The sequence below is a fragment of the Seriola dumerili genome, unplaced genomic scaffold (genome assembly GCF_002260705.1).
Source record: "Seriola dumerili isolate Sdu_G_001 unplaced genomic scaffold, Sdu_1.0 BDQW01000017.1, whole genome shotgun sequence".
NCBI lineage: Eukaryota > Metazoa > Chordata > Actinopteri > Carangiformes > Carangidae > Seriola > Seriola dumerili.
The window spans coordinates 7,257,073-7,401,251 of record NW_019174272.1 but is presented as its reverse complement, the minus strand read 5'-3'; the positions used below and the strand labels follow the sequence as shown (position 1 = coordinate 7,401,251).

Sequence of the window (144,179 nt, the reverse complement as noted above, 5' to 3'; positions counted from 1 at the left end):
ATGTTTCTGTCGGTGGGATTCACTCTCTGTGTGTAGGCGTGTGTGAGGAGGGGTTTAAGATGAGTCAGCTGGACCAGCGTATGTATGTGAGGAGCCGGTGGAGACGTGAGACCAAGAGCTCAGGTTTAAAGAGGCTGTTCGGTGCTGGAGGCGGACAATCGCTGACCAACGGTAACCAGTACAGTCACTTGCACTTTAATGTAACATTGTAGCAGCTGTCACTACGTCACAGCGTGCGTAATGAGACCTGTTTCATGCCACGTCTGCAGGCACCCACGCTGCTGAAGTGTCCATGAGAAAAATACAAAATCTCTCCCAGTATCTGACGCTGACCTCTGACCTGCGTGTGGGAGGGTGGCAAATGGAAACTCGGCTGAATACTGGAGACTGTCATCATTTCTAATATGAGCATTTTGACCTCTCAGACGCACCCTGGTGGATTGTTGAGGCGTGCATAATGGCTTAGTTGTGACCCCTCAGTAACACAATTGCCCTGCAGCAAGGTGCATAATCTTCTTCTCGTCTCACAATATGTAAATTATATCTCAGTCCTGTTTATGGGAACTGGGAGTGGAATTTTTCAGCTCCATTTTGTTCAGCAGCTGTTGCCCAGAGCAGCAGTCGGCCCTGCCTGCCCGCGGTGCCTCTGCAGGCCAACTCGGCCCACACACTGCGGAGATGAGAAGTGGCACAGAGAACTTACTGGACTATCCCGTAATCCCCCTTTGGTAACGGGGATCGGTCACAGTAGATCTGGAAAAGGTAGGGGATAACCTCTGTTCTCTGTGTGTGAGTCAAGGCCTGTGCCTAAACTGGCTTATTTTTCTCACATATGCACGTCTGAATTACTTTACAGTGTGTATGTGCATAGTTCCCGATGGGTACGTGCATCCACTTTGTCCAGCATATTGGGGTGAAGGTGCTTTCACTCAGGTGAAAAGGCGGACGAGGTCAGTGTTTGTAACAAGGGGAAATACAGTAACCGCTGAGAAGGATGCTGCTCGGCACAAAGGCTGATTCACAGGGCTGACGGGAACATGTGCGCAACACATGGCAAAGCTTGAACAGAGTGAGAGCCATGGGCTGGAGAGGCCCACAGAGACCTGGCTACAAACAACCACCACACATCACTCACACACACGGACACACACACACACACACACACACACACATGTCCACAAATACCCATGTTCTTGTACATTCTCCACGGGGGGTTGAAGCTTCTCATTATTACTTTAGTTTCCAGGTAGAACTCAGTGTGTGTGCCTAAATGTGTGTGTGTGTGTGTGTGTGTGTGTGTGTGTGTGTGTGTGTGTGTGTGTGTGGGAGGTGTGATTGCGATGTGGTGATGAGGGATATCCGGTGGAGTGCCAGCGTGTGAAAGTGTCTTAGAACACCCAGAGAGCTCAGAGAGCTGATTACAGCTAATTGCCCAGATGAAGCACAACAGCTGGAACTGCCTAGCTGCCATTCAAAGACACCAAACACACACACGCATACACACACACACACACACACACAAGCCCTCCCACACATACAATGACCCCCTGGTTTTTACTATAGGACAGAAATGAGCTCCCTCTTTGCACCTCACCCCTCATTCCTCTGACTCCCCTGCTCTTGGCAGGACCAGATCTAGAGCTCAGAGAGCTCAACGAGATGACTGAGAGGTTGTTGGAGTTGATATGAGCTGGCCCGCACTCAGACTGCTGAGGCTGCTCTTTTCAGCTGTGGGGTTTTCCCCCCTTGCTGTGGTATTGATGGAATCCTAAAGATGCTTGCAGCCAGATGTCTCGAAGACGGAGAGAGAAAGGCAGGCGGAGAGAAAGAAGCAAAGAAGCAGCGTGCAGCTCCTCACAGAGGCTGCTAACATGCTTGAGCTCTCTTCAGGCTTGCAAAGCCTGAAACGCATGCGTTCTGAATGTCAGTGATCTGCATCCATCCAGAAATAAGCCCATGTCTGTATGCACATTTTAATCTAAACTGTTAAAAAGTTACAAAAACAAAAAAGAAGTGTCAGACCTGTGGATTCATGTTTTTTGTGCTCTGAAAGACACAAGTCCAACAACAAATTAACCCTAAACCCTTTTCCCTTTTCCAAATCTGGCTGATAATTCATGCATCACATTCCACATTCTTACCCCCATTCTTTTGCTTTTCCACTCCCATTTTTCACTTGCTCACACACACATAATCTTTCTCTCTCCACATTTTCTTTTCTGCCTCATGTACCCTCTCTTTCTGTCTCCCTGACCCTCTTTCCTGTCAATCCTCTGGTCTTTCTCCCAGAGACCAGCTCGTGCAGGCAGGAAGCGTGGCCTCCTCTGGGTTCGGGCCCATCAGTGCGGTGTTTATTGTCCTAACCTCAGAGAATTAGCATCGAAGACTCAGAGTACAAAGTCAAGGGCATCCGAGCCTGTGGAGGTTGCAGGGGAGAGAGAGGAAGCAAAACAGGACCAGACCAGATTGTATATTTGTTTAGTGTGGGGTGTGGGGGCTGCCAACAGGCAGTGAGATGATCAGAAGGGTGAGGAGAATGTGAATTGGGGTGGGGTGATTGTTGCAAAGCTACACCCATTCCTCCAATTGTGCCCTGTGCACCTCATCTTGTTCTCCCATCACTCATTATCTCTATTGATGTAGAAAAGATCTGATTAGGCAGGATTTTGTGCGTGCATTCCTCCATCTCCTCAACTCATGATACAACATTTTCTCAGTTCAAACTCTTAGTTATAAATCTCGAAACCACTTTACCATATGTGTAAAATAGCCAGTGGACAATGAAAGAGCCAGCATATGGTACCTTTCTCTCCTGGCTACTTTAGGGCAATAAAAGGGGAAGTTAACGACTGAAATTGTGTGTTCCTCCTTTTGTAAAAAGCCATGTAGAGCAGTTAAAGTTCTTCTCCTCCACAGCAGCGGGGAACAGGAGACTGCAGGAATGTGGCAGCAAGAAATACGAAGAAATACAGCTATAGAGAAAGCAGTGAGGAGGTGCCTGCTCCCACCAACGTGGAGGGCAGAGTAAACATACCTAAGCTTAATATGCATGTGTACGCCTTCTTGTCAGCAGAATAGTCTGTCCATCCCTTAAAATCAAACCATCACCCTTAAAATCCATTTTGTGGCGCCTGAACTGATACCAGTACAAAACTACATTTGAGACATGACTGCATTTTGTTCACAGGTTAAATATTTATGATTTCTGCAAGACAGTGTTGGAGTCAAAATAGAAGAATAACATGATCTAAACCAGTGGCACCAAACTTTTTTCTTTTACTTATGACTTCTTAACACAGCCTCGTTTGAAGTTGCATATACATACTGGTCATGACCAGTTCAACAAAAGAGTGATTGTCTCGTCTCCACCAGTATTATTGTGGTATAAGAAGTAGGAACATATCTAACACACTTTACTTTGCATTATATCTATTCTTATATACTGTAGGCTATATTATACATAAATGCATAAATAATTGCACAATTCACTTATATGCCCTCTAAGGTTTTGTAATGTATATTGTATATAAAGGAAGGTATATGGAGAGTTTCACTACTTGGTTCTTAAGCAACTAAATCCTTCACTGTTTTCAGCAGCTAGTTGCTAACTTTGTATCCATGCTGTTTTTTATTGGCAGGTAGTTTTGTGGGTACGATGGGCTGCATGAAGCAACACTGATGAGCGTGCTGAACCAGAACAATGTGCTGAAAGATGCTTCTCTGTAGAGCTGAGAACCACACAGTCGGGTGATTCTCTCTGGGTTCGTCACTATGAGCGACACGTTTCACAGAACACAGTCAGCACTCAGTGGATGTAAGCTGCGGGTATAACGCCTATAGGGCCATAGGGCACCTTTTTTCAGGCAGCATTCTCATCTCATTCCACTTGGCCTGCCTGTTACCATTTTCAAAATCTTTTTCACTATGGGAAACTACAGCAACCTCAGAGTGAGCAGCCTACCCGCTGAAAATGCCTAATTTTGATGAAGATTTGGATCGTGCAATCACACCATCAACATGTGTCTTTGCTGTTTTTTGTGGTGTTTTAGGCATTTTACTGACTGTGCTCCCCACGTGCAAATAATCCACCAAAACAAGTTCCCCTCCGACACTGTTTTGCAGGCGCTGCATCCTGGGGTTCAGCGCCGCCCAAGACGATTACAATTGGTTTAAAGAAATGCAAACAAACCAAAGCTTTTTTTTCCCCCCCTATTGCAGAATAATAGGTGCAGCCAGACCACTCTCCTGCACTGACACAGCTCTGGAGGTTGGTCTGGCTATGTGAGACTAAGGAGGGACCAGCTGTAACAGCAACAAAATGCCACCAAAAACAGCCATGTAGCCACATGCAACAACCATATCCTCTGGATGGTGTGATTGCACTGGAGAGGAGGTGGGATAACTAGCTAATATAAACCTATAATTATTGTTAAATACACTGCTTTCCCTTCAATTACTTCAATCAGAAACATGTGGAGGCTCCTTTTTAGTGGAGAGACTGTCGATTCACACAGTGAAGTAAAGAAACAGAGAGACTTCTATAATGCTTTGTAAACCAAGTCAAATGTCAATGGATTAAGCAGTTAAAGCTAATTCCCATGGTTTATGGTATTACAAAATGCCAAAAAGCTTGAAGCCAAAGGTGGCCAGTAAGAGAGAGTACCCACACTCAGCCCGAGCCAAGAAATTATCTGTCTCATTAAGAGAAGAAAAGCGTTTCAGTTGGTGCTGTTAGTGACCAAGTAGAGTAAAGATCTACAGAGAAAAACTGAGAGGACCGAGCTCTCCCGGTGCTCTGCTTCTCTACTCTGAAACGAAAGTCATTTTTCTTCTTGAAAAAATGCTAAAGGAGAGAAAGTACAGAGCGCAGCAGCAGAATACCAGCCATACCCATATTAGTTACGCTCTGAGCGGCCAAAAAGAGAGTTGGACATTAATGCGGCAATTTTACCTGCTAGAATTAAGTGGATTGCAAATAAAATAAATGGGGTAATGACTGAGTTGTTGCAGTAATAGATTTGTCACCAGTGTGCAGACGACGGTGGGGAAGAAGAAATTAATATATGGATTTATGAGGTCAGCCACTTATGAGAGGTAATTTGTGTTCAATTGCCTTTGTTTTGCATTGAAGGGAACATCTACGCACATAAATCCTTCAGTAGTGATTGGGCTGTCGTCCAACTCAGATGTTACACTGAGTTTCACGCTTGTGCCTCTGAATTTGCCAAGAGAGAAAAAAAAACTCAGGGGAGGCCACACAGTTTCAGTTTAATGAAACTTTAAGAAAGTGAACGGATACACAGCGTGACATCAGGGGGGACTTATTTAAGGAGGATTAGAGTTACAGTTGTTTTGCTCCTGGTTAGGACCAGAGCTGGGCAAGCCATGCATGACAAATCCTATAGATGTAAATGATGGAAGACCGTGAGGATTTAGCTGAACATGGGCTGGAGGCCTGGCACTCTGAAAGAGAGAGGGCTGGGGGGGGGTGATCTCTGCCATTTTATCCACTGAGCTCTGTGACTCTAATCAGGAAAATCTCCCTGAAGAGGAGAATTTGAGATGAAACCACGAAATGTCTGGAAGGAGTTGACTCCAGGGGAAAGCTGGGGTAAGGTAAGATACGGCAACTGGGCCTGACCTTAATCTTGAGCGCTAAAACGGTTATGAAGAACTGCCCTAGATAGAGGCACTGATTATTTTAAATGTAGGCTCTAATGTCTGATGAATCAGCCTGCCTTGGCTATCAAAACAAGGTCTGGGAAAAAGGAAAAAAAATGGTGAGCTGTGGTGGCCCAAAGGATAACTCAGGACTCCCTAAGTATGTGGGTCCGCAGCTCTTACCCCAGCTGTCCTGCCTCCCTCAAATCTCTGCGAATTCTGGGCATTGGGTTGAACTGGCAGAGGAATGCTTTCATGTTGCTGCTTAGGAACTGGAATGGAAGTATTAAAGCAATTCAAAACATGACCCTAATTTATTAAAAGTCATCTGTTTCCAATAAGCAAGTGCTAATTAATGGCCATGGCCAGGAGGGAAATGAGAGGCCGGTGCAGATGAGAGGCAGAGAGAGAGAGAGAGAGAGAGAGAGAGAGGAAATGGAGAGAGAGAAAAGTTTGTGTGGGTTGGGGAATTAGAGGACACAGAGATGCTATACATTACTTACTGTCACATGTTTCAAATGGGATTACTGCTCAAGTTAGACAAGAAGGCTGCGTTCAAAAACCATTTGCACTTTCACAATGTTTTGATTAGGACCAATTTGCTGTATTTGTTTGGTGACTGGAAAAGCAGGGTAAACAAAAAAGAGGGTGAGTTTCCTCTGTGTTTACTTTAACATGGAGGGAACAGCATATGTCTGTGTACAACTTATGACAGCAATTTTCTCAATCCTTGCGAGATGCATGGAAATGATTAAGGGAAAAATGTGCACTGTGGTGGTCACAGTTGTGCTGGCAATCAGCAGGAGGAGAGAGATGCCAGAGAAAGCCTTGAGTTTTTTTTTTTTTTTTTTTTTTTTTTTTTTTTTCTTCTTGACATTTTTCCTGCACCTGGACTCATCCTGATCAATATAGAAACATTAGAGATCATTTTCACAAATCAAAATGCAATGCAGACTTCGCCTCTCTCCTCACCTGTTTTTCATATTTCAATAATCAGATCCAACTGGGGTCAGTGGTTTTGACCAGCTTTTCTTTTGTGGAATGAGACTGTCTTGCACAGGAACTGCAGCAGATTTCAGCTACATGGAAAAACATGCAGTACCTGGAGATTTCCTACAAAGACAACCATCAGCCAGTTTTCAGACCGTGGCAAGAGGAAGTCTTCTTTTCCCCATATCAGAGTCTAGATTAAATCAGCATCTGCAGTCTGGAGGAAGACAGGATCAACAGACCAGAGAGCGTCTGGTAGCAAAGAGAATCCCTCTTTCCCTTCTCCACGTCTCTCCCACCAAATCTTTGAACGCTCACACCCCATCTGCTGCAGACCTGCCATGTTTGCACAGCTGCTGCTTTCTCAATCTTTCTCCGTATTGCAAATCATTCCTTACACTCCCACTGCAAGAGAATAACATTACAGAAGTCCCCAGGTACCACAGCTTCTGCTCAGTGGTGGAAGACATGTAACCAAGCCCCTGAATGACCACGGCCTGAGTGGCCCACCGGACGTCCGCTCTCACGGCTGGACCGGACATGCTGGTGTTGACAGAGAAATATGAGGACGTCCTCACTGGAAGCACACTGACTTTTTTTTCTGAATCTAATAAAGGGCTCAGATTCCCAGAAAAGCACTAAGTCTTGGTTGAGTACATGACTGTCAGCAGCATTTGATTTCTTACTGCCCACCAGCTCAGGCAATATATCCTTACATCAGTCTAAGTAAAACTCTGCTGACAGACTGTTGCCCACTTCTGACAGTAATGAAGCTGTTTTCATGCACCACACTGTCAAGTGCTATATGTGACACTTGCTCATGTTCTTGACTGCCTTCAACAAATATATCTGAAGTTATTTAGAATAATATTATCTCTCTGTCTGTCTAAGCTTGAGCTTCCATTGTGGGCAGTCTGTTTAAAGAGCTATTGAGCAATGTCTGGCAACAACAGTAGGGAATTAACTAAAACTGTATTCTGAGAGTTTAATTTCATTTGGTGATTGTGGTGATTTTGTTTTGATCTCTTCTGTGATGGATTTGATATAGACATAGCCACACTTGCACTTCTAGGGATGTCTCAATCACTCCCCCACTTTGGTCCAGACTGAAATTTTAAAGTATTGGATTCATTACCATGAAATGTTGCATGGAAATTCACCAGAGGTTTCCTCTTCATATTAACTATAACCTAGTCCTTATAATCGTATGAAACACATACGATACCCAACCCATTCCCAACCACTGTTTCATGAAGCGACTAACGTTCACTAATATGCACTCAATATTAATATAACTATAGATTATAATAACGTAAATAATATAATATAATATAATATAATATAATATAATATAAAGCACATTAGCATGCTGATATTTAGTACTTAGCTCAAGTACAGACTCATAGCCGATAGCTCAGCTGTAGACTTGCTGTTCTCATGCTGAGACTGGATCTTCTGGTGTCTTCTCATTGGTCTACTTAATGCAAACATTGTTGCTGCAGCCAAAAATGTAAAACACCCCACTTCCTGCATGATAGAGGATCTATATAGATAGTATATAAATAACAGTCCTTTTAAGTGCATTGTAATCACGTGAAAAAAAAAAATCAAAATGTTGAAATGGTTCACACCACAAGTAAAAGATCTCCATTTTTCCAATATTCATCAGGGCAGAAATCAAGATAGAGGTTAAACGTGGGTGAGATATAGTGTCATGAAAAACACACAAGAGACGAAAGGGAGTCATCAATGATTTAAAAAGGTTGGGGAGCAAATAGACTCTTAAAGACTTCAAAACATTTTTTATGTCAGAATCGTTTTCCTTTCTTTGTTAATCTGCTGCAGGGTGGGATGTTAATGTCAAAGACAAGAAGTGTTTACATAAAATGTTCCAAATCTGTTTTGTGGGTGTGTGTGGGTGTGTTAGTGAACTGGGTGGGGGCTCTTTTTTGACAGGGCTGTCCCACGCCAGTTCAAGGTCAAGGTGAGATTAAATTTACCTCTTAGTTGACACTGTTGATAAGAACTCTGGGATATGTAAACACTCCAACTCTCATTCCCACTCCTGCCTTTGTCTTTCTCACACAGAAACACACACACCACCACAGCAGGAGAGACAGGCGAGTATAATCACACCGCTTTTTCATATTTCAGGAAGCTGTGGAAATTTTATCTTGGGTGATTCATCTTCTCTGTAAACTGCGGATTTTCTCAGAGCAAACAGTTTGCTAGTCAGGTAGTTCTGGCGAAATTGTTTTCATAGATTACGGGAAATCATGCACTGTATCCAAACTTGTACCCCCCCCCCCCCCAAACACTGAGCCACACACAGCAGCCTGTCTCCTTTCTCCTCCCATAACAATACTATGTATTTTTGGACAGTGCCACTGGTCCTATACTTGGTGCAGTTCCAGGATATTTTTAGACAGAGTCCCTTTTTTGCATTTTGTTTGTGTTGTATATTTAACAGGCATGTTTCCACTCCTATTTTCTGTCCTTTTCACTCCTCAGCAGCAGTCACTTACAGCCTCTCTGCTGGCTGCTGCTTTGGTTTGGCTGCAGGCACAAAAACACTTGTGTTTGAGAAGAAGGCGCCGGCAATGGTAAGGAAGGGTGTGGTAATAAATGTGCAAAATTCATGGTAGGCTGGGAGTTAAGTTTAGCCCACTTGAGCCGGCAACTACCGGGGAGGCCCAGCAACATACATACGGAGACAGGGTGACAGGGTGAGTCAGAAAATGCCAGCGTGTGAGACACAGAGACATAGTGTTGTCATTTAATCTGTCATCAACAACCCAACGGTGCTGTATCACGCTACCATGTCGCTGTCTCTTTCTCTTTGCTGTTTATAAATGGTACATGTGACTAATACATCTACCCCTCTCCTCTGTCTAGACACATTAGAGCAGAATGTTCTGTGTCTGCAAGTGGACACCAAACCTCTGATTAATTTCTGCTCAGAGCAAACACATTTCAAACGGTATACGCATTGTGTGCAACGGAGCATGCAGCATGTGAAAGATGGTTTAGATTAATTATGATGCACACATACATCAGCACATACAGTACATATATTCATTCTAACATGCACGCACACCATTGTTGGCCATGTTAGCTCTGTCAGTGTCCGGCATCAGTTGTATATTAACCATGTTAGTAGCGCAGTGTCTGTCAATCCACCACTTTGTTTTAGACTGGAATATCTCAACAACTGACTGATGGACTGCCATGAAATTGTGCAAAGACATTCATTGTCCCCAGAAGATGAATTGCTCTGACTTCGATTGTGGCTTTAATGAAATGCATTGACAACAACTAGAGGGTTTACCATGACATTTGGTACAGACATCTATGATGCCCAGAGGATGAACCTTAATGACTTTAGTGGTATCTTGAATAGCGCCCCGGGCAGGTCACTGTTTTTCTTATTTGGAGAATATTTCAATGTCTACAGGATGGATTGGCACAAAGACATTCATGGTTTGTAAATGATGATTCCAAATGACGCTGGTGATGATGACTTCTCCTTTAGTGTGAATTTGGCGAGTTGAATTTGATGGATTGTAGTGAAATTGAGTGCACACATTCATGCCCTCCTGAAGATGAATTGAAATATTTTTGAAGATCCCCTGACCTTTATCTGGGTCAAATTTTTTAATGTGTCCAATACTTGGGTTTATGGGACCAAAAATCCACAAACAAGACATTCCTCTGTGTTTAGTTCTTAATAGCATAATATGTTAGCATGCTAACAAGCCAGACTAATATGGTGAATAAACGTTGCAGGGCTAGCTGATTAACACCAGCCTTTTATTTTCGTCATTGTGAGCATGTTAGCATGCTAATGTTAGGATTGAGCTCAGTCTCACAGACCCACTAGTGTAGCTGTAGACTCTGTCTTGTATTCACCATCACTTAACACTGCACATCATTTTCCTCAATTGATTTCTGATTAGTTTTCACATTACCTGCTCAGCTGGACCCAGAAATAAAAAGTATAACTTCCTATTCTACAATAATGAACAGATAATACTCAACAAAACACTCTAATGTCAGGACACTTAATACATTAACAGGTTTTTAAACAGAATTCTAATGAAGCAAGACTTATTTGCAGAAGACAGCCATTACAAGTTTTCCTTTTTCTCAAATAAACTACTCCTTCTTCAGCTTCCCAGGATGACAATAGAGAATGTGGCTGAGAAAGTCATTCCTATCATTCCTGCTTGGCGGGTGGGAGTGGATTCACCTCAAGTGTTTGAATCAACCTGTTGGGACTCAGATCTATTATCTCTGTTATGTCTTATGATACAGAGCAGATCTGGCAGCTCTGCAGTAAAGCAGATAATAAATCTTGAATGACATAAAAATATCAGTTTTCATCTGTGCTCCACTGCTTATGGCAGAGTCTGTCACCTCTCTATAACTTTATTCCACAAGTGGGAAAGTGATAAAGGTGCCAGTTGTACAACCACGTGCAAATCATTAAGTCCTGATCCCTGCAGCAGCCTAACTCGTGCTTATATGGTGAAATGTTTACTCAGAGCCAATATTTAATAACAACTTATGTACCAAGTAGAAATAAATAAAATCTCAGGATTTAGTGCCAGAAACCACCATGGTCCCAAAAATGAAGCATTCCCTCAGTGTTTGGGTTTGCGGGCTGTCAGTAGTGGTGAGGACTCAAGCTCTCTGGTGAGACACATTCATGCCCAGCATGCATAGCAGCAGGGGAGCACAGAGGGGGAGTTTCAGGAAGCTTCTCTTTCTTTCTCTCTTCTCTTTCTGATCTCTCTCTCTCTGTCTCTCTCATTTACTGTCTCTCTCTCCTTTTCTCCCCTATATCTCACAGCAGCAGTACATGGCCTCTGCTTCTCACTTTGTAGGTCGAGTTTGAAACCCAACACTGGCACCAGGAGTCACCTTCCAGGCATGGCTCAAATGCCCACCACCATCCCCATGCCCTGTAGTCACAAGACTGAGGTGGGACGGGAGGTCAGGATCGAAGGCATAGCTGTTGCAGCGGGCCCGGTGGTGGATCCCACTCTTTGTGATAATTACGTAACTTCAGATACTTGCTGGAGGACATCGGATGGGGCAGCAACGCGAGGCCCACGATCAAAGCACATCTCCGTCTGTTTGATCAGCGATGGGGCCAGTGCGACCTTCCATAAACCTGCATGACCTCCCCTTTAGCTGCCGCCTTGCTCTCCTGCTCCCATCTGAGGATTCGGTTTCGTTTGAGCCATGCAGTGGATTCCCGTTATACACACAGGGGCAAATTAGAGAAGCAGTGAGTGAGAGAAAAGGAATGGTTGCAATGAAGGAGTCAGTCTGAAAAAGAAGAAGTAAAAGCATAAATAGGGGGATGAGGTGGCAGTGAAGACAGCACACAGGCAGACTGTTTGCTGCTTTTTCTGCCTGTTGGTGCCACAGATGAGGAGATTGATGGTCATTGGGGGTGTGTGTAGGTAAAGTGGTGTTTGTGTGTGTGTGTTCGTGTGTGTGTGGGGTGTGAGCAGAGGGCGTTTGCTGACTTTGCAAGAGGACATCAGCAGTACAGAACCTGAGCCCTGCTCAGACCACCCGTACTGCCCTCAAAATGGTGGCCTGTAAGAGAGAGAGTCATACTGTCACCAATGGTCACATGAGCCGTTCTGACTTGCTCCTCCATCCATTCATGTCTCACACTAAACTTCTTATCTCTTAAAGAAAAACACAGTTTATCACACCCTGGGTGTTATAGTTATATGATCAGAGTCACAAACAAGCTTAGTCAGATTATCTAAACCACTAAACTGAAATTGTGTGCATCTTAAATGGGACTGTCCTACTACTTGAGTCTGTTAGTCTTATAAACCCACTGTACACTACCTGCCCAGCACCAGAGGAAAGACAGACTGAGTTAGCCACTATGGTGAACATAGTGAAACATTTACCAGCTGAAGAACCAGATATTTCCCTCAGGAGTTGGTGGAGACCAAAACAGAGCTGAGTGAACTGTGGACTTACATTCATCAGGTGGCCAGAAACATGACTCCAAATGAAAGGTTACATTGCGCCATGTCCTGGAGATGTGTAAAGAGGTAGCTGTTTGCTATCATGTTTGCTATATGAACTTTATATATGTCAGTTTATTGTGTTTACAGCTTGTTGTGCTGCTCATTAGAGGGCAGCTTTAAACACTGTTGACAAGTAGTGTCAGCTGTATCCAACTGTACAGCATACTGTAAACCTGTACTCCTTACTCTCTTCTCAATGTAATTATACACAAGCAACTGATAATCAAGACAAAGTACATCTACAGAGCTGACAGTAATTCAATCCTCATTTCAGTAGCCTACATAACTGCTTCTATGCATGCTCCCCAAAACTGTGCCCTCTCTGACCCCGCCAGTAAAGGTGACACACGCTGTCACAACATCAGATTGCACTCTTGCAGCCGGTGGCCCCTGATGTAAGCTTGCACACATTAAATTCTTCTTGGTAACCGAACACCGTGGGCAGCCATGCAGGAGCCAGCCTCCGTGAACCCGCGGAGAGTTATAAAAATAGTGGAGTGCAAGCAAAAGGGCACTCCCTCCCTGCTTCTTTGCCTCTGTCTCTCTCCTGGCTTCTATTAGCTCTTGTTCCCATCCACCTATTATCCAGGTGTGACAGAAATAACTGCTGATAATTATGTGCTTCATTATATTGTACTTTGGTTAAACTAATATGGCAAACATGTTAGCAAACAGTGGATTGTTACGACAGAGATGGTGCGACATTATTATTCTTTCAAGCAACATTAACTTTACTGTAAATACTCCACTGTGACACCAGCTAGTCTGCCGTTTGGTGCTGGGTTTATCAAGGCTCTTTAGCTGAGAACATCTGCCTGCTGCTTCTGGAAACTAAATCTAGATGAAAGTAGTGAGAGAGGACCAAAACAGTAAAGATGTGGGCTTTAAAACCAAAACAAAGATCTTAAAGATGCTATAACGTTCTGCAATGCTGACAGAAACTGCACAGTAGGGTGGTAATTATCTATGAGGTGGTCACTATGAATTATCTTCTTTACATTTGATCCTGTGTTAATGTAAAAATGTTGAGTGTAGCAGCTTTAACACTAAGTCTACCTGCACTTTGACTGTAGTCTGAATTTATATAATACATAGTAGTTATCTTATATTTTCTTTGTCTTGATACCAGATTTTATTTTTAAAGGCACACTCATTCATACTCTTTGTGTTTTCACACACAATTAGAACGGGTGATATGAATACTGAATGTACGTCGTTGACTTGAGTCACTCAATTTCCTGACCAAATAGGCTCAAAGATAAACCAGCTTTACATCACAGCACCGTATAAAAGGATTTGTACAAAAAGAAAAGAGGCACATTTGTCTGTCTAGACAGAGAAAAAGAGGTAGAGAGAGATGGGATGACATAGAGAGAGCGAGGTCTGCAGCTTTGTCTGCAATCCCATGTGGATAGAGTGTCGAGGTGTTGAAATGGCCCATTGAGCCAGAATGTCAGCTATACAAGATCAGATAGGACGGAGCACCGATCTGTCCACAGCTTACAGCCACTGCTCTGCTCTCCACCAGCTCCCACCCACCAGCACTTCAGGGCCAGTGGAAACCTTCCCACCGTGCTCACACATTGCAAACACACACAACACTTCTGCAAGGGGAAGGAAGCAGCCAAGTACTTTAATGTATGCAGACAATATCAGTATACATTTTAAGTGAGTGTGTTTTTTTCCCCCAAAACTCTGAAAAATGAATTCGAGCCCACTTGGCCCACACTTTGACACACAAAAATCCATTGCCATTGTGAGGCATTCAAAGGGATCTGTTTCTCTGAAATGCCACGTCCTTAACAGAAAACGCATGGAAAGCCTCCACAAGGCCAACATTGTTCCTCTGGCCTGTTAAATGCACATGGAGATGTTGTTGAAGGAAAAAAAAAATCCTACTGTAGCATTGTGGGTGAGAATTCATGCTGCTGGCACATAGGATCATTAGAAGTGGGTGAATAAAAATCTCCTCTATTATTTATGAGCCATGACATGGTGTGAAATATATGACCACAGTGGTACTGCTCTTTGTGAATTGGTGAAGAAAAATAAATAAATTAAATGTTGGGATCATACTGCAAATCAAAAGAACAAAGAGTATAAGTGATAACAAAGACAGAGCACAAAGTGAGCAGCTCAAAGGCATTGACATATTACTCAACTTAACACACAGTTTGTGCAAGAAGCAAAATAGCCCTGGGGAAAGAATCCAAAGCCAGATATCAGTGGTCTGTTCAGCATTAACTCCTCGTAAGTCGTAACATATTTTCTGGGAGAACAGAGACGACTGACTGGTCTCATGCCACTGCAGCAATCTGTCAATGCAGTGAGTGAATGTCACTCTATATGAATGATAAAGATCTCATATAAGGTGCCTGCAATGCTACACCACCCAGCCTGCCAAGTGGAAAGCTGCACTGCAGGTCTAAAGAGCAGAGGAACAGTGATGTGTTCAAAAAACGCTCTGTTGATGATGGAGCTCCCACTAAAGCCCCAGCTAATTAAAAGCCACCACAGAGTTGCAGCATGGAGCCAAATAGCCTCCAGACCCAGCTGCTTGATGGGGTCAAATATGGCTGCCTTCTTCTCAGTCAAGCATGGAGATGTGGTGTGTGCTTAGCAAGAAGAAGAAGATGTTTGTCTCTCCGTAGCAGTAATGAAACCCATGGGACTGCATGAAGGGGTTGATGACAAATGCTGAAAAAGTGTCAGACAGGTATGACAGGTTTAAGTGGTAAGATATTTTTTCTTTTCTACTGCTGGGATCAACGTTTTATACACACACACACACACACATATATATATATATATATATATATATATATATACTATATATGTGTATAACCCTCTTAGATTGGCTAGATGGGCAACTTTGTACTTTCGGTACTTAAGTGGGCTATATTTTAGTAATAATATGTATCCTTTAATTGAAAGCTGCACTAATCAATCTAATATAAATAATGGATAAATAGCAACAGGCATTGTGAAATGTGTTAGCTGTAGTGATGAAACCAGAAAGAATAATCAGAAAAAATTCAGCATCTTTCAGCTCATTGTTTTCACAAACAACTGTTGGTTAGCTAAAAAACAAAGTTAGGAACTAGCTGTTGAACATAGTGGAGTATTTAGCCACTTAAGAGACAAATATTTCCCTCTGGAGTTGGTGGAGACCAAAACAGAGTCAAAAGGAGAGTAAATATTGGACTTACATTCATCAGGTGGTACATGTCTACTGGATGTGTAAATAAGCATATCAACTTTATAAGGGGATAGGATGTCATTTTGTGTAATAGTATGTTTACAGCTTGTCCTGCTGCCCTCGAGTTGCCAAAAAAAAATCAGTGAATGTAGATTTAATTGCAATGTCATAGATGTACTTCATTTTAAAGTTTTTATTTGATTGTAAGTAGATTTTTTGACACTGTGGTAAAAACTAATCTTACATTGTGGCAATGATAGTTTTGTCTGATTTCATCTTCCACCACTAATTACAAGTCATTTCAAATAGGGAGGGAGAAATCAGCAGCTCAGTTGGTGTTTTATTCTTCAAGTTCATCACTCCGTCAGTAGCCAGGTCATCTAAGATCAACAGGATTGTTATGTCCTCTGGTTCATTTGAGGCAGCAGGGAGAGTTGACTGCAGGGTATGATATGTGCTAAGACTGTGGCCAATAGCCAAGCTCCTCTGTGTAAGTAAATGTAGCCAATGTTTCAGAAAGGCGATAACAGTTCTTTCCATGCTGGTGGTGGTTTGACGGTTGGAGGCAGACCCCCTGGGTGTGACGTACCCCTCAGCAACCCCGGACATGTCAGCAGAGTTCACCTCCCATTCAGCGCACGGCAGAGCAAACACAGGAACCACATCAAAGCAGCTGAGCCAGGCCACAGTGCCCCTGTGTACTGGTTTGTTATTCTCCTCCAAAGGTTAATTACAGTGGGGCTTCAAAGGGCCGGCCGGCCATCTGCAAAGAATTTGAAAGTTGAAGTCTTAAATTCCTGTCAGGCCAAACGAAAAAATAAACAGACCAATCAATCAGTGTGCTGCTAAATTACACACTCCTCCATTGTGGTTTGTAGGGGGTAATGGCAAGTTAATGTCTCACTCAGAAAATAGCTTTTGACCATCAGGGAGAGACTTGACACCTTCATAATCCAATTTGCAGCATGGTTCACGAAACAAGGTTATCTGAGGGCATATCATTGTCTGTACATACATATCACAAACACACACAAGCAGAAATAATTTGACATGGAAGTGTGCTCCTGGAAAACATCTTTGTCATGACGAAAATGTCTCCATCATGAGTTTGCAGCACACATGGACAGAGCAGAGGTTTGTTTGGGGGGGAGGGGGGGTGGATACAGGGTGGAGAGAAAACAGACAGAGAGAAAGAAGAGCTGAATGAAAAGAGGCAAGGGAAAGGGGAAGTTATATGGGAATACCTTTACACCTTCAGCCCTCACCCAGCCAAGCTTTCCACCCTGAGCCATGCCATAACTCTACGAGTGGCGACAATGCATTTCAAGGCCTGCTGGTGTCCCTGGCAGCTCGCATTAGTCCTATGAATAGTCAGCTATTTGTGTTTGTGCAACTGAATCCTGGTCTTTTTATGACTGTTTACCATGGAGGGAGTCTCGCTAAGAGCCCTCCGCACTATTGGGTGTCACAAATAAATGATATCCACTGCCAAAACTGGGTCAAACAGTAGTTCAAACAAGCGTTCGTTTTCCCCTTCTCTGAGAACCACATGAGTGGGGTTTATTGTATCAGCACATTTAAAATAGAGTCTGGTTAATCATGGAAGAGCACAGCACATTAACTTTAAAATATACCCCTCGAAAACTTTCTCACGCTGATTGCATCGCTCTGTATGGCAAACTTATATAAACTGGCGCTTGTGGTACGCTTAAACAAACCACAAGAAATATATGTGAATACTGGCTGAACTCGTAGGTCTGTTTGCCACTCGTCAACTTTCCCAAACCTGCGAACCACTTCTGTTTATTCTAATAAGGCGCAGAGGGCTGAAAGAGAAGCATTAACCGGGTACAGTACTGCAGCACCCCTTAGTCTGTATTTATTATTCCAATATGGAGAACAGGCGTGTCTAATTGCTTGAACAGGTATGTGTGTGTGCGTGTGTGTTTGTGTCCCTGTCTTGGGCGGTGAGTACACAGGCTGAATTGAGAAGTGGGTCCCTTGCAGAGCAGCAAAGCCAGCCTCACATGGTTTTAATGCTTCCTGCTTGTTGTTTTATGTGTCTACATTAAATGGAGCCACATGCTATCAATAGACTTCTACACATGTGGAGGAAATATTTGGCCTTGAAAACGCTGGGCCCATTAAGTTCGACATATGACTGGGGAAATCGATGAATGAATCAGTGGAAATGTAGGCCTCAATGCTGCAGCCATTAAATGCTCCTGAAAAAACTTGTCAGCCTAAAAGCTCTTTCTTTGCCTCCAGGGGTTGACTGGCAGGATTCATTTGGAGTATTTACGTCAGAAGCAGCGTTTTTGCGCAAGCCGGGGTGTGCCTCAGTGACGTGACGACCTGGACGGTGCAGGTGTCACGTTCGTGGTGTGAGTCACAGTCTCACAGTCCTCATACACAACGGCCACCCTATCCCGGCAGCTCACGGGTGTGTGCGCGAGACACCCACCGAAAACATCAGACCTGCTCAGTCGCCACACTCCCTGCATGCCTGTGCAAGCAAGTTTAAGTGCACACACTCACACACACGCCATCAACTTTATGCGTAGCAGGGAGGGATGACTTGTCCCAGGATCACAACATTGCAACATTTTTGTCAGTGCAAAAGAAAACACATGCCAGTCAAATAGTAACAGAAAAATATGGCTGTATTTAACACTAATTGTTTTCAGTCTGAACAGAACAATAATTCTGAATGTGCAGGGAACTATGCAAGTTGTTCTGCATCTCTGAGACTTGACTAACTGCAACATTTTGGTAAATATTATTGCTTGCTGTCTTGAAGCAACAGTTCAACATTTTGGGAAACATGATTAAGAGTTAGCTGAGGTGTTAGATGATACCACACTCATGTCTGTGCAGTAAATATGAAGGTTTATTCAGTTAGCTTAGCTTAGCATAAAGACTGGAAACAGGGAATCAGCTAACAATTTGTGATTTTTTATTTTTTACCAACTTGGCTCAAAAATTGGAACAAGGGAAAAACAGCCTGACAATGTGAAAATGTCAGATTGTTTGGTTAGGATTTTTTTTTTTTTTTTTTGTCTCTCTCTATTTCATTTTGACTGTCATGGATAAAACACTGTCATGGATAAAACACCAAAGCACAAAACACTGATGACTCAGAGAGGGAAGCTCATAGATGCAGGGAATACCTGGAACCACATGCTGACCAGAGGTCTCAACAAGGCCATGGCTGAATCTTGTCCTTTCACCTCGACTGTAGCGTCACTGAATACAGGTTTGGTGTGCCCACACTGTAAACACGGGCTAGATCCTAATTTTCTATAGACTGCAGTACAAACAGACAGGTTGTGCACAGAGTGTAATAAAATCTCTAAAGTAACAGGACAATTGCTTTGCTCTATGCTATCGTCATTATCAATTATCACATTGTCACCGACTTCATATAAATCACCGTACAACATACTGCCATCACATCACTCAGCTCTACCCTAAGGAGGAGGTATCAATGACTTGGCAGTGAAAGAGTGATGGCTTTAAATATATCCTTCAGCAGCATCAGTAGTAAATCTTCATCACGTTTATGACCTCCTGGTGCTGAGAGAGCAGGGGGACAAGAATGTGTCCTTCAAAAATCCCTTGACTCACCATTTTCCTGCTGTGCCTCTGTTAGAGCCCGAGTGCCGCCTAAAATGCAAAGTCTCCTTCACTTGATCCCGTGAATGTAAAAACTAAGAAATTTCAACGCAAGCGAATTTGCTTTCTTGCAGAGAGTTAGACGAGAAGATAGACGAGAAGATAGATACTAGTCGCATTTCTTATGAAGTTGGAGTCAGGAGATGGTTAGCTGAGCTTAGCATAAAGACTGGAAGCTGGGGGAAACAGCTGACCTGGTTTCAGGTTCTGGTTGGCAGATTCTGTTACTGTTGGACGGAGTCATGCTAGCTGACTCCTACTGTTTCCAGTCATTGTGCTAAGCTAAGCTAACCGTCTCCTGGATCCAGCTTCATCAGCAGACAGTGAGAGCGGTGTCATTCTCCTAGCTCTAACTGTGGGTGAGAAAGTGAATAAGCATATTAAACAGTTCCTTCTACACATTGTAACAGGATATTTTATTCAGAGTGAGTCACTGCATACCTGCTTCAGAATAAATAGCCTATGTCATTATACACTGCTGTTACAATGAATTAAAAGCCTTAAAAGTCATTCATTATTGCATGATCATTATTAGTATAATTGCAGTATTTCTAAATGTGTTAAATGTGTTCCTTACAACACAATTAAAGTTGTTTAAATCCTTACACTTGAGGCTCTGGGGTTGAGGTGAGACCACCACTGGAGATAAGTGCCACCACTTCCCTTGACTCCTGTCCACAAAAATGTTCATAGGGATTACAAATTACACAGAGGATGCAAATGAAGTTCTCCAAAAGCCTTATGTACAAACACCAGGCAGTCTAAACACTGTGGAATATGCCCAAATATAACTGCCAAGGCATATTACACGCCTCTGGGGAAAACTACTGATTTAGCACGACTGCATGCAGCAGGCAGGTTGAGAATTTCCCAAGAATTGAAAGAAGTAAGGTAAGTAGAGTAAAGCTCAGGTCCATAAGAAGTAAAGCTCAACCCCATATTCATGGCCCTTTATGCAACTCCCCACAGTGTACAATCCACTGCAAAAGATAATTCTGTAACAAAAAGAATATTTCTCTAACAGAAAAATGCTGAGCGGTCTCACAGAGAACAAAGCAGGGAATGTGCTGACTACATGAACCTCTCATCTCAAACCTCAAGAGCCATGATAACTCTCAATCGGTCAGTCAGCAGCCGGGAGCTTCATATATCTTCACGTTACAACTGAAATGCAATATTTCACCAGCGGCACAATGCATTTGACAATATGGTAAATACGGTCGCTGATGACGCAGATGAGGGGAACTAAAATCATAATAAGTTGCCCACATGACAAAACAACCCAGACTCCCATTGCAGCTATAAATCACTTCAACTTTTTAATCAGTCAAAGATGAAAAATGAACGTCCCGTGCCAAAAACTGCACATTAAATTCATTAACCGAGTTCTTACAGTAGAGCAGCGCGTACAGAGTGGCATTTAAAAAGTCATTTCCAATTCCACTGAACATAAAACTTGAGCTGTCGTTTGAACTCCGCCCCGTCCCATTTTCTCTGTGGTATTCGGGCTTTGTGAGGGATAAAAGCGCCCTGTGAAAGTGAATCGTGGAAAATGGACCAGTTGGCTCACAGCTCAGTGCGGCAAATAGAAACACATCGTTCCAAATCCCTCTTCTCCAACTCAAATAGGGGCCCCGGTTTAACGGCAGAGTTGCACTTGCCACAACATTCAAGGCTCTTTATAGCTTACATATGCACAAATCTTATTATGACTTTCCTCTTTGGATGCTCAGGGGCTAATGGATACAGTCGATGGAAAAATATTACCATTGTGGAGGGAAATGACCCGTGAAGGGCCAACTAGGAAACAGCTTTCTCACTTCTGTGACCTGCTGTACTCGTCTGCCAGTCTTGTCGTGAGGAGGCAGAGGCAGGCGGCAGTTTTAAGTTCTTCTGCTGTCGGCTGCTGGTTAAGGCCGCCCACAGGTTAGTCAGGGTCAGTGTGGACTGGTGGGACAGTGGTTAGGACGTGACCTCAGTCCAGCCCCACACAGCTGAGAAGACATGATGCCAAAACCAGGCAGAAACTCAAGTTTGAACCCTCACATCCTGTAAAAATGGACCACAGTAGCATCTCCTACTCCTTTAATCACTCCAGGATGAATTCTAGGAAACCAAATTGCAGCGGTTTGTCTAGACGGGACACCAGAGGATTAAGTTCCAACCTGGTTAAATAATATTTCCAGAATATTTTAGGCTTTTGTACCAGATGGTTTGCCACTGTTACAAGTGCCAGAAAGTCACACAATCACATGAAAGTACTTGAAAACAAAATTAGCGTACTTGTCAGTGACTCACATTTTTCTGTACCTGGTACTTGGTGAGGTGACTCCTCCTGTCTGGTATGACCAGCAGAAGCAAAGATAACGCCAGTGAGTCACACTAAATGCGCTGCACTTAGCCCAAATCAGACAGGTCACAGAGGCTGACCTGCTTTAAAGAAATAACATCCAGGAACGTAGCAGCCACACTGACTGACTGCTGTATATGTTTCCCCAGATCACAGTCCTTCCTCCTGCGACCAGGTTCAGCCACTTTTGACCACTGGGATTTCCTTTACATAGAGTTCACCCATGTTCAGTAACTGTGAGGAGAGCTACCGTAGAAGACAATCAGGTCATTGCCTCTATATGATTTCTGGGAATTCTGACCTGGTTGGTTCCAGTATTGTTAGACTCAATATATCTCAATTTGACTACTTTCTAAGGGGTTTAAATATTGTTGAATGGTGGGACAACTAATCAGCCACTATAATCACCACATTGTACTCTAGTATGTTCCTGTTTAAAAGGTCCACTTCTGCAAACAACTGCACTGCAATACATGGATATGACACATGATTAATTTCTGTTTTGCCTTTTTTTTTATTTTATTTGAGCTACTTTTGGAAGTCTTCTTCTTCACCTGCCACCTTCTATGATGTATTGTATGTGTTTGAATTGCAATATATATGTTTTGTTATCTTTGTTTGATCAACCAGCCTCTGCATCATATTGTTACCCCTTACACCCTTTTCTGCAGAGACATGCAGAATTGTACATGGATCTTTGCAGAAATGCAATTCCAGCCTTAGCTTGGTCTCTTCTATAAAAGAACTTTTAATAGGAACAAGTCATAAGGCTGAATAAGATTTTTTTTCTTTGTTTTTAATTTTATTCGACTGCTACAACTGTTTAGTAGTTGCTTGTATCTCCTTCTATAGTGAACACAATTTGAGACACTCATACCAAATGAGTTTGTTTAACTGTGGGTGTGCTGACTGACAGTCATCGTGCACTATCATTAACAGAAATCAAGCAAATAATCTCTTAGCAACATAGTGTTTGTGTAGATCATGTTTTCCTTCCCAGATAACATCTGTTGTCTTGATCAGCTTTTATTCATGCAAAGCAGCAACTGCACCTATTACTTACCATGCTTACACACACACATTACAGTACATCTCTGAGCTCACTGGCTTAAAGGTGCATGCATGTTATTATGTTGTATACGTGTGCAAGAGAGCGATTTCATTCAGCCTAACAAGTTGTGGCAAGAGAGTTTGGCGTGGCACTGCAAATACGCCCACTCCATGTGTCTTGGTTTGTTGCCTTTCTATGTATGTGTGTTTTTTTCTGTGTGTGTGTGTGTGTGTGTGTGTGTGTACAGGTTGCTTGACGGGCATCTAAACACAGCCTGTTTACCCACAATTGTGTTGAGCAACAGCTCAGAGATGTGTATGTGTGTGTGTGTGCTTGTATGTGTGTGTGTGTGTGTGTGTGTGTGTGTCTGCGTGCATGTGTGCATAAATGAGTGTGTTGCAGAGAGGCCGGAGGCCAAACAGCGGCTGCAGAAAACAAGAACCTCTGTCAGTGTGTGTCACTGCAGATGAGGCTGATTCACAATTCTGCCATCAACATGAACCTTAACGCACTTTCAGCACTGACCAATTGTCTGATCATTTTACAGCCTGTCTGTCTTTTCAAAGGACAACCATTAAAGCCATTAAGTGACTCTGGATGGGATGGTAAGATGACCGTCTGGCTCTCCAGCACGGTGAATTCTTTCAAGGGTTCAAGTGGTTTTCACTTTGGGTCCTTGAGCTGAAAATGTAACGGGAAAAATGTAAGGAATTTGCTCCGCTTTCATGTTGTTACTTGGCTTTTCCAGACACCTCCAGTCCTACATGCAACTGTAATGAGGGATTGAAACTGTCCAACTCTTTCCCAACATCTGCAGTCTTCCACAAACAAGTGCGTATGAAGTTTGACATTTGACAGCGGACAGACACACGGACGTAAGATCGCGAGCCAATCTCCTAATATGTCCACCCACTTCACATGACCAGACTGGGCCAGGAAGGAAGAGAGCGAGGAAGGAAGTGTCAATCAGTGAAAAGAGGTCCATCTACAGGAGTTCAAAGGTCAGCACTTCATTGAAGAGGTAACGTCAGACTGAAGATGGAAAAAAGAAGATGGAGAGAGACGGAAAGAAGGTGTCTGAGTAAGAGAGTGAGTAACTGAATGAGTGGATGAGTGAAACTGAGTTACTGTGATAAAGAAAGAATCTGAGTTAGCATTTTTGAATTTTTGACACTCAACTTAAAGATAAACTTTTTGTTTTGTTGTAAACTTTTGTTCATATTTTGTCTGAAGCTGTCTCTGACGTGAACGTATGGCAGTGGTATTGATCGTAGAGCTCCCCATGAACTGAACCAGCTGCTTCCTGTTGAAAGTTAAAAGCCAACAGCAAATTCAAGACACTATCACCCTCCTGTTCCACCTCCGGTTTTGTGTAGGAAAGCCGATTTCCTGTTAAACCCGGTACCACACAATGTAAAACACTGTATCAGCTGGATCAGGAGGCTGGACATTAACTTGTACACAGCACCTTCAATGAAACTATCAAGAATTTCCAGGAAATTTGTTTTGTGTGAATCATGAAATATAATGGTAACATTTTAAGTGACTTCTCAAACAAGAGAGGTTGAGCAAAAAGCTGGTGTCCTTCAAAGGCAAAGAGTACAAGAATAATATACTGTCGTTATGTTATATCTAATACATTTTATTTGTTGTATTTTTGGCAAGTATCTTTGCAGGACCGAGAGTGAACCTCCCCACACAAAAGGCTTCCTGGACGTCTCACCCAAGATGCTCAACAAGTTGGAAACACATGTAAGGAGTCGACGCTGCAGAAAGAAACACATGGACAGCAGTTTGCAGCCCTGGAAGACCAGCCAAGTCAGGATGTGGTTTGTCGCCAGGGCACTGCAAACTGTCCTGCACAGCAGATCCTCTGACCTCTGGGGAATGGACTGCTCATGAAACACTCTCCACCTGAAATCTCCGTTCTCCTGTTCGCCCAGGACCTCCTGTGACTTGTGCTTAGTTTTTTCTTCCTCAAGACTCTTCAGAGAGAGCGATTGCTTCTGACAGAGGCACTGAGAGTTATTATGGATCTACAATACTGCATGTAACACTGTACACTGTACAATCACTCTAGATACACAAATCACACTGTTGTAGTTTTTCCACTACAAGTTGGCAATTAGTAACTCCACATTTGTGACTCCACCCATGAAGCTTAACTTGTGTAAACAAGCGTAATGCTTGATAACATAGAATAACATAGCTGCAATCGTGTATAACAATATGTCTACAGTAGTTTTAAAGGCCGTGAAAACACATAATTTGAAAGCAAGTTGTCTGGGGGGGCTTTACACACATTTATAAACACAAAAAATGTTGTATATGAATGATTTGTACATGTACAGTATATTAACAGTGAATAAATTCTTTATAACACCCTTAACATTTAAATTATTTGCAGCACTATCAAGTAATTGTAAACACAAATGAAGACCTTTTTATGATGTCCTAATGTAATATCCACTAACATTATAGGATGTTATTTATTAATTTGACTAAATAAAAAACTAACCCCAAATCCACATGTTAGCATACACTGTCTTCATCAGCAGATGGACGTGTTGGATCTGGTGACATATTCTACATTAATGAAGTAAAAGAGGACCAATATGAGTGAGTAAGCTCTGAGCTGGGATTTTTTTTTTTTTTTTTTGTCAAACTACTACTACGACAAATGTCCAAGGTCAAGAATGAACTTTCACCCTTGATATGTATTAATTATTTAGTATATAGTGTTTATAAATGCTAAATAGTCAGTTTTGCTATGAACACTCCCTGGACTGGATATGGCACCACCACAATGTTTAAATCAACTTTTGAATAAACATTTGTTCAGCGTAGCGAATGAGAAAAATGATCTATTGTCAGTTATTGTGGTCTAATCACTTTAAGTCTTTGTGATAAGCTTTTAAAATAAAGGTTCATCACATTGGCTTAAGCACAAGCATGCAAACATAAACTTAAGCTTATGGGTTTACACACACACACACACACACACACACACACACACACACACACACACACACAGACAGACACACACACACACACACACACACTGTAGCTGGGGAATTCCTTCAATAACACTCAGGCCAAAGCAGACATGGGTGGTCCATGCTTGTCATTATATCCCTGCAGGCAAGAAGGCAAACACAAAGTACCATGGGAAACACAACCTTCCCTGATGGCAAAGCATAAGAAGGGCTGTCAATCTGGCAGGATAAAAAGTCATGAACTCTGAGTGAAGCACAAATCACTCGGAGGTGGACGGTTGGTGTATCAAGCAGCCAGAGATTAAACTATCCCCAGTGCAGAGGAAGCTGAACAGAGAGGAAGCTCGATGGTGAAAATATATTGAGGAGAATAAATCCCTCTGTCACCGAGGAGGAAGTCACGGCTTGTTTGTTCTTCCTACAACCTGGACTCAATCACTTTGGTCTAATCGCAGCATCATAAATATTATGTTACTGTGGTGAGCTGCTGTCGCATTGACATCAATCTCAAATTGTTGCATTTGATTTGGTGCCTTGAGCTACCTATGCACGGCTCACACTCAAATCCAAACCACAGGCCTGAGCAAACACACTGAGCAAACAGACAGAGCAGTTGTTAGGACCCGAGAGTGGAGCTTGTTTATGCTTCAAAAGCACAGAGAACGGGGCAAAGGGCAGGGCCTTTTCTCTCTAAGTGTAGAGATGAATGCATCTGAATGGAGATGAATGGGACAAGAAACATAAACAGCTCTTATCTCTCCGTCCTCTACCCCTGCAGTGACCTTTTCTTGTCTTCCGAAGCTCAATAACATGCCTGTGTTTGCTCCCCTGCTGAGCCTGGCTCTCCCTGTGACCACTGTACACCTTGTTTAGTCAATATATAACACAGATAATCGACACACTGACACAAAGCACAGATTGTATCTCCGTCCACATTTCATTTTTCTCAGGTTGAAAACTGTTGACACTGCAGCTCCCTGGTATTTGCCTGACAGGACTGTGACTCATGTGCGCCAGCCGTATCTAAACCAGCGACTGACTATTGACTGTCTGCACACAAAGTCGATTCTTTGATGACATTTCATGTGTTCAAATGATCTCTGAATATTTACCCTGACAGGAAATAGATCCACATATGTATAGATAAATATCCATAGACTAAATCTGCACCAATGAACACATCAGAAACTACAGTCAGTCGCACATCTGACTGTTACACATTAAACAAAAGCCATTCTCCTGTTTACCTATTGACTGTTCACACAAAGCTGTGAGGAAACGAAAATGTCAGAGGAAGCGGCGTGCAGGTGAATCACTGATTACAGTTGAGAGTGGATGAGCTGCTAGCATGCAAGGCCAACAGCTGTGGAGCCTCAGGGAAGTCTCAGTAAGGAGGTCACAGTGTGTGCAGAGTCAACTGCACCGAGCAGCACACCAACTGATCAGCTCAGGACAATGATTTATAACTGGTGAAATTGTGGAGAACATGTGAAAAACAACTTTGTCACCCCATAACACTCATTCTTATTTATATGTAGCAGTACAGCCTATAAAAACGCTAGGAAGATGATTTAAACTGGTACAGATTAACACAGAGAACACAGTGAAACACTTCTGCAAATGGTAATCAAGTTTCCAATAAGCAGAGCATACACGTTTGCATTATGGCTTCTCATCTTGAGAAATAGCACTGGGGTATCTCAAATCTTTCAAATTAAATTAAAATAGAAAGTAATCAAAATTTCTAAATTCAAAATCTCAAGAACCACAAAATCAAACTTATTTAGTGCCCCTCTGTCTGCTGAATCTTTGTCAAGATTTCTTCATAAGACTTTAAAAATATAGTAGGCCTACTACCAAACCGACAGAGTGAAGTTTAAAGCCTTATCCAAGACTCTTTTGTTTGAATGGAGACATGGGAGCTTTTCTTGGTAATGTTAACTAACAATTATTGTTTGATTTTCTCCATGAAATGTAGCATTAGCTATTTCCTACAGACAGGTAAATATGACATCCCCCACTCTAACTGCAAAACAAAAGATTCCTGTCTGTTTTCCTGATTTTAACATGCAGTTTTAGCCCCAACGCTTTTGCAAACTACGGCTCTTACTAGTAAAAAGTCTGCAGCCATGCTAGCATCTCTGTAAAACTGTACTTAAACATGGCTTTGAGCTAAATGTTAACATCAACATGCTAACATGCTCACAATGACAATCCTAACATACTGACATTAATAATATTATCATATTAGTTTAACATGTTTAACATTTGATAATTAGCCCTAAACACAAAGTACAAAGCCTGATGGGAATGTCATTTTAATAATTTTTTGTGAATGTTTTAGTCGTCGGGCAATTTATCTTAGTTAGCTTAATTACCAAATAGTGTCTTCACATTTGGTCCTTGAGCTACTGGTTACTTGAACTTAATGTAGTAATGGTATTCCTTTAAGTTTGCGACCCATTTCTATAGAAGATTTTTCCTTAAAAACTCACCAGATCCTTGAGTGTATAGAATTACTAGATTCAAATAATACCATCAGTTAGACAAGGGGATATTTTTAAAAACAAAATGTTGCTGTCAAATCATTACTGCAAACCTTTACACATCACTTACAAAGCAAGGTTAAGCTCGACCCCAAGTAAGAAGGTAAGTAAATATGTTTGTCACAATGTAGGCTACTTTACAAACATGAAAAGAGTAATATTCAAGATGTTTTAACCCAGTGAGCCATTTTCAAGGCAGCCATTAAGAACTTTTGTTCAGAGCTAACATGGTGTGATTGGTGGCAGCGTTGGACTATCTATCTCTATAGAGAAAGAGATTAGAAAGGAATGGAGGAGAAGATGCTTGGTGGTGATAGAGAGGGAGTTGCAGGGTGAGGACTGTCTTCTTTATCCTGGCAGGGGTCTCCACACATTAAAACCAGATGCAGCCAGGCTCCAGAGAAGTGAGGTGCATTATGGATTGAACTTTGAGGTCTGGATGGCATATTTAGAATCTGCCAGGCTCATCCATCATAAAGTCAAAGCATGTTCAGAGCTCCTTTGCAAGCAGGCCAAAGGGAACAGAGCAGAGGTGTGTGGGTCACATGAGTACGCTGAACAAGTGGCCAGTGTTTATGTGTACATTGTGTGAAAGGCAAACTGGAGAATGGTCACCTATCTGCGAGATGGAGAAGATTCATGGCTGGGAGTCTGAAGAAGAGCGTTGTGTGTGGAAACCACAGTGACGTCCCCGACTGCTCAAAACAACCTCACTGCCAGGACTGGCCTCTCTGTGGTTTGTTTACATTGAGAGCTATTCCAGACAGCACGTGCACACACCGACGTGCACGGCCCTCTGCACACCTCGAGAAAATATGTGTAGCTCTCACTGCAACCACAGACTTGAAAAATCGGTCATGGGAGCGAGATGAGTGTACGTCTGTCTGTCTGTCTGTCTGTCTGTCTGTCTCCCTTACTCTCTTGCATGCAAACAAGCACACACCTGTATTACCCCCTCTCTTTTCCAGACCCAGTTCGCACAGCTGGCTTGGCAACATTATGTGAATGCAGTGAGACCAATTTTTGCAGATCTATGCGCACACACGTTTGTATCCTCATGTTTTTGACTGTGTGTGTGCGTGCGTGTGTGCGTGCGTGCGTGCGTGTGGTGTGTTGCAGGATGTGAGTGATTGCCCTGTGAGGAAGAAGATGATGGAGCACAAAAAAAATGAATCATCAGCAGACGGCTTGGCTGTCCTCCCCCCTCTGTGTCTCTCTCAAAGCCTCCTGGGATCTCAAATCTCTCAGGAACAGAGTCCTGATTGCAGAACTCTTCAATCATCTCCCACAAATTGGGGGCGGCCACTTGGCCAAATGGTAAAGGTGTCTGTTTCATAATGTCCCAAATCTACCATCCATAATGGAAAAGGTCATAGGTTTGATATACAGTGTCAAAGTAACTTTACTGAATGAAGGAGAAGGATAAAGCAGGTATGCAGGCAGTCATCCCCAAAATGAATGATCACAGTTTTTCAAAGAATAATTCATCTCTCTGAAGCAGTAATGGCTGAGAGCAGATGGAGAAAGGATTAAGTGAGACTGGCTGAAATATGATTTTATTTTTCTTGTTGTTTGTAAGAATGACAGCCTGTGACTGTGAGTTTAGTAATAAACTAAATCTGTTATGAAACCCAAGGTGATGCATGCAGACACATGCACAATAAAAACCAAACATAAACACAGATGTTTCCCCTGTGATTTTTTGAGAAATAATACATTTCTCTTGTAAATTTCCGAGGAAGTTACAGTACCTGTAAAATTAAGTTTTGCCACTTACAGTACTTCCACCTGAAACTTTTTGAAGTGAGATCTGTGTATCAACCAAAGTAAACAGGACATCTCCATAGAGTATCTGCATGATTAGATAGCACCAGACATAATATTAAAAATAAATGCTTGTTTGTTTTTTGTAATTTGGGTGAAATTACCCTTTAGTGTGTCCATGTACATCAGAGTAGATATGAGCAAAAAGCAACCTGAGTTTCACTGTGTGTAAAATGTCAGCAGAAGAGTCCAACTTGGTCACTGTAGTTATTTTCAGGCCTCTCTGGGTTCTCCCTCAGTGAGGCTGAGATTGAGCAACTCTTCCCATCGGCATGCTCACAGACATGCCTACGCCCACAAATGCACTCATCATCTGTGTCCCAGTATCTTACGGCTAATCTGTACCAGATCTCCACACTAATCCCATGAATGCCTGAGGATCAACATGATGGGCTCTTTAAGATGGACATGATGACACAAAAACACACCTGATGCAGAGAACGCCAGTAAAACTCCCAGCGCCGCTCCACGGCTTCCTGCTGTGGCTTCCAAACAATAACACAGAGGAGGGAAAACAATTCTCAGCAAACAAGATTACAGCTGCACAAGCTTAACAGGCATGCCATTAAGTACATCCCCCCAGACAACAAAGGCAAACACAGAGTTATCTTAGTTTTTTTTTATGAGAACTGAAAAAAACAGAAAACATTTCACATGATTTCCTGGCAATCTGTAGTAATCACCATGGAGAGCTGGTGGACCATCAAAGATACAATCAACCACTTAAGACACACAGTCAGCTCTGTGCAGCTCTGCACTGACTCTTATTTATGCTCTGATTTCCCTTTTGGCAGAGCTGCTGTTGGTAAAAGTAACTGTATGTACAGAGAGTGCAGACGTTATGTGGAGGGAACCATCAACAACGTTTCAGTTCTCTCTCCTCTGCCTGCTGTGTTGACTTCTCACTCAGGTCTGCTCTGCGTGTGTGTGTGTGTGTGTGTGGGTGTGTGTGTGTGTGTGTGTGTGTGTGTGTGTGCGTGCGCGCGCAACTAACACTCATTTAGTAACTGGTGGATGCACAGCGTTCCCGCCCGTCTCCACCCAGTCCTGAAATACACCAGGCGGGATGGTTACAGACACAAATACATAAACACATGCACACAGGCCTTTTGAAAAATAACTGTAGTAATCCTTTAATAATCCTTTCAGTGACTAAATAATTTCTGAACCAAACCAACCTGCTCCAAAAAGGCAATTGACTGATGATTTGACTTGATGAACTAAACAAGGACTGATATTGGGAGGTGTTCGCACTCAGCAGGATTACATCTGAATAACACTGGCTAGATTTTGGATAATTTCTGGATAATTTTATCAGGATAACTTTCCAGATAAGAAGAGGTTCTTGGTTTGACTTAGTGCAATTATCCTGCTCATTTGTAATGATCTTGTGGTCATGAGATGAGAAAAATGTTGACATACTGTAAATAATTTAGATGCTAGAGAAGGAAATAATATCATTATGTCATTATGCAGATGATACAATTTTGTATGTCTGTGAAGCTTCTCTTTCAGATGTACTTGAGCAGTCTGGCTATAATATTTTGCCGTGTTGAATGCAAATAAAATTAAATTGGTTTTATTTTCTAATGTTTCATACATGTCTTTCTTTCAGGCAATATGTTGAAAACCTTTTGAAGACAGTGACACTGAGGTCAGGTTTTTTATTTTAGACACAAGACTTTTCACCATCTCATGACTGTGGTGATTTGTGTTACATGAATGCATCAGTGCAGTATCTCTGCATGTGTCATAACTGTAAATTATATGGTAAATGACTCCTTTATCAACAGTCTGTTCTTATATTACTTTTAGCCATATTTTAGTATAATCTGTTTATTCTGGGTTTTTAGTTTTCTTTTAGTTATTTTTCTGACTTGGATTTTTCTATCTGCAACTTTTTTATGCTTGGCCAGGTCTGCCTTGTAAGAGGTTTCAGTTCAGGTTTCAGTGCACTGCTTACCAGGTTATATAACAATACAATATCACAAAATATAGGACAGATTAACACGTTTGAAATACTTCAAGTCTTAAAAAGTAAGATAAAAATGTAAAATTTATCCTGTGGGTGTCACTAGAAAAAAGTCTATTGAGTCAATGATATTAAAAAAGTTTATGTTTCAATGAGGTACAAAACAGAAACGAACTGCTATTTATGACTAGTAATATCACTATTAACTGCAAATTGTTAACTAAATAATATAGTATATATAATTCACAAATTATGACTAGTGATGTATCATTAATCGATAATCACTATTTCATAAGAACAGTGCTTACTAACTGCTAATTCAATATCTGATTGCTCTGAGGAAGTGACACATTAATTACTCTTAATCAACAGATCACTAACTTTTAATTAACAATAGTTTTATTAACTGCTAATTACTAATAACGTGTCAATAAATTGAATGAATACCAGCTGACTTATTAAAAGCTAACTGTTAATTATGAATAGTTTATCACTATTATAATGTAATAACTTGCTGCTGCTAATAGTGTTACATCATTAATTGCCAATTTCTAACTATTTAACAACTAGGTAAATAATGATATTTTATATATGATGGCATCACCAGCTCCAGCAGAGGGGGAGTTGGATAACTTGCTCAAGGGCATTTCAGCAGGGTTCCTGTCATAAACACCCTGTGCAGCAGGAGCTAGGAGGACGTGCTCGCCCCTGTCGGTTGTACATGGAAGTGATCCAGATCATGGGGGCTGGACTGGATCCAGGTGCAAAAAAAAGCCTGCCAGGATCATTAAGAGGGAGCTCTCCACTGGAGAGCGCACACACATATACACACACTCACAAAGACACTCACACACAGTCAGAGCAGAGCAGAGGAGCTCTCATCCAGATCGGTGCCAGACGCACGGTCGACTTTTTGATTTTGCGCGAGTTTTACAACGTTTTTGTTCATTTTTTTTAATTAAGAGTAGTTAATACATAACTGCTGTGTCAAGTTTGTGACCTTTCACGCCTCTTTGGAATATCTTTCGGGATTAAAGGTGGATACTTCACAGGCGCAGGTACAGTAAAGTTTGAAGACAAATAAAGGCTGAGTTGATATCACTGTGGGGTTTTGTCCACAGTCGATGTCTGGGCAACGGTTAAATGCCATTTCCTGATTTTCCCCCCTCTTCTCTGCTTGCAGAAGTCGTCTTGAGAAAGTTCGACCGGGACTGTTTCTTTCCGACGCAGGAGCGCGCAGCAGCTCGGAGCGCTTCAAGACTTAAAAAAAAAAATAGTCAGTGCGACTTCGTCTGGGGTATTTTTTGAATTGAGCCGTCCCAGAAATGGTGGGGCACCTACACTTACAAGCGATGGATGATAGCCTTAAAGGAAAGAACCGTGAAGGGCTGCTCGACAGTCCGGATTCGGGATTGCCCCCAAGTCCCAGTCCGCCCTTCTGCTCCCTCTCTCCGGGTCTGATCGAGTCGCGCTCCAGCAGCTGCACGACCCCCGTCGAAAGCCATCATGGATATTATAAAAAGGAAAGCAGAGAAGGCAAACTGGTAAGGAACACATCGCTGAACTTCCTGTATGGTTTGAATTGAAATTAATTTAGTAAAATCAAACAGACTCGGGTCTGTTTTGTGTCCAGAATCATTTTGCTGTCAGTCAGATCATTGACACACTGAATTAAAGGATAAAAGGACGTAATGGCCAAATAATGAGGCTGCTGTGAGGGACACTGAAAATCTGAGAGCATTTTATTGTTTGGCCAGAACCAGATTTCACTCCAGTCCTACTCACCCAACATCTGGAAGCTCTCTCTCTCTCTCTCTCTCTCTCTCTCTCTCTCTCTCTCTCTGTCTCTGTCCGGAATTCCTTAGTTGCAAACCTCTGATGTTGCACTCATGCTGAAGATGCCACTGGCCCTCAGTAATCCAGTAAAATGTCTTCTTTTTCACTCTGCTGCATCAGCTGGGCCCTGACTACATGGTGTCATAAGGGTCAGTGAGTTGATCAGGCCCAGCTGGGTTTCCAAACTGGGATCCAGGGACTCCCAGGGGTCCTTGCCAGGATTCCAGGGGTTCCCAACAAGATGCCATAAAGTTTTATAACAGTTTTACTTCACTCAGTAGCATGAATCTGAGTGAAGGTGTGTAGAGTGCAAGGATGACCACTCTGATCAGGTCTCTTCCCCCTCACCTACAGGACAGTCAGGTGGTCTGTCAGTGGGGGATCGATATGAAAAAATCTGGATTATGCTTCTTCCACTAGGTCTTTCATATCTGATATTACAGGGCTGATACATTTATAGTCAGTGGGAACCTTTAAGATGATCAGTCAGGCTCTCAGCTCCATAAACCTTGAAATAAGCCACCAGGAGCAGCTCTGTGTCCTCTGTCGAAACCACTCTAATGACCAGTACTTATTACCCAACCTTTTTGGTTGTGACCCTTTAAAGAGAAGCAGTGACCACTTAGAGACACAAGCACTTTCACGAATTCTCAGACTGTTTCTTCTGAATAGAGGCCTTCCTCTACAGTATTTCATCATAAAAAGCAACAATTTAAGCATTTGTGTACTAGAACTTTGTTTTCTCATTAATCATCTTGTGACCCCTGTAGCTTACGAACTCTTTGGGGGGTCCCAACACCCAAGTTGTGAACCACTGTATCAGATAGTTTCAGTCATAGTCGCTGTCAGTCATAGTCTCTCTTATTTATGGGACCATCTGTATTTGTATTTCATATTTGTGACTCTGGTTCCTCTATCTGGACATTAACTTGAGTACTGAAGTCTGAAAGTCATGTGACGGCTAACTTTGGTCAATATTTCTTTAGAGTTTGTGTGACCTGTTGACCCTCTTGTATCCCTAATGTGTGAACATTAACAGGCTCAAATAGAAAAACTGGAAATTGAGTTAAGTATCAAACTAAAGTTGCAGAGAATGCTATTAAGTTTATTAATATCAGCCTCAAAATGAATGTAAATGAATGATTGCTTGAAGCTAAAAATACATCAACATCTGGAAGCCAGTGTCCTGCTTGATGTATTCATGTTCAGTTCACCGTGTGTGTGGATGTGGTAGCAATACAAACAGTAAAAAACCGATCCTGTTCATTTGGTTCTGTTTATGTAGCCTCAGTATCCATCCGTGACCAGCCGCTGGCGACCTTATTGGTAACAATACTGTTCACTATCAGCCTCAACCAGTTCCTGTTCAGATCTCACATGAACCAGCAAGCCCAGTCAACACGACTGTGGAAGTCCACAGGTTCACTCTTAAACTTTTCTTTTCAAGTTTTATTTCTTTAAAAGCATAAATAGCTCTCTGAATTACAAACAATGTACTTGTATAAGCAAAAATTGCACAAATATACAGTAAATTTGCAACAATATGTGAAACAATTGTACATTAAATGAACCAAATTGTCAGTGCCCCCCAAGGCAAATATTAGTACTTGTTTAGCTTGGGACAGTCCAACGAAAATAACATGATTCTGCAGAATATATTCCATGGAAACTAAGATTTATGATAATTGATGCACTTTCTGCTCTTTTGAAGGACAAATACATTTTAATGACACGTCCTGCAGTCATTTGTGTGTCACACATAACAAGACTGATTTGATTGAAAATCATTTCCAGGGTCACTCCCAGTTTCAAAAGTCTTAAGAACATGCCTGCGCAGGTCGGGGTGGCTTTTAAAGTGTCTGAGGGAGGCCTCAGAAATGCAGCACTGCATCCTGGGAGTTGCTTGACATCGGTTTGCTGAGGCCTGAAACAGAAAAGGAGAGAGATCCTCTAATCCTCTGGAGATTCAGATTAGTAAAGACTCCTGCTTTGTGGTTTCCCTTTTACAGATCAGTCCTGATAGGGGCTGCTCCTGCTTGTGTTTCTAATCCCGTCTATGGGCTCATGTGTGTGGAAAAAAATCAAACCTTTCCATCAGAGAAAAAAGGTTTTTTGAGCGGTATGAGAACATGTCTGGTAGCAGGATGAGGGGAGGCATACGTGTGCTTGTTTTTTTCTCTTTCCAAATCTATTTTTGTGTTGTTTTTGTGTGCCACCTAAGAACAATCCTCAAGTTCTATTTTGAGGTGCAGGGGCTTGTTAGCGCGGCTGCAGGCCATTGCATAAGTGTTTGATGAGCTCTCACTTCTAAATTAAAAGTGGGTAAACATCCAGATGGCCTGTCTGTTTTCAGACTTGGTTCAAATTTATGCAGATGCAGGATAATTAATCTTACACTTGGATCTCTTAACATGTGAATAGATTTACAAGACGGACTAAGTGCATGAAAAATAGTGTGGTTATGTAATCTTGAATATTTCAGAGCTGGATAAGGTTATGTACACGTCCAGTTCAAGGAGGTGGCTCAACTGTCGCTGGATTATCCAGGAGGACAGGCAGGAGACAGATCTCATGACCTTTTCTAAATCTGCCTCACTGTGTGATACTGATGCTCTCACATTAACGTCCTTGCAAACGCAGGATGTTAAAGTCGGGTGCATCTCTTCACCGAACAGCCAGCATTCGGAAGAGTGTGTTTGAGTTGGCGTTTTCTCTCCGCAGCTCTGCATTGTGCATTGTACATTGTGTGGGTTGCTCAGCTGCAGACTATTTTTCCTGGGCAGAAATGTGCTCTCAGGGGGGTTCATGCTTTATGTGCATACTGCGGGATCCGCTGCCTGAAGGTGACCTATCCTCCATTCACGAGTGTTTGCTTTGCAGAAGTTGCCAGAACGCAACCGTGGAGAAATACCTGGGATGCTCTCCGTGCCGGAGCAGCAGGGGACAATCGCATTCTCGCTCAGTGTTTCCAGGTCGTGAAGTGCCAGCAGCAGAAAATCAACGGCCTGAATATGAACCTTTTTTTTTCTTTTTTTTTTTCAGTCTTGCGTGGCAAAACTAACAGCTGTGCAAGTCCAGTCCCACCATCCAGAGAGTGTGTGGTGATGATTGTAGGCTGTAGGTAAGACGAGCTTCACACGGCGATCTGCTGTACCCTTGGCCTGTTCTTGCTCGTCCCCTGTAGCGGCATGTGCACTTCACAGCGGCCAAACCGCAGCATGTGACAGCCTCCCCTGTGTAATGTGAGAGGTGCCGGAGTTGTGGTCGGGGTGCCATTTGATTCAGATTGGACGGCATTTGGAGAAAGAAAACATTCAGTCGCTACCTGAACGTCGCAGTGTACGATAGGATCTGTGTTTCTGATTGGTGCGGCTCTGTTTATCTCCTTATAGTTATGGAGAGGTCAAAGGTCAATACACAAACACACCTGCAAGGTTCAAACAGTTAGTTTGCCCCCCCCCCTCCCTATACAAACACTGTGTCACCAGCAGCCTATCTGAGGTAAACTTGTTGTATTGTACGCTGCTTGAAACTTAGATTACAAATTAATCCCATGAAAATGAATTGAGTAACATTCATATGATTCCTATAAGAACTTAAGTATGTGTTTGTGGTTCTCAATATTATTGTATTGGAGCTTCACGTATTGTTCACTCAATTATTCATACAGGAACGTATTAGAGCTGAAACAATTAGTTGATTAATAAAATACTGAATGGAAAGAAAATTGATTTGCAATTTTTATGAGAATGAATAATCGTTTAGTTGATTTTGAAGAAATAATAAACTACACATTTTTTTTTTTTTTTTAACTTTTGGTCAAATAAAGCAAGTAAATCTGAAGATTTCACTTTGGGCTTGAGGTTATTGTGATGGACATTTTTGTCTATTTTTTGACATTTAATGGACCAAACTATTAATCAATTGATAGAGAAAATAATCTGCATATTATGAACAACGTGATTATCTGCAGCCCTAGAACATATGATACAATTAAACTACAGCCATGGAGGAAATCTGAAGTGTCCAAAAGTATTTTATGCATCAGAAATCATCTGTGTGTGTGTGTGTGTGTGTGTGTGTGTGTGTGTGTGTGTGTGTGTGTGTGTGTGTGTGTGTGTGTGTGTGTGGGCTGAACAGAGTCGAACAGCTCTGATGACTCGAGGGTTTATGGAAGTGAGGATGGCCACGATCAGATGTGGTAGAGAGAGGCCATCACACACGCTTGATCATTTGAACCCATAAAAATCTGAATTAACAAGAACCAAGAGGGAATGCGACAAGGGCATGACATGTGTCTGTGATTAGAGGTCGTTCAGTTAACTCTGGCTGAAGTCCCCGTGAGACCTCTGACCTCCCTGTAGCAGAAACTGAATCCATGAGTATCACCTGGTTATCATTTTCAAACAGCATCATCTCCACTCAGCCTGACTACCAGCTGCTCCAGAGACAAACTTCTTGCAAGTGAATTCCCATTTCATTAACTACTGTCGGCCCTGACATCTGTGAGCCTATTTTCAGTCCACACACACACACACACACACACACACACACACACACACACACACACACACACACACACACACACACACACACACACACACAAACACAGGCTGTGTCTGGGTCACATATCTCAAGCCAGCCTGAGCTGCAGTGAAAGCTGGTGAGAAAGAGACTTCCCACCAACACTTCATTTGGCTGGACCCACACACTGCAATTATCGGAATTAAAATGGAAGTGTGGCCCTGACTGCTGCGCTCTCCTGTCTAATTGTTGTTGTAGTAATAGTCGTGCCATCGACGAGGCGAGTTCTCACGAGGGAGGATGGCGAGTCTGTGTTTTTAATTTGGCTCTGCTGAAACCCCCCCGACCATGCTGGGATTTTTTTTTTTTTTTTTTTTTACAGCACTACCTTGAATGGACACGTTGGCAGGCTGGTTACAAACAGTTCAGCAGGTGATTGATGTTTGTGTGAGATTGTGACTCTTGTGTGTCTCCTGCACAGCTGCCCTACCTGCTGCTGAACTCCACAGGAACAGACCCAAAGACTCGCATGTACCCCGTGTTCTTCGGAGAAAGCATCGAGGTCAACCCCAAACCAGAGCAGGAAATCAAGTAAGGGAACCCCCTGAGACACAGTAGTCAATATAGAGCTTTGTTCACTAGTGTAGATCAATATTGTCTTTTCAACACTGCCACCTAGTGATCAGTTTTAAATGTGTTTCTAAAGAGTCATTTTCTCCTTTCCAGGTGCAACTCCGAGGTCAAGTATGACTCTGACAAGCATTACAGGGACCGAGTTTACTGCGCCCCCGTTCCCACGGCCACCTCCTTCAGCGAGACAGTGGTGGCGGTGCGGAACTGCACTTGGAGGAGCTACAAGTCCCAGGTGTACCTGGAGCCACGGCAGAGGCCCATCAGCTACCAGAGCACCACCATCATCTACCCGAAACACGCCAAGAACACTTACCGCACCACGCTCAACTACAACGCCACAGGCTCCCGCCGCTGGTTTGTCTCCACGGTGCAGCTGGAGTCGAGTGAGGATACTAGTCCCTGTATCATCTACACAGAGGACCTGTAGAGCCCGGACCGGGCCAGCCCGCACAGGGAGAGGGCGACCGGGTGGTTTTTTTTTTTTCTTTTCTTTTTTTCGGAGGAAGAGGAACTTGGGAAGGCAAATATTGAAAGGGAAATACTTCAAGTAATACCTGGAGCAACTAAAAACCCTGCTCTGTTCATCTTTACTCGCCATGGAGGAAACTCTGGGAAACCCTTTAGTGACATTTCACCTGAGTGTATTTAGACTTTCTACTGATGCAGTCTTTAAAAAGGGAGGGTTGGTCCTCTGGCAGTCTAAAGCTGCACTTCAATGGTTAATGTCTTATTTAATACCAGAGCTGACAAATTGGTGGCCTTTGCTGTCCTTCAGGTTGGATTGTAACCTCAGTGGAGGTAACGATCAGATTGTAGATGTCTGTGTATGTAGAGAAAAGTCAGGATGACGTGTCGTGGGAGCTCGCGCAAACCCAGTCACACCAATGCAAAGCTTTCTAATATGGCTTTATTGCACTTGTTTTCTATATATCACAGTTCTCTGAGTGGGCTTGGCATCGCAGGGGGAGAATTTCAGTACTGCATTTGAAAAATTGGACCAAAGACAGTTTATCTCTTTGTAATAACTCCACACAATGAGGCAGAACGCTTTTGTTTTGTTAGAGTTAAGACTGAAGTCTAATCAAAACAAGGATCACAGCACAGTAACAAAAGAATATTTGAAAAGGGAGATATTTAAAGCCTCTGAAAACATGGTTTAAAATCTAAAAACAGTACTTTTCAACCCGGTTGGATCACTGCAGTTTAGGTTTTTAACGCCTGTTAAACTCAACTTAATTTCAATACTTTAGTTTAAGATAATGATAATGTTAAGGGTGTTTTGGTAAACAGGTTCTTGTTTGGTCTCTAGGAGGTGCTGAGGGGCTGCAGAGCAACATTCAACAATTTAGATTGACAACACACACGGCCTTTGAGAACAGTGGCAATCGTTGCATAGTTTACTTTCTGTTTTTAACCTGCTTTTGCCAAAGAAAAAAAAGTAAACAAGCAGAGGGAAGTGACACTTCTCTGTCACAACTCTTGGTACGGAACAAACTGTACTGATGCAGTGGCGCTCACCTGTCGGCTTCTCCAAGAGAGTCAAACACAAAAACAAGAAGTGTTTCCAGCTGCAGCCTGTCAGTACCTGGACGCTTCAAGTGCGATCGACGTATCACTGTTTCAGCTGCTGCACCAGCTACTCATAAATGCATCACTTAGAAAGTAACCAGTCATTAACTTCAAACCGGTGATTTGCTGAATCATATCGCACCATTGAAACTTAGCTGGTAAAGTCACTGCAGCATCACAACTTTAATAATAATTTGCAAATGTGGGTCAAATGTTGGCAGGCTTAGCATTAGCTTTGTCCGTCGGTTCAGTTAGCTATGTAACAGTTGGCAGTTACTGGGCATACGTGTCTATTAACAACCAGTCCCTACATAAGAACTATGTGATGCAATTTACACATCACCTTTTGTGTATGTGTAAATCTCCACTAAGTGAGCACTTGTGTTATAACTAGGTGTGAGTTTACGAGTAGCTGACGCAGCCGGGCGTTTCAAGTTTTCACATGTCAACAAATTGTCAGTGAAGGTTGTTCAAAAGCATGAAACTCTTCTGTTATCACCAACATGTAAAAAGTCGAGCAGGGAAACCACATTAGATTTCCCTGTTGAAAATGTAAGATAGATTTTTATAGAGCGTTTTCATGACTTCTTTATGTGTCATATATATATATATATATACATATATACATATATATATATATATATATATATTTAGATACTGAACACAGCAAATATTGAAACTTCAGACTTTACCTCAAATTTTCTTAGGTATCTGTTTTTATTCATTGCAAATGTGTATTCCCGATTTTCAGTTGAGGTCTTGAGCTTGTGATCTTGTTTTATTTTGTAGTTTGAAATACCCTATGTGTAGAGTGGAGAGGACGCGGAGGGCGCGAAGATGAGGCGGTGCATCAGTACTGTGGGATAGGTACTGGGCTTTAATGAGGGAACAGTAAGTAGCAAGACAACAGGAGAAAAGTCAGATCTGCTCCTTCAAAAGAAAAAATATAGAAGAGATGACTTTTTATACAGAACAGTGAAGTCCCTGGTAAGATGGTGGAGAGTTTTGCTATGTGTTGATGGTCTGTGAAATGTCAGAGACTGATGAGAGAAAGTCGGTGGGTGTCAAGTTAAACACGTTGTTGGTTTTCTGTGAGATACTTTTGTGTTTCCTAACACTTGATTTTGTTACTGTAATATATTTTCCTGTTGTATATGTGGCATCGAGGCACTTCATAATTCTCTTTATATTTTTGTACGTCAATCATTGTTCCTGTTCTGATCAAGGAAAATAATTTAAAAAGATGTATATCCTAAATGAATAAAAAAAAAAAAGAAATTCCCAAACCCTAATTCTGTTGTTTTGAGTGCATTTGTTACTTGATTTTGATCACAGGATGTTGTATTTCCCTGCTTACTACAGGTTTAATTTTGGCCCTCTGAAAGAAAGAGGAAGTTCTCCAGACACACAGTGGGACGGGTCACACAGTTAATATGGTGCGGCATCCTGTTGAAAACCCTCAGACAATAATAATAATATCCCTTGTAAAAATAGAATCAAGGCATGTTCATTAAGCAGAATTTCAGAACAAAAACAAAATCAATCTATCAATCAGGCCGTAAGTATTTGGAGAGTTATATTTTTTTATTCTTCTTCAGGCCCTCTGCCTCAGCGCATTCACTGCTTCACATTGAAATAAAATAATAGATACCACAGTGCCTCAGGATCTCCACAGCAGCTCACATCATGCAGTCTCCAGTGTTGGATAAGACTGATGTGAAACAGCAAACTGGACCTGACCACAGAGATATTTTGGTTCCTGGTGAAAGTCGGTATTTATGAAACAACTGACTGGATGAAATTGCTCTTTTCCAGATCATATGATACATCATGTTGAAGTTATAAAAGCTTCAACTTGATATATCAGTGCACAAAGTATTCTTTTAAAAATCCCCAATATGGTCAATAAAGGACTGAATATTAAGTCAGCAACTTTCTTATCCATAAATCAAGGGATGTAAAGTTGTGCTCAGGGACGGAGACGGTGGGGATCCATGAAAACTGTTTTCCTCCTGTGCAGAAAAGCCCCTGCAACATAAATAATGTTTTATCTGATGTCCTCAGAGATGGTTTACTTGCCCAAATTTGCTCTTCATCTCTCAGCAGTCTCCATATATACTCCACAGCAAATACAGAACACAATTAAAATACCTCATCAGAAACTTAAAGGTACACTGAGGACTTTGTGGGCCACTTGTGGTGGAGCAACATTTTTATCAGCGGGTCGCAGTTGCACAAACAATGAACAGATTCTAAATATTACAAAAAAAAAAACACATTGGCACCTTGAAGTTTACATGAAAGTCTGGAGCAGCGGTGGGAGGGCTATTCAGGTTCTTTACTCGAGTGAAAGCAGCAACATCACACTGTGACAATACTCAGTTAAAAGTCATTAATTGAAAGTATTACTCAAGTGAAAGTACATAAGCAAGAGGAAAATGTGTTTTAAGTATGAAAAGCAAAGGTATTCTGGAAATTTCCCTCTTCCCTCTCTGAGAGTACTGTATGGTTTATAATATTATACAATCATACACTGATGCATTAATGTGTAAACTCATTTTAACAAATCTATATACTAGAGGGTAGTGTAATCTATTCCCATGCATTAGATTTTTTAGGATAATCATTTTTTATATGCAAATCTTAAACTGAAAAGTAACAAGTAAGTTGTCAAAAATGTAGCAGTTGTAACTGGAAGCAGCGTATTTTTCAAAGGTCTTACATGTTGTAAATGGAGGAGGGAAGACAAATTAGAGTCATATTTCACTCTTCACACGTCTAAGTAGGCCTACTTAATTTCATAACATCGTATCCTTGTAGGGCTCATGGGAGTTATGTAAGGAGGGGATCATAACGGAGACGCAGTGTGACCTTCATACGAGCTGAATGATAGCACAGCAGATCACAGGAGACCAGATCAGTAGCAGCTGAACAGCACCTTAGTTCAACAACCGCAGCAGACTCGGCTCATCATCACGATCAGCTTAACTACGACATTAACGCGGGTCAGGGCTGGATCTGATCTTATTTTGTTCAATTTATGCAAAATTAATAAATGCAGTGATTGAGCATCTCTCCCTGAATTCTTTGGGTCAAACGTAGTCAATGTATAACTGTAAAAAAAAAATGCTTATACCGCCCCCTGGTGGTACTTTACCTTCATTACTTTGGGTCTGTCAAACAACCAACACAAACACATACCAATAAATGACGTGACTCTGAGACCATGAATGGCAATAAGCTTTTTATTTAAACATTAAGGCAGTGTCTTTTTTGTTTTTCATTTTTACACTGCTATCCACAAAGCTTGCTGGTGGGCATGTAGAATTTAACCATGTGAATATTTTTTTTTTTTTTTTTTTTTTTGCAATACCAACCTTGAAGCAAGCCACATAAATATTTACATCTCTTCAGTTTTATATACAATCCTTGCTATTATACAGTGGGTTATAATAAAAAAAAAAAAAAAAAATCATTATGCACAAAAATTGTTGAACAATGTACTGTTTATGTCAATCCCCCCACCCACCCTTGGACAGTCCAGGGAACACATCAAGATATCAACTTTGTCGTTTTCGGTTTGAATGATTATTTTTTGATTTATAATGAAACAGGTGTGTATTGAACACAGAAACTTTAAGGACAACAACAAAATGGATGCATGTTAAAACTGATTTCATTATATACTTTTAAAAACAACCTATTAGTCTGTCATCAGTTCAGGGAACAGCTGGATATGGCTTAGTCTGTTTACCGTCACATTCTTAAATTTCATCAGTGGATAAATGACAAACACGCAGAGAGACCGATGTACAGAGCCTGGCTGTATTTTTGCTTCGCCTGATGAAATTACAAACCCTCCATCAGTCTGGATAGGAAAAACAAACTCAGAGCTAAAACATGGCTGAGATGATCCTCTGCAGGTAAGTAGAATGATGGAGGGAGAGGAGGTAGTCCTATAACAGTCATGTTTGTGTTGTGACAATCCCCTGTGAGAAAAACAACTAGAGATAGAGGTGAGTCTTCCTGAAACTACTAAATAAGCTCACTGCCATCGCTTCAGAGTGTTCAGTCAGGGGACAGAAACCGTCGCTGGTTTCCACAAAGTCACAAGGGGAAACATTTCACATCATTTACAGAAAGGGCGACCTTTAAAAAAATACTGCAAGTAAAATGTGAAAACATGTCAACTAATGTTACAAAAAAAACTACCAGAATGCTTTCGAATGCCTTTCCCCTCGACTTCCTCTGACCCGTACGAACACAGGATGTGCAATGAAGTACACTTGAAGTATGTCATGGGTCTCATAGAGTGGAGAAAACATCTGATGCAGGCCCAGGTAAGCTGTCCTGTGATACAGCATTGTCGTGTTTAGATGATAAATCTAATGAGTGAAACAGTTAAAAGCTAAGGCTGTGATGGGTTTGGAAGAAGAAATAATAAATGCAACACACAAAAAAACAAAAAATTAAAAAAAGGACGTTCCATTTGCTTTTTTGATTTCAGATTTCCCTGCATGGACAGTATAAACCCTGGCATGGGGGGGCTAAAAGAAAAATTGTGCGTCACTTGGTAACTTCAGTACTGTATATGTAAAATAAATGGCACTTAACACTAGGAATATCTCATAACTGTACAAAATCTGCCTGGATGAGGAGTTGAGTCTCAGGTCCACCACTAGGCAGTAAAAGGTCAGAGGTCAGACCGTCACAACAGCTCCTAGACGGGATTCTAGCGGGCCGGCTGAAGCTGCCGCCGCCATGGACCAAGAGGTCATAGAAAGATGGCTTTATTTTTTTATTTTTTGTCACCTCTTCAATGCGAGCAAACTCCAAGTGATGCTGAGGAATTTGCCTTTAAGCAGCTTTAAGGTCGGTCCGCACCTGCTCGAAGCGGCTGATTCGTCGTTCACTGAAATGTGATTGTCGCTTTGAGTGTGGGAGCGCTAAAGAATATCGGTGGCAAGACCAAAATAAACAGGTAGGTGTTAAAGGATACCTCCACAGTGGGATTTCTATGCTGTTCTTGAGTCCATTTTTTTTTTTACCTCCCCCAGGAAACACAGATTCTTAAAAATGCCATTGTGAACAGACTGACAACTAAGTGCTTAATATCCAAAAAACGGTTTCAACAAACACAGACATGGTTAATATAAAAACAGTGAGAAAGTGTCACTTGTCTCAGTGCCGTCCATCTGGCAAAGCATCTCTCCCCACGTGGATGCCTGATGTCAGCCGGCCTTCGCCGCTCTCCTGACCCTCCCAAATATATGATGACATCAGCGATGAACAGCATGTTTACCCTGTAAACCAATGATATGACCCTCCCACATAACAATCTCTGCCCCCCGCCCCCAGAAAAGATACATCATTGCAGATAAGAGACAACAAATGACACCATCAAAAGTTCACCATCAAAATGTACTAAAGGTCTCAGCTCACGTTCCAAACACAGGACTGGACTGAATTCAAAGGAGAAAAAGAAAGAACCAAAACAAGAAAAACAGGATGTTGATCCTCCTCCCGTCCTCTCACAAGTGTTCTTGTAGTGGTAGCAGTGCACAGGTCGCCTGCACCTGGAGTTCACCATGAAGAAACGTGAGGGGGTCTTCGCTGTGTGGGCTGCTGCTTTCAGGTCAGATCTGCAGTGAAAATCTGTCTCTAGAACAGCCGTCATCGGGCTCCTGACCAGACCAACGACACGACCTCAGAGTCCCTTCCACACAAGTGTCAGCACATTAGAGCGGTACACCCAAAAGGTGCAGGTCCATGTGTCTATATTGATAAGGCCAGTGAGGAAAAGTAGTAAAGTTCAAATAAAAAAACGAAAAGAAAAACAAAGTGATTTGTCCTTTAGAGTAGTCCTGGAGTGAATGCATAACACCTAAGCGCAAACAGACACACACGGAGCAGCAGTGTTCCAGCTCGTCGGTGCTTGGTGTCTCAGGTGTGTGAAAAGGTGACACGATCCTTGCTTGAGGACTGATGGAGGAAAATGCAGAGTGGAATGGTGTGGGTAGGTTTGCAGGTGCCTCAGCAGGTGTGTGTATATGTGTGTGTGAGTGTGTGTTTGCGTGGCTGCAGCAGCACAGAGGTGGTTTGACTGTTAGCGGGGTCCTGTTGTGCGGTGGCGTTTCCGGTCACTCGCTGTCAGACAGGGTCTCGTACTGAGACATGAGCAGAGGCTTGGGCTCCTCCTCCCAGGAGCGGCCCTGTCCAGGTCCTGACCCTGGGCCCTGGCCCCCCGGCTGGCCGGAGGAGGGGGAGGGAGCGGATACAGTCCCGCTGGGGAAACGCATTATCAACGGGTTACACGGGAAGGGAGTTGGAGCTGAACCTGCAAAAAAAGGAGAGAGACAGAATTGGTGATGTGTTTAAAGTATTTTCTCCTTTTCCAGAGAACCACTACAGCAGGTGACTGCATCAATAAATCAGATACAAAAAAAAAAAGAGGTTGTCTACCTGTGGATGATGGCCGGTCCTCCCACACACGATTGGTAAGGGGAGTCCGTCTGTTGCAGTCTCCCTCAGAGTGGACAGAGGACACAGAGGATGGTCTCTCCCCCCCTGACAGACCTGGTCCTGGGGACTTGGCTTTGCGCCCATTAGAGCGTCCACTGCTCTTTGAGGACTTTCCCCCACCTACAAACAGAGGAGGCAGAAGTCTGGTTTTTAAGCTATGGTGCAACACGCTCCTGTGAAAAAACACATCCAGCTCTGTTTGCAGCTCCTCCTCCTCCTCCAGCAGTTGAGGAGGTGTGTTTACGTGGGTATTGGAAATGAAAACACATCCGCACATAACTCAGTCCTTCACTATCTCTCTTGAAATAAGAAACACACTGTTGAAAGACTTTAAGCAAAAGAATTACCGTTAAGAGGGAAGAAAAAATGCACTTATTCATCTACTTGCCAAGAGTCAGATGAGAAGATCAATAAAACTCTCATATTTGTCTGTGTGAAGCTACAGCCAGGAGGCCGTAAGTTTATTTTACCATAAAGACTATGAAGACACCAGCTTGGCAACAGAAAAGAAGTCAACAAGATAAAATATAAAAGAGTTTGAGGATGTCGCACCTTGTGAGAAACAGTCCTCACCACGTCCGTCGGCTACAGACATACCAGCAGACACGCTGGGACCCATCGGGTTAGTGGCGTTGGATGGAGAGCGCTCCTCAGACTGATCATCGTATTTGCCCATTAAGGCCTTTCTTATAATGGCCTCCAGGCCTATTGAGTTACCAGGGGCCTCTGGAGTAGGGTGGCTGCGGACACTCACAGGTCCTGTGTGGAAGGAGGGAGTGTTAAACAAGTTAGAGGGAGAGAGGGACAGTAAGTACAGAGAGTGCTATTGTAAGCAGGGAAAATGGGCATGAAGCTAAAGCTACAGCAAAAAGAGGAAGAAGAAGAGAGAGTGGCGATCCACAGCATGAAGTCGTATCAGAAGGAAAGTGAGACATGAAGAGATAAAACAGGCCAACAGTGGAAGGACAGTGTGGTGATTCAGTATTGTTGGAAGAGTAGAGAGCACAACCTTAAAGAGGTTTGAAAAAATAGGAGAGAAGAACAGACACACAGCTTCAGTCATTGCATTTGCTCATGGAAAAAAGATTTTAATCTCAATGACACTGCCTGACTAAATAAAGATTAAATAAAAAATGTATACAAATTTGTGCTACATTCATATGTGGCCATTAAATACTGTAGGTCAATACTGTGGGAGAGCAGTGCCTCAGGCCGTCCAGAGGGTGGGGTTGAGAAAAGGATGATTTTCTCCAAACATCTTATTTCATAAATGCATTTTTACTGCCTGTGTCATGTGGTAACACAGGTCAAGTTAATTTCCTGTGTAAACGCCACCTTACGACCTTTGTAATATTTCTGTAAACGGCACCTTTCACCACAGCTCTAGCCTGAGAACATGCAGCTGTGGCTGATGCCTGGGCTCTGAAAACCTTGGCCTTGGATATCAATATGTTCAAATATAAAACAAACTCTTGTAAGCTGCTCCATCTTGCAGAGTCATCCTTAACTTAACAGACCTCAAGTTGCATTATGCATACTGTTTCCATATTTACCCACTTTGCTAACATGCCATAATGGAGGAGGTGGAAATAGAGGAGATTACCTGCAGTTGTAGACGCCGGCATATTGAAGATCTCTGTCCCTGGCTGACCAGCATCTGAGAGTGTGAACAAGGTTTCTTTTTAAAAGTCCATTCTCTTCATTAAATCACATGCAATCACAAGTCTGTGCTGAGGTCAGACTTACTGAAATCACCGTCGTTCCCCACCACAGTCATCTTCTTGATCATCTCCTGTTTCTTTGACTTCACGATAGCCGAGGTGTTCTCCGTCAGCTTGCTGAAGAACGCCGGAGGCTGGGAGGCATTGGGAGGGGAACGGGGAGCCCATTCTGTAAGAGGAAAAGAAAACACAAGTACACACACACACACACACACACACACAAACCAGCACTCATATGATACTCCCATTTTTCTGTGCTTTTAAATTCAATAGTTGGCATGTCTAAGCATCATCTGAAAGCCAATTCCAAACACTTAATTTCTACTGAAATTATTTGTAGAGTAACAACAATGATTCAAACAAATGTTATAATCAAATTATCAATCATCCATCCATTTACAGCAGGCTGAACAGAGAAGCTCATACATTTATGAAAAATAATATTTCTCAAAACACATCAAAAACAAAAAGGATCTCCTTCTGGAGAGCGACATGTAAAATTGTTACACTTTATATATATTTTGAGTTGAAGTGCGCCTTATGGTTCAAGGCATGTGGCTTACATTATTATGTTATTAACACAACGGAATATAAAGCACCTGGCAGCTGCAGTGGTGCAGCCCGTTGAATAACAACTAAAAGAGCAGACTTTGTTCAGTTTGTTCAAATACTGTAATTAGCAATCGACTCAATATTTAACTAGGAATAAGATCCTTAACTGCGGTCGTGCTAATCTAAATATTGTATGAGCTGAATATATACACCACATAGTTTGATTATATTTGACTTTCATGCAACTGCACCCACTTAAGTTAACACCAGCAATAAAACATATTTGCAGTGAGCTCTTTCTGAGGAAATCCACAGCAGCGTGAGCCATTACCCTTGCTCTCCCTGCTCGTTGGGGTAGGAGGCCCCTCCCTGGACTTCAGGTTCAGAGCTGGCTCCAGCAGGAGACACTGGTTCGATGCCGTCATTTGAAACACTGACAGGTGATGCCTTGGGCTGAGGAGGAGACCTGGGGAGAATACAAAGACAGATATATACAGCATGGTTAACATCAGACCAAATCAATGAATCCTTGTTTAAGTTATCTGCATCAAAGGGTGAAGGCACATGCAGTAAGACAGTGGCCACTCAATGCTTTCAACCTTTATTTCTCTTGTTTCAAAGTGATCCCGTTTGACAGTAATTCTTACCGATCTCTGTTGCGTTCTCCGCCGAGGCTCTCCGGATAGCGGGACCCTTGGCCTGACTCCTGTGAGGTGGGCGGGGGCTGGGAGGCACTGGGTGGACGGGTCAAGTCCAGGACAGGAGAGCCGTGGTAGCTTTGCTGCTGGCTCTGCCTAGTGTAGTCTTTAGTTATCACCTCCTGTTTACGGAAAGACATATACACGCCATGAGACATGAAAATACCTGTTCTGTTCAGCACTTAGGAAACATACATAGTAATACATACATATAAAGATGAGATTGTGCTATTTTTTTTTGCAGTTGTAATGCAGTGGTTGAGAAGTCTTACACTGATGTGCTGTGCCAGGGTGACCACCCTCTGGCTGCCTTTAACACAGGGGGACGGGGGCTGTTGGCCTGGAGACAGTCTCTCCTCAGAGGGAGGACGGTACAGACCGTGTGGCTCCATCTTCTGTTGAGCTGAGAGTCAAATTCAGAGAACAGACACACATGCACACCCATGCACACACACAAACACACACAGAGGCAAAAAATCACATACACACATGAATAAAAGTTAGTTTTGTTTTTTAGTTCATGGTGACACAATTCAAGATCTCTAAAATTGTCCTACTGAAAACATGCGCGGTTCAGAAATGTCCGTCCATCCATCAGGACTTATGGTGGATGTGCAGTTTAAACATTTCATGTAGCACCTGCACGAGGGCTGAAAGGGCAAGCTTTGCTATAAAAACACTACATGAACATGTGTGTGACAAGCTCCCTCACATCTCTTAACTATTTATAGAGTACTCTTTGCATACAGACCTAGCGAGCCTGGCTCTGACCAGAAACGATACTAAAATTGACTGGTTTTGCATCAGTGATTCATAAATGAAGAAGTCACAGTCACTTATTAACTGAAAAAGAAAAGACAACTTTTAACTAAAAAATAAAATCCTCATGTACTGCCTCAGCGACAAAGAGAAAACAAATGTGTTTACTGTATACTATGAATACAAGTACAAAACTTAACTCAAGACAGGCCCGTCTATGGTTAGCCATAAATTTATGAAATTATTGTTTAACCATTGTGGGACTACAGCTTTCCGCTTGCATGCTCTAGAGAGCACTAATGAGCCTATTTCAAGACTGTTTTTCCCTTGTGCGTCATGTCTCACTATGTGTTTTCTTACACAACTCTTGCACTACAGTATTTATCTCAGGAAAGGATGATGTAAGTTGAGCATCGGAGGGAGGGGAGGGGGCAGGACTGTACAGACTCCCAGAGAGGACGAGTCCCCCGGAGGGACAGGAAGCTGTGATTTTTGTTGTTAGCTAGCAACGACAGAAGAGACTCTGGGTTCATTTCAACAGCAGCCTACTACAGTGTTTCTCTCTGTAGTCCTGTGTATGAGTCTGTGAATGTGTGCCAACAGCAAGGTGATGATGTCCTATCTGTCAGAGTCTTGTCTGTTTGGAGAAGCATGCTTCCTGATGCCTACTGTATATACAGGACTATATTAACACACATTTGAACTCAGCATGCAGTTGTCACTTGCCCTGCAGTATTGTATAAATACAGAGGTGACACACTGTTCTACGAAGCAGAAAACAACAAAAAACAACAACAACAGCAAACAAATTCACATTCCAAACTCTCAGAGGCTTGATTGAGAGAGATGTGTTGAGTGTTGGGTGTGTGTTGGAAAAATAATTAAATTCAAAAGAAAAAAAAAAATTAGCATAAATTACAGTGAGCCATAAATAGAAACATGCAGAGATTTCGAGGGCCAGAACCTGTAGTACCCCCCTCCCCCTGGATGGCTGAAAGTCTCCCCAGTCTTTCCCATGTGCGTCCCCTTTCAACACCGTCCTTCTGTGTAGCACTGGTGCTCTCTGGGACCCCAGGGGGTCAGTTTGGTGGTTGGTAAGGCTTTCAATGACCTTTAATGAAAGGGACTCTCACACCTACTTTGTTCCCCTTTAGTCATGTGGGTTATATGCGGTCATTGTGCCCCAGCACAATGTGTTTCGAATAGGTCTGTGAGCATCTACATGAAGGAGTGCCTCATAAGACATGCAGCAGTGAATTAGAGCCACTGCATGTGTAAAGTCAGAGTGCTTGAATTACAAGCGGTCTCATTTAAAACAGGATATAAAAGCCTCCTGTGGTGCAATGCCTTTTCAAGTGTCTAAAATATTCTTTTCATGCCCACTTGCATGTGGTGAAATATTCCGTTTAAAGTAAGCAGCCGAAAGGGAGGGAGGAGGGGTGCCACGTTAAATTCAAGTCACATCATCTACGAAAAGAAAATTAAAAATAAGCAGCAAAGGATGTTCCGCCTTAATGTCCCACCAGCTTTAACTACCTCAAATGACGCCTTAAAGGACACCTAGGATCTTCTTCATGGAAAATTAAATGTGTCGAGTTGTTGTTATTAATATTTCATCAATGCTCTATCAAGCTTATAAACTGCCTCTTCATATTTCATTTCAGCCAGTCAGGTCCAATTTGGACAGGCTACAAGTTTGGTTTTCCAGAGGTCACCCTTGGTGGTCTTTAAGTCTGTAAAGAAACTAATAATAAAACTGGAACAAAGCAAAAAATTATAGCATTGAAAGAAAAAAATGTAAATGAATTGGGCTGATTTGATAATGCCAACCACCACAGCGTGCAATAGGCCACAGACTGACGGGGAGGGTCTGGGTGATGAGGGGGACCCTGGGATCCAGAGCGTCTTACCATCAGTGGCGCTGCTGGCAACAAGCGAGCCCGTCTCTGGCATCCCCGTTTCACAAGAAATTTGACGCATTATAATCGCGTTTATGAAGTTGGCCGCAGTCATGGTGGTCTTACCGAGTGCTCGGAGCTCTTGTTCCTGAATGGACATCGGTTTGTTTTGAGTCTTTTCCCTACTAGGTGTACCGCTTTCTCCACGGCCAGGAGGGTTATCCGACTGGAGAGGCAGCAGGTGTTGGGGCCGGCCTGAAGCCGAGGTATAGGAACCTGGGTATATTCCTGGGCTGGGGCTGGACAGCTTGGGGTCTGATTTACTGGAGGGTCCGTGTTGGTCCTGCACATGCTTGGGTAGACCTCCCCTGATTTTGCCTCCATCACGACTCTGTTCTTTGGCTACACCTGAATCCATGACAGGTGGGTAGGCCTCAGGGGGCACACCTGTCCTTTGGAGGTGGCCAGGGTAACCTTGGTAGCGTCCTGGGCCTGAGGGCATGGACCTGCCGGGCCAAACAAACCCCATTTAATAAACAAGGAAGTCTAAATGGTAAACTTTGCTGTGAATGTTTGAGAAGTAAGCTTTGTCCCAGTGTTGTCCTTAATAAAAACAGAACTAAAGTGCAGTTTACCGTAACACAGATGAGCTGGAGTGTTCGCTGACAGAAAGACTTTTGCCCCCAGTGTTGTGCAGGACGCTTGGCCTCTGCTGCACGTTCTCCTGGGTGCGAGGGGACACCGGGGAGTGCTGGTGGCTGTACGGTTGGGAAGCAGGTCTCACATTGCTGCTGCTACTGTTTCCCAAGCTGTGCTCTGTACCTTAGAAGCACAAAACAGACCCATTTAATCTCACAGATGCATTACTACCTTTGTGCTGTTAGTATGTGCCTTTACTTTTAACATGATGACAAAAATGAAAAAAAAAAACAAAAAAAAAAACAAACAAAATTGCTCCACACCTGGTCGCCAGATGGGGGCGTGCTCAACATTTCCAAGAGACCCGCCCTTCTCTCTGTCGCGCTCTCGGTCTCTCTCCCTGTCCCGGTCCCTTTCCCGTTCCCGGTCCCTCTCGCGTTCCCTCTCACGATCTCTCTCCCGGTCCCGTTCACGCTCCCTCTCTCTCTCCCGCTCTCTGTCTCTCTCCCGGTCCCTCTCTCTGTCACGCTCACGGTCTCGCTCACGCTCGCGCTCCGAAGATGAGGATGAGCCTTGCATCTTGTTTAAGTGTGAGGAGCCAACTGTACAAGAAAAAAAAAAAAAAGGAAAAACAATTATGAAAACAGTGCAACGTATCTAATCTCTGGGTGAGTTTGCTTGTGTGAACTGAATTGTACCTGGTGAGATGGGGGAGGTGGTGTAAGGCCTGCCGGGGAAGGTGGTGCTTCCCCCGGGGATGTAGGTGATGCGATCCATTGGGGAGCCGGCTGTCCCTGCAGAGGGAGGGACCAGGACAGGTAAGTGTGGCACCTGAGAAAGATCGATGATCCCTAGGGGACAGAAAGAAGAGAAGAGTAAAGGAAAACCCAATAGCTGGTCTACATGTGGAATGTGTGGTTTCGGCCTGGAGGACAACAGGTAAATAAAGTACATACTGTTGTCACATATTCCATATAGCAGGATGTCATTCAGGAATGTAACAGTTTTGATAGGTACAATAGTAACGCAAGGACATCTGGCTATCTTTGAAATAAAACTGCCTTTTGAAAGGAGAAATTATAAATCGGCTAAAAGGCCAAAGGCACTAAACTGAGAGAGCAGCGTTGGATCTGAGAGTTTCTGATTATGGAGCATTTCAAGACAAAATGTTGAAAATCAAACTCCCCACTCACTCACTGCTCCCCAACGAGGGAGCAGTGAGTGCATTTGCATTTCAACTTAACTCAAACAGACAAAGGGAAGATAAATGCTGAAGCAAGTTGCTAGACCGTGTTGACAACCAAGTCGTGTTTCCTTCTCTAGCAGCTACTAATTACCTTTAACCGCTGCTTGATGCAGCACACCAGCTGATTGCCCACAGGTTATGTGGGTCAGACATGCGCATAGCACGGCTCAAGATAAAAATCAGACCAAAGTAACATAAAATACCAAGAGCTCACAGCAGTGGCTACAGAGAAAAAAATATATTCAAAATATATCTAAAGCTGAATCCAACTAAGTTTACAGCCTTTTATAGAATATGAAAATGTAACACAGAGATCATTGTGAATGCATTATGCACTTGAGCTGCACAGTGAGGTACCAGGTTAAGTAATCCACAAACACCTGCTAGAGAACTCTTATTGAATGAAATCCAGGCAACATGAGGCGTGCTGCTGCACTGCTAAGAGCTATTAGCAAGCTCCATCTGTAGGTGTATCACACTTAATGTGACTCAAACTCAGCGTTGTGAAGCCAGGTGGCCTTACCACGTGGGGCTGCAGAGTAGGGCAGAGGAAGGGGCTGGTCTCGTGGAGTCAGGCCCCTCAGCAGGTCTGAGCGCTGGGCGGCCATGGCAGCAGTTGGAGGCCACTGGTGCATCTGCTGGGAGGTGATGTAGTCGTTGAGCAGAGTCTGGCGGTTCTCCAGGGCCGCGGTGTCGGGAAAGCCACGGATGAGGTAGGGGTAGGGATGAGGATACGCCGGGTTGGGGGCTAGGTGGCGAGGCAAGTAGTAAGCTGCTGTGGATGAAGAGGAGGAAATGTCAGAATGATTAAAGATATTTTCAGACGTCTTCTCAGAATGAAGTGAGTGTGTTCAGATTGTGCTTGACTGACATCTTCCTCCCCTTTTCTATTTTGTTTCACCTCTCTAAATGTGTTCAGATCAACAGGCCCCCCACCAAAACATTGCAAATGGTGTGGTCGTGGTGCTACTGCTACTGGCAAGAAGATGAAGTACAAACCACACAGAGATATTGGTACTCTACCTAGAGTAGTATGTGTACTTCCATGTATTTGATTGGTCAATGCAGTGGTTTCCCGGATGTTGATACACTGTGTTGCGGCAAAAGTTGAGCTAATTTTGCATCAGCACGAAAGTCTCATTGCAATAAAAGGATGTGTTTTTGATGCAAGGCTGTTGTTGGTCTGAACCCTGTTGTGTAACTTACGCCTTTATAGTTATTACAGAACATGGATTTTGTTGACCTCCCATAACTGCCAGCAAAGCTCCACCAAACCTCAAGTGAGCTGAGGTCTAATCAATAACCGAAAACACCACACTCGATACGCAAGGTCTTCAAGAACACACTTAAAATAAGAGTTTTAGATCACAAGGTTAACATCTTCTATGTTTTATTTGACTGTGGCTGTACCTGGGTCAATAGGAATGCCACGGGGCAGCGCTGCAGGATCGAAGGTTAAGGGGATTTGACGGTACATGTCGGTTCCGAGACCCTGCAGCAGACGCTCATAGGTCTGCTGATCAGGAACACCAGGCAGCGGTGACTTGGTGGCGCTCATCTCCCTGGGGGTCGGTGTGGCTTTACGCTCCTGAGGCGGATTCTTACTGGAACCTGGAGTAGAAACAAGGAAACAAAAGAATTTCATGTACAGTCTTTGGGTTGAAGTATCTTGTTCTTGGATAGTTCAGCTGCTGTTGCTATAGCAAGACCCTTTTTACAGAAACAAACAAAAACGACCCTCTTGATTGGATAAGATATACCCACCATCATGCTGCCTTTGGCTTGCCTCCCTGGACAGAGGGGAGCCACGATGAGAGGGTCCAGGGTAAGGGTTCCTTAAGGCGCCTTTGTCGTCATAGCCCACTGGGCTGTGATGAGCCTTGCCTCCCTGCTCTGACCCCAGTGTAAGGGGAGAGGAGCGGGCTATAGGGCTAGCCGTACTGACCACCGCGCTGGGGCGCCCTTTTGGTGCCTCTTCATAGCGGCCCCTGTCAGCACGCATCTCCAGGTGGGAGGGGGTGTTATGGTAGGAACGTGGTGAACTGGCTATGATGGAGCGGACATCATGGCGTTTCCCTGAACCAGCTGCCTCCTGCTTCATGGGTGTTCCCTGAAGAGGAGCACAACAGGAATGAATGAGCTTAGTTGTAGACAGGGCCAAGAACATTACGGGTCGGATAGTGTCCCAGTGTGTTGTTAGTGTGTGTATACCTGTGCTATGATGCCCTCCTTTGGAGGCTGCCTGAGCTCCTCCCTGGGAATGAGGTGGATGGAGCGGCCTGCCTCCTTCACAGTGGGCACCATGGCCTCTCTGCCCTTCATTGGGTCAGAAAGTGAACTGGGTCCACGAGGTGGGGAGCCCTCTCTCTTCATCTGCTTAGCCTCCCTCCTGAGGTATCCATCCTGAGGGTCCAGATGACGAGGTATACCTGAAATCATGAGAATATGTCAATCTCATTTTTCTTCAAACTAGAGAGGACAGGACATAATTTAGGCAGAAGGGAGCTGAGAAATGGAGAAGCAGATAGGACAGAAACAAAGAAATGTTCTGAGCAGCTTCATCCACTACTGTCTCTGGGCAAGATGAGACAAGATGGTTATCCGACTTGACTGCCATCACATAGATAAATACAAATACCAACATGAAAGTACTCATGCCAGTGGGTGATTTCTGGTAACATGGCACAATCTGTTTCTTGAAAGGAAAAAAAAAAGGCGAAAGAAAACACTGTGTTTCTCTGCAGCTCTGCTGAATGAGCACTGAGAGTGTGGACTGCAGAAGTGAGAGCACAAAGAGTGAGTGCCTTCAGGGAAAACACAGAATACAAACAGAGACGACATTACAGTGAATTGTCTTTCAAGCAGATATATTTACATTAAAGTTCAAAGATCTAATCTGCTGCAACAACTTTGAGACTTTTCTCAGTCCCATTGTGTCACTTTATTCTGCTATGCTGGTATCCTACCTTGAGAGATGGAACCACGGATGTGATGAGCATCCTTGTAAGGTGTGTGGTGCGGACTGTCCCTGTCATGAGGCATGGCTCGACCAATCAAACCTGAGGTAGAGGGAAAGGAGTGGAGAGATTCAACGACAGTCAATGCTTTCATCCATTATCAGAGGAGATGCCGACAAGGGTCAAACATGATTACATCCAGTGGCCTTTTGTGAGTGTGACAGAGGGTTAAGTGGAGTTTTCTCTTACCTTCACAGTTGGCAGCAGACAGTGAATCCCTCATAGGCAGTCCTCTAGAGATGCCTCCCTCCATAGCATCATAAGGACGCTTCAGGCCCAGAATTTCCCCGGGCTGCCCAGGGCCTCGGCCCTCATCTTTAGGGGTCTGAGAAGCAGCGCCTACAAATAACAAAGATGTTACTATAATCAGGTAAACAATATCTCATAGTTTAAGGTTCACTCAGTGAAAATCATTCCATTTGTTGGGCTTTTGCCAGATCCTATGCAAAATGAACAGCTGGCCACGGCATGAAGTATATTGTAGCCCAGCTGATGTACTCACGTTCATATGTGAGAATGTGCCCGCTGATACCCTCATACACCACATGGCCTTTAGACAGCGCCTCATCTCGCTCCCTCTCAGCTCGGCTGGCGCTGTCCTCTGTGATCAGACGGGTTATGGTTCCCTTATACAGAACATCAGCCGGTGTCCCCTGCAGTGAGGAGAGGAGACATGAGACCAGCACTTTATCAGTTTATCAGTGAGCCGCAGGAGCTGAGACAAAATCTGATCATGGCTTTTATAAGACAAATTGGAGAGAGGACCTAAAAGAGACAGCATCGACTAGCAGCTGGTGCCGTTTACAAGCCTCAGTTTGGTCCGTTTTCTCAACCACCCTTACATGACAAAGTGACATTAAAACAAAAACTGCTAGCTGCAAAAACAGCTGCAATATCAACACCAACAGCAATGATCAAGTCAGGCACAGGTAACAGGCGGTGTTGAATGTACACTGTTAAATCCTGTACAATCTCAGTGTGATTACACTGACTAGTCAGTTCTGTTATATAGCCTGAACAGTCTTCATGGGGAATAATCACTGTCACGAAACCTCACAGTGGGTGAGACATTTCAAAACCCACAACCAATGCTATGAAAGCAGACTGTGTTATATAGATATACAACACAGATATATAACAGACTATAGCTAGCTAACCATATAAGGCAGCTATATAACTATATAGCTCTTACTCACTAATCTCTGTTATAAAGGCCCCTAATAAAATCAGTTTAGTTTTAGCTTTGAAGGGCTGTTAATAAATAATAGTGCAGGTCAGTAATTCTGACTGATACAGTTATGGTACAGATAGCGTGTGTTTTCTTTCCTTTTCTCTTCAGGATTGTTGAGTTAGATATAAGTGGAGCAACAGTGTTGATTTGACTGTAACGCATATTGTAGATCATGTTACACACAGAACGTGTATTCTGTTTCCTGAATTATTTTTGCCCCAGAAGGAATGTTTGTTACAGCGGTGACAGATAACAGGGATCTGAATAAATAAATAAAGATAGAAAAAAAAATAAACAAATACACACAAAACAAACAGAATAGTACTCCCAAAAGAAGTGGAGGTGCAACCACTTGGCAGCAGCGGATGACAACGGGCAGCTTTGTTAAAACCTGGAGTCAAATCACTGAGTATGAGTCATATTTCTACACGGCTTGGTGGAGAGATGAGAGCGGGGGCGGATGGCTGAGCAGGAGACACAGCAGTGTTGTTGACTGAAGCTTTTCCAAGAAGATGCTGCTGAATGTTGGGGACCAGACAAGTATGGTTTGCTGTAATGGGCGTTTGGAGTCACATGGCACTGACCAGTCCTGAAGCAGTCCTCATCTACTCCTAATGAAAGTGCACCACTGCCTTTACGATCGAACAAGCTGAACAGACAAATGAGTTGTCCCTCTACAACGGCAGTGAGTATACATGATCGCTCTCACCTTTTCCTTACTAATCTGTCATGGTGAATAACAGCCCCCTCAACACTGTTTTCTCTCGTATGCCAGCGTGATGTGATATTACAGTGGGCATATCAATGACTGGGTTTAGCCAGCGTCTAGAGTAAATAGATAAATAAGAGAGGGAACAGACGCGGTACAGTGTGTACCTGTTGCTACGGTGACAGGGCCACTCGGAGCTGTGGTTATGTCACCGCAGCAGGGAAATCCAGCAGCCAGAGCACTTGGTCTGCCTTACGATCTCAACAGCTCTGCTGCTCTCTCTCTTTCATCATAAGTACATAAGTCAAAGCCCAGTAACATGATGGCTGTTAAGTTTGACGGCAGTGGCTGTTAAATGTTGTGGGCAGGTGGCAAATGACAGCAGCGATATGGGCAAAACTAGCATTAACCATCAGAAAAGGTGGAGGTAATTAAAAATAATGAGGGTGGGTTGTCTGTGTCACAGCCATACAAGCTGCTACAACCATGAACTTTAACACAGTTCAATGTAGCGCCAGTTTAAGTTCACCACTTGGATCTATCTTTGTCTGGAGAAAGCAACTCATTTACCTGAGTGCGCCGCTCCTGCACAGTGATCTGAGAGGAAACACTGGGCCGAAGTCTCTCCTAAACCCACATAATGCCTCATATTTAAAGTGACTTAGCTAATGAATTTCCGATGAAGTTCAGAGGTTCTCCAAATAAAAGGGGAAGAGAACTGTTTGCCAGTTATCTGTCGTAATGCACTATTCAAATTGAACACTGTCAGCACAATACCCTTAACACACTCACATCAGGGTTGCCGCACCCAATGCGGCGCTAACAAACTCCACACATGGCAGATTCTGTTACAGTGAGAGGAAAAACATAGCGGTAAGGGATTGTCTATTGACTGCGCAAGTTATCTGTCATCAACTTTGTTATGTAGAAAAACGTAGAGAGAGAAAAAAAAACTGTATTGGGACATTCCTAATTCCTGAATAGCAGCTTTAAAAAGGACAAGACTCGCAGTACTTTGCTGGTCTGAGCTCACCTGAGTAATGGATCCCCCACGGTAGGAAATTGAGGGATCTGGATGCATTCTGGTCCCTGGGATGCCCTTAGTGATACTACCCCCCTGAACAGCTGGAATAGAAGCTGTAAAGATAGTAAGAAAGACATTTATGTAACTATAGGCAGTACAGCAGTATTAAGAGTAGTTAAAGTGGAAAACGAATGTAAACTATCACTGGGATTTATGGTTTGTAAAAAATATCCCTTATCTGATATCTAGAATTGTAATGTTCAGTCTAGTTTACTTGGTGATGACAAAGTCAAAAAGTTTTACACATTTGTTCTGTAAAGGACAACTGAAGGCACCGCTGGCAGTAATTAAAGCTTCGACTCTTCTTGAGTAAATGTGCATCGGCTCTGCACACATGGATTTGAGCATTTTCTCCAATTCTCCACATCCTCTCAAGCTCTGTCAGATTAGATGAGCTTCAGTGAACTCAACTCCCCATGAGAGTCAAGTTTAGCCAGGGTCACTCATGTACATTCAGACACTTGTCCCAAAGTCACTCCAGTGTGGTCCTTGCCGTCTGTCTCAGGTCACTGTCATGCTGAGGGGGTACATCTTTCCAGCATAACAGAGCTCAATGAAACATGTGGAATACCTTTGTTATTAAAGGGTGTGTGTGACAAAAACAGAATCAGTTTTAAAAATAAATCTGATACCAAAAAAATTTGGAAAAAGACTCTTCTTCATTCTTTACTTGCTGATCTATACAGGACAAAGAAAAATGTAGGGGCACCAATACAAGTTTACTGTATACAGAAATTGAAGAAAAGAAAAGGTGAGCCACGCACCACGTCCAGAAGCACAATCATGAGGCGTCCCCTGGATGGACAGGTTGTCGGCCTGAGAGGATGAGCTGCGAGGGGACAACTGTTCCTGCTTCACCACAGGGAAAGGACCTGCTGCATAGTGCAGGACAGTTTGGGGAAAAACAAGGAATGAACAAACAGACGGACGAGACAATGAGACAGACGTATCTATGGTGATGCAGCAGATGATCAGGCCTCAATATCAGTTGTGATGGATGCTTTAGAAGTAGATGGCAATTTACAGAAAAGAAAATCTGGAAGTGCACTGGTGCCTCCAGAAAAGTTTTACTCACCCACTTTCCTCTGATCCATCCAAGACAACCCTATTTGTGTGGGAGGCATCTTCCCATGGTCCAACCCATGAGCCGGGCTGTGCAGCTGCACTGGGGTCCCCTGAAGACACCCGTATTTGGTCACAAAGGTTGTGTTAGATTCTAATTGTTTGTCCTTAGCAAGTGTGCTACTAAAAGTATATTAAAAAAATATATATACAATTTTCAAATAACATGATTTCCGTGGGCCGACTATCTCAAAGCCCTAGTTTTCATTTGTGTTGTGCTGTACCTGAGTGATGGAGCCCCCTGGCTTGGTGGAGGAAATGAGAGGTGGTGGTTCTGGCATCGTGAGGGGTCTCACTGCTGCTAGCCGACCACTCTCCTGTGCAGCACTAGTGAGTGCGGGGTGGCCCGCTTGCTGGAACGCTGAAAGGCAGGACACATTATGGAGCTCAAGATCGGACTATCTGATTTCTGGCAGAGGGTTTCTAGAGGCATTTGAGCATCAAGAAGCAAACTTCCCATACAAGACACTAACAAATATTCAAATTTAGGCTTGTTAAGAACATGCAAAGAGGACAGAGAAGAGGACTCACAGTTGAAGTGGAGTAAGTGCTGGTCGTGACTGATCTTGGCCATGTCTCGTGGGGACATGGGGTACGGGGAGAGAACAGGGCGACCCAAGTTAGAGGTCCTTAGATCATCGGGGCCCAGTGCCTGCTTCTTGGCTTCGCTATGTGGAGAGAAAGCCCGGGACTTTTCTGAAACAACAACGACACACAAACAGAGTCAGGGCCAGAACACAGCGCTCAACCTGACCTCTTCTAATCCAAGAAGCTGTCCTTCTGCCACTGCCAGCTCACTGTCATCAACACCATTGTCACTGTCATCGTCATGAGCATGTAGAACCCCTCATGCCACATCCCAGCCAGGGTGACACAGCACTGAATTATTTGCTAACATACACAGCAACCCACTGCTAATATTTAGTACACACAGTAAAAAATCCAGCAGAGGAGGTGATTGCACTGTAGTGTGCTAAAGGTGTAATTAGAAAGGAATGAGGGGAGAAGGCAAGGGGTGAACCTACTTAATCCCTGCAGGAGGGTCAGTAACCACCTCTCGTTGCCTTCCAGCTCTGAAGGGACACAAACACACCACAGATCATCGCAACCTCACAGAATTTATCTCTCTCTTCCTCACAAACATGCACTAACCACATAAAAGCTTTTACTACTGTCACCACATGATGTGAATTTAGTATTCACATGCAGAGAGATGGTAATAAATACTAGCTTGAATGCAGAGTTGAAAATATGTCCACACCTGCCTCTGCGGCAGGTATAAAGAGTTTTTCCCTTTTTTCTAAAAAGTCTTTAAAAAAAGAAAAAAAAAAAAAAAGGTGGTTGCTGTGCGTTACAGTTCACAGCTGGCGTGTCGTACACTTGTGCTCTCAGAGATTCACATTCCACACGCTCACAGTAAGTGAACTAGACTATATTCCCTTCTGGGTCAGTAGCAATACCAGATCATTTATCAGTTCCCTTTCCACGAGTGTCCCAGAAACACTTGAATACCCTGAACACTAGAGAACACAGACTCAAGGTTAGAGCATGTAGCAAGGACCAACTAAGTAAAACTAGATCAAATGCAACTAAAGCTCATTTCATAGTGCTAATCTGGTTTCCATAAAACCATTTATCCTACACAATTTCAGCAATGTGCCATGTTACACAGACACACACCCTGCTGTAGAGGGACACTAGGGATCATACAGAAAGAAAATAATGGGATGGGGAAAAACAGACAAACGGGGAGATTAATAAGGAAGAAATGCTGGAAATTGAGTGAGGGGTTCTTCACTAAATGAACTTATTGCCAATAAAAAGTAGTTTTCTATGATGATGGAGTTGTCGTACCATCCTTGTCGCTGGTGGAGGGGCTGCGCGGGCGAATGCGAGGGCTGCTGCTGTGAAGAGCCTCCCTGTCTCGGTCTGCCTGCGGGGTGTAAGGCTGCTGCTTGCCTGGCTGGCCTGAGAGTTGTTGCTGCTGCTGCTGCTGCTGCTGTTGCTGTTGCTGCTGTTTGACCTCCTGGGAGGACTCCCCATGAGCCATGGTGATCTGCTGCTGGTACAGTGCCAGGGCGTGGGGGGGCAGCACTGCCTTGCCACTCCCACTGCGCTGACTGCCCTGCATGGAGGCCTCTGGCATCTACACACAGGATGAGGAAAAGGTTACATACACAGCGCACACCATAACACAAGCCCAGTCCTATCTGGCATGTGACATATGGTTAGCCACATACAGTATCTGACAAACATGATAGCTAAAAAACAGCTCTTATTTCTTGGTAAGCTAAAGTTTCCCTAATGTCTGGCATCTCGTTTCTTCTCCACAAAGCAATCTATCCCATCATCCTCCATCTGGCTGGCTTACCTTATACAAATATGACTCAACAATTTAAACCTGCTGTACTCTTATCTCTGTAAGCAGAGTGAAAGTGATAGTATTGATATCATTGCAATGGCAGAGTGAGTGAGCGGGCGGGTGAGAGAGTGAGTGAGCGGGCGGGTGAGTGAGTGAGTGAGTGAGTGAGTGAGTGAGTGAGTGAGTGAGTGAGCGAGTGAGCAAATCAGTTTTCTGTTACAAAACATAACCTGGGTCAAAGACAGTTTTTCCAAGGCTGGAAAAGCCGAGATGTTCTTCACTTAACTGTTGCGTGATGCGAGAGACAAAAAAACACTGAGCCAAACTAGTGACTCACAATAGGCGGTATGGCAGCAGCCCTCTGTTTGAGCTGCTTCAGGTCCATGGGCTTCTGCAGTGGGGAGGATATGACTCCATCGTGAGTGTAGTTCAGCAGGCTGGGCCGTGGAGAAGTCATTCTATATGCACACGCACGCACAGACAGACATACAGACAGACATGTTAGGGGGAGTGAATAGGAGGTTGAGGATAGAGGGCACATTATCATGTTTCTGCCAATGGATGTAGAACCGCATAACTTTAATATGGCCACAAATGGCCCTCTGTCATCTGCTGTGCCTACCTAAATCCAACAATTCATTTGAAAATGTTCACAGATAAATACCAGATAATACCACAAAAAAGAGCAGAGGTTCTGAGTGTGTTTCCACCCCCCACATGCCTGCCTACCCACCCCCCCTCCCCCGCCCCCAGGAGATACAGGCACATTGACAAATCCTCACTAAACAAAGAATTTCAGTATTCAAATGATGAGGGAAAGCAGAGATATATGGGATATATGTGTGTATATGTGTATATGTGAGTGAGTGTGTGTGTGTGTGTGTGTGTGTGTGTGTGTGTGTGTGTGTGTGTGTGTGGGATATGGATGTAGGATGAGTGTTGACAGAGACTGCCTGTGTGGAAAAAAAAAATTACAAGTAAAAATCCATATCCATGTCTTGCACATCTGTCGAAAAGCACACAACATTCTCTGAATCACAGACTGATACACACTTTGATGCACGGCAACACAAAAGTGTGCAGACGCACACATACACACTCACTGCCTTTGTTTGCTTTGGCAGAGAGGGCAGCGTTTCCCTCGGCTCTGCCAGTACATGCAGTCTGCTGTCATGGAAAAAATTGAACAAATACCGTGCAAACAAAACTAATCACTCCTCCCACGCACTTTGACACCCATTTCTCGTGGCCTCATTCACAGACGCGCACACGTGTATACGGAAAATATATATTCTCATTCATGCAAAGTGCTAATAAAATCTCTGGTTGATAGAAAAGAGCAACCTGTGGTGTACACACACAAGTCGCTTGCCAAATACGGCTTCACTGCCGTACAGTGTAGCTAGGCAACTAATAACACTTCAAAACCCTCGCTGCTTTATTTTCTGATGTCTGCTGTGGCAGACCGGAGAAGTAGGACACCTATAAAAACCACTGCTCTGCTCAGAAACCAGAGGCCCTTTGACACTAAAAACCAAACAATAAAGACATCGTATAACATTTCTTATTTAAATGAATGGGAAACAAATATCTAATTTTCACTCTACCTCTTGCTAAGAGTTCTTACCTGTTCTTATCCGTGTTGTCTGTCTCCTCCACTTCATCAGCGCTGCAAGTGGCACTAGAGTCACTGTCCCCGTGGGAGCCCGTTTTGGCCCCATGGTCCTTCTTGGAGCTCTTGGTGGAGCTTTTGACTTCCTCCGTCTCGGCTGTAGGAGGTTTTTTATCTGCGGCATCACTGGGTGGTGCTGGCTGCAGCTGCTCTTTGTTGGGCTCCCCTGTCTCAGTCTTTATCTCCTGCTTGATGGCTGAGTCTACATCTTCTTTGACCGGAGGTTTCTCATCCCCTGCCTGGCCCACATCTGATCTGGATGCCTCCTTGTCCGCGGCGTTGGAGCCAGCCTTCGACCTGCTTGAGCCCTCCTCCTTAACCTTGCTGTCCTCGGATGAATGTGGTGAGGGCAAGCTCTCTGTGTCAGAGCTGTTGTTGGCTCCACCTGGCAGGGACAGAGGACAAAGGGAAGCACAGATCAGAAGAAGAGACTGGGATTATACTGTAAATCATGTTATATCTCCTTGTCCTTTTTTCTTCCATCTTTTCCCCATCTCTTTCTGCTAAACCAGATTCTTCACAGTGCCAGTCTTCTGCCTAATCAAGTTTCACTGTACAATAAGGAGGAACACAAAACCACTGGGATGATGGACGAAATCCCCTGGGGCTTCAGCGCTCTATTGTGAAAGTACAGTCTACACTGTATACTTGTATCAACAGACTACAGCAGGATTTTCAGGACACTTTTATGACCGTCGCTGCAGAACATGATTCTTCAAGGTATCTCTTTAAAATCTAATGTAGTCCAATGTGACAGTTCAGCCATAAATTCTACTTTTACAAAGATAATAATGTTCTGTTTGACTGACAATGTAAGAGAGCTAGTCATTTAATCATATATGTATTATTAGATGTTTTTGTTTGCAGTGATGTTGAACTCTGAAATATAACACAATCCAGAACACCAACACACCACTAACACAAAATAAAAAATAAAAGCACTTCTTCCAAGACTTCTCTCAGCGTTTTGATAAAAACTGGCCATTATAAGTTTTGTAAAAGTAGGATTTGTGACAGGTCTGTTGTTTTGTATTGCATTTGCCTTAAAATATATAAGTGTACCTAATAAAGTGTCCTGAGTCTACGTATTAGCCATCTAAAACCTCCATTTTGCTTTACTCACAGCATTTCAGAAAAAAACCAACACACACAGCAACAAGCTTGTTATTAATCATCTTACATAATTAAATGCTGATGCAAGAATTATTTTGTCACCAATTTACACTTAGAATACTTAAACACTTAAAAAATAGAATAGAATACCATAAAAATACTATATAATGAAACAGTAACCTATTTTAAACCATAGAAGATTCATAATGCCCCAATTGATAAATGCTGGTAAAATAATAAAATCTTTGATTCATACAGTGTTTTGTTTTGGTAAATAGCGTCATGTATGTTGCTCCGTATGTACCATCTCCATCTTCAGGGGCCTCCTCTTCATTTCCACTGGCTCCTGAACCCTCCATCTCCTCCTCCTCTGGTGCGTATGGGGCACTGGCCTCCTCATTCTGCGGGGCTTTGCCCCTACGACGGGCCTTTCGCTCCTTCTCCTGAGTCAAAACAAACACACACTAAATAAAAACTGCCCACAGATCTTCAGAGAAAACCCAGAAACAATCTTATTGCTTGGCGGAGCACAAAAAGGTTGAGTGACGGCTAAGAAACTTTCTCTGTGCTTACCGATTTCATTTTATGCTGCTGCAGAATCTCATCAAGTTTCTGCCTCTTCTTGTAGTTGAAGTAGAAGTTCTTGCACTGCGACACGGTTTTCGATCCCACCATCTTGGCGATGGCGGACCAGTTCCTACCATACTGGAGAAGGCCTGAAATAAACAGATGGACAGGCAGAGGGATTAGAATAGGAAAGGAACAAAGACAGACAAAGATGATATGAAGCTTCCATATCAAATGATATTCTCTATGAAGTTATAAAGAAGTGATGTAAGCTGTGCAAAGTGCAAGACTGTAAATTGAACTGTTATTTCAGTTTCTATGCTGTAAAGCATATCTCCAACTCTACTCTTCGAGTGCACAGTATGGTAACTCAACAGCCATACACATCTGTCTCTATACAGCTGTGAAAACTATAGCACAGACTGGGTGTTTAGTTCACGATGCAACGCGACACAGTCCCACTCTCTCAGCTGCAGCATGGCTCGATGCGTTACACCTCCTCAGCAGAGACAGAGAGAGATACAGAGAGACAGGGGAGAGAGCGAGGGGAGTGGTGGCGTGGTGGCTGACCCGTCAGTCATACCAATGACATCACTAACTCAACCCACTGGGGTCACTCTGTGTCATATTCTAACTGACTTTGATGTGACCCAGTTCCAAGAAACCCTAGTCCTCTAGCCAGTCAACCACATGATTGTGCCTTACACAAGAGTCTACAGGCACCCGCTGGGCCAGAGCTGTGATAGATCAACCTGTCATGACACACACACACACACACACACACAGGAAACACACACACACACACACAATCACTTAGTCTATGTGTGCTAAAAGAAGAGATGCAGAGAGCAGTCAGTGTGTAAGTGCAAGTGAGTGAGAAAGACAGATAGCATAGAATTTGCTCTGGTGTTTCCCCCCCTCCACAGTCTGCTGTTAGCTAAAGGCAGCTCATTAACAGTGTGTGTTGTAAGAGGCTTAAGCTTACACCACCCACTTGTTTCCTGCGCCAGCCTGACAGGTCCTGGCAACAGGACACCCTCTCAAAGGGTTGTGGAGAGAGGGAGGGGGTTATTAACAGGCACAGAGCCAACACCCCCTGGGATAACCTTGGTCATGGGTTCAGAGGTCTCTGCATCTCATCGCTTAATGGAGGCAGTAGGACAACAAGCACAACTCCGAGCCAAAGGAGAGGAAAGGACAGCTGTTTACAGCCCTGTCATTTCAACAGTCCTATTAATCAGAAAGATTGACTGTGATACCAACACTTTATTGAATAATGATAGTAATAAGTAATAGCTGCAATAAAAGCTGGCCTATTAGTTGTTTACATGTTTAATTCCTAGAATATTATTCAAGGGACTTATGTGTACATAAACATATCACCCCAAATATCATAAAGTATCCAGAAAACCGTCTACACAGTCACATTTCACCTCTATCCATCCCTTGCAAAGAAAATTTACTATATTTATCTCTGCATTGACATAAGTAAAATACTACCTCTGTCACAAATACCTACTGATAGAAAAACTCTTTTGCATCTATAGAAGCCGTGCATCATCCAGCAAATGTGAGAAGTTGCATAATATTCACAGTCACACTGAGAATTTATTAATGCCAGAAAAAAAAAGAAGTACCCTAACAAGCAAAGGTGATCTTCAAGTCTGAGCTGTTGGTGTCTAAAAGCTGCTGCACACCTACAACCTGTCAAGTGGTAAAGTGGAAGAGGTTTTTCAGCTGAAATATTCATTGCTGCCACTTAAAAGGCATTGCTAGGAAAGCTCCTCCATAAAAGAAAAGAAAGGAAAAGAACAGTTGGCCTGACTTGCTCCAGGAGGACTGAGACACGTGACCGACAGCTATCAACCTTTTACAGTCTTCTCACAGGGGGGGGCAGTTACACACCCTCCAACCTGCCTGAGCACACACAAACATACACATGCTCAGACAAACAAAGACACAAACAGTGGCATAATATCACACCCATTCAAACTACTGAGAGACACTCTGCTGCACCCAGTGAAGGAAGCAATAACAATCCACTGGAAGTCAAAGGTCACTTTGTTATGACCTCTGGCTACATCCAGTTTATTCCACTGTAAGCACATACTCAAAGCACAATCCCAAGCAGCTCTGCTTGACTCAGGACCTCAGTTGCTGGAGCAACACCACATGGAACGACCATCCAATCAGCAGCAGCAATACTGAAGCAGGTGGTAGCCTCACACCCAATCAGGACACTGTACTCCCATTAGCTCCTCCCACAGAAAGTCCAATCAACACCTGGTGCGGCCAGAAAGTGGTTGTTCCTGTCTGTCACATGCCTGTCACTCCAGCCGTCGCCTGGTGGCCCTGCTGTAGATAACACTATCAGACAGTCTGATCTCTGGAGGGCCAGCCGGGAAGCTCTTCGGGGCTGGGCCTTCCGATCCAGAGCAGAGGAGATGAAAACAGCTCAGTCTCGCTGCTCCTTCTGCCAGCTGGCTTGATACTTGAGCCGGTGTCAGGTTGACGTGTTCCAAAACAGCACATGCTCCTGGCCTCTCCCCTCCTTTTCCTCTCACTCTGTCCTCCCTGTGCTTCGGCGAGTGCTGGTCTGTTCTTCTCTGCCGTGTCTCTCCCCAATGGCGGTCGTCTGGGAAGACTTCCACAGGAAAGTGGGACTGTGGGGCGGTGCTATGTGCTCAGCCTTTCTCTCCCCTCATCTGATCTCTCCTCTATCTCTCTTTTTTTTTTCCTCCCTCCCTCTCTCCGTCGGTCTGTCCCTCCCCCTACCTCACTCTGCCAGCAGGCACAGCGGCACACACACACACACACACACAAATGCTTGAGTGAGTACACACTCACTTGAACCCTCTCTCTCTCTCTCTCTCTCTCTCTCTCTCTCTCTCTCTCTCTCTCTGTCTCTCTTGTTAATACTCTAGCACACAGACGCAAACACACACTCAGGCAGTCCAAGAGTAAACAGAGAGCAGAGAGAGAGAGAGAGAGCAGCCCAGAGAGAGAGGAAAGAGAGAGAGAGATAGAGAGAGAGAAAGAGAGAGACAGAGAGAGAGAGAGAAAGAGAGAGAGAGAGAGAGACAGAGAGAGAGAGAGCAGAGCAGAGCCACTGAGCTAAAGAGACAATAAAGAAAGGGAAAGGATACAGAAGTAGAGAGTAAGCAAAGAGAGAAGAGGGGGGAAGACAGGAGGGGGGAGAGGGAGTTGATGTTGATACCATGAGAAAGCATAAAGGCTTTCACATTTTTCCTGACTGACCTGCTTTTCATCTTGAATGTGACCTCTCACCAGTCTATAACAACACAGAGTGAGGGGAGAGAGAAAGTGAGTGAGGGAAAGAGGCGCTTGCCAAATCTTCCAGAGCTCTTGCCAAACTGGGCCGTTGCCATCTCCCATCCGAGAGAGACAGACAGAGCGAGAGGCAGAGATAGAGCAACAGTGGAGGAGAAAGAGAGAAAAGATAATATGGCATTCTCTACTTGCTGCTCCTTTAAATGGGTTCTTCCAGCAAGCAGAGCAGGGGCCATTATCCAGCTGCCTGCCTGCACCCAAGCAAAGCCTGCCAGATTAGTGCACTTACATAAACGCCAGCCAAGAAGGGTGCACATGCAAACACACACAGCTCGGACCAAGTGCACACAGACACAAGCTACGCTACACATATCTTACACACACACGGCCAGGCAGAGCCGGTGGGTTTAAGAGAGAGGCTTTACAAAGATTGGCCGTCCCTTGTTTCAGGTAGCAGTCTTCATGAGCAGTGAAAACAAGAATGATCTGTCTCTGAGTGCGGCCATGCCATCCTTAAAGGCAGCACTGGCTGGCGCTGCCATGCTGGAACGCTGATGTCCTGCCAGGCACTACGAGTGCCATTATTCAGATCTGTTTAGTTCAAGGGCATAAACACATTAGCATCAAGACACCTAAGCCTCTTTAAAGCACATACATGTCAAGCACCTGCAAGGGAGAGCACCTTGACAAGCTTATTCATTTCTATGAGGAAATGGGTGGGTGGGGTTATGATCCTGGAGTGTCTGAGTTCTTTGAAGGGGAATCCCTTTTGGCAGGTGAGGGGGTGGTTGTTAGAACTGATGAAAAACAGCAAGAGCAGCTCCTCTTCTTCGGCCGTTGGTACTGTAGCTGGGACTGTGCGGTTGTGGTTACATAAGCCCTTCATAGAAGCCCTGCTCCCACCGAGCTGCCAGGCTAATCCTCTGGGATGGAGCCCCCCACTAATCCCACTGCAGGAGAATGGAACTGAAGACATTAACCAGGATTACTACACAGGACCGTGTTCAAGCCAGACCAGCGCCAGTTATCACAAAATAAAACCTTAACACACAAACCCGCCCGCATACACAAACCCTAAATTGCAGAATACACCACACACGCAGGCATACAGGACGAGAGAGATGTGATAACTCCTGTAGAGTTAATGTGGTTTCAATATCACATTAAAGTTGCTGATAGCTGCTTGCAAGAGGCACATCACCTCCTGTTGATAACAGGGAAGGGCAGGTTAAATTCGTCAGAAGCAGAACTGAGAGTCGCACAAAGCACGATGACACATCATCTACAACTGGCCACAAAGCAGCCGCGCTGAAGTGAAATTGAGTTGAGTCATGTGCAGAAAGCAAGACTTGACATTGCAAAGACAGTACTCAGCCATCTGAGACCAAGATTTACAAAAACACCTATAAAAAGGTGCATTTAAATACACAGCTCAGGCTGACTTTTCATTCAAAAGATAAATATTAAGATGAATCTCTCTAACAGATAAGTTGCTGCTGTAGCAGATCAGTGGGGAATCCCTATCAAAAGAGTGCTACACATCAGAAAACACTGAAGTTGAGGAGCTCATTCAATCAGCAACTGAGACTCATGCACTGCACGCAACACACACTGTGAACCACATTCACACAGAGCACTGCTACGAGGAAAATGGGCAATGTCAGCGACCTCTGTGAATCAGCCATAGGCTTCTGGGTAATCTTCAGTCAGAGACAATAAACAAGCTGAGTTAATGACTGCTGCATTTGCAGGGGCTGGCTGATAAGAGGCAGACTTTACAGCCTGTTTGATAAAAAAAACAGGTTGCCTTGACCCAGAGAGAGGAAACGGCCCCAAAGAGCAACAGACCCAGTCCAGGCAGACTGACACATACACGTATAGACACAACCCAGCAGCACGTGGCAGTGGCTGCCTCACTAACAGGAAGTCACAGCCGCATCACTTGTCTATGCTTTCGAAAAAACAGTGCTTGATCTGCTGCTAATGTTCTCTCCTTTGGTATCTCAACTATAGTGCAAAGTAACTGCGATGAAGTTACACTTCACGGGGAGAGGAAAGGTTTATTCTTTATTACCTTTTTTGGCAGTTTCCATCTCTTCTTCAGTCCAGCGAGAGCTCTCATTCATCTCCAGATTGGCTGTTAAAAAAAAAATAGAGAACCACCAAGTTAGAGAAGGCGGGAGGAGGAGGAGGGGGAGTGGGCAGTTGTCACAAAGTCAGTTAGGGAGTGACTGACAAGAGGAAGGGAAGGAGAGAGAGAAATTAGAGAAGAAAAAAGAATAAGAGGTTGGGGGGCAGGGTAGCTTGTGCTGCTTTGCCAGTGAGGCACTGCAGCACGGGTCGCTAGGGACTGTTTGTTTTAGATGGAGGAAGCAGGAAATCCAAGGAGAGAAGTCAGTTAATGATTATAGACATAACAACTGGCTTCAATCCCTGCACAGGCCCCAAGCCAGGCCGACCCTGGCCCTACGTGTCAGACAGCGGAGCAGGAGCCTGTGCTCATGTGTCCTCTATATGGACCTGTGAAGGACACAGTGAGCCGGCTAGCGCTGCTGCCAGCGGGAGAACAAACAGTGGCGGAGGGGGGCTGTTTATGAGAGCCCCTACAGCCCGAGTCACCTGGGGATTCCCTGTGACTAAAACCTGTGCTGCAGGAGCGACTGCAGCATGTACACAGAACTGCTGACACATCAAAAATCCCTCATAGCCTGCAGCAAGAGTGTTGGTGTGTGCACGGCTAACTTACCACCTGCCAGGAAACAAAGAGCTAAGTGGGGAGGGCACTGCTGACACCGAGTATTTTGTCCTTAAATAATACTTTCGCCGACAGATGGGACGTAGCAGTCACATGCAGTCACAGTTTTTCACTGGTTTGATTTCTCAGTATACCAGTTAATGGTTTCACCTTTGTTACACAGTAATGAGTGCAAGACTGAATGTGAATAAGTGAATGAAGACAAAAGGAACAATAGTGCACTCTTGTGGTGTGGAACAGGAGACCACAGCTACATCAAAGGTGAAAAAGTCAATCTTTGTGGTGGTAGGTTACCTTTAAATCCTCTCTATTGTTTCATTGCTCCTGACAGGTGCACATTATTTGTGACCTAAATAACATACAAGTTTCCTTTACGATGAATATGAAATAACGTTTCTTGTCATGTCTGGGTGATTATCAGGTATACTACAGTGGTTCAAATAACAGTTTACAGTGTCCTGCATGCTAAAATTTGAACAGACAGAGGAGCAAAAAGTTAGTAGTTTGGTGCAGCACAACTGAGACTGACCGAGCTCATTGTTTAGGGGCGGTGTGGTGGTCTCCTCCACTTCACTGGTCATAGAGCGGGTGATGCGGCCCTTGCGGCGGCCCTGGCTGTTGGCTGTGCGTCGACCCTTGAAAGCGACAGTGGGCTCTTTGTCCTCCGCGTCTTCTCCAGAGGTGTCATCCCTACATTTCAGAAACGTCAACACGGTCAGCCAGAGATACACACAGGGTGTTTTGAATGTGTACATGTGATGGATCACCGATTTTGGAGCCAAAAGCCCCTAATTTAGGGGCAGCATTTTATCACAATAATAAGAATCGTTTAGACACAGAAAACAGTGTTTTTATTACCAAACCAAATGTGCTTAATCCAACTGAGCATGTGTTTCACTGCTGAAGATCAGACTAAATGCAAAAACCATTGACACAAGTATGAAATAAATATGGCTGTAGTAAGTGCAACTGTCTGCTGATGACTAAGGGTCACATACTATTTACACTCAAATATTGCATATAGTCACTTTAGCTCAGTTTTAATGTATAAAAACTGTAAACAAACATACACATCACGAGAAAGATGACACTTGAACCTCAATCATTGTTTCATTTCAGACACGATGTGCTTAAGTACTGAGCTAGCAACAAAAAATGTGCCACTGAGATAATACTTGCAGGTCGCACTGTACACTGTAGGGTATTATTCAAAATCATAAAGATATATCACATCATGTTTAGCAAAAAACATAACATGACAATAAAATGTAAAAGAAATGGGAGTAGGGAGATCTCACCAGTGAAATAATACCAATCCAATCTTTTGAGATGCAAATATTCAGTCAGTCCCAAAAATTTAAATCTAAACTTTACGTCCATCACCATCTTGTCCCTAATGCTCTTGTCTTCTACACTGCATTGGCTTTAGTGAGAGACACCTGGCCTGTGCTCTCTCTTTCTTTCTTTCTCTTCCCAGATAATTTATCGAGTGTCAGCACAACGCCATGCCAGGAGACAGCCAGTGAGTTTGAACGCTCTGCTCCTCCATTCACCTTCCCCCCGCTACATTAATCTTGATGAGAGTAGCTGGGGCACACTAAATATAGGCGAGCCAGCTGTGCCAGGGGAGACAGGCAGGTAGCAGGGAGTGCTGGGAGTCACGGAGTCCCCTGGCCTCGCCTCAGAGCAGGCAAGGCAGTAGGGCAATGCTTCATCCTCGAGTTTAGGCTGCTCATAAATATGACCTGCCATTACTTGAAACTGCTGTAGTGGACAGCCTCAGCTGATATAATAATATAAAGCATGGATACAGCGATGGACTGCTGTATTCATCAATTAATTTTCAGGCAACCGAAAGCAGTGATATTCCATCTGTTGTTTTGTATCCTTTGCTGGCTCTGTGCCTGAAAAGCCCGGCTTCGCCACCGCTGCGCCCACCCGCTTGCCTCCACACACAGACAGACACACACACACACAGAGAGAGACACACAGAGAGAGACACACAGAGAGAGACACACACAGAGAGACACACACACACACACACACACACACACACACACACACACACACACACACACACACACACACACACACACCCTCCTCCCTACAAATCGACAATTCAATTTGACAGCTAGGCTAATCACAACACGTATTTTCCCCACCAAAAAAGCCCCCAGACTAACAAAATAAGCACAGAATTTTAAAAATGACACTTGGCAACCTTTGGGGAAGGGGAGAAGCATAAACAGGAAAACAGCTGTTTTAATAGGGAGAACGAATGGACTCTTGAATTTGCCGTAGGTGGAAAGTCTTGCTGGAGGTGAGGGAGTAAGAGCTCAAGGGTTACGGAATGATTGGATTTCCAGATCCGCTCCCCCTCGCCAAACCTTACTCCTACTCCATTTGCTGCAGCCTGACCTGGAACTATTCTAAAAAACTGTGTGTTGGAGAAATGGAGAGTTTTAGCAGATAACTGCAGCTGCTACAGGTTCAGGCTCAGACAATGTGGTGGAAATGCTTTCACTCGGCTCCAACCTTTTCCTCCCAATCTGTCAGCGCATCAGTAAGTAAAATCATCTTGGCAGCACAAATTGTTTAGACTTTACATTTAGACATTTAACATTTCATTAAGTGTTTGTCAGGATTAAAAAGCGACTCACTTCATTCCATCCTCCTTGTCTTCAGCTTCATTTTTCTCTTCATCCCTCTCTCCCTCCTTCTCTTTCTCCTCCTTCTCCTTCTCTTCCTGGCTGCTGCGGTTCACTTGTTGCTGCTGCTGCTGTTGCTGGCCATGCTGCGATGAGAGACAGAGCAACAACAGGGCGCTCTGTTACAAAGATGATCCCAGGTAACTGGATACACAGACTTACAAACAAACACCGCGACCTCTCCTGTAACCTGTACACCTTAGATGTGCGGATGGACAAACATGAAAAAGAAACGCACTAACCACTGAAGTGTGTCTCTGCATGTTTGTGTAGGGAAAAATCATTGTGTGTAGTACTTAAATTTTGTTAACTACAGAGCGAACCATAATCAATTCATCGCCCCCTGATGAGTGGTGGTTGTTTTCTGTTTTTCTGTCATTGAAGTAGATTCCTCCAGTATTTCTCCATAACTTATCTCCTTTCACCACATGTATTTTCCACTTGTTTGCAGTCAGTGAGTGAAGTGGCATTTCCTGTGGCAGATCTGATATCTTAGATATTATTCAGATAGAAATGTACCTCTGTCACACACAGCTGCAGACGATGACACCTCTCTCTGCAGTCCTGGCTGGTTTTCTGATCAGGTAACAACAACAACAACAACAACTGCACCGCGGTGTTCATAAAAACATAGAAACATAAAATGATTCCTCTCTTTGTCATATCCAAAGATTTGGTTTCACCTATTTAAAGTATAGAACAATTACCAACCTAAAAAAAAAAAAAAAAAATCCTGTTCATGTTCATGCACCGACAAAACAAAACAGGATACGAAAGTTCCGAAATTACAGCAGCACATTTTGCTGTATAACTTTAGTTCTTTAAGCACCCAGAACCACTTCCTTACCAGCTTCCTGCCTGTCTGGGCTTTTAGGGTTAGAGTTCAGACGAGAACAGACACACAGCCTGACCAAAAACCTTAAACGCAGCTGAAAGCAGATATACTGACACTGATAAGAACTTCTGCTCTGTTTGATGTATTTGCAGTTTCTGCCTTCGTGCTAATCCTCATCCAGAGAACATAAACCTTTGGTTATCTCTTTATGACATATATGCTCAAAAAAAAAAAAAGAAAAAGACACATTGTCCTTGGCTTCTGGCGAGGCAACGTCAAAATGCACCTTTCACTCACACACTCTTTTTCTCCATTTGCACAATATCACTAATGTCCTCTCCCTCCCTTGCAAAATTAACTCAGACTGAGAACAAATAGAAGCCATAACTCAATAGCACTTAATGGCCTCCAAGCCTCATGTGCGTCGCTTTTTCCTTTTGCTTTCCCCAGATGCATCATCAGCCTAATAATCTCTATGTACCCTAACTGTACAGATCTGTTAGCACTGCATCTAAACATGCACCAAGCTGTTGCAGGGGCAGACCCACAGAGAGTGTAGTTAAAGGAGACAACAGAGCAGCCACCTCAGCTAGACCCAGAGAGGCTGGAAACACATTAAAGTTTGCGTTAAGCTATTACTTATTCTCACCATTTCTCCACTATCCAAACATAATCTCTATTAGCATTTGCAGTCATGCTGACATATAGCACTGCACTTTCTGTTCCTCCTTTGCAGCCACCTCCCTCTGTGACTGTGAGCTTTTAGTGCTAGCTGCTACTCAGGAGATGTGGAGCAACCCGCCAGGTAATGAGCAGCAGCTTCTTCAGGAAAGATGAGGGGACACAATCCTCAGACCCACAGGAAAAGGTCACCGGTAAATTAATGTGCCATTTCATTAGCACCCGCCACCATGAAGTTTAGCAGGTAGCACCTGATCCGGGACTAAAGTAATAACTAGGATCTCATTAGCAATAGAAATTGCCTGTGTTTAAAAAACCTGTCAGTATGGAAATAGTGCTGACATGAGGGGTTGAGCAAATCGTGGCACTTGATCAGCACTACTGAGTGACCTTTGGTGTTTTATGGCTTGAACTACCTCACTAGTCTGCCCACACGATGCCCCATTTTTAGTAGTTTAAATCGTTTTGCATGCTGTATCTGAACGCCAGATACATCACGTTTATCTGCGCTGTGTGTCTTGCAGAACACCCTGTGCACCCAAAAGTTAAAAGATCAACAACAACTCCCCACAGAAAACATGTCAATGCAACTTCTTCACTGTATAAAACAAAAATAAGGGAAGGTTAGTGGTGTTCTTGCCAAACCTGTCTGACAGCAGAGAATGGCATCAGCCCTCCAGTGTAATGACTGAAATGGAAAACAAGTTTTTCTTCATCTAGCAAAGGGTATTAGTTACTGTCATAAGATTTATCTCGCTTTGGATCAAAGCATCTGCTGAATGAGTAAATGTAAAGGTAAGTCTAGACAAGTCAGTTAGATCACTGACAGTAGCTGACGTCTAGCTTACGTCTAGCTGACGTCTTTCTTGTCTCATGGTAGTAAAAGGAGAATTCCGGTGCTTCTGACTGTGCAGCTTAAGAAAAACAGAGTGGTACACCTCACATTTTCAAGCCTTCAAGGTTTGCTGTATCATTGGGCCTTGAGCGTCTTTTTGAACTGTGACTTTTCTAGAGTGAGAATACCTGGCTTCTTCCGCGGCGTCTGTAGTTCCTCCGCACAATGTTCTTATAGTTTTCATTCTTTTTGGTCAGGTAGTAAAACAGCACACACTCTGCCACCGTCTGAAACATGAAAAATATGTCATTTAGCAACAGTCATTCCCTGAGAAGACAAGATGTCACAGAACACCAACAAAAAAAAAAAGAAAAGAAATCTGGAAAAAAAAAAAGAAAAAAGAAAAAAAAAAGAATACCTTTCTCTCCAGAAAAGACGCAATCAGACCAAAGTTTTTGGGGTGCTGGATGAACCTGTGGGAGCAGAGCAAAGAAACATTAGCAATATGCTAATGGAAAGATTGAAAAATCATTGGCATTTGCTGAAGATCTCTAAAAGATCACAGAATAACACAAAGAGAATGGCTGAGGAGGTAACATCAGTGCTGATGCAAAAAAACAACAACAAAAAAAAAAAAACAGAACAAATCCACCGCATCAATTATTAAATATGACACTGGACAGTCTTTAATGATCAAATATCTTACTGTATGTTTTGGATCAGAATTGTTGGGATATCAAACGTGGGTAGAATTTAAAAGCACTGATTTTACTGTGTGGCTTTAATTTGATTTGGCAGCTTGAAACGCCTCCTCTCGCTTCTCACGAAAGGGGAAGATTCACTTCCTTACCAACAACTTACTGACCCTTTATCTGTCACACACACTTATTCTTGTTGCTTAAAAAGAAACACTTTGACTAATAAACAAGAGTGGAGCTACAACCTAATGTGGCATTTGATGAATTCTCTTTGATTAAAGAGTTTAATGTAATAAGTCTGGGTGCAAAAATGCCTAATGCCAAAATGTTGTCAAAGATTTTATTTTATTTTATTTTTTTAAGTGTATTTTGCCCAACAAATCCTTGTCTAGCTGCTGGGAAACATAGATAAAAAGGATATATTTTTTCTATTCAAAGAAGATTAAATCATATTTTCCATCATGACTTTACTGAAGTGTTCTGCTTACTTCTCTCTGAAAGTGTCCTTCTCCTGTTCGCTCCACATGTTCATAACCTGCCGGTCCTTGTACACCTTCATGGGGTCGTCCATCAGTCCATTCATGTTGATGAACTTGATGCGTTGCTGCTCGGCGTCGAACAGCATGGGAGGGATGACCGCCAGCTGTCGCATTTGCTTCTCTGTGTTCTGTCGTAAACAAATGCCAAACACAGAAACCGAGATCCTGGGGTAAGTGGGCTGGTCTCGAGAAGGAAAGTATCTGACAACACCGTGCTTATACTGATATGCACTATATGAAACCTGATGTGGTGCCACGCTTTGTTTTGAAGTGTGACAGAGTTCAGGAGAGGAACTTTAGGGTGTCTCGTTAGCTCAACAGGCTGAGGCGTGTTTCCTGTCAAATGTAAACTTCTCTACGACTGTCACTCTGTGATTTACAGCCGAATAAATATAAGATCATGTCTGAGGTTAGAAAAGGGGAGGGGAGTAAGGGAAAAGTGCTGGTTCATTGAGAAGGCAGGAGATTAGAAAGCATTTCTTGAAATGAGAAAAGATAATCAAACTGGACACACAGATCAGCTTAATGGGACGAGGCTGACATGAGCAGTGGATATCATGGTCATGAACACAATTATCCTCAACACTGAGAGTAGTAACTCACATTGTAGGAGTCTGACACCACAGGCCTTGCAAATCCCCTACCTATGCTGACTTTAACATCTATAATAAGTAAGATTAGGCAACCATCATTTTTTCTCTACTGGACTTAAAATGCGTGAGCTATGAACATTAGAATTTTTGAAGCACAACTACGGCAACCCTGTCAGCCCAAACAGCATGAATTTGGTTGGTATGTTTTAAGTCAAGTCAAACCAGTTTTATTTATATAATTTGCTTCAGAGGGCTCGAATAACTACAAAGAAATGCTGTCTTAGACCAGACTGACACTTTTGATGCTGAAACCAAAAGCAGCCAAATCTAGACGGAAGCCTTTGAAGCCCATGCTGACATTTACCATACTCTCCCTCGAAGCTTAGATCCATCATGGAACTACTATAATGTGGATGTGTACATGGACAATAATTACTGTTGCACCAGCAGCTGACGCTATGTGTCGACTGCTCACATTAGACCATAAAAAAAAGAGGCAGTAAAAACTATCAAAGTTTTGGGAGCATTTCAATGGAAAGCAGCTGTGCTTGCCGCTGGGCTGTGGTGGCCTTTAAAGGCTAGTATTTAGCTTTGGCTAGCCCTACTAACTTAGCTACCACAAATATTCCAATGGCATAGCAGCTGAGAACAAGCCCTCAGTGTGAGCTGGTAGCTGTGAGTGGAACCACAGTGGCAAAAGGCTAACCCAGTAGAACAGCTGTGGTATGTGACAATATTTACTGGCATATGCCACAGACACAGAACTGTGTTGCAGTGATTTAAAAAGGCTAGAGCTGCGTTTCATGGTGGAGGAGATTTTATGTGGCTCAGGTCTTATCTTTTGGCAGCACCTGGAAGTTGCTTGACCTCATCCTGGAACATTTTCTTCATGTACAGTATGTTTACCAGCTATAATGTTGTTATCCTGATTGTCCATACTTTGAATGTTCTATGTGCTCTGTTCTGTACACATGTCTGTCAGTCCAGGAGGAGGGATCCCTTCCCTGCTCTACTGCTCTTCCTGAGGTTTCTTCTTTCTTTTTTTTCTTGTTAAAAGGTTGTTTTTTTGTTTGTTTTTTAGTCAAGAGTTTTTCATTATATGACTCGATGGTCTATGGACATGTCATATCATATTTAATCATATATGTCATATGCTGTATAGACTGTGAAAGTGCCTTGAGCCTAATTTGTGACAATGGGATATATAAATAAAATCTGACCTGACTTTTGACCCGACATTCTTGCTTTGCTTGCCTTTTTATTATCTTGACTACCGTTTTCAGAAAATAAAATTCAACAATATTCATGATATTTCATGTTTTTGCATGAAGAAGACAATAACATCATTTTACAGAGACCTGGCCTAGGTCATTTCTGTTATTTACTCCTGCTATTAAGAAATACTTAAGTTCTCAAAATAATCAATAGAATAGTTAATAATGAAAATAATACATAGTTAGAAAATTAGCACATATGGCATATAAATAAATTTACAGGAGCCCTGCACTTTTATAGTCTAAAATTATCACTGAGACACCACAGACACCACAGGTTTCATTCCTGGCAGCGGTGCCAGTTTCGACTCAAAACAATCAGACATCCAGATGTCTGGCCAACATCGTCATTTAAAGCTCAAGAGCACGACAAGTTGCCAAAGAGCAAGTGGAGGGGCAAACCATCTTAACATAACATAATTCAACAATAACAGTGGAGCTTACCTCATGCTCCGATATTCCATCAATGATCTCAGAAACCTCATGTTCGCTGCGAGCTGCAGACGACGTCAGCCCACCTCCCCGCTGCCCAACACGGCTACAAAAGGAAAAACACAGAGGAGCCGTCACTCAAAACTACCCACTCATCACTGTAATTGAGCCACTTACATTACACAATGAAATAAATCCACATTCATTCTTTACATAACTGCAGTAACTAGGCAACAAATGGAAGTGATTAAGTCAGTTCCAGAAATTAACTGTGTCTTTTTACTCTGTTGAACAATCAGGGACTCCATGTTGTAAGAGGGAGAACCATCCTGTAATCTCACCTCTGCATGCGCTCCTGCAGCTCTCTCTGCTTGCGGATCTCTGGGAACTGTTTCTCGTAGTACTCCCGCACCTTGCTCTCCTTGGCTCGGCGCCGCGGGTTGTTTTCGATGCGCTCCACCTTCTTCTCCCAGGCTTCCATCAGCTGGTCATAGCGCTGGCAAAATTTCTGTTCCTGAAGCACAGAGAAGGGGAAGATTTCAATCCACAATATCTCTTTCTATGTCTTACCTTAGATTTCCAGGCACAAAACTAACAGACCACAAAGTCTGAACGTTTAAAAAATTAGCAATAAAAAAAGCAGTGATGTCTCAGACTGTCCTAACATTCGATATTTATATTCAGTAATCTTCCTTAGCTCTCAGTCTCTCTGGTGTCTCCCACCATGCAACTCTACATGTCAAGAGGGGGCAAAGTGATATGTTGCTATTCTATGGGGGGGTCTGGCCTTGAGCCATGGCTGTGGCAGACGACAGCCCACTGTTTTCCCAGCTTCCTCACAGGCAGGCTGTAAAGCAGACCATTAACCCTGGTGCAGACACGACCCTCAGTAGGCTCGTAAACCACAAGGTGATGTCTCCCCGCACTCTGCCCACGAGGAGCTACCTCCCCCACTTAGACGCAACACGAGAGCAGACTCGACGCTCACATGCTTTTGATAAAGGTGCTGCATTTGAAAACGGTTCTTCCTGACCTCACATAAACCTGAAATACATAATAAATGCAGAGCTATGGGGCAGCTGTTGACGGCACCATCTCCAAGGCTGGAAGCAGTTTAAAAACAGCCATGATCCTCACATTTGGATACGCGCAAATTTCATGATAAAACTGTGGACTTGATTTGCAATAATGATTTTCTGTCAAGACAGTTGATTTTAAGATGTCCGTCTAGCTCTAGCATCAGAACCCCCCCCCCCCCCTATTGATCTCTGCTTTATTTATAGTCATGCTCTTTGGCTCAGTCTCGCTCAATCACTGGCAGAAAAGAGCAGCTACTAACCCTGTACAGTGCTCATTTTAGTGGCTGGCAGACGTATTAAAGAAAATCTAGGTTTTTCTTTCAGGTGATAGTATGTGAGATTATTATTTTGTTTTTCAAAAGCAATCACTTCCACAGGGCACAGTCACTGTACTGACAGATCCATTCCTCTCCGGTCTGCCTAAAATGGCCACTCGCGTCAAGATGCACCCAGCACAGTTTCACTCTAGTCATCGGTCATGGGCTGAGTCCCAGCAGCAGAGAGTCAAAAATATTGAGTTCTCCACTTACCCACTGCTTACGAGCATGATTTCTCCTCTTGAAGTATAGGATGAGCTTCTTCCTCATTGCCTGGTTTCTGAGAGATTGAAGGCAGAGAGGCATGAAGAAAACAGAGGGGCAGAGGAATAGACAGAAAGGCATATGGTGAGCACATTCAGGGAAACACACTCAATTCAGACAATGCTTTGGCTTTCATTACATTTGTCACATGATTAATCTAAGGATCTGTGTTCTCCAGATCCGTAGGTACACATGTTCTCCCTGCTGCACTTTTTCTGCCTCACTTCTTTATCCAATAAATAAACCACAAAAAAAAAAAAAAAGCACTTGTACACACACACACACACACACACACACACACACACACACACAGACAAACACAAACAATGCTTGTCCTTGTATGCCACCACTCGGTAAACTCAAACTTGCTTCTGGGTGGAAAGGACAGCGAGGGGAGCCAAACTTATAAAACTTGTCTGGGCTGGGAACAGCCAGCCACAGTGCTTCAAATAAAGGTCAGGGCCAGTAATCTCCTTAGGCAGCCACTCAGTTTGTCTCTTTCTCTGCTCCAAGACAGAGTTTTATTCCTGACACTTAATCTGTCAGTTGTAAGGTCACGTTCCCCACTGATTAATGTAATCTTATTCTACATTAGTCACTTCGGCTGAGCCGCAGGGTCCCTCGGGTCACAGGCAAGGACAGAAGACGAGGAAGTGGGCTACCCATGGTGTATAAGTTTGGTGAAAATTGGAAGATAGCATGACAACATTTAGGGTTTAGGATGATAAACACACAGAGGACGATCCATTCTCCCAAACATGTTATCTGCAATAACAAACCCAAGTTAAATCTAAACAGCCTTAACCCCCAGCCTACATAAACACTCCCACACACCGACACATACAAACAGACACATACTAAGCCAAGCCATTGCAGATAGATAAACACAGCCAAATCCAGCTAGATGCTGTGGATATCTACACATACTGTGGCATATGGGCGAGAACTAACTTGGTATAGCAAAAACAGGTTTAATAGATTAAGCCCTTTAAAGACAGAGATGGCATTGTCCTCTGGACACCAGATGGCAAAGGGAAAGATTAGTAGCCCTGAACCCCTACCAATGGTTTCCTTTGTCCTGCTCTAAGCCTGTGCCATTTCTGAGATATCAGAGAACACTGTAATTTGGCATAATACCTCCAAAACATGATGGCTGAAAGACTCATTATACACGCACTTGGGGCAGATGTTCTCCAGTGGTACAACCACACTTCAGACTTCAAACTTTGATTTTGTCTTCATAGCACTCTGCATTTATCATCAGCTGAGTAGTAACAGCACTGTGTGCGCAGGAGACAAATTGGGATGGAGACTCAGATGCTGAGCACTCCACAGAGAAATGGTACTCATCTATCCGGGCAGGGATGAGTGCCAAGGTTATCAAACCGGTTAGCAAAACAAAGGAGTCAATTGTGCCGGCTCAAAGCAACATAGTGGTATTTAATAACACACACACACGGAGGGAGAGAGGAGAGTTTCCAGTTAATTGCTTTGAGGCAATAATACTGATCAAACGGTGCAGGGATCAAAAGGAGTGAAGACAGAGCAGTGTGCGGCTAAGAGGTCAGATACATCTTGTGGTATGCCACTGTGCCCGAAACACAGTGCCAACGGTGGAGACAAGCTATTATAACCCTCCTGCAGCCCTTTGAAGTGCCCCAGTGAATTATGGTCCTTAAAAGATTACAGATGCACATAAGCCTTCCTGATAGACATGGCAGGCAAAGTTGTGTATTCTCTGCTCCCCGAACTGCAGATACCCACTTACATACAAAATTGACATGATTTATTAATCATTCACGTAATGCAACCTTGGATGCTGAGAGAGGCAGTCTGCTGTTAATATTTCATGTCATAATATCGGAGGCAAAAAATGAAATCAATGGTCATTCTAGTCCATTTTCAGAAGCATTTTTGTTTTTTTCACCAATGTAGCTTTAGCACAGCTGAAGCTCTGTTAGCAGCAAGACTTCAAATATGACCTATTATACCTTTGCATCGGCCTACGCAAGTGATGCAGATTTGTAACCTAAATCCTGTTTTGTTTTTTTTGTTTTTTAAGCTATCTTTTAGCCTTTTTGCCTTTACTGTTACAGTACAGTGAGAGGGACACAGGAAAAGTTAATGAAGAGAGAGAGAGGGAATGACAAAGGGCCGCAGGTCGGACTCAAACTCATGGTTGCTGCAGTTAGGACTAAGCCAATGTGGTACGCGCTCTACCAGGTGAGCCACCGAGGTGCCCCTAAAGCCTGTTGTGACAACAATATAAATATGACTTAAAACAAGTCTACCATCTTGTTAGCTCAGTAGTGGTGGTAGCTAACAGACCGCAGCTGGTAGACATATTCCAAAGTGTACAAAAATAAATTCTGTCATATGAAATTACTGAAGTGATTACTGATTACTGATCACTTCTAGTGACAAATTCAAGGCCCTCACAACAAAATAACGGCGAAGTTTCAATCAAACTGAAGATCAAATAGGAGAAAACTCAAAAACTTTAATCCTGTGTCAAATTCAGGATGAATGAAGGCAAAAAATTGACACTACACTTACATTATTATAGACATGCATTCAAACTCAATTGACAGAACTAAAATAATAGCATTTTCTTAGCTTAGCACAGTTTCACTGACAGTGCACCTCCTTTTCCTGAAGGCATCTGCACTATTTTTTTCACTGTCTGTAGCTGCCCTCGTTACACCTGTTTAGTCCAGTAAGTTTCATTACTAAGTTTAAATAATGACAATTTCACATCCCCCTCTGAAATGCTATACTCTGCAGTCTGCCAACACAGGGGTGGGGGACTTTACAGAGAATTTAAAAAAAATACAAGGATGTAATAAAACAGCATATGCACCAGTGATATTATTTCATGGCCCTAAATATGGGTTCAAAGTTATTACATTTCTGAACAAAGAAATATCTCCTATGAATACAATCAATAACAGGCAGGGTTCTTCAACATTCTCTGTCCTATTACACTTTCTCATGACTGCAGCAATCAGAATTGTTTGGTGAATTTGAGTTTGGTTTGCTCTGGTATTTGATTTTCAAGGCCATCACTATGGCTTCAAATGCATTATTTGAAAATGATTATATACAGTATTTCCCTACAAAACATTTGTATCTTAAACATATATATACATAACACACGTCTTAGAGATCTGTGGTGAGCTCCTCTCCCAACAGTTAAACTCTTCAGCAGTTTGTATCCTTCAGTGGGTCTATGTAAAACATTTCTCCATGTATAAGTGTTCAGACATTTACAGCAACAGACTCACATTTTGATGTTCTCATGGTACTGCTTGGTATCCGAGGGCTGATTGTACAGAGGCTGGGAACGGGAGAAGAAACAAGCAGATCAAAGAATCAGTTATATTTTCAGTTGTGAAACAGATTGCAAACAGCTGAAATTCAACAGCAAGACACATGAAGGTCAAAATGACGGACAATCACTCCAGCATCTCTTCAATATGATTCTGACCTAGCCACAGATAAATGTAGGATTTCAGTTTTTGCATAAATGGTCATCAAATCACAAGAGTGAGTCAAAGCTCTGACTGACAGAAGTGCAATATCTCGATCTAATGCAACATGTTGCCCAGGCTGTATAGGCAATTTCTGCAACAGAACCAGTGAGTGTCTGTGTGTGGTGCAGTGAGATAGACAGGCAGCTAGAATAACAGACAGATACAGTATGTGTGAGAATATGTGACAAAAACAAAGTATTATTGCAATCAAAGACACGCTTTGAATATGGATCAGAGAAAAATGTCCTGATTCTGGAAATGTAGTGACTGTTCTGCCTGGTTCTGTTTCTACTCTCAGAAACATTTCATATTGCATTCTGATGTTACTCAATGTTCAATATCAATGTGTTCAATATTGCTTAATGGAGCTTTGAGCACAGAATATATTCAAATATTTTTACTTCATTTTATACCAGTGCTGGGGACATCATGTGTTTCACTTTCGCTCCTTGTGTCTCCCTAACATCCTTTATCTCTCCAACCTGACCCTCAATAAAAATGTTCCCACATGTCAATAATGCAGAGACATGAGAGTGGGACAAAGAATAACACAGAAAAGGCATGAAAATCAAAGACTCCACTCACCAGTTCTACCCTGGGTCCCAGTCCCTCCAGTATCCTGTGAGCCTCTTCTGCCTTTTTCTGGTGAGGGAATACAAACATAAGTAGTACATTAGCCAGCTGCCTGCACCTCTGTCATCACCACGGCAACGCAGTGAGCACGCTCACTTGATCACAGAGGCTACACCACACTGCTCGCTGGACGGACGGACGGACGGACAGACGGACGGAATCCTGGATGTATGGATGGGTGGATGGATGATTAGATGGAGAGATGGATGCACTGACTATTATTAGAGCTTTTATCTCAAGCTGGGCCACAGCTCCCTCTCTCCTCTCCCAGAAAAAAAAAAAGAAAAAAAAAAAAAGATTACTCACCTCCCCTGAGCAGAGAGAGAAGGAGCAGGCAGGCAGGAAAGTGGGAGTGGAATAGAAAGTGAGTGGGAGAGAAAGAGCAAAAAAAAAAAACAGGGAAAGGGGGGGGGGGCTAAAGGGCTTTGGTGCTTATCTCATAAGAGACATCTGATGAAAGACAGAGAAAGATCTCACCTCCAGCTCACTACCTACAACAATCAGCCTCTTAAAACAAAAGCTCCTGGCAGGGACCATAAAGCAAGAAAGGAGAGGTGTTGGGGCACGGAGATGGGCAGCAAAAAACTCCCATCTATGTCTTTGGATGACCTCTCTGCAGCTCTGCTCCTCCATACATTTATATTTAGCTCCAGCAGACAAATGTATGAGCAGTGTCCCAGACTACACCTCTCAATGTTCGCTCCACTCTTTTCCTCATTCCGCTCTGTACGCTCTCTCCGCTTCATCGATCAAACAGACCCTGCTTGGTGACACACCACATGCTCCGTTGCTTTCCATCTCACTTCATTTCCTTCAGTGGCCATGCAGTGAGACTGGCAGGACTGACACATCCACAGAGAGGATGGAGGTATGGGGGGAGAGAGAGGAGGGGGGTGGGGGTGGGGGGGGTGGATGGAGAGGAGGATGTGGGAAGAAATTTTCAGAGTGATAACCAGAGACAGAACTTCCTGTTTGTGTGGTGTGTGTGTGTGTGTGTGTGTGTTGTGTGTGTGTGTGTGTGTGTGTTGTGTGTGTGTGTGTGTGTGCGTGCGTGCTGCGTGTGTGTGTGGTTTGTGTGTGTGTGGCGCGTGTGCGTGGCCCGTGTGCGTGTCAACCTTTATTTTTCACCGCCCACCATGTCATGCTGCTTCCTTGTCCCTTTCACTCTGTCTTCACTGTGGAGGTAACACAGGAGGTGTTTGGGATCTACTCCTGAGTTTATGCAAGACTCACGCTAACAGACTCGGAAGTAAGACCCCAGAGGAGCTCACGCACACAGCTTACCTCGACTCAACACAGGCTTCCAACTGGGTCACCTGTGAGGGAAGCCAAATGACATGGCTCTCGTTTTTAAAGTGCCCTGTTCATTTCCTCTAGGTTTCCGTGAGGCAGAAGGAAGCACTGATGATTTACATTTATACTTATTAAAACATAACATTCAAATGCAAATACAATGACATGATGCTATTATTATTCCTTAAGTTGTTTTGCATTGATATGCCCCCCCCCCCCCTCACTCCTGTTGCTTCCTCACCAGTGAGTAGGTGTAACAGGCTGCAGAGTATTGCCTCAGAGAGCTTGCTCACTACAGGAGCAGTTAATGAGCAGCAATTATTAAAAGCAGCCTTTCATCCTTAGGGAGTAGGAAAGCTCAAGGATTTCTCTTCATTTCCTGGCCGCGATTCTTTCAGCAAATCCGAAAAAAAAAAGGCTGCATGATACTGACCTCAAAACTCCTGGAGTGTGACTTCACATTAAATACTAGAAATGACAAACTTAGCAATCAAGAGAGGAGGGTGGATAAGATGCAATATTACCTTTTCTCTAAAGGTGTGGTTAATTACGCTGAGAGAACTGCCCTCTTGATCCACACACAAAACCACATCACAAGACCCAAGTACAGAGGCTGCTCCATTACTTTAATCATGCCCCCTCCCTGTGGCAGCACACAGGACTGCTGCTCTGGCAGTGGCATTATAAGCTGTAAAGCTTGCAGTTGTACTGTTGTACAAGCTGCCTGCTGTCAACAAGACATTTTCCCCGGCGTATCACATGATCCCTGAAATGAAATGTTGAACTTGAGCTTAGGACAAACCTATGAAAATAACACTGTCGATGCTTCTGTGACTAAAATCACAACACTACAAATGATTCGTATCTCCCCTAAAGGGAAAACGGAGAGAGAAAAACATGGAAAACAGAGAGTGGCGAAGAAAGAACAGAGCGAGAGAGAATGCTCTTTAAGGACGTCAATATGGCACAGACACGAGGATTTAGCACAGCTCAACAGAATTATAATAATGCAGTCTCAGTGGGGCTGTCTTTTCTTGTGTTCGTGTCCATGACTGCGATGTCCCAAATATGAGAAGAGTGAACTTGAGTTGAGCCATCCCCGGGGTTTGACAATGGGCTTGTCGCTAGAAATGCGGCTGTAACCCTGTCTGAGAAAGCTGGTGACACTGAGCCCAGAGGGGACAGACGACACCGTGGTGACACCAGCTCAAAAAGGCCCGCTGAAGCTGAAGTAATTATAGCCAGGTGCTTAAACACACATACCAATATATACGCGCACCACAGGCCTGACATGTAACATTAAGCTTTAATGCGATGTTATCGCCCTGTTTAAACATAACCTGTTCATGTGCCATGGGCAGACTGGACACCTAACTGATATAAAAAAAAAAAAGTCAAGCTTAAATACATTCAACAATTTTTTTGAGACAGATGCTGAAAATGTAAATGTAAAATGTAAATGCCTCTGTCTCTCCAAGGTGCATACCCAGTCTTTACTCCTCCCAAAGCATGGGAGGAGGACATGGTCTGTCTTTGTGACAATAGAGGTTGAAGTGACACTGAAAATCAGCAAAGCCGCTCGAGCAACTTAAAACTATCACAATTGTACAGACAGGTGACAGAGAGTCAAAGCGTTTTTTAACATTCATGATCAGTCCAACCACTGAGTTACCTGTGTGGGTGACAGAGCTTTGATCTGTATGGGGAGAGTGAGAGGCCGTGAAGATGAGCAAAACATTTGTGTCATTCACATTCACAGACCATCCATGCAGGTGGTCTGCTAGATTATGGACAGTTGTTAGCTAGCTAGCTAGCTAGCCGAACTGCTGCTGTGTAAGAAATGTGTAAATGGGACCTAGGTAATGCTCATTAATAAGGGATTAACAAATAATAAATGTTACAGTGATTAAAAGAATTAATATGAATATGAGTGGATGAGTAAATGCTACAGTGTCACTGCAATAAGGTTAGTGTGGGTAAAGGGGAGAGAGACAGAGAGAGTGAGAGAGAGCGAGAGAGCGAGAGAGAGAGAGAGCGATAGCGAGGTTAAGGGGGCAGGCAGTAGGCCAGAGTACATCCTGCCAGTCAGAGGGAAGTGGAAAGTGTTACAGAGGTCAGGCTACATGGTGGAGTAAGCTATGAGTCATTCTTAAACTAGCCTTTCAGATGAGTCTTGAGCAATCTTGAGTCTTGCTGTTGTATACAAGTGCTGTGATTTAGCTGCGCTTGGTGACCGCAAGGGAGCGAGTCATGAAGGACACTCCCTGTGCTGTGGTGGTGTTCTCTTTAAAAGGGCCTCTCAGGGCATTTTGGTGATTATCTGGAAGCATCTGTGCAGGTTAGAGCAAAGTGTCACTGCACCATTCCAAGAACTGTGAAGGATTTAGTCTCTTTCTCAATGACACTTAAGCAGGGTGAACGCTTGCTTGCCAACATGTGGGTTTTAAACTAGCTTCTCCACTTGGATTTCTACTTTTTCTACACTGCTTTGCCCTTCTTTAAAAATCATTTGCTTTGAATCTGTCAGGGAAGCTGTTCAAAACATTCAAGAGCCGTTTTCCTCTGAACTGTGAGGTTTTAACATTACTCCTAGTTTCCCACAGGGGGTTTGTTCAAAGAGGTTAAATGTGGGGTGTGATACTGTGTGAGGGGAGTTCCCTGGTTTAAATGCCAATTCCAATAAAAAGGAGACTTGTGCATTTAACCACTAGGGGGGCTGAGAGCACTGAGAATCACTCCATTATAAAAGGTAATCTTCTGCCCAGTGCACCACTGCATGTAATGATTGCTGTGACCGGGACCAACTTAACACTTCCAAACAGCTTTATACGACTTCCCGGGTGAACTGCTTTTCTTTTCTTGAAAGAATGATTATGTTTCTATACCTGCACAGATGATAAAGGACAAAGATTTATGTCAGTGTGCGTCTGTGACACCTCATAGAGTGTGCATGTGTACGTCAGTGATTCATCATGCTTGCTACGCTGACCTTTAGTAGCTTATTCTGTTAGGCAAGAGCTCTGCCTCGCTTGAAAGTGAAGAGTGGGAGACTGAGGTAGGAGATGAATACTTTGTGACACAATCTGCTTTCATTGACAGGGTTTTTTGAGATTACATCAAACAAGGTCAACGAAAATGACGGATCTCCAAGACCAAAAAATATCCTCTGCAAACAAATACGAGTCTCCTCAGAGCCCCAGTATTGTGTTCACTGTTATACACAATTCAAGACTTTTACACTTTGTCAATGAAATGTGATGAAAGAAGCACACAACATGTGGCTGTGGTCATGGTAAAATTAGGGACTTTTATTTTATTCAACAAAGGTGTACCTGCTGGGCCAACTCATTTACCTTACAGACACCATGAGGTAATCTCCAACACTGGCAAGCTGCCCTGTCCCTGACATGGGAACCAAATAACCATACCAGGCACCAGAGAGTATTCAGAGCCAGGCTTAGTTTAATTTGTTATCTTGCATCAGCCCAGTGAAATTGCACTGAACCATGGAGTTCAATTCACTTGTGGTAATGAATACACTGCATATGTGATCAAGTGAAACCAAACTCAAAAGCAAGGTCATTTTGACTTGAATAGTGTGCTACCTATTGAGCATTTGGTGTGTGTGTGTGTATATAGTACTGACCCTGTTCTCATCATAGATGATCTGCACCAGGCTGCGGTGCTTGGCCTCACTGGGTGGCGGTGAGATGGGCCGCTCCGGCTCATGAGGCTTTGCAGCCTCCTCCTCCAGCTGTTGCTGTAACACACACAAACACAGACATGACGGTTAATACTTAATACTACTGATCTACCAGGAAGACCTGTGGCTCACCAGTTCCTGTTGCAAGGTTCAAGAGTGTGCATTACAGCAACCATCCCTCCCCCAGCTCTCCAGCAGGGACTAGACTAACTGTCCTATTAGCTGTAATAGCTATTAACTCCCCAGGGCCTAGTTAATCAAAGAGTTACCACAACAGCCTGTAAACAAAGCCAGTGCCTGCTGTGCGGCTGGAATATCCAACGAGAGAGAGAAAATTAAAAGAGAGAGAGAGAGAGAGAGAGAGAGAGAGAGAGAGAGAGAATGGGGGACATGCAAAAGTAAAATTAAGTGGGGGGGGAATGTGGGAAATCAACACCAGACAAATACTGGAAAACAGCAGAGTTCCTCTAACTTACTAGTCACCCTGGCTTGTAACCAACCATTATTTCGAAGTATTGTTTACTGTGAGCGGTGAGCAAAGAAATCCACAGCAAGCTGGAATTTGAGGGGTGTCAGAGAACTAAAAGAGAGAAACTTGCAGGGCTGGGACCCATCAACCTTTATGTTGCACTGCCAGTCATGTACAGTTCAGTCAGTGCTTCCTTGTCCTTCAATCATCCCCTTGAAGGTGTACAGAGGGGAAAGTGGGGAAACCTGTTCTGACATTCAGAAAGAAGCAGAACAGCACATAGAAAAAATAGCAGCGTTTGGCTCCAATAGCCCTTTTATATGTAGACACTTCTTGGCAGATTGGATAGCTATCAGAAACCGTTAAGCTAAGTGTGAATACAAGCAAGAAGCCTGAGTGAGGGATGGCAATCTGACTGCATATACTATCCAGATGTTGAAAAGGCGTAAATGGACCTGTCAGCATCATTAATCCTCCCACACTTAACTATGTCAATAAGCAGCATGTGGAAGTACCGGCTTCTTTCCGCCGGTGATAATGACAGGCGATAATGAGACAAAAAGTATTTAAACATTTAAATTATTTATACATTGAATTTTCCAGTGTGACACAGAAAGGAGCACTTTACAACATACTGTCGTAAAGAAGGCCCGAGTTGCTGTGTGTATCATGCGTCATATGAGCAAAACCTCTGTCTTGCCAACTATTTAGCAGTGCAGCTCATCGTGTGTGTGTGTTAGTTACTTGTTGGCAAGCAGTTTTAGCACAGGTTGTTGAGTTAGACTTTCTTCACTCATAGTACAGAAATACTGATGTGAATTAAATCATATCTGAATTTCATCTGAATATACACAAGCATAAAGGAGGAAAATGGGCCTTGGTATTTGAAAAGCAAATTATCTCTCTGGTTGGAAACTTTTTATTGGAAGATATAATAGAAAAATCTTGAAAGCACCCAAACCAAAATCTATCTATGTTTTGGCTTAATTTCAGTAAATTCACATAAAGTTTAAATTTCATACCCTATTCAAAGTCAATAAAGAGATGTTTTTCCCTTCTGTTAAAGGGAAAAACACCAAGAACATTTTCTTTGTCTCTATTGAAGCACAAGCATTAGAGTCACTAACTTTGACAAACATCACAAAACTATCAGCAAAAATAACAGTTTACTCGAGCAGGCATAAAAACCCTGTGGCTTTAAAAGGTAAAACTTGAGTCTTTGACATTGTTATTTTCCTGAAAATGTTTGGACACAGTCTGTGTGCAGGCTGTAAGCTGGAGACAGAAGTAGAGAGGATCCAGCTGTAACTAGCTGTCTGGAGGCCGAGGCCTAGTGACTCCAGTGTGTGTTTAGCTGATCTACAGTTAAGTCAGCCCCCCTGCTACCACCTCCCCCCTTGCTCCTACTCCTCCTTCTCATCTCCTGTCAGGGGCTTCAAAAGGGGAAAGAAGGCCTCCAGAGAATCCACATGAGAGCAAAGCAAGATGGATCATCATGTGTCCTGATAGGCCTGGATAAGCATCTGGTGAGGGAAACACAGACATTCCCATAGAGACCCCCCCCCCCTTCCCTTCCCTTTCCAAACCCACCACAGAGTAAAATAAAATAAACCAGCCATCCTGAGCTTGGCTGACACGACACAGGCTGGCGGTAACCTAAGCCCTAAGCCCCACCCATCCACTACCTCTGCCAGCACTCTCTAAATAAAGTTTTACCGTGCCACTTAATTAGTCCAGATGTTTTAATGCTTGAAGAGAGTCGGACTGTAAAAAAATATCCATAAAAACACTTGATTTATGCTTGTAAACGGCAGATCTTAGCTTTTCAATCATTCATAATTTTCAAACCCATGGTTGGAATATGAGTTTACTTTGGTTCCTGTTGCAATTTGGTAAAATACCCAGATTCATTAATACTAAACCTTCTCTATTAACAAATATTTAGAGAACAAGTTTCCTATTTTTATTCGACAGCCAGCAGGTTTAATGTAGCTATCAGACGATTTTATCAGCTGTAGCTAATTCATGTTAACCTGGGCGTTCGAAACTAATCTAGGTTTTCCCTTCACATTATTTTCAGTTACTACAACAATGTTTAAACTCAGCATAATTAGCACTTTAAGCCAATCAGATCAACAGTTATGAACCTTCTGTGAAGTAGCTTGACATCCTGTGAAACCAGTGTAAGCACAAGTTGCTACAGTGAAGAGATGTGAATAATATAATAAAATGGTCAAGAGTTATTTCATCAGCTTTCACCCTATCAGATGAAACTGACCGGTCATTTTACAAGAGCAACACACGTGTCTATGATCAATAAATTCACCTAATGCTATTTTTTTTTTTTTTTTTAGTAATAATTGAGTGTTATGACAGCATCCATGGTGGAGGAGGGACCCTGGTGGAAAAGAGTGAGCTTGACTACACAGTTTCTCCACTGAACATGGCAGGCGGCCAAAAAGGAGACAGTGTGGCAGGGATATGAGTGGTTTAGCAGTCAAAAAAACCTCCACCATAATCCTCCTCCTCCCCCGGGGAAGCTGTTATTTATAACCTTATATATTTTTAACCTACTTTTCTCCTAAATAAAAAGCCAAAGAGAAGAGAAGAGAAGAAAAGTGGGAATGCAGCTGCCTGGAGGAGTGCGTGTACAGAATCGTGCTACATTGAGCAAGAAACAGCTACAAGCTTGAATGCAGCGATTACAACACAGCAAAGTCTGTTTAAGACTTTATTGCACCAATGCCAACTATAGCCTGGCAGGGAAAGTCACATTGGAACACTGCACATTGAACATTTCAAACAAGCTAAACGCTGCCACTAAGAAAATTCAACAAGGATGCCAGCACTGGCAAAGAGTTACACATCTACAAGCATGACGAATAAACACTTTGGTACCTGATAGTTCCTGCTCAAAATATGTGCGGAATGCACATTAATGACATCACACTGTGTATACTTAACTTTCTTCACTGTCACATATCATCTCCTCTCACAGGTTGGGCATAAAATAACACCATGAAAAATAACTTCTAAGAACCTAAACACCACTAAAAACACTTCTCCAAATCTGGGTCATATTCAGCTACATGCCAACCTGTACCTGCCTTCCTTCCTTGATCGCATTCTAAGAGGGTCACATGCACTGCAAACACATTTCTGCCACTTTCCTATCATAATGAAAGAATGTAAATACCTTTGCATATGAGAGATTTTTACAACTCATTATATATCCTCTTTTCAGTAGATTAGATTGGCACTAGACAAATATGTATTTTGTGGTTTGTAAAGTTATTTCTGGTGCATATGTTCCCACCAAACATTCATCTAGTGCTGCAGTAGTACAATAACAATCAACAAGTTAACAGAAATATAAAATCAGTTCCCACACCAGAGGCATTCACAGCAGGACTGCCAGGATTCCTCAACAAAACTCAAAGAGCTAAGCAGGAAAACATTAGATGACATCAGCCTGCAATTTCTAAATTCTAAGCAAGCAAGTTTGATCTGTGCAGACCTGTTTCTTGCGAAGCTTGCTGATCTGCTGCTCCACCATAGTGATCTCCCTGTCCACACGGTCCATGTTCTGGATGAGCTCCTCCTTGGAGAAGCGAGCCGGCACAAGATCCAAGTCAGGGTCCATCTGGACCGGGCTGACAGGGGAGATGGGTTCCAGCTTCCCCATGGCACTCCCACGATCCTACAGACGCACAACAGGGAAAAAAAGTGGCATGGTTACATGTTAAAGATCTATATAATATTATGATCCTCAGTGTTTTCAATTTGACACTCGAGAAAAAGTCAAACACAATAAATTAATTTGATTTAAATCTGAAGGGAGGAGTATTTCTAAAAGGAATTTCATGAGGTAAGAGAAGTCTACACAATGTTTGGATTACACTGATTGTAGATGACAAGTCAGTGTAAGATATCTGACATACAACGAGCATAAAGACCCTCTTGATATGTTTTGACCCTCTCAGATAAAAGTTTCCATCTCTTCTCTTTCCTGCTGAAAGCATCCCTGTCTTCTTCTGATTTTAAGGTCGGCAGGTTATTTCATAAGAAATCAGCCAAACATAGTCTGTGTATCCTTTCGGAAGGAAACACACACCAGTAATTAAGTCCTCTGGGTAATGAAAGGCAGTGTAGTGTCTCAGTGTCACTAGACCACACTAATGAATATGAGGTCACAGCCTCCCTCACTAGGATTGTGCAGCAGAGCGCTGGCAGCTGCCTCTGCTTGAGAGACTTTGTTTGAAATGTGAAATACTCTGTTTTAAGGTGTAGAGTAGATCAAATTCAGGACGCACTTGTCTTCTGGCAGAAGAATGGAAACGGTGCGTGTCTGTCACTCAAACAATACACAGTGCGGCTCATCAAATGAGCAGCTGCAGCGATGAGAGAGAAGAGATTCATTAAACTACAGTAGCATACTCATAAGTCAGTGTAGCCACTGTGCACTGTCATTCATCAGACATTTTCCAGTCAGGTGCCGCTAAACCACAGCAGAGGAGGACGGTGCAACAAGATGACGTAGATGAAAGAGCCCAGAAGAACCTCAAACAAACACAAATAATGTGGACAACGTGATGTAAATATAGCTTTTCCGCTCGTTTCATGCGTTAACCTGAGGAACGTTACAGTCTCCTCATTAGTCCACACAGATCTGATGTTTACGTCTGCAACAGTTTTTAGTCTCTTCATTAGAGCAGAAGTTTCAGTGGACGTTTAAGTCACATGCCACATATAAAGTTCAGTACGTCGTGACTTATTCACTGATTTATTCACTAACTTTTTCACCTCAGCCAAGCAGAACAAAAGCATTACTTTTTTTTTTTTAATTCTTTTATTGCATTTCCTACATTTCCATTGAGACTCTGTGCATTAAAAACAGGTGCACTAAAACCAGCAAAAATTTACATTTTTGTGAACCTACAGAGGCAGAGAATTTTTTGCTCTAAAAATTACAAATAATTAACAATTATTATCAAAATGATAATTACTTATCTGTCCAGCTAATCATCTAATTGTTTAGGCTTTAATCAAGATGAATAGGTTATTAATTTTGCTTCAATTCATCCCTGGGATAATTCTTGCGCTTCAGGGAGCATTATGACCACATAATGAAAGCAGCCAGCTTCTTCTTGGAGATAACCATGAATCTAGTCTATTACATTGTTAATACATGTATTAGAAGCCCCCCAAACATTACACGTAGCTGTAACACTCAATGACTGGTTCATCACCACATGTTGTTTAGATCACAGTCGAGCACTGTAGCTGCATTTAAGACTGTTTCTGAACTAAATAAATACCTTCAGTGGTTTACCATGGAAAGGAGAAGGTAACCTGCATGATCATCTTCTATTATATCCCTTAAAAGGCGAATTTGTCTTTGCAAAGTGATTGCTGTACTCCACACATGAATATGATTTTAGCTTTAGCCTGTCAGGCCTCCTGACGTCTCCCACACAGTTTGATGAGGTGTTCTGGACCACATACACATTCAGATGTGCTGCCTTAGAAAGATCATGCTTGAAGCCAATTCTCAGTAATCCATTCACATGCACAGCAAGAGTGGAAACCGTGTTGCTGTTACATGCACCGGTTTATGTAATATCAACACACGCACACAAATGGTAAGAGAGGGCTACTTGCTCTGCAGGGGCAGCATCTATCTATTTGTGATGTGTGTGTGTGTGTGTGTGTGTGTGTGTGTGTGTGTGTGTGTACGTGTGTGCGCGCGTGTTCCTGCTTTTTTGTATGTACTGTATGTCAGCATCCTACAGTTACATCCTCCACAAATGACTACATGTGTGATCCAGTTTGGGTTTTGTTTTGCGATATTTTTAAACGCCTGAAATGAAGATTATGTAAATGGGCTAATCTGGACTAGGCAGCTTGCATTACAGCCCCGTAGACCTGCTGTGATTGAAAATGTCAGTGCCAGATGATGTTGAAGGGCTGTGCTAGATGAAGGAGCCCACTGTCGCCAAAGCCATTTAATCACAAAAAAAAAAAAACACAACACATAATTTAAATAAAAAAATTCTAAAAAAAAATAGGGGGAAAAAGGCTCGACTTGTCTCCTTGACAACATCCTTCCTGACCTGTGTTCCAGCTCAGCGTGCCGGACATTTCTCTCAGGGGACGAATTTATGGTGATGTAAAACCAGATATCATTACACAACATGCGTGCATGATGACCACAGTCACAAGAAGGACATCACATGTTCACAGGGGATTTTTTTTATATAAACCTTTGACTCCTTTCATTTCTGCCTTTGTTGCTGACATTTCTGAACTGCCATTTCGCTCTGCTGTGATCTCACGGACGGTAAAGTGTGTTCAAGATGTTTAGAGAGAGTTTAACCAGGAGGGATTTTATGGTGTAATTAAACTTTCAAGTCAAAAGTAGTGTACACTGTCAGAGACTGAATTTTCCTTTTCCCTGTGGTCCTGTGCCCTACACTGTCCTCTGTTCATGTCAGCAGTGCAGCAGCACATCAACAACTACTACACCTGTGACATAGTGTGAAAAGGTCACAGGCCAATAGCTAAGCCCTTGGCCCAGCACAGCTTACAGCTTATATGCCCTCGACAACCCCGGTCACATTTAGAACATTCCACTGCATGATGTCTCAGGCTGTGCATGCATCAGGTTTTATTTAAATTACCTCTGGGTGTTGTGGCACGTCTGTGTGAATGTGTTCTGTTTAGTGAGCACCAGCCTGTGTGACTGAGTCACATAGTCTTAAGTGTATGCATTCCAGACAACATTTGAATAAAGCTGTACATATCCTGTCTTAAACATCCTGTTCAGAGTAGTAACACTGGTTTGGACGGGAAGCCCACTCTCATGTGAACAACACAGCAGCTGGTGCACAAAGCTACTGAAACTGAGGTGACTGAACTGGGATTTTCTTAGATTTCAAGGCTGAATCTCATTAGCAAAAGATAAACAATACAAACAATAGCAAAAAAAAATGCATAATGGAGTAAACATGGTCTCAATAACGCTCTAACATTTTAACAAGGTTGAGATTTAAAGCTAAATGAAAATCTTTAAAATGCCAGAAAACTCAGGCGTAAGTTGTGTGGGTGGCCTTGCTGTGAACCGTCAACAACAACAGACCTCGTTTATTTTTTATGCTTTGTTCCTCGAGCCAAAGACAAAAAAGATAGTCATTTATGTCAATGACTTGGAAAGTTCTTAAATGTGGACTATTGCTGCTCCATGGCTGCTGCCTTTAATGCAACTATCGAATATTTTCATAAATGTGTAATCATTATGACAATAATTCAAATAATCTGACGGGATACATGTAAGTAAGAGGAAGAAGAAATCCAGTGGGTCAGACAACAGACAAGTACATATAATACTATTTTCTATTATAATTTAATTTACATTTGCATAAAGCAAGTGATAGTGGTAAGTAATAAAAATATCTACAAGAATGTGTCTCAACAGCTGCAATACACAGTCTGTGAGTGTTGTTTCGGTGGCATTTGACATCTCACTGCTGCTCTATGCTCTGATAAACATAGACCAAAACACTACAGAATCCTTGTTATCACTTTCTGGATGTAGATAGTCTTGTTCAGGCCAGTGTCTTCTGACTACTGGCATGCGTCGTCCCTGATCGCTGAACATCCTGTGCCAATAAGGTCATCAGTCCAGATACACAGCTGGTGCTATTATGACTGGGAATATAAAAAAAACATTTGTTTCCCAGACGCCTTAAGTAAAAAGGCAGAGGGCAGGTGGTGTTCAGGAGATAATGTAGAGATATGTAACTATAGGCATGTGTGAAACACTGAAGATACAATGCTCTCTACAGCCATAATACAGCAATCTACTGTAATAATGTCTGGCAGTCAAAGTTAACAAATACTCTAGTCTACACTTCACTGCTAAACCTCTGAATTACAGTGAATTCTAGTACTTGAGTATCAAATAAAGTTCAGTTTTTAAGGTGAACATGTGCGTGTATACAGTTCAGAAAAAAAGTGAATCTTGGGTTTAAAATATTTTATCACAGATATACTCTGTTTTCCCAAGGTCGAGACTGAATCTCCGAGCTCAAGTTTCAGTCCTTTCAGTTTTTACACGCAGACTGGCTTCCTCTCTATCTCTCCCTCATTTTCTCTATCTCACGCATTTAGGGGAATCAGTCAAATGACATTCACAGTATCACTGATTTAATGTCCATCTCGAGAGGAGACACCTGGTCACCAAAACCGGGCGAGTGTCCAGCCAGCATACGACCCAAGCTGAGGGGAGGGAGTGTAAATACAGCCCACACAATACTGGATTTTTGAGCCAATACCAATAACAATATCTGATAACAATATATCAGCCCACTTGCATAAGAACCTAATAAAATAAACACTTTTGATTAAGATCCCTCAGACTTAGTTATTTAAGAATTGTGGCCATGATACATGCTGAACATTAGCATTAAAAAATACATCTTTCAGTTCTCTGGGGGGTCAAACAATGTAAAGGCTACACTGTTGTGAAACTAACTCTATTACTGTGCTGCAATGTCTTGCGATTCAATGCCAACGTAACCATTGATACCAATATATCTGCAACAACCTAATATCAACAGTTACTACATATCAGCCCTGCTGATTTATCAGTTTAAAAGAAGGTCAGCTAACTCACATATACTCATTCAGACAGGCCGAGACACATTGGACCAGAAGCGCTGTTTTCATCAGAATGGGAGGTTAGTCAGCTTTGTCACATGTAGTTTTCTAAGCATCCCATCGCTCCAACAGCACTGCTCACTCTTTGAGCCATATATGGCAAGAATGGCATGAATGGAAATTTTGTGAGAGCTCCCTTATAAAGGAGAACACTCGAAGTCTCTCTTTCTAATCTGATCTTCCATCTTTTTCTCTTTTTTAACCACACACTCAAGATGACTGCACAATTGTGTACAGAAGCAAAATGTTGCTTTTGTCCTTCTTTGTCTCACTGTCCATGTGAGTCATGATGCAAGCTCCAGCTTTGTCTGATACTACTGGCCTACTCTTGCCTTCTTTTCCTGTTGATCTTTGTCTCTTTCTCCTCCCTTTCCTTTTTCCCCCCTTTATTTGTGCCTCTCTACACTTCTCCACTTCCCATCTCCTCCTCTTTCCGACTATCATTTGGTGCACTTGCTCCATGCAGTGATTGCATCTGACATGACTTATATAATGGGTTTACAGCCCGAGCTGCTCTGAAGGGAATTACTGGCATTCCTGAATATTTGCCTGCTAGCTTAAGAGTCAATGTTTTTTTTGTTGTTTTTTTTTTTTTTTTTTTACTGTACCCTCTGTTATTGGTGTATCTATTTACCATTCCTTGGCTGTCTGCCTCCCCTGGCGGTTTGAAGCTCTCTGTGTAATGTCAGGAACACCTCCCCATCAGCAGTTCTACACTGCAAGCAAGTCGTTTTGATGTGCAGTTCACACAGTTTCTTCCTCAGTCTTTTGAAATCTAGGTCAGCTCTATTATTTATTAATTGCTGTTTCACAACTCCCTTAGTCTTCCCACTGCTGCTCACAGAGCTCCAGCTCCTACAATACAGAATCTCCGGCATGTCTAATAATATCCGCTGTGGCTCTGAAGGAGGCCCGCTGGGATTAGTCCAAAAAACACAAGATGCCTCCACAATGCAGTCGTAAAATTTTTGAGCAGAAGTATCCACATTATGAATCAGAATTTATCAAACCCTCTGAGGCACTAACACTGATTTTCAAAATACCAATATGAAAATATATATATTTTTTTATTTTTATGACAATAGACAGCTAGGTATATCACCATAAATTTAAACAACAAATCAATTATCTCTCTACACGATGGCATTTTGTTGCTTGACTGGCGGTTATTCCTGGCCATCATCTCATTGACCATCTCGCTGTAATATGTTCCGAACTGTCAAAATCCTGTACTGTGTGTTTTAGTGGCTACTGACCTTTGCCATATCCTCAGCCCCTCCCAGAGGCAGCGATTGCCGGTGGGACGAAGGCCTCATCAGAGACTCCGGTCCGATCTCTAAACGAGGCCGTTTGATCTCTGCATACTCCACCTCTGACTGGCTGCTAGGCTCAGGCAGGTATATGTGTTCATAGCGAATATGCTGCTCCTGTCCCCTGCAACAGAAAAAATACAAACATAGCACATTAGAGAACAGGACTCGAGATTGAGAAACTTACTGCACATTGAGCTACAGGCAACAGTTAATACTATGGGGCTTGTAATATCGAGCCTTGCTCAATTATGAGAGTTTCTAATGTAGCTGCTGATGAAAGAAAACAGTATATTTCTTCATGCGCTGGTGTCTTGTGTAAGGTTTTTGGCCATATTAGCAGTGTGGAAGACTGAATGGACATTCATGGACATAGACGATGAACCACTCTGATTTTGACCAGAAATATTGTTGTATGTATGTTGGAACATCTCTAGAACTATTGACAATTTAACGCTAACATAGCAAGGTGGCAAATGGTAATATCAGCATGATAAAATACCCTTAGTTAACATGCGTATTAGCATGCTAACTGTGGGCCTGTTAACATACAAACGTTAGCATGGATTTACTGTAGATACTGGCATTCAGCTCAAATGGTTACGGTTACGCTGCGGTGCAGCTGAGGCAGATAAATTACAGTTGAAACTGATGAAAGTTGAGCACAATCTGATACTGTAGGAGGGAAAGACTAGTCCCGAGGAGAAACTAGTGGAAGATAAGGACCATGTGTGAAGTTTGACAGCTTGACTGCTGTGATCTTTTGCCTGAAATACTAGACCAGACCTCAATAGCAGAGACAATACTTCCAAAGCAAAATCAAGTGAGAGGTGAAGATCAATCAAATCAATGGGCAAAAGACAAATTAATCTTCAGTTTAATTCTGCGTCAAGTCAGACTGATACCCCAGTCTGAGATGTGAGGACATCAGTAACTCTGAGACAATATTGATCTTGTGAGCAGTAGACAAGCTTCGGTGCTGATTTTGTGCGAACACAGTGGTCTAATCAAATCCCATTTATACAAGCTACATTTAACCACACAAAGACACATTTGTACAAAAGCACAAAATGACAGTTACAGCCTGAGAGCAGGCTGACCTAAATCTTTACTGTTGTGTTCAAGGCACACACAAAAGCCAGCTGGCCTGCTTTGGTTCAAACAGAATCATCATAAAGTAATCACTGAGGACTATTTTTCTGCAAATTGGGAGCATGTAATGGGTCACTCAGTAGTGGAAAGTGGAAAGAAAGGGAATCAAGAAAATTGGAAATGGTGACTCACTGTAGCGCTACCACCTAATGGTTTTAAATATAACAGTGTATGGTAGAGCGGCCCTTGTGTGGGGCCACACACACACACAAAACTAAAAAGGTGCTTTGTTTTGACTCGCAGAAGACCTACGGCACTCCCCCATTCAGTACCGCAAATCTAGAACTGATCTGGATGGCTAACAGGTATCACTGGAGGAGGGGGGAGCCCCATACTGTAACATGATCTGATCGTGATCCGCTATATGTGTGGTTCTAATATAAACCACATTCTGCACATTTTCATCACATTAATCAAACTCATTAGCACACAGGGGGTGTACAGTGCACCAGTACAGCGGACCCTTGGTGTGCAGTCAAATGACAGGTTCCGAATGTTAACTGCAGTAGCTGCTTGGATCTGGGAAATTTTATTAGCCCACATGTAAATGGCTCTCTGTTCTTTCTGAGGAAACGGTTTTCTCAAGTCTGCCCTGGAGGCAGATGCCAGAATGTCACTGACTTCGCTGCCAGTGTCAAAATGGAAGTGGCTTCTGAAGAGGAGAGGGAAAACACAACCATAATTGCTGGTCCAGGCCCACAATGGCCTAGTGTGTGGTTTCTCTGTGCGCCAAAGAGCATGGAGCCTGTCTCTGTCTAGGAGGGTGCTGGTGGGGTGGTGTGACAGTCCGAGACCATCCTCTGACTAGACCAGAGGTTTACACTGGGGAGATTTGTCATGTCACTTACGTAAGATGCCAGAGTAAATCTGCATGTTAAAAGGTGACAGGAGGTGTCAAGGGAAAAAATGGATTGTGGGTGTTTATCTGTGCGATTGCCAAAATAGTATCTTGAAAAATAGGGGGCAAAAATTAATGCCCAGCTGGTGTTTGGCTGTGTTGTCCCCCCACCCACCCACCCCAACACATTTTTCTCACTCATTCAGTCGCACACTTCCTCATCTCCATAGAGGGCTGGCACTTACATAATCACATCATCAAGCTCTAGCCCACCCACCCCCCTGTTCTCCCTCTCCCTTTCCCCCTTTCTTTCTCCCTCTCCCTCTTGTGAGCGTGCAGAATAAGCTGATCCCTGGGGAGGATTTGTCTGGAGGATGAGAGAAAGAGATGTGTTATGGGTGGGGGGCGGAGCGTGTGGGGAGGAGAGGGAAGGGGGGGGGGAGGCTGGGCAACAACAAAACACAACACAACACCACGGCCCGCAACAGCTCCATCACTTTCTTATTGGCTTGGGCCCTATTACGACAAGAACAGAGATCATGTGTGCTGATAGCGGCCTATTATTGTGAAAGCACTACGGCGTTTGTGCGGCTGCCAATCTCTTCGCTGCTTCCCAGAGGAGCAGCCCCACAGCTGTGCACGGCGCAGGGGCGGCTAACAGAGAGTGAAGCGAGGCTAACTGCACCACAGCTGGGATGAATGAAACTGAGAAAGAGCACCAAAGAGGAGACAATGGTTGGAGTAAAATAAAATTTAACAGAAGTGCTCAAACACTTCTCTGTTCATATAGCTGAACACATAAAAATCACATTTAATCACGTCCTAATAGCTAAATTAACAAGGGACAGGGATATTTACAACCACTAAACACCAAATACTGGAATAACTGAAAGCAATTTTTTCGAAAAATCAATTTGTCTGATTTTTGGGATCCACAAGGCATTATGTGGTTAGAGGTAGTGGTGGGGAAAGCAGTCAATTCCTAGAATGTACTTCAGCACTGATGCACTAAACTCCTCATCAGTTTTTCCTTGGAAATAATAATAAAACATTTTAAAAAAAGACATGTGAAAAGATTGTACAAAACAAAACAAAGTAATATAATTATGTAGGTAAATATGCAAAGAAATAGAACCTTGTAAATAACAGCGATAAATTAATTTAGTTCAGAGCTAAATTACAAGAATAATCACAGTGAGTGAAGACTCATTTTGTGTTACAGCGCCAGATTTGTTTGCACTCTACTCTGGTCTGACCAGAAAAGAAACCCTCTTAAGTGGTTTCTCTGTCTTGTTACGCTTCTTATAAAATTTATTCTCTCCCTTTCTCAAGAAGCCTGGGTGATCTCAGACAGATGGGAAGAGGCGGAGTGACTGAGATATTGCCTGGAGTAAAGAGGGGGAAGAAACAAACAACTAGCACAGTGGCTTACCAGTGATTATACTATTGTGGAGCTCTGACCTGTAATTGGGGTAAATATGGAGCATTAACTGAATAGCACATTTTCACCTTGCTTTCAGCTCAAGACAATTAAAGAGCAGAAGAAGGATAGACAGATCTATCATACTGAGGAAGAGAGAAAGCCATCCTTAAAGGAAAGCCCAGTTTCTAAGGTCATGTTTGTGATTACATTTTCTGTCAGAATGTGAACAACCCCAATCTTGCTACAAATGGAGACCTGTCGTGCTGAATTACTGAGACTTATGAAAGGACAAGCACACATCTGAGAGGAGAATAGATTGAAGGATTGCCAAGGCCAGAATTACACTATTCAGACTCTGAATGAGAACGCAGAATGAGGGCTTTAGACTGGATTCTAAGCCCTCCATAGGAATGCCGAAGGCCTGATATATTCAACTGAAAGCCTCCCCACCCACAGACGCCTGCCAGCAAGACTAGCGGTTAATTTCAGTCTCCACAAAGAAACGTGGGCTAACTGCTAGTCTCCCCTTTTGATATGATGGTTTTTTTTTTTTTTTAATCTGGTGAAAAACAACTTCACTGTTCTACTGTCGAAGTTTCACACGGCATCTGTCTTGGAGAAACAGGCAACATTTATACTCAGAGTGACTGCCAAAGCACCCGTGACTGAATGAAAGGTGTCAGCAAATCAGGAGCTGGTGGGCAGCAGTTGAACAGTGCGGTGTTTATTTCTGTAGCAACCCATGACCCAGTGTTCCCACACTGCGGGCTAGGCTACACTAACCATTAAACAGTGCCTTTACAGTGAACACCATAATCCCATCTGATTGATACTTAAAGACGCTGACACAACACGCACACACTGCCACAGAGTCATTCTACCATCTGCTGTCTGCTGTTGTGACGCCATTGCATTCCAGACACACAAATTATTTGACAAATCTTGAAAGAGAGCCCCCACTCCACCCCCGGCATACTGTTCATGTAACAGATATCTGCCAGCTGATTTCTAGTGAAGTCAACCTCTTGAATATTTAATTTTTTCTATTCCTTGCATGTTTTCGCGTATGCATGAAAATCTGCCATGACAATCAAATGAAGAAAAAATATATATGTTCTTGTGACTTATCCTCTGTGCATCATGCACAATTCATGGCAGGCACATAAATTATTCACAAGTACTCATCAAGACTCATCCTCAAAAAAGCATGGCTATATAAATAATAAACAACTTTGGTAGGTACAAGACCTGAGTCTCCAGAGAGAAAGCACTATTCATACAATGCTTTGCATGACTTACTGTTGGTCTATTGAGGATGGCAAAACTCTGCAAGCTCCATTGCCTGCAGAGCCATTTAACACAACATTACAGAGGAGCGGCTTGCAGATGCCAATTACATAAGGATTACACTGGGGGAGGGTTAACAGGCAGAGGCTTTAGTAGAATAATACTGCATAAAAATGCAGCCTGCATGAAGCTTCCATGAGCATGCTTTGTCCCGCAGTCATCAAGACTCAAGGACAAACACATTAAAGGGGCAACACTGCCACTTTCATGTTATCGTGACTAACGGTGAATTCCACAACATGCATCTAGGGTCTGAGAAAATGTAAGAAAACAAAATGTCAGCTACAAACCACAGCAGAGGAGGATGCTGAATATGATGTATAAAAAAAGATTTTATAATTTTCAGATAAAGCTACAGCGATTATATTAGCCTTGCATATTTTCATGCAGTTATTTTCCTGCAACGTTTTTTCATTTACACACCCTCATGCTTTATTTGCAGTGCAAATACTGTACAAATGAATGATTATAAAACAAACAGCACCCACTACAGCAGGTAATGAAATGCGCAAGGATTCTAAACATGGTGCCATCAAAAAAGAAAAAGCAATATATTGCTTATGAGAATAGAATTTATATTTGAGTGTGGTAAACCTACCTCTCATTCCCAGGCTGAAACTCTGACAGCAAGGAAGGCCGACGGCGATGGGGCTGGGCCAAGTGGGAACTGTAGTCCCTGGCATGAGAGTGGTAGTCGACCAGTCCCACTTCCTAGAACACAAACAACAAAAAGTTTTCAGCATTGATCCCTTCTCTTATATCTTATAATCTCTTATATATAATATTTTTTATATTTTTCCCCTCCATTCCCTGCCTTGTTCCCTCTGTAATATCCAGTCCTTTTCTCTCCTGCTCTCATTTCTCTCATTTGTCTTTCACACAAGTGGAGTAACCCATACAGCTACTGTAAACTTGCGCCTCTGCCAATCAAGGATTGCGGGACACAGCCCATCAACCCTCATCTCCTCCTGAATGTGATGACAAGAGAGAGCAGTAGGATTAACTACATGTGCAGCTGTGGGGATCCTGGGGGGTAAGCCTTGGATTCTCCCGCCATACCAGAACAAAAAAAGCCTTGTAAACACTGGAGGTCAGATACTGAACTTCTGTATCACCTAGAGGCCTCTTCTTTGAAGCAGACAGCTTTGTCTGTAATATGTAGAGGAAAATAATCTTGATAATTAGGAGATGTGGGTGGAAATAATGGGGAAGCCTTAATGTGACTCCATGGTGACAACATGAACTTTCAACTCAAACATCTAATGAGGGTTCTGTGTGCAAAACAATGTAACCCGGGAATGTTTCTGTTGGAAAAACACCAGTGGGGGCCTCTGGGGTCAGACCCTCTCCAGTGGTTCAGAGTAATACCCTGTTTACTAAATACCCACCAAGCACGCAAAGCCCGAGCTACAACTACAGTAAAATCTCTAAAATGTTGAGGCACTACAGGTGGTCCATTAAACGCATTGTGTGCCGGGCCCCTTACCGTGTGCTGCCGCTGCAGCTGCAGTGGTAGAGAGACAGGGTTTGACAGGTGCCGTGTGTCCAGTCCAGTCCTCCGGCCCGGGGGCACAGACTGGGGATGAGAGGACATGCTGGCACAGCCGCTTCCTCTACAGGCAGGAAGTGGGTGTGGCTGCAGAGCAGATGCTGTTCATTATTGGTTGTTTCTCTTAGCCAGAAACCTGTAGAGAGAGAGAGAGAGAGAGAAAAAAAAAACAAACCATGAGACATTTTTGTAGTTGAGGAACCTCAGATGAATTGCATTGAACACCTTTGTACCTGCACAGAACAATACATAAAACATCGTACAAAAACACGCAGCGGTTGCTCGGAAACAATTTGATGTTTTCTGGCTAGCACTTCCAGAGTACTTAGAGATGAAAGTGCGCGTCTGTCTGCTCCGGATATCAGAATGTCATCACCTCCCTACCACAGCTGCTCCCCCCTCCAGTGCTCCTAGTAAAGGAGTGAGAGTCCCTGCACCTGCTAGACTGAACCCCTCCTTCACTGCTTACTGAATGGCCCACTGTGCTCACACTGAGGACTCACAGACAGAGACCAGCCAAGTCAAGCAGCTAGCTGGTAAACCAAAAATACTCTGAGTTTAATGGGGCTTTAGAGGCAACATAAATAACTCAATGACAGATAGAGATGTAGGCCTGGAGAGTCAGGCACTAGATTTTAATTTCAGATGACGTTATGCAAACCAGAGTGACTCTTCTCATCGTCTCTTATTTTGACATTTCCAACAATGTGTTATATGACCCACTCCTTGTAGATGAGGACAGACATTGGCACAAGATGACAAAATTGCAGCAAAGAGCTCAACTGGTAGAGTGTGTACCACTTAGGCTCAGTCCTTACCGCAGCAGCCATGGGTTCGAGTCTGACCCATTGCCCTTTGCTGCATGTCATCCCCTCTCTCTCCCCAACTTTCCTTTCACTCTCTCATTGCCCCTATATGAATAAAGGCAAAAACTGCCCAAAGGAATAACTTTAAAGAAAAATAGTGGCAAAGAAATGTCATACATCTGTGATTTAGACATGGTTGGGATTTCTGAAGTTAGATAAACAGCAAAGCGATATTTATTGCAAAATTTGCAGGCAACCCATGCTGATACAACACAACAAACATTTTCCACCATTTGAAATGGTACCATCTCACGGAGTACACAGAAAGTCTGTTAGCACCAGCAGCACCCAAGCTCGAAAACTTCAAAACCCAGCAGCCGTCACTCCTCTCTGCCTTCAGTCATTAGTGTCTTTAATTCAGACAATTCCAGTGGCTGTTTGTCACTTTATGTCTCACATTTATCTAATCCATAAAAATTTTTTTAATTATTATTATTAAGTGGCACATAAAAGTAAAATACAAATGCCAGGTCCAGTGTGCAACAGCCAATGTGTTGCACAACATGTTGATTATTTGTGCATTTATTTAAAAAGGTATAACAGGCAACTTCTCCACATCTAAAAAAGACAAGGCCCATGTTATATATTTTGTTTAGTTGTGTACTTACATTACCTCGAATTTTTCATTCAAATGTAGAGAAATCTGCCATTTTATTCAAGGTAACAGTCCATTTCATTTGGTCACCTGTCAACGATGACATATCCTCTTGGTGCAGGTGTCACGCCTTTTAGATCTTGGTCATTTCTAACTATAGATTTTAACTGCTTTATTCAGTGATTTTACCGGCTTCGATCGCCTGTTCCTTTTGTTTTGGAGTACAGGAGACCTCTGTGGAAAATTCAGCTCCCAGTAAAAACCTCCAGAACGATTAGCGCTGAAGGAATCCTAACCAGTAGTAGCCGACTGCACTGACGGCAATGCTGGTGAAGACACCAGCTCCCATGATTCCACACTACTTCATGGCGTCACACTCCGCCCATTGTTATTGTTTTAATTAAGAGACCCCAAGCGGCAGGAATTACATATTGTGCATTTAAAAACATTGGGGCTGTTACCTTGTTGAGGTGTTAATGTTACACCATGTGGGCTGCAGAGAATATCAAGTTATTGATTCAAATATAACTGACAATTTAGAACCATAACAGACCTCTAATTTGATTTATTTAGGATTAAATCCTAAACTGGATAGACCTACTGAACTTCAAATTAGTTGCATGTTGTATGAATTATCGATATTGAATGAATTTGTGGATTTTCAAGGTCCAGGCAACATTCAGCTCTGTCCAGCCGCTTACTGCTCTCTGTTCAGGCACTCCAAAAAGCCTGTGATAGTAGTAGTAGCTAGACTAATACTTGTGATATGTGTCCCTGTGACTCCTGCCAACAGAGAAATTAGGACTCCTGCCATTTCTATGAGCCAGTGACTAATGATGCCTCTCCCTCATAGCTCATGTTTCAGCACTGAGTGAGGCACACAACAAGCGGCACGGTGGCTGAAATACGGGCTCTCAACATGGCACTGATCGAAATCTTGACAAGACAGCAAAGTGCTCTGGGTGCGCTGCAATTTTATTAACTGAATGGAAAAGCCACCAGCACTGGGCCAAACTCCTGGAGCATTTTATTTCTAGACACCAATGAATGAGATTGTCACTGAATTTAATCATGTGCTTGTTTTCAACAGTAACCATAAATAGTTTAAAAGCATAACAAGAAATTTTTAAATAAATATTAAAACTGTCTTTAAAAATAGTTATTTATTTAATTAATGAATTATTACTAGGATATCGCCTGAGAGTTAGTTTCCTATTTTGATCTTGTTACAACCCAAATGAGATTAATTTAATTTAGGTGCTTCCTTCATTTTGATGAAAACACAAAAGATCTGGCCTAGATGCTATATAGGATATATTGTGCTAAATAAATAAGCTGTTTAATGGCCTTTGATTCATGATGCCATCTCTCTGTCTACATTAGCATGATTTGTTAACTGCCTGGACCTGTCATGTCCAATTCATGTTTTCTGTGTCAATAGGGATCCAGATGGGTCCACATGGATTCACATGATGTAAAGTTCATCATCTGCCTAAGTACACGAGGTTCCTCATGGACCCTCTGCAGACGCCCGTGTGCAGCACCAATTTGAGTCCACACAGACTGTCCACTGCGCGACCTCGGCAGCCACGAATGCACCAGATGAGTAACGTGGACGCTGGTTTCTTGCATGTCTGTATTGTTTATTTCCCATTCTTGGCCACATTCTTATTAAGTTCATCTTTTTAGTGTTGTTCAGTCAAATACAACAAACAAAAGCAGCGTTAATACTTGGTGTCAGGAGGTCACCATCACATTTCTAGTGTGCACGTGTGGAACATGTCTGCATACACATAGCTGCAATTAAAGCACGGATAGAAGCGTGTCCACATCCACAGTCCGCATCTGTCCGGGGGCAAGCGGAAACCATGAACTGGCCTTCAGGGGTACAGCTGTCTGCTTGTAGCTCCACAACAGTGGACTTTATTGGCATTAGGTAGCACTCCTTTACTTTTTGTTTAGTAAATATGGTATCTCTATCGCTACATTAACATAAATGCCAGTCTTTTCACATGCCTCTGCATAAGTAATAACATTCATACTTCTTTGTGGAAACAAGACGACTGACGACAAATACTGGGAGACACAATTAACAGTGCTATTGAAGGGAAAATACAATGAAGTTTTCAATATAATTTTTCACCTAAATGTAAGAATTTCAAATGAAAACTCAAAAAATAACACTAGGTCAAACTCACAGCCAATGATGGTCTATAAACTGTAACATTTGCTCACTAGACAGGTCAGCTATTACCACTGGTGTCCATAGTTCCTCTGGTGGTCCTTTGAAAGACAAGGGTCTGAGGAGGGACCACTGAAACCAGTAATAAACAAGCACTTTATTTACTATGTTTACAGAACCTGAGACCAGACAACACCACATTGGCACAGTAGAACTTATGGTAGAGTGCCAGTGTGCCAGTCTCCATTGTCTGACTCTGGATTTGACTCTTTTTTTTTGCTGCACAAAGAGGGGTACTTTCTACCCTTCCTTCCTGCTCGACTGCTACAAACACAAAGTGTCACTTGATTTCAGTTACGCAAAGGGCTCTGTTACGAAAGGCTGAGCATGGCTCTGGTTTTAAGGAACAGAGGAGCTCTGTAAACATAGGCTCAGGGAGGCCGCAAGATAGGAAAACAGTGCTGAAAAGTCTCACACCAACTAGACACTTTAACTTTGAGTCAAGTAGTCTACACTGTGGATTCAAATATTTTCAAGAAAGTCATCTTTTTGGTCACACAAACCTGGATAAACACACCACATAAAGGCAAGTGCTGCAGTTCTGGAGTACGTCTCAATGCTGGTGAAATACTAGATGAGGAAAAACTCACGATATTGACATAGAATACAAATATGCTCAACAAAAGGGCAGAAAAAGAGGCCAGCAAGACAAAGAGAGGGTGAGATAAGCCATCCTCCTCAGACGCCTCTCTTTGATGACCGTCCAGCCCAGAGAGATTCCCCTGAGAAGGAGGAAAACAAGTCTGAAGGCAGTCACAAGATCTGCAGAGGACAAAAAACCTGAATCAAGATGAGAGGCCTAACACAATGAGAGAGCTTTGACATAAACTCTGAGGCGAATGGGGCCTTCCAGACGAGAGGCTAAACACATGCACTGGCACTGCTACAGACACCCACAGGCAAGTCGATGGCTCACTGCCAACACTGCGAATGAACTCAGTCACCTCACTCTCTCACTCTAGCGTGCTTTCCTTCTCCCCTCTCTTTTGCTTTCGTCTTCTCCACAGAGTAGAGTGGGCCTCAGCCTTCAGCGGTGCGAGCCAAAATTTCATCCTCTTACCCCCCACCCTCCCTCTCCATTTTAGGAATGGCTGTGGAAATACTAGCACAGAGCACACAGACGGCTTCCAGCCTGCCAAGGAGACCAGGAGGCTGACTTCAAACAACAGTTAAATTCTACTGACATTAACAGTTAATCAAATCTCTGCCTGGTCTGACTTGGTAGCTTGACAGTCCGGCTCCAAAAAGCAGATTCAAAAAGCGTGTAACATATTTTTTGATAAGAGCCTTGATAACACAGCTTGGACCTTGATAGAATGGAGTGTGATCGACCCATCACTACAGCAGCACTGTACTGTTAATTATATGCCCATAAAAATATTTTGCACGTATTTTTACACAAAAAGAAACACAGAGTATTGAGCTGTCACGCAAGGACTTCTGTAATTACTATGACAGCCAAAGGAGATGATGGCTCCATTCAAAGGCATGGAGCTGTTGTGAAAAGGCAGATGAGTGTACTGTAATGGGCATATGGCTTGGTCTGGGAACAACATCAGAAGTCTATAAAGCAGTGCCCTAGAGAGTTGTGCTCAGGGGAGGGGGGCTGCTAGGACTCTCAGCCTAGGAATGTGGCACCCTGTCAGGTCTCATAAGGATTTATCTCCCTAGAGCCTCATTACCGAAGGGCCCTGGACAAGGAGGCTCTCGCTCGCTTACCCTTTCGCTCACTCACCCTCAACCTCAATACTGCACTGCTCACAAACACTATACGTGCATGCAAACACTTGCTTTCCAAATCATTTTCACATCTTTACTTGCAACATGGGTGGTCCAGGTCACATTTTCAAGCGCACACAAAAAGTCACTTGCTGTTCGTACCCTAATATCTTGTACAAATAAAGTTCTGACTTCATAATTTTAGAGAGGAACTAGTGGTCTTTTCCACCAATGTTTATTCAGGCTTTTTTTTTTTGGAGCCAACACATAGTAGCCATTACAACCAGAGCATATATTTACATTACATTTACTCATTTGGCAGATGCTTTTATCCAAAGCGACTTATAAGTGAGGCACAACACTAAAGCTTCAGTGCAGTAGGAGACCTTGGTGTAAGTACTAAGTAATAAATCTGTTCAATAAGGTGAAGTGCAAAGAGGTCAGGTAAAGGTAAATCAGGTAAACCTTGAAGAACTTCTGCATTGGTTTCAACCCTTATCTGCAGTTGCTGATTCCTCTACTCCCACCCTTTGCCTCCCTCCCCCTTCACCAAAATTTAACATGGAAACAAAGCTCTTGCAATTAATCCATTGATGCTTCAGTATTGGGGCCCCAAGAGGTTTTATAAGGTCAGGGTGCAGAAACAAGTTTAATCTACGTGGTAAGTACAGCTCTTTGAGACAGACACTGTGGAAACACTTAAGCATTTTCCAAGTGACCTCACCCATTTTTTGTTTTATCAAAACTATCTGTGGCGTTCTCTTTAACACTGCCATTACCCAGGGCACCATGCAAAGCCTGTTTCTGATTTACATTTCTCTTAAGAGGCTGAATAATGTTTTTCTTGACTTTCAGTGCAACAGAAACTCTATAAAGTCTTTAAACTCTTCATATTTAGGTGGTACAATGGTACATTCCTCTTGGTCTCTGTGTGTTAACAACCGCATAGCAAGAGCTTAACTAAACGAAACATAGCAAAGTAAAAGAGGAGGAAGTCACAGTGCAACAGCCAATAAAAAAATGAGAAGGTGCCTGCAGGCACCTTTAAATTAACCGTTGGACAACAGCAGGAAAAACACTCAGATCTGCCAAACCCTTGTGCAACGCCCTTTATGCTGCCAAGCAGTAATATCCAAGACCATGCTGACAAGGCAGAATGCCTCATCAGCTGGTAGACACTGTCACACTAACATTAAAAAACAGGATGACAACAGATCAACATAGGGAAGAGGTCATAATGTATGATATTTACTGTTGGTTAATTTCTAACACAGCAGACAGGATGACACCTATATGCCTGTAATTTTGTAAGTATGCTAAAAACACCCTGCAATGTCAAAAACCTCATCTTATTCATCTTTGCCAGTCAAAAATAATTTAATGCTTTCAGAGGAATCGCAAAAATCTTTGTATCCAAACTATCAAGTTCCTCCAACCTTTGCTGGACACAAAGCCAGGAAAGAGAATGAGTTACTAACAGGGAAGCAAAATCAAATATTAGGTAGCAGAGAGAAGCTATAAAAGGCAGCAGGTGAAATAATTATTGCCTGTGTGCCGGCTTGATATATAGTGCAGCTCCTGGCAGGCAGGTGGCTAGAGCATTACTATTAGTACCAAACAGTGAAAGTACAGCCCAACACCCAAAGCTGATTCTGCCTTACCTCTGCTCAACTTTCATACAGGAACTCTGTGGTCACAACACAAAGTCAGCAACCAAAGACGCTGTGAGAAATGTGTGAACACCCAGTCAACTTTGACACAACTATAATTTGTCTGACGGGAAGAGGTGCAATCATGTCCTTTAACCACAGCCTGTCACACCTTTCATTTTGAATCTGACTAAACAACACTAGCATATTAAAAACAATTAAAAAAAATACAGATGATTATGAAACTGAAAATGAAAGTATAGTATTGAGATGTAAACAATGTTCAAATGTAGCACATAAAACCTTAATAGAGATTATCTTTAGCTTTGACACTGTCAGACATGAATCACCATTTAAACTATAACTTCAATCGGCAGTGGACAGTAAGTATACTTGTCATCAACAAATCTGTCCAAAGCCACTTTGAATGTCATGACTATTATTTTCACACACACAAAAAAATAAAATAATGAATTTAGCTTCAAAAGCACACTAGCACTGAAAGAAATCAGGTTCAGAATCCACCAATGAGACCTCAGTCTCCAAGGTTTGTAGATGATTATGGGCAACGATCATTTTGTTTGCTGTAATCAGTTAGGTTATCACTCAAAACTGTGGTGTTTCTGATTTCCCAGCCATGAAAAGGCAAATACACACCTCAAAATTAAAATTAAAATACAGAACAAAATTTTTCTTTTGTTACTTTGGTTCACTTTGTTACTGTAAAATGATTGATGATAAAGATTCAGCCATCATTAACAGATTTGACATGTTCTCGGTTTCATGACAGGAAGGACACGTTTGCACCAACAAAAGCCCAAATACTGGTGACACAATGAAATATGATCCAGGAAGTCCAGTTGGAGCAGCAGATTTATGTGTTTAAAAGCTTATTATTTGCCAAAACAAAGCACAATGATTTGTAATACTCAGACAGGATTTTACAACTCTGGAAAGTTATCATAGCGGCAATGGTTTTAACTTTCGTTGCAACAGTCCTGAGGTAACCAGCAGAAATACAGTATTCACATTACAAAGTAACCCCCCAGGCAATGCGTGTAATGATGCGTTGCGGTAAAAGTTGAATTTTTTTGCCACATGAGGCAGCATTGTTTTTCTACCATAACCTGAATGCTTGTGATTTTATAACTTGGATTTAAAATCACTTCTTTTTATTTGCAAAAATATGATATTTTCACATGTCAGGTGATGGACAAAGGCATCAAAACAAGTCAAACAGGAAATAGTGTGGGTAACTTTTTTTGTAATTAGTTGGAGGCTAAGAATATATTTCTGATAATAGCAGGTAGGGTGTATCGAAGAAAGAAATGTATTCTTCTGGTTTCTATTGTGACAAAAATATACCAAATGACAATTCTAACAGTGCTTAAGTTTGAATTTTGTATCATCATATTTTTGTTAAAATGAATACCTCTAAGACCAAAAAAAAGAAAAATATTTACTCATGATCAAATTGTCAGATTAAAATAATTAAATTTTTGGCGGGAACAATCAAATGGCTTATATTAGTTTTTCAACAGCTTATATCATTAGCATCACCTTGACAATAGACTGGAAAAGTGCTTCTCTGACATGACAGACGAGACAGAGGCGGAAGAGAGATGAACAGAGACAGTGATTGGCTGGCTTGTACCTCCAGATGTGGTCGTCCAGCTGTATCCAGGCTGGACAGTAGAGAAGCTATTGGATTTCCTGCCTGTTCCCCTGCTGCCAGCCGCCTCAGCGACACTGTGTGAAATTACATAAGGCTCTACCCTCCCCCTCCCTGCTGGCCGGCATAGAACTGAGGCCTTCACACACTGCCTCAGCCAACTCCAACTCCCTGTATCCATGGAGGCGAAGGCACTCCACCAGAACACACTGCAGGATCTGAAAGCTGCTCCCTCTGTTCACGGACACACGCCGACACCATCAATACACATTTTACATAATTACTCTGATCGATTAATTACAACAGTCAAAAGTTGTTTGGGTAAATTCAAAAAGAGTTCACCAATAAAAATGTAAGTAATCTCAGAGGGAACGCTGACTCCCGACCTCAAGAACAGGTTCCTACCTATGAATGATTCCTTTGGGATACACCCAGATACAAAACCAGTTAAATTACAACGGGAGAGTACTGAGCAGTTCAGTATTTGTGCATTTGTTTAGACGGCTGAGTAAACATTTGATGAAAGGTTGTGATTTAAATTCTCTATTAAAACATACACAGCCCAATATATATATAGAGTGGACTGTGTGTCTTATAATAAAGAGAGAGGGCAAGACAAGAGACTGACTAGGCCAGTTAAAACTTTATGGATTTTGAACAGTCCACTGGTCTGGTCCCAGTATGCCCAATGGCCAGTTCAACTATAAAGGATTCTCATTTTTCTCTTCTTTTTCTACCTCTCACCTTGGTCAGGTGTTGCCATGTGTCTCCAGCTTCAAATTAAAAGCCCTATGCAGATTGCAACTTTGTGACATTGCAGCAGCAGCAATAATTATTCAGCACCAGGTTGCTACTGCGAATGTAACCCCACCCCACATGTCACACTACACCAACATATGCCAACTGATGAAATGCTTTGTGTTGCCCCGTGTCTTGTTATAATTTGCGCTTGAAAACACCACAAAGATTATAAATTGTATACACATGTACATACATCAGCTGTATGTATTTGCAACCCAAAAAACACCTGAAGACGAGACATTTCAGAAAGAGACAAAACAAACTGGTCAACCCAACTGTAGGTTACAGCTCATATTAACAGCTTTGCTTTGATTTGTTTAGTTTTCCAATGTCATTCCAAGAAGCCAAGGCAAGAAATTGTGTCTAATGAAATTTTACTCCTTTTAACGCAAAACTGTTTTTATGACTTACTTATCAGTAGAGCTGGAGAATCGATTTGATTCAATTCTTGGAGATTAAGTTACATCAGAGAAAAATGTTGCGCAACGTGCTTCTCAGAATCTATCCCAGGAACTTTTCTGCATTGAAATTGTGTGCATGATAGGCAAAATTTTAAACTAATTTCCTAGTTAGAAAAACAATTTGTTTAATTTGGAAGTTGTAAAACTAAAAGACATGACCCATCAATATGTCTACATGTGCATTAGAAAACCTATAGGTGTCTGGTAGCGCGTAGCGCAGTGGGTTACGCAGGGGGTTACGCAGGCGCCCCATATATAGAGGCTACAGTCCTCGCTGCAGCTGGCCCCCGGTTCGACTCCCGCATCGGACGGCCCTTTCCTGCGGATCATTCCCCCTCTCTCTGCCTCCCCATTTCCTGTCTCTCTACTGTCCTGTCCATTAAAGGCACAAAAAGCCCCAAAAAAACAAAAAAAAACCTATAGGTGTCATCTGCAGTATTCATACAGCATATTGTAAAAAGGACATACATCTACACACAGACCGTCAATAGCAGCTGCATCAACTATGTACAGACATCCACTTCAATGATCACTCTGACCACAGGAAGGGCAGAAACTAAAAGTCTGCTCACTAATTCATATGTACTGTTTGCAGTGGCAACACGAGCCTGATATCTGCAGGCAGCTGTTTGCTCGTGAAGTAAAGTAGAATCAACACACTGTAAAGTTGACTTCTGCGGCCTGACACCTCGTTGCCAGAGATCGCCTCAACAAATAAAAACAGAGCTCAGATCAGTGTGCAGAGTCTTTTTTCAGTCTTCTCTTGAAGATTCTATCTCTAGCTTCACTACGACCTCGCCAGCGTCAGCTAACCACCCTGAGTCGAGACAGTCCAGTAAACTGCGGCGGAGCCGCATAGACTATAATTATTCACGTCACAGAGTCGGGGACTGTTGTGACTCAAAGCAGGTTACAGCCTTCATCTATGTTACTCTTTAACTTAAAATAACCTTTTTGTGCATTTTTAAGTTTCTTAACTAAACCACTTACAACAAGTGAAGTTTACTGAGGAAAAGTACAACTGCAAGAATCAATAGTGGGTCGTTCAATTAAAAATTACTATTAACCGGAAAATCGTTTTTTAATCTAGCCCTACTACTCAGACACTAGACACTAAAGACGTTTGGTGTATTCTATTAAAATGTTTTTTGTAAAAAAAAAAGAAAAAAAAATCCATGTAGACTCAACAAAGTGTCAAAAAGCATTACCTTGGTGTCACAGTAAAACTCAACTCAACTTGAGGCACTGAATCAAAAGCGTTAAATAACAATTATTAACAGCTCTGCCTGGTTGCCAGCTTGAATCAAAACAATTTCTTCTACAAGTGGATTCATATCAGCCTGATAATACCCTAAATTAATTACCCCCAAAAATAACCGAGAATTTACGATTGACGACTAATCGATCACTGGTGAAGTGTAAACGATTGCTACAAATGATTATTTGTTAATTACTGATGCACAAAATTACTCTCTGCAGAAACCCCTTGGATGGCATTACACCAAACACTCCTCCGCTCAGGACACAATGTGACAGCATCGCTCTGATGTATGAGGTCTCAACTTACGAATCCCTCTTTATTCTCTGTTGGCTCTGCTCTTTAAGCCCACCTGACATTCAGCTCTCCATCCTGAGGAGCAGGAAATAAAACTGAGGAGTACACTTGTCTGTTGGGCTGACCTACTTCCTCCTCACTGCTACTTAATTATTCAAGAGCTTTGAAATGTTCTTCTGTATGGCAGCATGCAACCCGAGTGCCTGTGTTTGCCCCTCATGACGGCAACCTCACACAGCTTCCATTTATGCATGAGGGGGTTCAAGTGTGTGTGTGTGTGTGTGTGTGTGTGTGTACAGTGTCAGAGTGTGTGCATCTGAGCGCACTGCCAAACACTAATGGCCATACATGCCTGCGTTATTTACACAAACAACATGTCAAACAAAACATCTCACCTAAATTTGATACACAAGGTTTTAAATTATGGACAGAGAACGGTTCGGTGGCAGAAAAACGTAAACACAAAACACAGACAACACGTCACACCAGCAGCTCAATGTTTTGATGTGTTCACAGGACTGATTTTGTTCCAAACTGCACAGTCATGGATCCAGTGCACGTCAAGGCAGGAGTTCAATCCTTCCACACAACCACACTATAACCTGTAATTACACTTCATACCTCTCACTCTTACATCACTCATATTTACAGTGTAAGATCATCAACCCCAAGGTGTGTCCTCTTCGCCTCCCTCACTATGCTCTCTACAAGGTGAAAAACAAACTATGCTCTCACACAAATTCCTGATTAGCCAAAGAGGCCAATCGGAGATATAAATATAACACTACCCCTAGCTGTAGCCTACACACAAACAAGAGTAATGTCCTATAACATGCTGTCATCTGTGTTGCGTAACGGAGTCAAGTGAATCACTTACCACAGAGCCATTTCTAATCTCTGCTAATCCGCTGTCTGCCTCTCTTTTAGTATGTTTAAATAAGGGTGACTGATTGTAATAGCAACTCCATTTCATAGCCAGGGAAACCTGAATAAAAAAATCTTATGAATAATAAATGTTTTAAAGTTTGAATTTAATTAATGCCTAATTACATACAAAAAAAAAAAACAATCAAAAGGCTATTATAAGAGGCTCTTAAAAAATAGTCTTTTGAGCTTCCAATTCCATACAATGAAGGGACACAAGTAATTATTTTGATGATTGATTAGTTTGGTGAACTTCTATTATACTACGCAGTTATTTCCTTGGTATTACCAATGAAGCAAAAAATAAATTAAGTGGCTTAGAAGGCCATGTTTGCGCATGTGTTCATGTCTTTAAAAAGGAGCAGTTAGAGAGGATCTCCAAAAACACTGAATAACTGAGAAATTCATTCACACGTTAAAAAGCAAAAATAGGAAAAAAAAATATCCAACTATCACTATTTGGACATGTTGTATAATACCTTTGATAACATAAGCAATATAAGTCAATTAAGTTATGTGACAGTTCAGGTTAATTCCATTTAAGCACATCAATAAACATGAAAATGATGGCAGAGGCAATGACCGACTATCTCTAGGCTTCACAAAGACATTCTATCACATACTCAGAACACTAGAAACATCTAATGTTAAAACAATATGAGGGCACTGAACTGTTTTTGTTTAGATTACAGTTTAGACAGACAGGTAATGCAATCTACAAAATGTATATTGCTTTCTTCTGGCAATTTTGAATGCAAATTTTAATTTTCAATTGACACATATGTAGCCTAAAGAATTTACATTACCTATCCCTATTTTTCCTGTTTCTATTGAAATTGCAGCAGGTCAAGTACAAAAGGTAAGTGGTAAACTACCCAAGGTTTAAAAATCCCCAAAAAATGGAAATATATGAGGCCTTTACCAGGGATTAAGAAATTGGAATGAACTTTGATACTACACCCTCTGATGCAGTATTAGGACAATGCTGTGCTGCAGGAAGCAGTACTGTATATTGATATCAGAATGGTGAGAAAAAGGCAAGCAACAAAAGAAGACTGTTTGGTCAGGGGTTCATCCTACAGCAAGATAATGACCCAAAACATTAGAAGGAAAGAACCAGGCACTGGCTTCACATAGGGGAAGACCAGGACAGTCAACAGACTTAAACCCCATGGAGCTGGTTTAGGATGACCTGGAACAGTGTTGGGACAAACAATATATTACAACATAACAATATTTGATTTCCAATGTAGAAAAAATACCATGAGTGTGTTTGGCTGCTGAAAGAGTCAAAAAATTATATTGAATTTAGGGTTTAAGATTGCGTCGTTCTTTCTTTTCTTTTTTTTTTAAACTCATTATCATTATTATTATTATTATTGTTATTATTATCATTATATCTTTATTATCCATTTGTTCTATGCTTCAGTTTCAGAGTACAAAGACATTACACGATGTCAAATTGAGTAACTGGAATAATGTAGGTGTTCTAAAACTAGCCTGTTATTAAATGACATTTCGGAAAGGAATTTTGTTTAATATGAGCAACATCTGAACAGTATTTATGAAAGACTATCTAACAAGTCAAATAAAAGAAGAGAGAATGAGAAAATAACTAACTAAACTTGAACATCACTTTTTGTAATCATCGTTGCCACAGCATCAGGTATCAATATTATCAGTAGTCTCTTTATCAAAGAATTACGTTTTCTGAAACAGGTCTGGCGATTCATCCACTCAGAAGGCAAAGGAATAGTCTAAATATTGTTGAAAACCACAATGCCAAAAATATGAATGTTTACAGAAGTCACAGACAATCATAACATATCATACACTTCCTATAAGGGAAACAATAATAATTATAATGTTTAAGAGCAGCAGCTGTTTGTTAGATGACAATGTGCAACAAAATCTCAACAAAAATGAAACAAATGAGAAATGTTGGTTTCATTTCTTTAATCTAAGTGCTTTCAGAACTAAAATCAAATCAGAGCTTAAAGAATGCTCATGGAGGAACATCCATAGGCCCTCTGCTATTTCAACATCATAATATCTCAACTTCTTTTCCTCTAAGTTATACTGCCATTAACGTGTGCAAACAAGCAATGCTGGTAATTGGCAAAGGAATTCAATTTTTAAAAAGGTATGTAATGCACAGTTAACACAAAATAAAAATCATAATTACCTGAGGAATGGCTATTAGATCAGTTTGCTGAGATTCGAATTGGTGGTGCTAGTTACAGCAGAACTGATGTGCACACCTTGGGAGTAAGGTCTACTTACCGAGGATAATTTCAGGCGGGAAAACACAGAATTATTAATTGGTTGTAAATATGCTGGTCTTTTGTGGTCTTGGGCTAATTGTCATTTCACGTAAGGGATTTGTAATTTGATTGTTTTATGCAGGAAAGTGTAGCAAATAGTAAAAGTGAGAAGTGTGACTCTGATTTGACCTTGTTATACGGAAAAACTGCTGGGTAAAAATAGCTAGCTCTCACAGATAGTGTGAGAATTCACTGATTTTGTGTTAGCAACAGATATATCCCACAGCTTTTTTGAGCTCTACAGAGTGAGACAGAATCAGTGACCTAACTAACTCCTAGGCCAGCAGGCACACATACCCTTTGACGACTACATCCTTACAACTGCATCCTAAATTTCAAAGTGAGAGGGTATTAAAGAGGAGGAAAAAATCACGAGGCTATAGGCTTGAAGCATCTGCATGGGTTTCTCAAACATCTCACAATCATGATTTTTCCATTTGGTAATCCCAAAAAACAGTATAACTTCAGCCCCAATGCAGCCACTAACTGAGGTGGCACTCTGTCCAGTTCAATGGCACTTTGATTGCGAGTAATTTGAGGCAGTGCAACAGACCAGCTGTGCTTGATCATAATATTCTACCACACTGAGGCAAGCATAACATTCTCCACACACGAAACCTACCAGGTGCAGTCCACTGGTGAGCAAGAAATGCTAGACAGCTGCTGTTACTCATTCAGTGAGAGGGATACTGGGAGGGAATGCGCCTGGAAGGCAGTTTCACGGTGACTGCCTCATATTTCCCTCTTTGGGTCTGCATGTCAACTTAAGGGTTCATAAAGTGCACCGCAACATACCAAACTTGTGTCACTTCCCTATACTCATTGTTTCATGTGCTGTTATTACAGTAAAGATAAAATTTCAGTTCAATATACAGCGTGAAGTGCTCACTTGTAAAACACTTAAATCTAAATAGAACCATGACTGGATTTACCCAAATCACAGAAACTCACCTTTGATACAGATTAAAGCTGAAATAACACAGCTAGGGAAGATGGTGACTTGTGATTTATTGTCAAATCCAACCTACTAATCATCTGAAATCCAGGATGATATTTCAACAAAAGCTACATGAAAAGCAAAATAATATCTTATGGCCCTGAAACACCAAGCAGACAGGTTGTGTTTGGCTGTAGGTGGCCAAACATCATTGACTCTAGTCAGTTCTTATCACCTGTCATTCAGCAGGTCGAACCAGGATGTTGATTCATGCATGTTGGCTGACCAAGCTCAAGTAAAAATCAAGAAATCATCGATTAAGGTAAGGAGGCTTTCTTACACCACAACTTGTCTTCTCAGAGAGCTCTTGCATACAGGCTGTGTATGGTTCCTAACAAGCTTGTCTAAACCTGAACCATTTCTAATAACTAAACGTAGCCATTTGGTTTTTGGAGCTTGCTGTCAGCACAGTATGGCATGGTGTGAAGCACTCAAACTCGATTTGGGATGGGGAAAAAGAAGCGTTAGAGAGGCTGTCTAGCTAGTTATCTTCACAGGGTAGCAGTCACAATCAAGAACGCACATGAACAGGTTACATTCCCCACATAAAATAACAGGCAAAGCATAAACAAAACATTTCCCCAATGTTTTACATAATTGCACAAACCACTTTTCTGGTGTTGTGTACCAGAAAGCTAGTATCTGTCAGTGGAAAACAGCATCATGCCATTTGTACTGTAAGGGACATCACATTACACAAGTAGAAAAGCAGTTGTATCTGGCAGTATAGAGCAGGAGTTGTATATTCCACTGAAGCAAATGTTGCAGCAATGCAGCTTGAGCAACATTCTTGTAGGTTGTGTTTTTATGACTGGTCTATATGGTATTTTCATTACTTGCTCATAACTGCTAAGAAACAATAAAAAATGGTTATATGTTTTGTACAATAAAAACAACTGTTTATTTTACAGGGCTGGTCTAGTAAATTCCTCTTAATTTTACTCTTGCTCTTTAAAAAAACAAACAAAAAAAACATATATAAGCACTACAAAATACTCTTATTTGATTGCTGGATTTTTAATTACAATAACAGTGAACCACCTCTCTGACAGTGACAAAGAAAGGTGACAATTCATGACATTTATGACTTTGAAGGGCAGAGATTGAATTTTTATGGAAATCTTTTATAATTCGTGATGATGCAACATGCTTTTTCTTCTCACAAGAATTCACTGTGAGGATTTATCTTTTTACAGACAATAAAATGAGCAAGACCTCTCCCCTTTCCAGTTTCATAACTATGTTGTGTTTCATAATATGAGCAGAAATTGAACTAGCAGTGAAATAGTCTCCCTGGGGCACCACACTGAGCACAGGATTATCTTTGCCCCCATTACCCTTTTGGATAAGGGGGAGATATCTCCTCACTCTCATTTAACTCTTTACAGTCCAAACTGCAAAGCCACCGATGTACTGTGAGTGCACATAACTCAAGGCAGCAATGTCACAGTGTTATGGATTATAAGCAGACTTTGTGCTCTCTAGAACGCCTTGTCAGCCCTGTTACACCAATTGTCTCCAGGCACAATTACTTAGTATTATACCTGACAACTGTATGTTTAAGCGCTAACTAAACTGTTCCCATATCACAAATGAACCAAACTGTCAGCTAGACAAACTTGGAGCCAAATGTTTGTTCAGATTCAAAATGATCCTTTGTTCAGATACTTCCTTATTTGAACCATTACTTTATTTATATATTCTCTTGGAATTTATTTAGGGGAAGTTGTTGTATTCAGTCTGTGTAAAGGCAACTGTAAACACTGATGCATTCGAGAATTGTGGCGTATTCCAAAAATCAACACACACACACACACACACACACACACACACACACACACACACACACACACACACACACACACACACACACACACACACACACAAGAAGGAACCATATTAAGACAAATGGAAGGGTAATAACTAAATAAAGATGTTTGTAGAAAAATATTACACTCAGCCGAGTGATCTCAAAACATCTATCAATTGATACTGGCAACCAAGCCCCAACATACCTCTTGATGATGCTGTGTTATTTTTAGTGCTTTCTAGCTGAGGTGGGCCACAATCAGCAAATTCTATGTATTTACTGAGTGTGGTTATTGTTTAGAGGTCATCAGCTGCTAAGTGGATCACCAGATGAGATACATCAAGATCATGGTCAACCACCTTGTCTAAACCATTTCCAGGGGGAATCCCTGGGTTACATAAACAAAAAGAGTTCACCAAAGTCATAAAAAACTATAACTACTAATGGTATCTAGCTATGCAGACAGTTTCAGTTTAACCCTACCAGGTTTTCAGGTGTTGCCACATATCCAGTTACATCCACTGTTTTGGGCTGGCAACAGATGTTTCAGAGACAGATGTCTCAAAACCTGTATATGGCTAGATACCACCAAAGGGTGGTAAGTGAAAAAAATGTTTCTGTTTTGGGTGAACAAACTTCTCAGCAAAAAGAAATGACAGCAGTTCCAATAAAGTGCTTGAGTATGTCATCTTTTGTTTGACTTCTGGTGAAGCTCAATGGGCGCTAGTTCAAATGAGGATCAAAATGCACTTAACTTCATAATAGGTGTCACATTAAGTGCCCCAGCCATACAAATGTTGACAATCCCATCAATTCAAGATATTCCTCTACAAGATAAATAAAATTAACACAACAACTTAAGCTTTAAATTGATGTAAACATCCTCTGAATGAAAAATGTAACTCGTTGCCCAGTGTATGTGACTTATTTTCAGAGGGTCAAAGCTATAAAGATATGAGTGACACATACCTCATAAAAAATGTGAGGAAGTACTGTATTTTGGAGTAAGATGTTTTCTTGGATGTTAGTGCAATGCTATAATAAGTTAATGCAAAATACAACTGTGTATTCACTGAAACCTTCACTCACAGGTAGATTTGGCTGTGTCACAATTTAAATTCAGTCACCTTCATGTCCAGAGGCAGTGATTATGATGCAAAGAAACGTTCTCAAACTGCAAAGTCACATCCAAAAAGTATATTGTATCCGACTGCTTATCATGGAAGTGGCAGCAGAGATTGGGCAGCTGACAAAAACAGACATCCTCTCTTTCCCACAGCAATACATGTTTACTTTTGTGTAATAATGACCATATAATTTGAGGTAATGTTCTGTCCCTTGGCATTACACAGAGTCTGTCTATTAATATGTCAAACAACGTGTCTGTAAAGATGTGCCTGCTCTAAAAGTTTGACATCGCTCAGTTGGCAAGGGAGACCGTCTTAACAATAACGCTTGCTTGTACAAAAGGACATCTATCATTAATAGAAGTAAATCTTACGCAGCCCACCAACAAATTACGTTCAAGTTATAGAAATGGACTAAGGTTGAAAAGCACAATCCAACTCGAAAGCAAGTACATTGTCACAACAGCAACTTATCAATCCGAGACAAACAGCCATTTAACGCTAACTCACCTGTCGGTCCCATTTACTAGGATCTGTGACATGACATCAAGCTGATTAGACCAGTATAATGAACAAATCACGGCTTATCACCCATCTGACAACAAAGCAATGCGGTGCCAGCTAACGTTAGTTTAAATATCGACAGTTCACAATAAGTCAACTTCATATTAAATCCATGTTTACAAACGCAAACCGGACGCTTTTGTGCACAGCTAAGTTAGCAGGCTAACCAAGTTAGCCAGACATCACAATATATTGACAAATAGTAGACAGTTGACATTATTTATCAAAAGTAGGAAATGGTAGCGTTATGAGTGGAATTGTGTGTTTACCTACAGAACACCAATGTAGGTTTAATTCTGTACAACAAAATTAGCGTTAGCTACTCCGCAGTTCTGACAGCTAGCTTAGGTAGCTAGCACCGTTAGCCGTTGGCTAGCATAGCCTAGCCATGTAGCACGTGTTCCTGATTTATAAAATAATTAACTAGCTGATGGTAACCAGACAACTAAGAGTATTGTAGTGAGGTGAGCAAACAGCTAGTTGGACTGTTCTCTAACATTACATTTCTCAAAGGTTCGACGACCCGTGTAGCTGAACACAACGTATAGCCTCGAAAAGGTCAATACTGCTATGTATGTTTCTCCTCCAAATAATAGCCGGACCCCGTCGTCCAACAACAGAACAGACAGACCCCCCCCCCTGCCCAAACCAACGGACAGCCAGCCATGGAAGCTAACTAACCTTAGCGGCGGGGCAAGAGAAACCATTCGGCGGTGTTATCGTACAGTAGCTAATGTCCCAATCCTCGTCAGTGGGTCCAATTTCGCTTAAAGAGCTTCTCGCTTCGATTGAGTGTCTCGCCCCTGAATTAATCCACACGAAAGAGTAGTGTTCGTTTTCATTTGTTCCGCTGGCGGTTTTCAGCTATGTCGTGCCTGTTCCTGCACAACACAGTGGTCTGGTACTACTCCCTGAGCCGCTGCTGGTGAGACCATAGCGGGGCTGAACCGCCTCTCTCTCTCAATAGGTCCGCATGCTCTCTCGCCCCTCCTCTTTACTCAATGACTGCACATTTCCCATGGCCACAACAAATTCGGTGATATAGTGATGTAGTCTTAAAGTCAGTGATTATCATAAGACACCAAAACAAAACAAAAAATTCTTAGGATCTGCCTATGCCTGATCTCCACTCCTGCTCATGACCTGTACAGAGCCTATTTCTGCACATATCATCTATTTAAACATATTTCTTTATAGATTTCTGTATGCTATACATATGATCGGATTATCTAAAAAGCTTACACCAAGCAATTGCTGATTTTTGCATTTCTCTACGAAAGTAAAGTATAGGCTATATGTTGCTTTAATTTTCATCTATGTCTTACAGCGCAAAAATGTTCTGTCTATGCTTATATTAAACTCAAAACACTCACTAGTAAACTTAGTGTTTAGGTTTACCATCACCTGAATCACTACATTCCTGCTGTTCAAATATATAGTTGGCACACATTGTCATATCATCAAAAAAATATATTGTCCCTCACACTACAGCTAAGAGGACAAAACCTTCTGTATTCTCTCTTTCTCCCTCCCTCCCTGCCCCAGCCTGAACTCAAGGGGTCAGTTGAAGCGTTGACACTCCAGGAAGTCTACATCTGTGCTGCTTGATGCCCATGGAGAAGTACAAGCTGTGAATACAGTGACTTAACACTGAAGGATAGTATTTGGGAGACCACAACATCCCATGCTGTGTACATAGTTGATGACTCTGCTGAAGCCTGTGCTCTGTAAATGGGCTGAAACCTCTTTGTCTGCTTCACACTGCTACCCTGGCTTCTAAAACCGCCACCCATATTGCTGCTATTTCACTCACAGAAAAGATTTTGTTCAAAAACATTTAAATCAGTCAGTGCGGCTCATTAAAGTAAGAAACCTGCTGCTACATAATCCTGGTTTTGACAGGCGAAGGTAATTAGTTTCAATTAATTGTATATTGTATAATTTTAGTTATGTATTAAGTCATTCAACTTGGACAAGACATTGGCAACCTGACTTTGCCATATAACTATCTGGCACACTTCAGGCAGACTATATCTTGACCTAAATTTTAGCGGCAGCCTTTCCTATGATGTCAGATGGGATTGTTTTTCTTCCCCATGTTTTTCTTTCTGCTCTGTGGTTTGGAAGATCCCCTCTAACCACCATCTATTCATCCACCATCACAGAGCAGGAAAGAGAACTGTTTATTTCAGCGGGGCTTTCTGGACCCAGGCATCTGTCGGTATAATCTATCCCCTATCTCTGCAATGCCCAATTTGTCAGCTCACTGATAAAGCACAAATGTTTCTCGCTTGCCAGTTTTGATGTCAACAGCTGTGTTTCATCTGTAGCCAGATCCCCTGTGGAGTTAAATGGAGCTTCAGACAAAGCACAAATGGACAGATGAATTTTCCTGAGATCCTCAAATCTCACAACCAGTAAATACTTCATATCTGAACAAGGGACACTTTCAATGACTGCATTAATAAATTTGCAGTCCACTTCAGGGGGAAACACCTGAGGCATCTCTTCTTCGACTTACTCAAAAGAACAAGAGAGGATTGTTTCAATGGAGCCAGAGCCCACATGAAACACACCACTGGGAATGACTACATCAGCTAAGCAGACTTCAGAGATTTCAAAGGCTGTCAGTTGATGGATGCACTGCAGACAGTCATTACAGTTCTGAAATAAAAGATGAGCAACAGACAGTCCTTCAAAACAGAGAGGAGGCTGGAGGGAAAATCCTCATCAAAACAGCCCTCTTAAAAGATGAGCTGCCATCCGGAGTCTACCAGATTAACGGAGCTCCCCTTTGTGAATGATCGGCTTTGATTACAAATTCAAATATTCTTTTGCTGGTGCCATCTTCCCAAACTGTGGCTGATTAGAAACACATTATTACACTCTGCCATTCTTTGTTTTCTGTTGTCTTCAGGGGTAGATCTTAAAGCATGTTCACTTAGACTTTGAAGCACAACCAAATCAGAAACATACAATCTATGCATATTCCAATAAACATGAAATATCTCTGACTGGAATCATGTGTTCCATGTATAATGTGATTTTCAGATGAAGATGATGGATACTATGTGGCACGTGTTGCTATTTATAACACTCATATAATTACATGCCAGGTTCTTCCTTTGGCCATGATGTACATTTTTAGCTGAGACATAATTCATTCTGCCATCGCTGGCATTTATTATTGTCACGACTGGGCTCGAGTCAAACAGCATGGGAAAAATTATCTTTCTCTGTAGATATCACAGGCAGAGGGAGAGACAGAAAGTGAGAGAGGAGCCTGTTTTTTTCTATCTGCTCAATCATGACAGTGTTTTCCTCGTATCATTAACAAATTAGTCTGGGTTTACAATGCAAAGTCAGGGCTGAAATTTATTCACAGCCACAGGACTTCACCTAACTGCCTCCTCCTTGCCACAACAAAGACAGCACTGAAAGCAGAAATGGCAGCATCTCACTGGAGAGCCTAACGACTGCCTGCATTGTTGGAATTCCGGCTTAACTTCCTGAGTCTGTCCACACTGGCCGACCGCCAGCACACACTTTTCTCTCATTTTTCCCTTTCCTTCCTTTTATCAAGATCATATGTAGACTAATTTTTACTGTTGAGACAAAACATAATCCAAAGTTGGAATATGTTGTGTCTTTGTTACATCACATATTCTTGTATTTCAATAGCATTTGTTTAATCCCTGATATTGGTTTGAATTTAGTTTAAATCTGTGCAGTAACGTACACACCACTTGCAGGAGTTGCAACTTTCTTTTAAATTGCAATGAAATGATCAATTAGCATATCTCATACAGACGGATGTGCTTCAGTAACAAATCTGAAAAGGTAATAAGAGCCATGTCGTGATGTCATGTGTCCTCTGTTTTCATCGTGCTCGGATTTCTTCGGTGTCACTGGCGGCCATGGGTGTGACAGACATGTTCACACTTGTCCCATGTCCAAGTGAACCCCTGTAATGAAATTGGCAGTAGCACAGCAATGCAGGAGCTTAGCGCAGTCAACCATCTGTTAGGTTGTATGGATTCATGCGGAGTAAACCAGAGTGGACCTTGTATGGACATGTTCTAGCATGACTGTCATGACATCAATGTTCACCATGAAACGAACAACCCCACCACCCCACCACCACCCCCTCCCCATCCCTGTCTCTTTCTAATGGAAAAAACATGCGAAGAGACTATGATTCACTGCCTTTCATGTCTAATCCAGGTCTCAGTGCTTTAAGATACAGAGACATGATACAACATATGTTATGCATGTATGTCAGCATTCACACACAGATCAAATTTTGGCATATTTAATCTTTTCACAAATATTAAATAGTTAGTCAGCCTAGATATTAGCTCTCTGATCATATGCCACAACATCTACAGACAGATAACACTGATGCCTTTTAAAGATGAAACCAGGTCATGGCGTTGTGGACTTTCTTCAGCGCATGATGCCGAGTTGTGTGATAAAGCTTGGCAGTTGATGAAAGAGCTGAAGGGAATCAAAGTGGGATTCTGCAAGCATGGATATGGAGGTGAGATGACAGCGTGTTGACCCTTTTCAAGCAGAATGGAACAAGTCTGCCTACCAATAATGGCCACGACCTCTGACAAAAAAAAAAAAATTGACATTTGATCCAGTCATGAAGATAAGAGTGCAGTTAGTCCCTTCCAGCAAGGACACATGAGGAATTCCTTTCTCTTCCCTCAAGGACAAAGCTGGTTTTGGCTGCAGTTTCTTGCTAAGTGTCTGAGCCATAAGCCCAGAGGTGAATAGCTGCTGCTCAGCCAACTCAAATACAGCTCTGCAGGAAGTGCTGAGCTGGATGGACTTGCAATCCTGCATCTAATGTTAAAAGCTCTGCCAGTGCTGAGTCCTCTACCACTTCAGAGCACATCACTACCTATTCAGCCTTTTGTCCATTGCATGATAACAGGCTACAGGCTCACAAGCTGCTCACCTCTTCACTTCCACATAAACCAGACTTAGGTGGGGAAAAGTTCCCAGGAAGATGTGTGGGAGGGAGAATACTAGGATTTCCAGGGGAAAAAAAGGAGGAAAGAAGGACTGGGGTGTATATGGGTTGCCATAGCACTATATAAGGGAGGAATAAGAAGAATAGCGGTATTTTCGGTGGGAGGAAAGAAAGGGGAGGGGTTCAGAAGAGTGCAGAACCCCCATAAATAAAACTAATGAAATGGCACTTGAGTCTGGAGAAAGGTGGAATGGCTGGTTGGGTCTTACCCACTGTCTGATTTATCCTCAGTGTCCCTGTGAGCACAGCGGGGAGATCCATTACCTCACCTCATCAATAACATCCCATGGACAGGGAAAAAGGCCTACCTTCCACACCGACACCCACCCCAGGGACCAGCTCAGAAGGCTCACTCAGTGGGGGAGGGGAAGCGTAATGTAGTCACACATCGAGAGCAAAAATGTCTCGGGTGGGGGATGGGCTACTTTAGGGGAGCTGTGCAGGGGGTAGCTAAACTTACACAACAGAACAGCCTCAGCACATTGCGGCAACCAATAATCACATGCATATGCACACAGGCCATGGAAATGGATGTAGGAGCTATTAGCCACATGGACACAGTGTCTTTATTCTTATTCCGTGGGTGAGATGGTGAAAAGATAAGCACACATTCTCTGAGTCAGATGACTCATGGAGCTGTCATCTACGAGAATGTCAACACACAGACTCGTGAAGAATTGATAATGATTTACCTAATTCATAAGCATTGCTGTCAATAAACTAGAACAGTACAGGTGTAAACATGGTTAAAATTATGATGTACTAAAAACAGGGCAGTTATTTTAAATGATCCTATAGTGCAGACTGAAAATATGAAGGTGCAGGAAAGCTCTGTAACAGAGAGGAGTGGAATTAAAACGAGGCATGTGATGAAGATAATAAGGCCTTGGAAGTATAATACAACAAAAATGAGGTGAAATGTCAACAGAGCTTATAGTCTAAAGGGAGTTGATAACAGTACAGAGATAAGAATAGAGTGCAGTGGCAGATACAGTGACTGAAGTAATCTCTGTCACACACTCCCTTTCCCAGTGCATGTGTGTATGTGTGTGTGCGTGCGTGCGTGCGTGTGTGTGTGTGGGAGAATGATCTTTCATGTGCTTTTTGCAGTGAGATCACAAGGTAGTGGCAGTGTCTGTGTTAAGGCTGAGTAAGACACCCTGAGGGAAGGGCTTTTCAACAGCACGGCTGAAAGGAGGAAAGCTCAAACATGCCACAGAAAAACACAGTATAAAATCCTTCAAATCAATCGCTCCCCATCTTTGAGTCCCCATTTTTCCCCAATTGCTCCAGTGTCAGCTGAGCAAATGTTAGACTTTGATCACACAATTGAGGATTTCACCACTTGTATCTTGTCAAGAATCCAGATTTGGCCTTAGAGAAATCCTGCAACAATATCACCTATCGCTTTGAGGTGTTTGGACTGGGAAAGCACAGTTAATTTAGCTTTATAAAAACTGAAATTAAATCAAATGAATATCTCTCCTCAAAGCTAAGCCTTCACACTGCACTACATCATAGACATCTGTGCTCTGTGTGCTGTGAGGCAACATAGTGAGCCTTAGCGGGGGCATTCAGGGTTTGGTTCTCTACTCAGTACTCAGCTGAACCTTTTAACAGACAGACAACCTGATCACATCTTACTCTCGCTGTAAAAAAAAAAAACAGAAGGAGTTTCCAGGCATGCAGATGGAGCTCTCCTGTGAATTGCAGCAGACCCAGACTCAGACCCTGACAGGACAATGGAAGACTGAGCTATTTTTAAGCTGTTCCCCTGCTACATAGATTTAATAATTCCACTTGCAGCTGTAGGTGCAGCTATAGTGTTGCTGCTCCCTTCAGATAAGTCATTTATAATGGGTTTTTTTTTGCAGCATAAAACAAGAGAGACAAAGAAACCTAAATACGATACATGCACCTCTAATGGCTCAGGTGACACTCAGATTTTACTAGGCTGTCAAATATTCAACCGTTTTCAGACTGCTCTAAGAATAGTGATCTTTGAAGTTTTAACATTGTCTCTGAGGCATTGAAACAGAATCCCATTAATGGAGATATAATTGTAAAAAAAAAAAAAAAAAAGACAGAAATGTGGGAAAATCTTGGCAATCAAACCTGTAGTTAATGATTCTTTGGCTTCAGAGCAGCAGAAATAAGCTGTAAACACAACATTTACCTAATATAACCTTTTAAATTGATATGGCTAATCTGTTAGCAAACACTTGGGGTAAGATCACTATCTATTTTGAGTCATGTTTTTCACCACCTGTCAAATGTAAGTTGAATATTTACTATCTTTTAGCTCTGTTTTTGTTCCCCACCAGCTCCTGCATCTTAAAAGGCTAAATGCTAAATTAGAATCTCTAGCTAGCTGCTAACATCTTTGCTCTGCTGCATGGTGCTAGGCAGGTAGTGTACAGTGGGTTTTTGGAGCTTATTTTCTAAAACTGCATTTTGTGACCAAAAATGTGCTATGTGATTGGTGAGAGTGAATCAAAACAGTAGTTGTTGGCCAGAAAACCAAAACAATGCACTAACAGATGCTAAAAAAGCTCCATGGAGCTGAGGGGAACTGCACAGTCGGGTGACAATTGACTACAACTCATCCCCTTACAGCTAAGTAATTCTATTCATTTTTATTTTAAGAGGAGTCATTTTGATGATAGCTCCATGAGGCTGTACATGCTAAGATGCTCACAATGCTAACATGCTGTTATTTCGCAGGTTCTAATTAGCACTACAGATTAAGCTGATGGGAATTCAGGTAGCCTATTTAGTCATAAACCAAAATAGGGAAATTTTGACCTGACCTGGCTTCTTCCACAGGGGACTAAGCATGTCTGTACGAAAAGGCTCAGATATTAATAGCTTCTTTAATGATAGAAGACATAAAGCTGCATGTTTCATATTTCCAATTACTGACACATGGTACACAGATAAAAAGACGTTACATACATTACAACAAGATGGTACTCACTTCTGACAGAATAGATTATACACATCAGTATGAATATGCAAATTAGGCAACTTTATAAGAAATACATTTCAGGATCACTTCATCATCAGAATAAACACATAAAGGAGATGGCTATCATATACTGTATGTCCTTGAGAAAGAGGGAGACATCCTATTCAGCAGCTTCTGTCTGACTCTGCTGACACCAAGGTCAAAATGTACACAGCCCTGGTTGGGAAGGAGGGAAGATAGTCCATCAAACGAGCACTGAACCAAGCCCCTGCATCCTGGAAAGCGTTGATGCAGGAATACAGGGTCCTCTGAGAATAGAGCCCGCTCTGTAAGCATCTACAATGCTCCCCGAGCATTCACAGTGTGTGTTCCTTTTTCCACCTGACCTGTCCTTCTGTTCTCTAGCACAGAGGCAACAACACTTGAGGTTTGCTTTCAGAAATGTCTTCTGTCATGCTTCTTGTGAATGCTCAGAAAAATAGCTATTAATAGATAAAATAATCTACTACATGTGCCTCAGATTTATATCAAACACACCACCACAGCTGTCAGATGGCGTTCATGTGAATATAATCAAAACCTCATTTTGACAGTATGTAAATTCCTGTAAAACAGTGTGTTCTTCAGTATGACAACACACATCAGAGGCTGGAGTCCATCGTGTCTGACTACAAGTGAAAAAAATAAAGGCAGTGGAAAATGCTCAGTGGTCATCGTAAGAGAGTAACAGAAGAAGAATTTAGCCTTCGCCTGCCAAAGCTAGTGAGTCACATCCGATCTAAGAGATTCTTGTCAGATGTGGGAGAGTGGGAGGTGTGTGTGGGCTGCAGAAATATGATATAGAAGCGCCGATCCAGCCTGCAAGCGTTTTCTCCTGAACACCCAGAAAGTAATCCATCCACCTTGGAAAGTCCTCAAGGCTTTTCACACTAAGGATGTAATGCGTTAGAAACAGACTTGTATAGAGTCTTTGTGTGTTTATGTCCGTGAGAGACAGAGAGGAGACTGTGAAGGAGGCGAACAATACACTGTATATGCTGAAAAGCTTGTGTAAGATGCGCATTGAATGTTTTGTTTGAAATAACTCAATGATAGTGATATCCTCTGCTTCTACTCTTGCCTCTGTGCCGAGGTGTAACTTGACAACATAGACTGTAGTTGCAGTCTGGGAGCAGCTTAGCACTCAGTGATCTTTGCAATCATTTAAAACTACTAAAAATATTAACATCACTATTAGAGGTGCCGTATCTTTTTTCATATTCATCTCTATATCCGCCTTGCAGTTTCATTTCCTCCTTGTCATTTTTTTGCTAAAAACTTAAAACTTTTTTTTCATTCCTCTCTCCCATCCATTCATTGTCTGCATCTGCTCAGAGGAACAGTCCTCATTTTGATCCTGGTAATGATTGGTGCCCAGCCAGGTGGCAATAATGTGCCCATTCTACTGAGTTTCCTTCAAGGGGTCAGAGGTGCTGGGTGATTAACACACAGGATGTGACCTTTAATCCACTAGCAGCTCCACGCAGCATTAATCTCCCCCAGCCAGCATTCAACTCTGATAATGGCATGTTAATTAATGATGCTCTTTTGAGGTGGCGTCAGCCTACACTGGAACCTCCAAGAGCTAGTTAACACCTCGCACATGTTCTCAAGCATTCAAGTCATCCCCTGAATATCAAAAACAGAGATGCACACTCAAAACTCACCATGTGACAGCCATACGATACTCAAGACTTCTTCCCAGGCCCTGTTTAACTTAATGCAAACCTCCTCTTCTGTGGCAATCGGTTCCATTGTTAAATCAGAGGACACTTTTTATGAGTCTCATCAGCTGTAAAAATATTATCCAAGTCAGTGCTGAAGAACAACAAAATTCATATGTTATCTCAAACAGACCAGCATTGCCATGAATGCATGCTTTAGCTGGTAAAATGTCAACCCATTCTCTCTTCCTGTCTGATAAAGCCGCTCACTCAAACACATTCACAAACACACATGCGTGGTCCGCCCAAAGGACTCTCATAGTCCCTGCTTATACATATTTAATCAAATATTTACATTCCCTTGTTCACTGTTCCCCGTTGATGTGAGAATTGAGAAGTGTGAGAGTTTTGTGTACATTGGATGAGTCAGGGTGATATGGAAGAGAGGTAACTGCCCATCCTCCACCCTACTCCTTCTGAACACGTTAGAGTGTTTTTGTTGCAATGACTATTTATTAGCAATAAACTGTTGACAAAATAGATATTAATCCCCGAAAACTAGCCTCTCTCTCTATATATATAACTTTTGCACACATTAAAATTTTGACCTAAATAGAATAATCAAAATTTGGAACTGCTGTAAATTTTAATGTTAATTTTAACTTAACCAACTTTGTCTCAAAAGGTTAGAAAAGTATGTGGAATATTTACTTTGATTTCTTGTGACTTAGATATGATCATGTAAGTTTGTGTGAACTATTTATTTTTGGACTTTTGCTAGCATACATTGAAAATATACACTCTGCACTATGGATTTGGTTGATACTAATTTTGCAGTGTTCTTTGTGCTGGTGCTGAGGAGGCATGATGTTTACCATATTAACCATCTTAGTTTAGCGTGTTAGCATGCTAACATATGATGATTTGTACTAAACATAAACTACAGCAGAGGCTGGAGGATTGAATGGGTTATGATTTTAAGCCAAAGTATTGGACAAATTCAGATTTAGACCTGATGATGACGCTATTTGAAAAGATAAGGGATCATGGAAGTGATTGCAATTCATTATGTCTTTACCAAATTCAATGGCATTCCATCCAATAGCTGTTGAGATATTTCAGTCTGGACCAAGTAGACCAATCAGAATAAATACTACTTTAAAGACTTGGATTAAATCAGAATAATTGAGATTATTTTGAGATAATTTTTATTTAGGAATCTAAACATTGCATGTATAAACATCTGTGAAATGAACCCTTTCCTAATGTCACAGTATGGGATTAGTAACCATACAAGTACAAGGTTGATCACTGCAGCTAAGACAAAATATGATTTCAACCCTCAGAGTCTCCTCACTGCACCTCCCCCACAGTGGCTCCATGTTTTTCCATTCAGTGGTTTTGGAAGTGCCGGTCTATTGGCTGGTGGCTCTGTTGGCCAGGTCCTGCCTTCCTGACCGTGGAGCTGCTCTCCTTTGAGCCCAGTCCTGGTCCCCAGCTGGTGTCTGGTGTTTGTGGCTGAGGCTGGCAGCCTAAAAGCAGTGGAGCAGAGACTGTCTGGGGAGGCTGCCTGGACACACAGGTACATGTTTACTATTATTTCAAATATTTTTGTGGAAATGTCTTGTTATCAAATATTTTTAAGAAGGGAGTGATTATTTCACTTTTTGCTGATTATGATCTTTGGCCCCAGGTTATGCCTATTGGATATGTTTCTGACTGTATGAGGAGTGATGAGATAAAATATTTTTTTGGCCAAACATACAATGCTGTGTTCTGGTTATTATTTGATTAATTATTTCATTCTAACATGACAGTGTTTGGCTGCTTAGCTGACATACTTGGACAAGCTAGGCAGAGGTTGGATTCATGCTTTACTGTTCTTGTTATTAATGTTAAAAGAGAGAAAAGGTTTTAGGATGTGGACTAACCCATGTGTTTGGCTAACGTAATGCTTTCTCAAAAAACGACTTTGGCTGGTGTTGCTGCAGTGTAAACTTCCTGTCTAGTAACAACCAGGACCATTTTATTATTGTGAAGGGTTTTTTTTTTTCTTTTTCTTTCCTCACAAAAAAATGTAGAATTAATTGCTCCTTGACCTTGGAAGTAATACCAGGTGACTTCTTGTAGGTACTAAGCTGTTTTGCTAGAAATATGCAAACAATTACATTACACTAGAGCAGACAAACACACACTTGAAACCATTTGTTACACTTCTGCTCTTGTATTTTTGGTTTCAGGAAGGCTAAAGAAAAGACTCCAAACTCTTTATATAGGGAGTATCGCTCTTACTACAGCCCTATGTACTCTACATCAAGTGTATGAAACAAAATTAGTGGCCTGTTGGTGAATAGAGTATCTACCAGGCAAAGAGCCAGATGTTCTTCTCAGCAAAAAGGGCAGTAAATACTGGAATACAATATGTGAACACAAAAATGACTCAAATGGGATGATTTTCCCGAATATGTAAATAAATAATTGTTAACAACAATTAACTTCATAAGTTATTATGTGTTGTTTTGATGCCTTTCCGCCCCCTTGTGGTCAAAAATCCATTTGTGAAGCCTTGAAAAACTTGTGTAATTCTGTCATTACACAGAAGAACTGCATGGTTTTATTAACTTTGTGTCGCTAAATTAAGATAATAAAAACCACAAAGTGTCGTTATGTAAGTACTTTTGTACATGTGTATGTTTTTTAGGGTTCCAACTGATGATTATTTTCATTGTTAATTACTTCATTTTTGATTAATAAATTCATTGTTTTGCCTATAAAATGTCAGAGAATTGTGATAAATGTCAGTATGTCTTTAAACAGGTGCACGGTTTTGTCCAATCAACAATTCAAAATCTGAGGAAACTGAGTTTACAACCATATAAACCAGAATGATTATCGATATAAACCAAGCAATGACCTGATTATCAAAACTGTTGATGATTCATTTTTTTGTTGATCAACTAATGAACTACAGAAAAATGACTTATTGCTAAAGTACTAGGCTAATATCAAACTAATATGTGGATGCTATCCTGCGGGTCTTTGGGCTGTGAGAGGAAATCAGAGTACCTGGACAAAAACCCACAAAGACATGGTGACAACATGCAAACTTCACACGGAGATGCTCCATTAATAATAAAGATGTAAAGAAGAGTTTAAGAGTGTACATTGCAGAAAGTGAGTACAATAATAAATCACCCCTCCCCCTTCCTTATTCTTCCTCCTGCCTTCCTTCTTCTCCTGTCTCCCCACCTCTTCCTCTACTTTCAGCCCCTTCCAATATTTAAGGCAAGAGAAGAGGCCCCTGGCCCAGATACTGGACCCCATCGCCTCATGACATAGCGCTACTTGTACATATGTGTGCGTGTGTGATTTATGTCTCTTGTCCAGACTCGGTGGGAGCTGGGAGTACAGACCCCACCCCACCACCCCCCCTTCCCACCCCCACCCTCCCCCACTTGCCCAACAAAGCTCTCTAAAAATGTGTGTAAGAGGTTTCGGGGAGGTCCCCCTGAGAGGCAAATAGAATTAAGGAGCCAACTCAAGTCACTGAAACTTTGCCATAGCTCCTAAGCTGACAGCAGGAGCACACACCCAAATCAGTAAGTATTCCCTCTCACAGAAACCTGCATGTTTTTCTTTCTCATACCTGCACATTTTCACACTACATTACTGTATATGCTGAAAGATTTGAATTTGGATCATCCTTTTACCCTGGAAATGTATAATTTGCAATAAGATACACTTGTTAAGTATGATGGCTCTAAATTCCGATGCTGACATAGGCAATGAATAAAGCAAACACACCCACACACACACACACACACACACACACACACACACACACACAATACACACACTTATTTATGCACACACATACAGGCACAGTAACACCATCAGTACTTTCTCTGGCATTAATCTCACACATTTATTCTGGTCAGTCTACTTGCAGGCAGGAATCCACCAGGACATCTCATGTTGCATATCAACACTTCCATTTGTGCAGCGTGAGGCTTAAGTAGGTTAGAGGCAGGCATGCACACTCCACTTTCGTCTCCAAGCCCTCCAGGCAGTAAACGATTCTGTCAGAGAGGCTGCTGCTCGTTATCGACGTGCTCGCAGGCTGGAAGTTGTGGGCACCGCAGCAGCTCCTGCACATTGCAATGCAGCCTCTGCCACACAACAGCCATGGGTGATCGAGTCCATTATGGATTGGCTATAATACCATGAACAGAAACACAGTCAAACGCAAAAGGACCTCTGTAGTGGAGTGAATGTGTATTGATTCCAATATAGCACATAGAAATTTCAGGTACAAATCACATGAAGTATTAGTTGTCGACTGAAATACTAACATGGCCATCTCTAGATGTTATCATGGCTATAAAGGAGAACATTGCTGGTTCTTTAGCTGCTGCAGCTAAAACCACACCACTCCTAGCCTGAAGCACTCTGTGTGACTGTGTGTGCATGCCTTTCAGATATTTTGAAGCAGAGATGTTATTAGATAGTTTGTCTGCATGTCTGAATCCTCGGGCCGGTAGCTGTCCAGGGGGGTGAGGTGGTATTTGTGGATGCAGTTAGACCAGAATAACAACACTCAGATTCATGGCCCGTGTTCCTCTGGATGGCTCAGACTCAGTATTGTATTTCATTAGTATTTGTGTGTATCTGGAGGATGTGTGCACTGTATAGAAATGAGGTCCCTCACACACCCTGTGACATTTATAGAGAGGCGCTACAAAGGAGGTTTGGTTAGTTTATGGAGCAAAGGCAGTTAACTTGTATAATCCATGTGTTGTACCTGAGAGATGTCTGACTGGAACCCCCCCCCCCGGGCATACATGTGACAGTGAATTCCATTATCTCCCACCAACCAACCTCCTCATCTAACACACATGTTTCCTATCACGGTCAGGACATTCCAGGCGTTGTCCAGCATTCCTCAAAAAATGTATCATGTACCAAGCACGTCCGGATAACTCAAAGATAAACCACACTCAGGAAACGTACTTGGATTTCTATGTTTGTGTGCAGAGTATAGTACAATAAAGGTAATGGTATTAAGTCCACTTGTAAGCAAATCTGTACTGAA

The 144,179-nt window shown here is 42.4% G+C and overlaps 2 protein-coding genes across 2 annotated transcripts; one reads left to right on the top strand and one right to left on the bottom strand.

Moving 5' to 3' along the window:
* Positions 1 to 33,147: 33,147 nt before the first annotated feature.
* On the top strand, positions 33,148 to 42,147 carry LOC111226221 (refilin-A-like). Its single transcript, XM_022751342.1, has 4 exons — positions 33,148 to 33,384; positions 33,510 to 33,870; positions 39,168 to 39,277; positions 39,413 to 42,147. The coding sequence occupies exons 2-4, from the start codon at positions 33,652 to 33,654 to the stop codon at positions 39,744 to 39,746; spliced, it is 663 nt and encodes a 220-aa protein (XP_022607063.1). The 5' UTR covers positions 33,148 to 33,384; positions 33,510 to 33,651; the 3' UTR covers positions 39,747 to 42,147.
* A 1,972-nt stretch (positions 42,148 to 44,119) lies between these two features.
* Positions 44,120 to 130,251, bottom strand: ncor2 (nuclear receptor corepressor 2). Its single transcript, XM_022751495.1, is given in 48 exon segments — positions 44,120 to 47,225; positions 47,351 to 47,530; positions 47,963 to 48,169; positions 49,014 to 49,067; positions 49,157 to 49,289; positions 49,291 to 49,300; positions 50,015 to 50,149; positions 50,331 to 50,503; positions 50,654 to 50,784; positions 53,165 to 53,544; positions 53,674 to 53,860; positions 54,001 to 54,279; positions 54,376 to 54,528; positions 55,447 to 55,695; positions 56,334 to 56,534; positions 56,688 to 57,033; positions 57,135 to 57,352; positions 57,890 to 57,982; positions 58,130 to 58,279; positions 58,443 to 58,593; positions 60,914 to 61,017; positions 61,729 to 61,839; positions 62,040 to 62,139; positions 62,311 to 62,447; positions 62,618 to 62,782; positions 63,112 to 63,159; positions 63,941 to 64,232; positions 64,786 to 64,906; positions 66,076 to 66,505; positions 67,538 to 67,676; positions 67,807 to 67,949; positions 73,166 to 73,228; positions 74,376 to 74,536; positions 76,507 to 76,640; positions 79,094 to 79,192; positions 79,324 to 79,378; positions 80,092 to 80,270; positions 82,454 to 82,547; positions 82,783 to 82,955; positions 84,051 to 84,117; positions 87,386 to 87,438; positions 88,220 to 88,276; positions 93,207 to 93,320; positions 97,250 to 97,432; positions 103,707 to 103,884; positions 109,119 to 109,231; positions 110,007 to 110,205; positions 130,057 to 130,251. Coding segments are annotated over 47 exon segments (7,248 nt in total). The 5' UTR covers positions 110,115 to 110,205; positions 130,057 to 130,251; the 3' UTR covers positions 44,120 to 47,028.
* Between the last annotated feature and the right edge of the window lie 13,928 nt (positions 130,252 to 144,179).

Excerpts from the sequence above, each read along its gene's own strand:
- LOC111226221 (XM_022751342.1), top strand. The coding sequence starts at position 33,652 with ATGGTGGGGCACCTACACTTACAAGCGATGGATGATAGCCTTAAAGGA. Across the intron at positions 33,871-39,167 it reads AAAGCAGAGAAGGCAAACTG|CTGCCCTACCTGCTGCTGAA; the intron begins GTAAGGAACACA and ends TCTCCTGCACAG. Across the intron at positions 39,278-39,412 it reads AAACCAGAGCAGGAAATCAA|GTGCAACTCCGAGGTCAAGT; the intron begins GTAAGGGAACCC and ends TCTCCTTTCCAG.